General features: G+C 50.7%; 3 protein-coding genes and 2 long non-coding RNA genes across 23 annotated transcripts in view, besides 5 other annotated features; 3 read left to right on the plus strand and 2 right to left on the minus strand.

Moving 5' to 3' along the window:
- Window positions 1–8,865: 8,865 nt before the first annotated feature.
- On the minus strand, window positions 8,866–65,302 carry Gm38708. Of its 13 annotated transcripts, none has more exons than XR_001785307.2 (5): window positions 63,636–64,401; window positions 57,178–58,677; window positions 55,233–56,358; window positions 32,762–32,902; window positions 31,878–32,565 (listed from the first exon to the last, which is right to left on the minus strand). It is a non-coding gene; the product is annotated as a predicted gene, 38708 (long non-coding RNA). The 13 variants fall into 13 exon arrangements; XR_001785308.2 differs by lacking the exons at window positions 31,878–32,565; window positions 32,762–32,902 and adding exons at window positions 64,623–64,662; window positions 64,837–64,927 and having other exon boundaries at window positions 52,535–56,358; window positions 63,636–64,344; XR_001785312.2 differs by lacking the exons at window positions 31,878–32,565; window positions 32,762–32,902; window positions 55,233–56,358 and adding exons at window positions 8,866–9,441; window positions 19,659–19,826.
- Gm38856 lies at window positions 19,387–22,014 on the plus strand. Its single transcript, XR_869246.3, has 2 exons — window positions 19,387–19,599; window positions 21,881–22,014. It is a non-coding gene; the product is annotated as a predicted gene, 38856 (long non-coding RNA).
- Window positions 56,641–57,040: an enhancer, noted in NCBI's record as "Gata2R8 preCRMcc fragment". NCBI's record gives its function as "erythroid enhancer when transiently transfected in human K562 cells and when stably integrated in mouse MEL cells" and the evidence as "EXISTENCE:reporter gene assay evidence [ECO:0000049][PMID:17038566]".
- Window positions 56,641–59,031: a biological region, named in NCBI's record as "Gata2R7 and Gata2R8 erythroid cis-regulatory modules".
- Window positions 58,800–59,031: an enhancer, noted in NCBI's record as "Gata2R7 preCRMcc fragment". NCBI's record gives its function as "erythroid enhancer when transiently transfected in human K562 cells" and the evidence as "EXISTENCE:reporter gene assay evidence [ECO:0000049][PMID:17038566]".
- Gata2 (GATA binding protein 2) lies at window positions 60,909–74,050 on the plus strand. 2 transcript variants are annotated; one of them, NM_001355253.1, is made up of 6 exons: window positions 60,909–61,018; window positions 66,535–66,807; window positions 67,237–67,878; window positions 69,437–69,582; window positions 71,601–71,726; window positions 72,213–74,050. In NM_001355253.1, exons 2-6 carry the CDS (start codon window positions 66,579–66,581, stop codon window positions 72,510–72,512), a joined length of 1,443 nt encoding a protein of 480 aa, NP_001342182.1. In that variant the 5' UTR covers window positions 60,909–61,018; window positions 66,535–66,578; the 3' UTR covers window positions 72,513–74,050. The 2 variants fall into 2 exon arrangements, with proteins under 2 accessions (NP_001342182.1, NP_032116.4); NM_008090.5 differs by lacking the exon at window positions 60,909–61,018 and adding an exon at window positions 65,682–65,899.
- Window positions 69,927–70,471: an enhancer, noted in NCBI's record as "Gata2R5 preCRMcc fragment". NCBI's record gives its function as "erythroid enhancer when transiently transfected in human K562 cells and when stably integrated in mouse MEL cells" and the evidence as "EXISTENCE:reporter gene assay evidence [ECO:0000049][PMID:17038566]".
- Window positions 85,990–86,524: an enhancer, noted in NCBI's record as "Gata2R6 preCRMcc fragment". NCBI's record gives its function as "erythroid enhancer when transiently transfected in human K562 cells" and the evidence as "EXISTENCE:reporter gene assay evidence [ECO:0000049][PMID:17038566]".
- On the plus strand, window positions 89,286–90,274 carry Dnajb8 (DnaJ heat shock protein family (Hsp40) member B8). Its single transcript, NM_019964.1, has one exon. It carries the CDS (start codon window positions 89,502–89,504, stop codon window positions 90,183–90,185), a length of 684 nt encoding a protein of 227 aa, NP_064348.1. The 5' UTR covers window positions 89,286–89,501; the 3' UTR covers window positions 90,186–90,274.
- Window positions 90,275–124,351: 34,077 nt separating this feature from the next.
- The window catches only part of Eefsec (eukaryotic elongation factor, selenocysteine-tRNA-specific), a 189,219-nt gene continuing 172,125 nt past the window's right edge, over window positions 124,352–141,445 (minus strand). For 4 of the 6 annotated variants that reach the window (XM_006506465.4, XM_030255538.1, XM_030255537.1 and 1 more), the window contains one exon: window positions 124,883–125,409. In XM_006506465.4, coding sequence (XP_006506528.1) covers window positions 125,219–125,409 — 191 coding nt within the window. In that variant the 3' untranslated portion in view covers window positions 124,883–125,218. Of the gene's footprint in view, window positions 125,410–141,445 lie in introns of all 6 variants that reach the window. The other 2 variants (NR_149744.1, NM_023060.3) reach the window with 1 other exon arrangement.

The following is a 141,445-nucleotide window of genomic DNA, read 5'->3' on the forward strand; positions in this document are numbered from 1 at the left end:
ACCATCTGTAATGGGATCTGATGCCCTCTTCTGATGTGTCTGAAGACATTGACACTGTACTCATACACATAAAATAAATAAATCTTAAAAAAGAAAGGTATGCAAATTCCACGTGAAAACGTGACTGCGTGGGGCTTACCTCAGCTCAAGGCCACCCCAGGCTGGCGTTAGGCAGTGGGCCTACAGGGGGCAGAGCAGAGAAGATGGCGAAGGCACTGGTCTCTCTGCTCCAGAGCATCTGTTGTGAGGCACATAGGCCAGCGACACTAAGTTGCATCTATTCTATGGAGACTTTTAGGCTTAAGAACTCAGGGACCCAGAGCATATGTCCACTGGCAACCTAAGTCATTATGGTCATTCTCAGCCACAGTCCCTGCTTCTTCCCTTCCTCCCTTCTTCCTTTCCTCCTTTCCTCACTCCCTTCCTTCCTTCTTCCTTTCCTTTCTTCCTTCCTCCCCACCCCTTTCCTTTCTTGCTTTTAGCTTCTTGAGACTGGGCCTCTGTAGCCTGGGCTGGACTAGACCTCACTATGTAACCCAGGTTGACCTCAGACTCACTTAGCCTTCCAAGGGCTGAGAGTCCAGTTGTGAAGGGGCCACTCTTGCCCTGTTTCTTCATCCGTAGAATGGATTTCCAGAACCAATCATATGAAAATAAAAGGATCGTGTCTGTTATCTGCCTAAGCCGGGGTCAGAAAAGGGATCTCTGATGAAAGAGGAGATGCCATCCTCAAAGGGCAGGAGCTTTGTTGACGGTTTTCACTTCTGTACCATGTGGCTAACCTTTCCCCTGGTTAGGCTGCCTCTTCAGAGAGCAGCTGAGATGACTGAAGCAAGCAGGCGGGGGCTCCCAGAGCCCATGCCCAGCACTCACGAGACAGGCAGTGGCTCCAGCTGAAGGCCCTGGGGGCACTGGTCCCTGAAACAGGGGGCTCCTCCCGAGAACCCCCCTGAGTCAGAAGCTGGCCTCTGGAAAAACAGGTGCAGCCAAAGTTCTGAGTTCCTTCACTGTAAATTAATCTACACAAGCAATTGGGAACAGAAAGTGCTTCCTGTCCCAGCCTGGGACAATAGACAATAAGTCCAGCCTGCTGGCCGGGGCCCTGTCCTGGGAAGCTTCAGGAAGGCACCCCCCTCACACACACACACACACGCACCTGCCCTCTATGAAGCTCTCTGCATTGTTCCAGGCTGAAGGCCAAGGAGGGCCCCTTTTTCTGGGGATCAAGCCGTAGGGAACAGCATTTCTCCTCAGCCATGTACTTCCCGGGGAAGGGGAGTTTGGGAACGTGGCCTAAGCATGCTTCCTCTGTTCGGTTTTGTTCCACAGTATTTTGGAAGCCCTTAGGTGCTTGCCAGTACAGGTTTTCAGAGGAATAGCAGCCCCACACAGAGTAGAACCCAGCTCAGCTCAGTTCCTTGGTCCTTGTGTAGTAGAAGCTATGACACCCCAGGAGAGTTGTATGCAGAAATGAACCGGGGACCGTATGCAGGCTGACCAGTGAAGGCTCAGAATGGCCATGTCTAATGGCAACAGCCAGAAGAGAAAGCTTGGAAACATAACAATAGTTGCTGACCTGAAGGACAGTAATCCTGAAAACAAGTTTTGGACCCAATGGATTGCTTTCCCCGGGCAGAGATGGGCTGGGAAGGTGGCTCTGAGGTGACATATGAGAAAGGCTTGTGGTGTCCTTGACCCTTCTGGCTCCTTCAATCCTTCTGTCCCCTCTTCCACAGGATTCCTCAAACTTCACTTAAGGATTGTGGTGGGTCTCTGCATCCATTTCTATCAGTTGCTGGGTGAAGCCGCTCTGATGACAGTTACACAAGAAAACCCACAGAATCAACTAACCTGGGCCCACAGCGGCTCGCAGAGACTGAGCTCCCAACCAGAGAACAGGCACGGGATGGAGCTAGGCCTTCTGCGCGTGTATACCAGTTGTGCAGCTGGGTCTTCGTGTGGGACTCATAAAGCAAGAGTAGCTCCTGACTACATTGCCTCCTTTGGATTCCCCTCCCCTCACTGGGCTGCCTTCTTTAGCTTTGATAGATGTGTCTAGTCTTAACTTCAACTTGATACACCAAGGCTGGTTGATACCCACGAGAGGCCTCCCCTTTTCTGAGAAGAAAGGGAGGGAGGGTGGATGAGGGGGAGGGGAAGGGAAGCTGTGATCAGGATATAAAGTAAATCAATAACTTAATCAACGAGAGAGAGAGAGAGAGAAAGGCTTAAGTTGTGCCTAGCTCTGAGGCTGATACAACAGCAGCAGGTTCTCTTGTAGCCCAGGCTGGTCTCATTTGCTATGTAGCCAAGGATGACCTTAAACTCCTGGTTCTCCTGCCTTCTTGTCCTGAGTGCATGTATGTGTGTATGGGTGTGCGCATGTGTATGTAGGTATGTATATGAGTATGCATGTGTATGCATGTGTATGTGCATATATGTATTGTGTGTGTATGTGTGTGTATGTATGTGCATGTGTGTAGTGTATAAGTGAGCATGCCGCAGCACTCTATGGAGGTCAGAGGACAACTCGCAGTAGTCAGTTTTTCTTCTTCTGCGTGGGCCCTGTGGATCAACCTCAGCTCATCAGGTTTGGAGGCGAGGCCTTTACCCGCTGAGCAGTTTTGCTTTCCCCCTGTGCTTTGCCTCTGATGATGACTGGGTGTTCTTGAGTGTGCATACCAGGTGTGGAATCAGTAAGCAAACACTTCGGGGCATCCTCAAGTCTGGTCTTTTAAAGAATAGCAGACTGACAACTCTCTTCTCTTTTGCAGTGCCTAGGATAGAAGACAGGGTCTCCAGCTCAGCCAGCCCCTGCTGCCAGTTGTACCCATTCTAGAGCATTCTCAGAGAACCAAGAGCTCCCATCCAGACAGAAGGAAGCAAGAAGCCTCCAGGCATCTCTCCGTGGCTCTCCTTCTTTTCCGAGGAGCAGGGAAGGCCAGAGGAATTGCTCAAAACCAGGGCAAGGCAGTGGGTAGGCAGCCTCTGGCCTCGGTGGCCCTGCAGCCTGGGGCAGCTAGTGCATGCAAACGAACTCAGCAAGGTTCCCAGCTTTGGTCCCCAAAGCATTACCTCACTAGACACTGCCATGTCAGCTCAGACGTGCTGGCCACCCGGTGCGTGGGTGGTGGAGGCCATGAGCTCCTTTTCTTTCTCCGGTCCTGTCCCTCTGCCCCCTAGGGAGATTCTGTGTGAAGGGCCAGTGCTTCCTGGCCCTCCCAGGTCACTAATGACCCACTCTCTCTCTCTTTCCCTTTTCCAGGACTGGGCCATGGAATCAAAGCGGCTGCAGTGACTCAGGCGTTTCCCATTGCCCAATTCTCGCATCCTCTACTCTCAGCGCCCAAGCTTTTCATGTCCTATTTGAAACTGATAGGAAACCCTCGCATTGTTTCGCAACATGGATATTAGCGCCGATGAAGGAAGCGCTCCATCAGATAATCGGCTGCAGTAAGCTGGCTTCCAGCGCCAGCTGCCCAGACCCACTTCTCTGCTTCCCAGGACCCAAGACCCAGCACAACCCTGGCTAGGACAGTCAGGGGCTTCTGGCCAGGAGACCCAGCGGCCTGGCTCCTCCCACCTTCCACTCCACGCCCATTTGAAGGAGAGAGAGCGTGGGCGGGGAGGTTTTTCTCCTTCCAGGTCTCTGATAGGCAAGGGTCTCCATCACTTTTACACATTTGCTGACCTTGCTCTCTTCCTCAGCGCACTTTTCCAGGTGATCCTTCAAATCCTCGGGTTCTCTAAGCTTCGGGGTCCCCTCTCTCTCCGCAGTTCCCATTGATGTGGGTTCCATTCTGCTCCTGTGTAAGATTTTGCCTGAACAAAGGGTTCTGCTGCTAAGCACCATCAGAACTGCTCAGAGCCAGGCAAGAGAATTTGCACACTCTCTAGGGCTGGCGCTTGCTTTCTTTTGTAGTTAGTTAGGCTTGGCAGTGGAAACGTGACTCTATCCATGGACTATAAACAGAGGACGTGCCCTGAGCTAGCAGGCACTTCATACATACCTTCAGGGTGAGCAGGTGACTGCCAGCCCCTTCCTGAGTTACAGATGTGGACGCTGGTGTCAGAGAGGGTGTACAGTTTTCTCAGGCTCACACAGCACAGTTTCGAGGCCAGGACAGCATGCTTCTCTTCCAAAGACAGACTGCAAGTCTGTGGCTAATTTTTCCCAAGATGTCAATCAGATGGGGTCGGCTCTAGGGCTGAGAATGGGGGTGGTAGAAGGAAAAACAGCAGGGGCCTTCCTATGGTGCCATTCTGAATTCTGGTAGGAAGTGATTTCCCCTCAACAGTTTCTGTTCCATATATATATATTTTTTTAAATAGCAAAACTGGCAAATTCCTGCTTAAAGATGTGACCCCATCCAGGCAATACCTGTGCATTTTGAATAGAGCTCCATGCAAGGGGCTGGCTATCCTCATATCCTGGCTCTTCAGGGTTTCAAGGCATCTATCGGTCCTGGCTCTCACATCCTAGCTAACCACGGTACCATTCTTGAGCATCTCTCACAAGTCAGGTATTTATGTACGCATTGCCGAGCTGCAAAATAGCTCATATACAAGGTAGGAAGTTTTGTGTACAGCTCACGGATGCAAAACCACAGCCTGAAGAGGTTGTAGGACACAGCCAACAGGCACACAGCTGACAGACATAGCAGTAGGTGGCAGATGGCAGTGAGGTCACAGGTGCCAGCTGGAAGCCTTTAGCCCAGGTCAGTGCCTTAGCAGTGTGAGTACTCAGAGAGGGCTGAGGGGGGCTTGTTAATCCAGAGTCCAGGCCTCACACTTGAAGCTTGGATTCAGCAGCCTGGATAACACGTTCTCTACTCCCAATATCCTGGCAGGAGCTGCCATGGCTCTCTTTTCTAGCTGAGGCAACCAAGATTGTACACAGGGCCATCTTTCAACACGAGAAAAGCGAAGCAAGAACCTACAAGGACCTTGTCTGTTCCCAGGGGTGACTTCAGCCTTGTTTAATTTGAAGTCTCGTGAATATCCTTAGGATCTCAGCAGCACCTGGCCTCATGCTCTCAGGAGACTTGGGCCTGTCTGTGGTGCATGCCTCTTCCATCCCAGGTCAAGTCCCTGGGAGACTCCACCTCTCTCCACTCTCAGTGAGACACTGGGTAGCCTCTGGTGCCAGGGAAGCCCATCTTCCCTGGTTAGTTGCTCTTCCGGGCACAGCGAAACCTCCTCTCCTTGATCCCTTTTGCTTTATCATGGACCCTGTGGGGCTTTAACTGAACACTTACTGTATACTAGAGGCAGGGCCAAGTTCTTGACCCACAAGGTTTCCTTGAAGCCTGGCACTCTCCAGGAGGGAAAGCATTCCACATTTCATGCAGGAACCCTCCAGGTGCTGCACTTTGCTGGTGAGGGTGGGGCTGCTGGCTGTGGTCTGGCTCCCAACAGCACCAGCATCCCATGTGGTGTGGCCTTTTGGTGGGACTCCTGGGCTGCTGCTGTGTGGTTCTCACAGTGAACAGAACAGCTTCGAGACCAGACCTCAGATGTCACTGCTACAGCATAGAAAGCTGCCCGGTCCTGCCTGCTACTTCCTCAAGCAGCCAGCGCCAAAGATGGATAATTCTGACATCTGCCACTCTTGGTTGTGGAAGGCCCTGAGTTGGCTCTTCTTTCTTGTCCTCCTGGGTGGGGTACCCAGACTGAAAGTAGGCCAGGCTCTAGGGGTTCTGGGGCACCAGATCCATTTATAGCCTTGTTTATGTAGGAACCATTTCCACCATCCAAACAGCACAAAGGAATCTTAGCGACACAATTAGTTGGTAAATTGAGAATTTCCTGTCTTTGTTGGGATAGGGTGGGGGTGAAAGGAGATAGTTTTAGGCTTTTAATGAGATGATGGATTTTAAAAATAATAGTAATTAAAAAGAAACTTACGTAGTTGGGGTGGTGGTGGTGCATGCTTTTAATCCTAGAATTTGGGAGGCAGAGGCAGAGGCAGAGGCAGAGGCAGAGGCAGAGGCAGAGGCAGAGGCAGAGGCAGAGGCAGAGGGAGGCAAGGTGGATCTCTAAGTTCAAGTCTCAAGGGTCCAGGTGGTCTAAAGAGTTCCAGGATAGCCAGAGCTACACAGAGACACCCTGTCTCTAACCCCTGCCTTATTTAATTATTTGTGTGTGTGTGTGTGTGTGTGTGTGTGTGTGTGTGTGTGTGTAGGGGGTATGATCTAGGGTGGTTTATACTCATACCACACTGCTTACCCCAGAATCCTTCGAATCAAACCCCTGTTGTTAGGCTTGGTGGCAGGCACCTTTACCTGCTGAGCCATCTCACAGACCTGAGGCATTTTTAAAATCCTGAAACACTGTGTGGTTAGTGCAGTATACCTAGCCCCAAACAAAAAGTCAACAGAATGAAACATCCCCAACCCTCCCCAAGATGCAGCACCGTTAACACTGTGTTTCTGTCATTATACCATGCAATGGCAAAAATCTGTGTGATACAGACAGCAGAACATGGCACCGGGGTTGCAGGTGGCAGCCTTCTCTGTATGTAAAGGGTTTTCTGGCACCACATCTGCTTAGCATGCAGGGCCTAGCAGTGAGTCCTGGTCCAGGGAGGGTGGAGCCAGGTGAGATGAGAGATGGGGACAGGGACACCCTTGCAGCTCAGCTGAACACAGGCTGCTTCATTCTGCAATGCAGACTGGACAGCAAACTAGTCAGAAAGTAAATCAAACTTGTGAGAAAAGGGCTTTGTTTTATTTATTTATTTAAGACAGGGTCTGCCCTGGTTGGCCTGGAACTCACAGAGCTCTGCCTGCCTCTGCCTCTTGAGTGCTGGGATTAAATGCATGTGTCACCATACCCAGAGACCCAAGAAAGAGACTTTGGAGCCAGCAGGCTCTGTGTTTGAATTCTGGCTTGGTCACAGCCCGGGCATTTCAGTGAAGGCAGGAGATTTTCATTTTCTGGTTTTCACAAGGTCACTGTGCTATCAACTGTGTGTCCTGGGGAGTGGCAAGTCTGGGGAGAGACTGTCTCTGTCACCCCTAGCTGGCTGACCACAATGTCTGAGGGTAGAATCCTCAACTTCAAAATAGGTTGGCACCTCCCTAGTGCAAGGTCACAGTGACATTGAATACTGTGGGACAGGCCCTTGACACAGGATGGTCCCAGTCCTAGCCAGATTGTTCCTATCTGCCTTTGAATGCTCCCCACGCGGCGTCCCCTTTCTGCTAATAACGGCTAACGTTTTAGAGGTAATAATTCACATCATCTTACAGCCCTTGGGATAGAGTCCCACTGTCTCTGAAGCACAGAGGGCAGAGGGAGGGAGGAACTTGCCCCAGAGCCCCTCAAGCCGGTCAGCAGCAGAACCAGGGTTTAGAACAACTCTATTTGACTGCCAGGGACTTGCTCAAGAGAGAACCAAGCTGTAGGCATGCAGACTGGCTGGCTGGCCATGCGCCCACGTCCAATGTGTCCCCTTTGCAATTGGCAGCAGCACCGGGATGCCTAGTACCGTCTGGCTGCAATCCTAACACACTTGTGGGCTCAGGCACTTGAAATGTATCCTTTGCTCTTGCCAATACTGTTTGCTGAAGCCTCTGCAGGCGCCATTCAAACAGCCTCTGGGAAGTCAGTGGCCACCTGTGGCACCCACACAGCCCCGGATCCTAGAGCTTCTGATTGGCACAAGGCGATGTGACTGAAAGGTCAACAGAGAGAGGTGGGGAGGGAAGGAAGGGGAGAGGGAGGGGGAGAGGGAGGGTGGAGAGGGTGGGGGAGGCATTCATAAGTCAAGGATGGCAGTTCTGTTCTAAGGCTGTGACTTCCGGCAAGCAAGTGACCTCTGACTTCTCCCTTCTGATTCTTAACATGAAGTCACTCAAGGTTCCTGGAGAGCAACTCCCACGCAAAGTTGATCTACTTGTTGTGTCGACAGCTAAAAATGCTGATTACACTGATGGGAAGTGGGTTAGGAGGATCCAATCACAGAGAGAGCTCCTGAAGGAGCCTGAGGGTGAGAAGCTGAGGGACCAATGACCAAGTCTCTCCCAGAGCCAGAAGCTCAAGTTGTCCATGAATGGAATCATGCCCTTTGGTAAGACTAGAGGCAGTGCTGGCTCCCACAGTGCGTCCCCAGAATCACTTCATGTCATGATTTGAGGGAGTGGCCTGGCTGGCAAACCAGTGCTGAGGCTATTAGAGTGACAACGTGTTTGGGGGCCCAGGTTTCCCATTTATTTTATGGCCCCTCTCACAGGGATGTGAGGTTTACATGCTCAGGGGGTTAGTGGTAGCCACTGCCTTCAGTGTGTGTGTGTGTGTGTGTGTGTGGAAAGTTCTGCATTAGCCCTTATTTACAGACTTCAAATTCTCATCTCCTTTCACATGTTACAGTCTGGAAGAGAGGTTGCTTTTAAAACTTATACACACATCTGAGTGTGTGTGTGTGTGTGTGTGTGTGTGTGTGTGTGTGTGTGCGCGCACGCACACACACACATGCCACAGCATCTGTATAAAGGACACATTGCAGGAGACCTTCTCTTCTTTCATTGTGTGGGTCTTGGAGATTAAACTCAGATCTTCAGGCTAGCCAACAAACGCCTCTACCCGCTAAATCATATTTACCCTCTTTCCCCAGTATTTTGGGGCCAGGGATGAAACCCATGGATTTGCCCATGCTAGGTCAAGCTACTGTCCTGCCAAGTTGCCTCCCAACCATTCCCCACCTGGTTAACTGTACTTTTGAGACAATTGAGTTGCAATCAGATTTTTATCTTGCCACCCTTCCACGAATGGAGTGGACAGACAGCAAAGGGGAGACAAACAAGAGGAAGATTGGCTTTAGAGATTTTATTTTATTTATGTTATTTTGTTTATGTTATTTTATGTGTTATTTTGCTTATGATGTTTGAGTGTGTGCATGTGCCTGTTTGCATTTATGTGTACCGTGTGAATGCAGGAACTTGAAGAGGCCAGAAGAGGGCATCTTATCTCCTGGAACTGGAGTTACACGTGGAGTCACCATGTTAGTGCTGGGAACAAAACCTGAGTCTTCCAAGAGCATAAGTACTTTTAACTGCTGAGTCATCTCTCCAGCCCACAACAAGGATTTTCATTTGCCATGTGGCAGTTAATTCAATCAGGAAAGTAGAACTTTCTAGAGCCTTAGTGCAACAAGATGCTAACCAAGAGAGGCTTCAACTGTTAGAGCCTAAGTTCTCAGAGAGCAGTGCTTTGCAGAACAAGTCTGTGTAAAGCAGGCCAGCAGTTTGAGAAGCCAGGTTGCTGGTCTTTGACCTTTGGCAGTCCTAAAGGCCGAAACAAGTCTCCCTGGTGCAGTTTAAAGCAGACAGTCCCAGAGGCAAGGGGAAGGAGAAGCATTTTCTGGAGCAGGAGTGTGTTCCTCTGCTGTGGATCTGTCTCTGGCAGGCCTCAGGAACAATCTTCCTCTCCAGTGAGTATCTAGGAGCCAGATCCCCAACCAGAGCTTGAAGCTGAACTGGAGAACCAACCAACCAACTAACCAACCAACAACCCAACCAACCAACCAACCAACCAACCCAACCAACCAACCCAACCAACCAACCAACAACCCAACCAACCAGCCCAACCAACAAATCAACCAACCCAACCAACCAACCAACCAACCAACCCAACTAACCAACCAACCAATCAACTAACCAGACCAACCAACTAACCAACCCAACCAACCCAACCAACCAACCAACCAACCAACCCACCCACCCAACCCACTCAACCAATGCGTGTGTGTGCATGTATATATATGTATGAATGTATGTGTACATGTCCATATATGTGTGTGCACATTTGAACTCTGTTATAAAGAACCTGGTGGGAGGACAGTTGGCAGGATGCCATGGCTGTATCTATCTCACCACCTGGCCAAGGCCACCTCTCTTCCTCCATAACCTTGTATAGTTGCTGTCCCTTTCATGCTGAGCGTTTCTGTTTTTTGTTTGTTTTTGCTTTTGAAATAATGTTGTGTTATATAAGCATTTTACAACTCCATCTGTGGTGGTTTGAATATGCTTGGCCCATGGAGCAGCACTATTAGGAGGTGTGGCCTTGTTGGAGGAAGTGTGTCACTGTGGGGGTGGGCAAAGAGACCTTCCTCCTAACCACCCCTGGACACTGCTCACATGTTTCTGCCTTGATAATAATGGACTGAACCTCTGAAACTGTGAGCCAGCCCCAGTTAAATGCTGTCCTTTATAAGAGTTGCCTTGGTCATGACTTCTGTCTTGGGTTTTACTGCTGTGAACAGGCACCATAACTAAGGCAAGACTTATAAAGGACAACATTTAATTGGGAGCTGGCTTACAGGTTCAGAGGTTCAGTCCATTATCATCAAGGCAGGAACATGGCAGGATCCAGGTAGGCATGGTGCAGGAAGAGTGAGAGTTCTATATCTTCATCTGAAAGCTGTTAGTAGAATACTAACTTCCAGGCAGCTAGGATAAGGGTCTTAAAGCCCCCCCCCCCCACACAAAGTAACATACCTACTCCAACAAGGCCACACCTCCAAATAGTGCTACTCCCTGGGTCAGACATATATAAACCATCACAGTGCTTCTTCACAGCAATGGAAACTTAACAAAGACACCATCCCATCTTTAAGAATAAGGGTATGTGGGCTAATGATTATCTGAAATTCTTTCTCTAGTCACACCCATAATCTTAATGCTCTCCAAATGTTACCAGGTGACAGTGAGTGAGAAGGATAGGAGGAAGATGGGAGTTGGGCTTCCCAGTCAAGGCTTTGGTTGCAGTGAAGAGGTGAGGCAGCATGGGGTTACCTTCTGTTGTCTTTCCATCTGTGCTCTGTGTTAAGCATTTGTTCACAACACAAACCCAGCAGCTCCTTCAGAGCTAGAATTCAGATTTTTTTCCCCACACAAGCAATGTATTTACAAACGTGCTTATTAACTTACACATCAAGCCCACACCAGCAGGTGAAGATTAGAAGGGTGCACTCCTAGTGTATTTGTTTGCAATGTTTCAAGGTAAATACATATGCCACGATGGCTAAGCTCTGACTCAATAAAACACCTAAAAGTTGAACTTTTCTTTTAAAGGCAAATAAATAAACATCACCAAAGAAAAAAAGATTAATTGCAGTTTAGATATAAAACTGAATCACTAGTTAACTAGGTTATTTATAAAGATCTAATAAAAAGCAAAAACAGTTGCTGTTTTGAAGGAAGTCACTCAGTGCCACCTTCCCATCAGAAGTGGGAGCTGTAGCCCCCTCCTTGAGGTCCCTTCCACCAAATCCTTAAAACTTTGCTGCAAGCTGTTTAAAAGGAGACTGAAGACACTGTAATCCAGTGACTCTCAACCTTCCTAATGCCAAGACCCTTTAATACAGTTCCGCATGTTGTGGTGAACCCCTCTGCCAACTACAATTTTTTTTGTTGTAATTTTGCTACTGTTATGAATCTATGTAAACACATATGTAAATACATATTTTCCCATGGTCTTATGCATCCCCTGTAAAAAGAGCATTCAACCCCAAAGGGGGGTGACCCACAGGTTGAGAAACACTACTTTAACCATTTCTAGGAAATATAATATAGGCCCCTTCTTAGTGGGTGGGTGGGGAAACCCTTTACTCTCTCTTTGCCAGTCTCCTCATCTGTAAAATAGGGAGACAGAAAGTGCCCCTACAGGGGTAGCAGTGAGCAAACCAAGCGCTCAGACCCTCTCCGGCTGGAGCCATGCTGTGGAAAGGTCAGAAGGATGCCTGTAGTTTCCTGTTGCAAACAGAAGTTCCATAGGAATTATTTGTTAAAAAGTCCCTTGGGACTGCCAGGTATAGCAAGGCTTGGGAAATCATGTCAGGTGAGTACAGTCTGCTGTGGGACTGAGTGGCTAGCCTGGCCCAAAGGTCCATATGGGGAGAGCAGGGTGGTCAGACAACAACCTGTCAGAGCAACTGCTTGTCAGTTAGGCTGGTGGCCTAGCTGGGCAGTCTGAATGGGATCCCCACTGTGGGCTGGTGGGATATCTGGGTGATGCAGGGCATTTTGGGGTGCCAGAAACCAAAGCTTCCCTCTGGATGCTTCTGTTAGCATTTGTGGGTATGTCTGCTGTGCTGCCAGCTGAGACAAAGCTTACTGGTCACTAAGTGCTCAGAATGGGCATGGCAAAGAGCTTTGATCGGAGGGACGGCCCTCATACAAAGGAAGGAAAATTTGCACCAATTCCAGCACAACCTCTCATGCAAGAACTGTGTTTGCACCAATCACAGGGGACTTCCCACCAGGCCTGGGGAAAAGTGGATCCAGAGAGATTCACAGAGATTCATGATTCAAAAAGGCTTTTTTTAAAAAAAAAAATCTGGGCTGGTGAGATGGCTCAGTGGTTAAGAGCACCCGACTGCTCTTCCAAAGGTCCGGAGTTCAAATCCCAGCAACCACATGGTGGCTCACAACCATCTGTAATGAGATCTGACTCCCTCTTCTGGAGTGTCTGAAGCCAGCTACAGTGTACTTACATAAAATAAATAAATAAATAAATAAATAAATAAATAAATAAATAAATAAAGAGAGAGAGTTTAAAAAAATAAAAAAATAAAAATAAAAAAAAATTTGTCCAAGAGATTTGAAGCAGTTGCTTATGGTATGGCACTGAATTGTGTTGTAGTGCCTATGGTTACTAGGTATGAGATGCAGGGGGTGTAAGGTGCAGAGATGGGGTGTAAAGTGCAGGGGAGGAGTGTAAGGCGCAGAGAGGCAGCTCCTAGCAGTTACAGCAGGGGGTCTATGGATCCCTACCCCCTCAAAGACAATTTGGCAACAGATCTGAAAATTAGATGGCAGAGTTTCGAGAGCTCACAGCACATTGCTCTCCTTCACCAGTTGCACTGCCTGGAGACACACTTGTGCTGGCTGGTGGGGTGAGGCCTGTGGAGCCTTGGGCTTGTCCATATTGAGACCGGCTTTGTGACCGTGTGGTCGTGGGTTTCCAGGCAGCTAGGTGCAGCATCAGTTGGGCTCCAGGGGCAGTAATCAAGAGCAAGGCAACCTTGCCTGTTCACTACAGCCCAGCTGCAGGAAGTATTCCAGAAACACCTGCTTCCTGAGGGCTCCTGAGGCTCCAAAACCATCTGGAGGTGGCTGCCATGCTGTTGGTGTGAGTGGCTGGGGCAATGGCTAAGCTGTGATTAATTGCACCCCAGGCTCTGTGAGCTCATCAGCTCTGCTTAGAGGCCCCCGGAACACAGGCACACTCACTGCCACACACTCACACATACACACACAAGCCACACATGTGTTCACACAAACATAAACTACACCACACACCTTCACATATATGCTCACCCACATGCCCCAAGCACACATACAACACCACAAATACCATACACACTATGCATACCACACACACACACACACACACACACACACACACACACGGTACAAACACACCATATAATATTACACATGGCACAACATCACATACATATCATATCACACATGCACCTTTGCACATACATACATCACTGCAATTCACACAGAACATCATACACTTTTAATATCACACACGTGTATACACAGACATACGTTCCCAGCTTATTCACTTGTACACACACCCATACTCCATACACATGCTCAACCTAAAGAACTACATATACAGACACACACACACACACACACACACACACACACACACACACACACACTGGCCCCCAGAAAAGTCACTCCCTCTTCAGGTTTTACTGGGAGGTCATCTTAGGCCTTAGCCATGTGACCACAGCGTCCGCATGGGCTGCAGTGTTAAGGAAGTGGTCCTGGGCCAGGCCTGCAGGCCGAATGCCAGGCATTCTACAGCACTGTAGCCCAAGGGATTTCTCTCTCTCCCCAGTCTCGAACGTCTTTGGTAAAGAGTGGACCTGACCACTGGCCTACCCTTCCCACAGGTGAAGTTCAGAGTAATGTCATTTCGGAAAAGACAAGGCACTTCTCTTAACGATTGCTGGCAAATCAAGGCGAAACTTGCTAGTTAAAGTCATGCATTTTCCTCCAGACTTTTCTGGAAATCGCAGTGGAGTCAGTTCTCATGGACGCCTTTCCTTCACTGCACCTAGTGGGGAAGGGGCAGAGGCTTGCTGAAAAGCAGAAGAAACTGAAGTCCAGAGAGTGTAGGTCACTCTTGGGATGTCACCCTGGCAGTTGGAGAGTGGGCAGCTTGTCAGAGTTCTCCTGGGGGACCCATCATGACCCGAGTCAGGGTGGTGTCCATCAGCTGGCGCTGGGGCAGGAATGCTGGAAGAGAGAATCTGGTAGAGGCCAGAGAGCATAGGCTGTGGTTTCTCTTGTAGTGTGGGCATGGTCACAGGAAACTGGGGGTCTACAAGGAGCTGAAGTCCAAGCCTCTCCGGCTGGATTGAGCTCAGCTCCTATGGCTCCAGGGTGGCGGGCCTGTGAGAAGCAGTGGCGCCGTGGGTGGAGGTGCTCAGGGGAGGGGGAGGGCAGCACTATGGGGCAGTGCCCAGCTTGGACCCTCCAGGGACTTCCTGAGGCCTCGCTCTGGCCACCACCCACCCTGTGCAGGTCCCCAGAACTTGAGGGCAGCCTCAGAACAAAGCGTTCTGCAGGAATTCCGGCCCGCAGTGCATTGTGGTACCGGGCATCCTGCCAGCCACAGCCCCACTGACGGGCTCTCTGTGGAGCTGAAGGCTGTATGGACCCCTGACTCAGCCACCCCTAATTCCACAGCTGCTTCCACACTTGCCTCTCCTCTTCCCTTCCCGTCCTCCTCTGGCTTTGCCTGGACCACCAAGCAGCCAGCGAGAGCACAAGGGCAGCTTCCTGATGCCCGATTTCGGACTCTTAACAGCGAGAGCTTCCTTCCTGAACATCACATCTGCTGGTCCTCCTCCTCCTCCGTGGCTCCGAGGAGTCAGGCAACAGCTGGGTGCACAGGAGGGACCTCTGCCAGGGAGTGGCCCATCCTCCACCGGCTTGGCATGAGGCTCCAAGATTCCATCAGCACAAGGGCAGGCTGTGGGAACAAGGGGCCTGTCTTCTGGGCTGTACAGCCACTGTAGGGCTATAGTGACCTTCAACACCCATCCCCCTCATAACTACCCTTATTTTCCTCTTGTACACAGCTGCCACCAAGTCACAAATACCCCCAGATCCTCTCTAGTCTTTCTCTTCACCCACAGAATCCTTTGTAGTCAGAATTCCCCCTTCGGATCCATCCTTCCAGGGTCCCGTGTAGTTTAGAGAAAAGCAAAATACCGTCCTTCTACCCAGCCAGCCAGTAGCTTCTCCAAGTCCCTCAACCTATCATATGCACCTGCCCCAGGGCCTTTGCACAGCACACACCTGCTTCAGAGCTTCTTCTTCTTGTTGTTGTTCATTTATCTTTTGCTGTTCCTTTGAAACAGGGTCTCAGTCCAGGCTGGTTCTAAACATGTGCACCAATCTTTCTGTCTTAGTCTTTCCAGCTCTGGGTCATAGCTGTCAATCACTTCACCTGGCTTGCCTCAAGGGTATTTATTTACAGCCACTGTCTCTTCCCGGAGCACTTCTGCCTGCTGGTCTAGGAGTCTGAGGTAGTGTCCCTACTAGCTGTGGATAAGCACCATCAGGGGCTGTCACAAGGAGACATACACAGCCTGTGGGGTGTTCTGTAGGCTGGACGGCATGGGCTCAGGAAATCTTGAGGGGTTGTTAGCAATACTGGAACACTTTAGTTCTGAGGGCTCAGTTGCAAGTGCTTGGTGATCCACCATTCATTTCCTTCTCCTGACTCATCCTGACTCTCTGACTCGCCCTGACTTCCCCTGACTCCCCCTGGGAGCTTAATTGCCCTTAGCCCACCCTAAGCATAAGATGTGACTGGAATGGACCTTGCTTGTCTCTCAAGGTCATTGTAGCCATAGATGTCAAGGCCCTGCTTAGTCCTGCCAACACTCACAAGCTTAGGGACAGATGTAGCTCAGTTAGCCAAAGATGTGCCTGATCCTGATTGAGTAGATGTAAGGGTTGGGCTGGTGCAGCCATCTTGTCCCCAGGAGAAAAGTGAAGCCACCATAGAAGTGAGCCAGAGAGGGAGCTGAGCCGAGGGGACGGATGGCATTTAGGTGTCTCTTAACCTGGGCCTAATGTGTCCAGTGTTCTCAGCTGCCCATTAGTTTATATAGCCAGGCCAGTCTCTGTTGCTTGGGTCAGAAAGAGCCCTTGAGCTGAAACCTGATGCAAGGTGTGTGTGTGTGTGTGTGTGTGTGTGTGTGTGTGTGTGTGTGTGTATGTGTTTGGGGAGCTCTGAAAATTTTCCTTGACTCCTGCCTTCTCTTCCCTCAACAGTGGGACCCCATGCTTGCTTAATTCTGCTCTCCACCTTGTCCTCTGTGTTCTGTGGCGCCTGATGGCAAGTGTGTTGGTCCTGCTTCCGGGGAGCAGAGGGAGAGCACCTGAGTTTGCATCACTCATCATTGGCCACGTACATGGCAAAGGCCTTGTTAGTGACCATGGACAACGGACACTCTGATGGAACATGGGCATTGGTTAGCTGGTGGCTCCCATAGCTTCTATTCCTTCTGGGCTATGACTTCTTTCCCCTGATCTGGCCCAGGATTCTGCTTGTCAGCTATACAGGAAACCTGCAGCCATGGTTGCCAGAGACGAGTCAAGTTCTGGCTCCAATTCCCTCAAGCTCCTCTAAGAAGTCTTCCCTGACCACCAGCCCTTTTCATGCCATTCTTCCTATCTTCCCCACCCAGGCCTGCCAACAGATGGATGCCACCAGGGAGCAGCTTTGTCCACTTTGTCTGGAGGTCAGCCTAAAAGGCCACTGAGTTGTCTCTCTCTCTTGCTGTATGCCACGCTCCTCCTGGAACTCAGGACAGAGGTAGACAAAGCACAGCAAATGCATGTCTGGTGTGTGCATTGGGGGTCGGGGGAGGGGGGATGTGGTGGCTCCAGGCCTGTCACTGTGGATTATGACGAGACGCTCAGAACAGATGTTGCTCAACCTCAGCTGGATCAGAGCGAGTCTGCCTTGCTGCTTTCCTCCGGAGCAGTTGGGAGGGACCTGGCTTCCACCTGCTGCCCATCACTGAGGCGAGCCCTCCGAAGCATGCTTTCTCAGTCTGTGACTGAAGTATTGTTGTTTCCTTCTAGGGATAGCTCTTTGGAGATGTCAGTGAGCTGGCACACTGTAAGCAGAAGTAGGTGACTGTGCCCAGCGCTAATTCAGGTCATCCATTCCCCCTCGGCACCTGTCACCCTTGGGCTCACTAACATATGTCTTGTCTCTGGTGCACTCGGGTGGTAGATGACAGAAGCCCAGCTTCAAACTGTGGGAGTAGAGCACTTCCCAAGGCTTGCTTTAAGTGGCGTGGACCCAGGGGTATAACTGAGATCATCAAACCAGTCTGTCCTGGTTGTTTACATCTGTCCCCCTACTGAGTCCACCCTAGGAAAGACTTTCCAAAAATGGCAAAAGGCCCTATTTGTTGTGGGGCCTTTACTACCAGAGTCAAGTCTTTGTGAGGACAGTATTTGTCAAATCTCTGATATCTGACGCCATAAGGCAAGCTGGGATGGCATTTGTGCCCAAGTGGTCAATGTTGGGGCCTGAGCACAGAACTTAGAGGCATCTGTTGAACCCTTACCTGAAGCCTGGAGGGTCCAGGGCATGGGTGATGACAGGGTGGACAGGCAAAGGTAAGGAGGAAACTCGTGAACCACTCAGTGCTAACTGTGATGAGCAGGCAGGTGACAGGCTCTCTGAAGGATCACTGTGTCTGGGGCTAGCCTAGGAGGGATATGTCCAGGGGACTAGACCCAGAGGCTATCAGCAAGCCAGCCTTTGTTGTAACAAAAAATTTTAAGAACTAGCAACGAGAGAGGAAAGTCACAGTATAGGCTCTGTGTCAAGGCTCTGTGTCAAGGGTCGATTCATTCCTCTGGAAGGTGGGCTTGGTGAGGTTGCACATCCTCCTGAACTCTCTTAGGAGATGTTCCTGAGGTCATGTGAGTGAGACCCCAAGTCTCTAGGGGCGTAGGGGATTCCATAGTCCCACTTTCACAAGGTCCCATAGCACCTCCTGATGCCACACTTGGAAAGGAGCCTCACAGCAACACTGTTCTTCCCCCTTAATCATCATCAAAGCTGGGGACAGCAGCCAGGGTGAGGAGCTGGGCTCCTCTATTTGCTCAGGACTTCGAAGTTCAGGTCTGTGCTGGCTACCCTCATCTCCACCATTCACAGGAAGAGATCAGACAACAAATTCTGGCCACCCTGGCGAGGCTATTTCAGCATCCCTGCAGTGGCTGTGGCTATGTGAGGAGCCTGTACCCCTTCTGCCTCCCCTCTCTCCTTCCTGTTGCCTTGGTGGGTCACTTGAACCACGCAGAAGGCAGAGTGGAAGGCTGGAAAAATCAACTAACTCTGAATCCAAGACAAACGGTGAGAGACAGGCTGGCTTCCCATCACTCTTGTTTGTTGTACTTTCTCTTTATTTTTGTGTGTAGTGGGTGTTCTGCCTGCATATGCCTGTGTGCACCAGATGCATGCAGTGCCCAGAGAAGCCAGAAGAGGGCATCAGTCCACTAGGACTGGAGTTAGAGGTAGTTGTGAGTCACCATGTGGGTACTGGGAATCAAACTCGAGCCCTCTGGAATAGTATCAAGTGCTCTAAACTGATGAACTATCTCTCCAGCCCCATAGTTAGGGTTTTTTTTTTCTTTTAAATGCAAACAAACACATGGAGGCATTGCCTGGCATTTTCCACGTGACACAGAAGTCTGTGGGGGTGGTCTGTCCCCAGCTGTTTATAACATTTTCTGCCCAGCATCTTTCCAGCCAGCCATACCTTTGGCATCCCTCTATTCTGTCTCTTTTTATCTCCCCATTCCCTGAAGTTCAGCTGCTGTAGAAGGTTATCTTCTATAGAGAGCAGAGCCTAGCCACCCCATAGAGCGTCTTCTCTTGGGCCACACAGAGGGCCTGGCAAGTTATATGCTATTGAGAATACTAGGTCTTGTTTTTGAGACAGGGTCTTACTCTGTAGCCCAGGCTGCCCTGGACCTCACTATATATATTTCAAGCTGGCATTAAATACATGGCGATCTTCCTGTCTGGGCCGGGAAGAGTAATCCTTCACCACAGTCGGCCACAGAAGACTCCTGGTGACAGTCTTTCCTCACAAGCCTATCCGTAGCTATGCCCTGGAGGCCTGCAGGCAACAGGTCTCAGCACCAACCGGCCCTGTGTCCGGCATGTGCCAGGAAATGCAGAGGGTTCCCCAGGTCGGGGAAGGGTAGTCCAGATGCTGGTGTGGGGGCTCCCCAGGCCTGGGCTGTCCTTCCAGGAACTCCCAGCCCCTTCCTGCCTGGCTTCCTGCCCAAGCCCTTCCTGGAAACCCAGCCCACCCAGCCCCCCATAACAGGGCCGATGTTTCCATGGCGGCTCACCCCGGCCTGCCCAGTCAGCGCCCTTCCTTTCACTTTCCGTACTGAGAGTTTGGGAAAACAGCTTGGTGGGAAGGAGATCCACACGGCCTCAGCCCAAGGAGTCCCACCCTACAAAGTCCTTCATTGTCGTTGAGGATCACAGGTACCTGCTCACGGGTTTATTTTCTTGGTAAGTTATGGGCTCTGCAAACTATGGAGCCTTCTAGGCTTTTTCTGCTCAGCCGCTACCTGGAGCCTGTGCTGGCCTCTGTGAGGAAGCTGGATGTCCTTGACGGAGAGTGGAGCAGATACCAAGACAGCGAACACTTGGGAAGTCCTGAGGGTTGGCTCTGAGCAGACAGCAGCTCTGCTTGTTGCATCCAGCCGTGTCATCTGGTTGTGTATGACAGGTTGTGTCTGGAGAAAAACAACAAAAAACCGACAAGAACCTGTTTTGCCATTGAAATCCACCAGCTTCAGGAATGGCTGGCTCCGGAGCCCCTTTGTTGGCTTCTTTCTCTGGAACATGATCAACAATTTCAGTGGAGTTGGAAGATTTTCCTTTTCTCATTAGTTCCAGAAAGAAAGAAAGAAAAAAAAAACCAAAAACCAAAAAACAAAACCCCACCAGCCCAGCTGACAGCTTACACTGGGCATGCACGCAGCCCTGATGCTACCTCAGTGACCCTGGCCAGGCAGGACCACAGGATGCAGTCTGTGCATATTGATGTTACTCCCCCGCCCTCATCCCGGTCCAAGGAATTCTCCTTGGGAAGTCTTTTCTCTGTGGAACAAGATGGGTAGAATTGGGACAGCCACTTTCCTGTACATTTGCATGGCTGATTGCAGGGATGTCTGGGTGGGAAGGCGGGGAGGGTTTTCAAACAACTGCATTCTTCCCTCCCTATACGAAGCAGAAAGGATGGGGGCTGGAGAGATGGCTCAGTGGTTAAGAGCACTGGCTGCTCTTCCAACGGACCTGGGTTCTATTCTCTCACACAGACATACATGCAGGCAAAAACACCAACATACATAAAAATAACTAAATAATTAAGAAATAAGAAGATGGGGGAAGAGCTGGGCATAATGGTGCATGCCTTTAATCGAAGCACTTGGGAGGCAGAGGCAGACGGATCTTTGAGCTCTGAGGCCAGCCTGGTGTACAGAACAAGTTTCAGGACAGCCAGGGCTACACAGAGAAACCCTGTGTCAAACAAAAACAAAAACAAAAACAAAAACAAAACAAAACAAAAACAGAAGCAAACAAACCAAAAGGTGGAAGAGAAGAAGTTGGGAGGAAGGGTATATCATGTTCTAATGCATTTTCTGTTGCTGTACCAAACTATCTGAAGTGGCAGTCTTTATGAAGAAAAGATATTTATTTAATTCACAGTCCTAGAGGACCCTCTGGGACAGAATCCATGGTTCTGTAACAACTCAGGTTTGGTTGGGTTTGTTGTTTTATGCATGTGTCTTGAGAGCATGCATACCATGTGTGTGCCTGGTGCCTGTGGAGGACAGAATAGGGTGTCAGATCCCCCCCAGAACTAGAGTCATGGATGATTGTGAGCACTATGTGGGTGCTGAAAATGAACCCAGGTCCTCTGCAGGAGTAGCAAAGTGCTCTTAACCACTGAGCCATCTCTCCAGCCCCATAGCTCATTCTTAGCTTGTGGAGGCCTTGCCCATGACTTGTGTACTTTGTCCTGGTCTCTTCTTCTTGGTGTCCCTCTATACTCAGCATGACCACTGGGGACCAAGCTTCTAGCTGTGAACCTTTGGGGAAGCCACACCCTGCAGTGGAAGTGTTGAGGGATTGGTCTAGGAAAGATTTTCTAGAGAGCAGGGTACGGATTGTGGCAGGTACTCCATGACACAGGGAGTGGTGGACACTGTTTTGGGTGCTGAGTAGAGGCAGCTGGGTTCTCCCTGGCATCCTCATCCTGGGTCCAGAGCAGTCCTGTCTCTCCACAGGGCCGTGGCCACGTGAGGTGATTGTGAACTTGGGGCTGGGCGGCCTGTGCACGCAGGTCTGGATGGGGCACAGAGTGTCTTAGTGCTAGCGGCTGGGATTGATCCAGACCCTGGGGACTGTCAGCTGCAGTCGGCAAATGCAAGACCTCAGAGGACATGGCTTGGGGACATTTTAGAAATTGTTGGAAATTGTCTTAATCCCAAGCAAAATTTTATTTAGTGATCTTGTAAAATTCAAGTCAGAAACTCAAAGAGTAATTTTTAAAATCGACGTAACTGTGGTAGATTGACTGAGAAAAGCCCCCACAGGCTTATATATTTGAGTGTTTGGCTCCCAGTTGGTGGACTGTTACGAAAGATCAGGAGGTGTGTCACTAAGGATGGGCTTGAAGTTTCAAAAGGCTAAGCAAGGCCCAGTCTCTGACTCTGTCTCTGTCTCTGTCTCTGTCTCTCCCTCTCCCTCTCTTCCACCCACTCTCTTTGCTTCCAATTTACAGATCAGCATGTCAGCTCTTAGCTACTGCTCCAGCTCCATGCCTGCCGGCCTGCCACCATGCTTCCTACCATGATGGCTATGGACTCACCCCCTGAAGCTGCAGACCCCCAAATAAAGCTTTATTTTATAAGTTGCCTTGGTCGCGTTGTCTCTTCGCAGCAGTAGAAAAGTAACTGAGATAATAATTTGATGGGCTAGCAATGTGGCCCGGGAGGGAGAGTGCTTGACCATTTTAATCCTCAGCACATTAACCAGACATGTGAGCATACACTGAGCCTCAGCACGTGGAAGGCAGAACAGGGGGATCAAGACTTCAAGGTCATCTTTGGCTACAGAATGAGTTCAAAGCTAGCTGAGGTGACCAGAGACCTTGTCTCAAAAGCACAACAAAACAACACACCCATTTAGTACACACTCAAGTCATCTGTGAGGAGGAACGTCAGTAGCGAAAATGCCTCCATCAGATTGCCTGAGGTAGGACTGTAGTGCATTTTCTTGATTAATGATTGATGTGGGAAAGTCCAGATCACTACATGTGGTCCTTCCTGGGCAGGTGGTCCTTGGTTATATAAGAAAACAGACTAAGCCACTGAGCTAAGTCAGTAGGCAGCGTCCTCTCTGGTCTCTGCCTCCTCAGTCCCTCTCTGACTTCCCTTGATGATGGACTGTGATGTGTAAGTGGGAGTGAAATAAACCTGTACCTCCCCAAGTTGTTTTTGGTCATGATGAGCCTATAATTGTGGCCCAAATGAAAAAAGTGGGCACTAAGGAAAGTTGGTGAGGGACTGAGAGCTGTGGCTTGCACATAATGCTGCCGGGAGTGTCAAACGACAGCCATTCGGAGAAAGATGCCTTTGACTTAGTAAAAAAAACAAGGGTGGGAACGATGGCTCAGTGGTTAAGAGCGTGTATGGCTTACTGCTTGTGATGGTTTGTATATGCTCGCCCCAGGGAGTGGCACTATTAGAAGGTGTGGTCCTGTTGGAGTAGGTGTGTCACTGTGGGTGTGGGCTTTAAGACCCTTATCTTAGCTTCCTGGAAGCCCATATTCTGCTAGCAGCCTTCAGATGAAGATTTAGAACTCTCAGCTCCTCCTACACCATGCCTGCCTGGATGCTGCCATGCTCCTGCCTTGATGATAATGGACTGAACCTCTGACGCTGTAAGCCAGCCCCAGTTAAATGTTGTCCTTATAAGAGTTGCCTTGGTCATGGTATCTGTCCACAGCAGTAAAACCCTAACTAAGACTGTTCTTTTAGAAGACTGAAGTTCATTTCCTAGTATCCATATTGGATGGCTTACAACCACCTGTAACTGCAGCTCTAGAAGATCCTACAATCTGACCTCTGTGAGCGTTTACACTTAAGTATGTAGCACATACATGCACACATAATTGAAAATAGATCTTAAAGCTGGGTGATAGTATTGCACACCTTCAATCCCAGCACTTGGAAAGCAGAGGCAAGTGGATCTCTGAGTTCAAGACCAGCCTAATCTACAGAGTGAGTTCCAGGACAGCCAGAGCTACACTGGGACCCCAGTGTTGAGAACCCCTAAATAAATAAGTAAATGATTTTTTTAAAGGAAAAGGAAAAATAAAATAAATCTTAAGAAAAGTTAAACATAAAACTGCTGTATGGACATCTTCTACTCCATTTATGGACCCAAGAGAATTAAAACCAGGTCTAAGAAAAAGCTTAGATGAACTTTGCAGTAGCATTTCCGAAGGGTGCAAACAGCCCAAGGAGCTACCATTGTGCAAGACTAGACAGAGCAGGTTTACGAAGTTCTGTGAGTCCTTGGTGAACGAGGCTCCACACTGAGGCCACTGGTTAGATGATTGTGTGTGTGTGTGTGTGTGTGTGTGTGTGTGTGTGTGTGTGTGTGTGAAGTGTTCAGAAAGGGCAAGTCTACAGACATAGTGAATGGGTGCTTCCCAGGGCTCGGGGAAGGGCAGGGAGAGGTGACGGCTAATGACAAGAGTTCCCGTGTGGGATCAGAATATTCTGTGGGCTGGAGAGCTGCCTCAATGCTTACTGCCTTTGCACAGGACCCCACTTTGGTTCAGCACCTTTGCGGGCCCCCTACAATTGCCTGTGACTCTAGTCCCAAGGTATCTAGTGGTCCCTTCTGGCCTCCATGGTACCCACATACGTGGATACACACACACACACACACACACACACACACACACACACACATTTAAAAAAGTTTTTGTAAGTGTTCCACAGCCACGTAGAAGCAATGATTGTACAATTCTGTAAAACTAATGACTTGAAAAATAGTTTAAGAATTTAAGTTACCAAGTTTATATTTTAAAAAACATCTCTCTTTTTGGGCTGGAGAGATAGCTCAGCAGCTAAGAGCATTGACTGCTCTTCCAGAGGTCCTGAGTTCAATTCCCAGCAACCACACAGTGACTCACAACCATCTGTAATGGGATCTGATGCCCTCTTCTTGTGTGTCTGTCTAAAGACAACTACAGCATACTCAACATATATATTCAATCAATAAATAAAATATTTTTAAAAAAATCTTTTTATGTTTATTTTAATATTTTTATGTTTATGAGTGTTTTACTTGCATATATGTATATGTACCATGTGCATGTCTGGTGCCCTCAGAGGTCAGAAAAAAGTATCAGATCTTCTGAGGCTGGAGTTACAGCTGGTTTTGAGCCACTATGTGGGTGCCTGGAATTGAACTGGGGTCCTCTGCAAGAGCAATGCGTTCTCTTAACAGCCGAGACAACTCTCCAGCCCCGGGACATACATTTTAAAACAGAATTAATAATATGTAAGTGATGGCCCAACTATTAAAATCCTTAGGGCTGAGGAGACGGGTCAGTCAGTAAATTGCTTGCTGTGAAAACATGGGGACCTGAGTTTGGGTCCCCAGCACAAAGGTAAAAAGACAGGTGTGTGCACTTCTAAGCTTCTAGGCTGGAGGTCAGAGACAGGAGTGTCCTGGGGCTCAGTGGATAACCAGTCGAGTCCTATTGAGAAGATCAGGTTCTGTGGGAGAGCTTAATGAGAGAGAGAGAGAGAGAGAGAGAGAGAGAGAGAGAGAGAGAGAGAGAGAGAAAGGGTGGGAGAGAGGAAAAAACCTCACCTGGTTCAGTGTCTGGTCTCCACACTTGGACATAGAAGTGACTGAGGACATGAGTGCACGCACACACACACACACACACACCTTAAAAGTCAAGACTTCTGTTTGGAGTATGACTATTGTCTCTGTATATTTCTGCTGCCATAACAAAATGCCTTAAGCTGAATGACAAAAGGATAGACTTCTATTTCTGACAGCTCTAAGGCGGAGGTCTCTGAGTGGAAGGACTGTAAGAGATGAACATGCTTCAGCGGGCACCTAATTAGCCCTCAAAGCCAAACCGACCCCGTAGGCATCATCTCTTAATACCAATGGCCTTGAGGTTCCAAGGTGGGAATTTCGAAAAGGCTCCTTCATGCTACCAAAGCTGCCTAGCTACTGACTACATTTTCCAACCTCCCTTGCAGCCAGGCAAGGTCACAGGACTAAGCTCAGGCCAATGGGAAGTGAGAAGAGGCAACCACAGCATTGATCTTTTCCCTTCCCACACGAGCCAGTTTGCTGGAGCTGGACAGACAGGAGCCTGCTCCTCCAAATGAGCTGAGGAGAGGCCACTGTGCCTCCTGAGCTGGGCTGTTGCTTCAGAGATAGTAAACCTTGATCTTATTGAAGCTACAGTCACCAAGAGGTCCTCTTTTCTCCCTCTGCCTCCCGCTTTGACAGGCCCCTTTCCTGAAGCAGTGAGGGTGGAGGCCGGAGTCCTTGTGGCTTTCAGGATGGAAAAGTGTTCCGTACGTGTCCCTGGAGCACCCTGCTTCTGGTTGAGTTTCATACATGTCCCTGGAGTGCCCTGCTTCTGGTTGGGTCCTGGACAGAGCTGTTGCTGCCCTCTATTCACAGCAGGCTTCCCACTGCCCACCTCTGAGGACCCCTCAATGCCCCCATTCCCCAACACCCTGCCTACCCTATTTGATTTGGCAGACATTTGCCTTCCCAGGCTGTGGATCCAAGAAAGGTGGGAAGATTCAGGAAGGAGATGGGGTGAGATGCAGTGTGGGTGGAGTCGGTGGCAGGAAAGATAAAATTGTGTCCTGGGTTTGATTTCTGTGAGAGAACATGTGCCTGGGAGGCTGAGGCGTGTACAGTAAGTGGGGAAACGTGGTTGCTTCATGGCTTTATCTAGTCTTCGCCATCCCCTTGAAAAGTGGGGAAATAATACCCTAAGTAGCAAGGGTTCCCGTGGGAATTTCACAAGAAGTAACAACACATCTGAAGTACTGTGCAAGCGAAGTGGATAGGCACGGAAGTAACGGGAGCAGGGCAGGTGTCTGGAGTCACGCTGTAAAGTCCATTTTCATTTTTATTTTGCAACCTCAGCTGTTCCTTGAACCTATCATCCTCCTTGAACCATCCATCCTTCCATCCATCCATCATCCTTCCAGCTTCCTGAGTGCAGGGGTTCCCAGGGTACCCTGCAGCTGTAAAGCCCTCAAGCATTATGAATGGGTACTGCTTGAAAGAGTATCCCTGACATTTCACAATGTCACTTTGGCAAGAAAGGGCTTGTCTTCTCTAAGAACAAGAAGCCAGAAAAGAGGACAGGGCCTGTGATGGTGAGATGCAGCAAGCATGTCCCTCTGCCTCCTGAGCTCATAGCCACTCAGATGAGAAACGATGCCTTTCATCCCCACAGAGAAGCTCTGCATCGAACTCATTGATGGCAAGTAGTCAGCTGACTCCAGGTAACCCCAGCCTACATGGTAATCCCACCAAACACATTTTTTAGTCAAGTTAAACAAGTTTTGTTTTCTGTCAGAAAGGGCTGCCTCCCTAAAGTGGGGTTTGAAAGAACAGCATGGAGCACAGGAGAAAGTGGGGTTTATGTAGCTCAAAAAATGTAAGACTAAGGTTGAGGTTTTTGTTTGGTTTGGTTCTTTGTTTTGCTTTGTTTTTCTTTCCTTTTTTAAAGGATTTATTTTATGTAACTGTAACTGTACTGATGGTTATGAGCCATCATGTGGTTGCTGGGAATTTGAATTCAGGACCTCTGCTCACTCTGGTCTGCCCAACTCGCTCGGGCCCAAAGATTTATTATTATGTCTAAGTAGCTGTCTTCAGATGCACCAGAAGAGGGCGTCAGATCTCATTACAGATGGTTATGAGCCATGTGGTTTCTGGGATTTGAACTCAGGACCTTTGGAAGAACAGTCAGTGCTCTTACCCAGTCCAGTCCCTGTTTTGTTTTTCAAGGCAAGGTTTCTCTGTGTAGCCATGGCTGTCCTGGAACTCACTCTGTAAGCCAGACTGGCCTCAAATGCAGACATCTGCCTGCCTCTGCCTCCCAAGTTCCAGGGTCAACGGCATGTGCAACCACTCCCAGGCAACTAAGGATTCTTCTAGGGCTGGGGGATTTCCAGAGGAATTTTGGTTGTATAGGAACTTGACAGAACATCTCAAAATTATTTGGTAGAGGGACTTATCTTATGAGGGTGGGAGAAGGTCAAGAATCAGTCAGGCACCGAGCAAGTCAAATTCCAGGAAGGTTCAAGTTATGGTTACATTCGAAGATGTAGAAACTTAAGTTTTATAGAAAGCAGAAACAAACATTTTGATCTTGAAAAAAAATGGCCACGGAGCTTGATGGAGTCCGTCTGGTTCACTGCACACCACTCTCCAAAAGGAGGTTTTTGGATGGCGTATTAATGAAAATGAGATTTTCTGCAAGGAACAGAAAATCCTTAAATAATACTGTGTGTAAAAGACAGGCCACACCTCGGTAGACAGAGGCAGGGGCCTCTCTGGGCTTAAGGTCTACGGAGTGAGCTCCACGGCAGCCAGGACTACACAGAGGCACAGTGTCAAGAAACAAACAAACAAACAAGAGTTGTATATTTGAGAAGTGCAGAGGTGGATAGGTCATGGCAGATACAGCTCCAAGATAGAGCTGGGCCTGATCACTAATATATAACTTACCCCTCACTATATGACCAGGGAACTCAAGCCCAGAAGGCAAAGAATGACTTACTGACTGACAGATGTCAATCAAAACAGCAGCAGCTGAAAAACCTGAGCTGAAGGAAATTGATGACCAGAGCCCCAAGGTGGGAAAGCAGCAAGCCTTCAAAGTTACCATAGCAACTGAGGGCACAGGTAACACTGACAGTTCTTTTCTGAGTGTTCCGAAGTCCCTCCTTATTTGTGTGCTCACATTCAGTCAATGAAAGCCAGCTTGTTTCTCTAAATTTGGGTTGTCTGAGGCTTCAATTCTTCAGGGCCAGGTTGCTGGTTCCCGGCTCTGGCGGAGGATTGGACTCTATGCTTCAAGACTCCCCAGCCGGTCTGGCAATCAGTTTCACCTTTTTCAGTTGTTAAATCCTGAGTTAGCAACAAAGTACCTTCCTTTGAACTTTTTGCTCTCTGCCTAGTCTATTCTTGGAGAGGGCAAGACAAGAACCCACTTGGTGACAGGAGATGCCTTCTGCTGACTCACCAAGTCATAGAGCATCCGCTGACCCGGGGCCCCAGGGAACAAAGACGCGTCTCCAGCTTCTCACCCTGGAGCGTCTCTTGCTTCCTGGAAGCTGAAGGTGAGGGGACAGTGGGATGAGGGCAAAGGTAACTTAAACACACACACACACACACAAAAGCACAGACCATGACTCCAGAGGAGCCTGCGTTTGACTGGGTCAGAATGTGGAGCAGTTCGAACCCAGATCATTGCTGAAGCCAGCAGTGTTGTCACCCCAGTGCCCTCTGTCATCCCAGTGCCCTCCATGTGGTTAGGAAATGACGAGAAAGAGACTTGCCAGGGTCCCTCCAAAGGAACCTTGGGCATGACCAAGGCGGCCATGGGGGTGGCAAGGTGACATTGCCAGTATGAAGCCTTGCCCCCGCACCCCCAAACTCTAGAGCAAACAAGTGCTGGTCCTGAGCTGAAGGGCAAGAAGGTTGTCCCTCAGAGCTGCCTCAACAAGAAGCATAAGGAAATGGAAAATGGAGGCAACAAAGAGAAGCTCTTTGGGCCTGTGCTCAGAATTTAACAGATAAGATGCTGCCCTATAACACAACACACACACACACACACTCTCTCTCTCTCTCTCTCTCTCTCTCTCTCTCTAAGGAAAACACAATTAAAGATGTCAGGAATGCATGCATGAGACAATGTCACATTAATAGGGAATGCCAATGAGCACACAGGAAATATTTTTTCAAAAGCAAACAGAGAGCTGGACCAACTGTCAGTAATAGAACCAGGGCTTTGCATGAGGCTCTGGTTTAAATCCCAGCCCTTGAAACAAACAAGAGGATATTGTGAAACTGAAAGACACAGACGACAGGGTGTCTCCCAGGCTGGAGAGATGCTCCAGTGAGTAAAAGCATTTGCTGCTCTTCTGGAGGATCAGAGTTTGGTTCCCAGCACCCACCCACATCGGATGGCTCACAACTGCCTGTGACTTCAGCTCCAGGGCATCTAACACCCTCTTCTGGCCTCTGCGGGAACCCAAACAAGACACACGTTAATAAATTAAAAATAAATTAATAAATAAAAAATTAATAAATTAAAAAGAAAAACACAAGCAAGATGAAAACGTAAAATCACAAATTCTAGGTAGGTTTTAAAGTGGTTGAGGAAAGAATTAGTGACTGTGAAGGTAGCTTGATGGGTGGTTTTACATAGCCCATAAAGAGAATGGAGAGGACTCTGAGGAGTCGAAGCACATCGGCATTTGTACAACAGAAGCGAAGACAAGTATTTTCTACAGTTACTACTGAAAACTTCCCTAGCTCTTCCTGCCACGGGGGCAGGGTGGGGAGGACAGGATGAGGGGAACAGACAGAGGCTACAGGCAACCCTGAACCTTAAGTGAGATGAGAGTCAAGCTAAAGACATTTCCACACAACCCTGAGATGATCTTTGGGTAGCAGACGCATCTTAGGAGAAAAAAAATGAAGGAAGTGCTTGAGGCTAGACCCAGGAGACTGCAGACAGTGAGCAAGACTCACAAAGCAAAAGCCAGAGAACTCGTTAAGTAATGAAGCCATTTAAGTAGAAGTAGCATTATACTTAATGTAATTAAAATTCAAATACGGTAAGTACAGATGAAAATTCCTCTTCATTTGAACTTAAGCAATTGTATAAAATAGTGTGTATAATACATAATGTACTGCTGGGCTTATACTGTATTCAAATGTTACAATTTGTACAAAGGAAAACAGTAAAGAAGAAAAAAAGATGAAAGTCTAATACCGCAACTGTGTGAAGCAGTATCGTAGCTTTTAAATCACAATTGTCAGGTGTGAACCGCACAGCTGTCCGTGCATGACAGAAGCGCGTGGCTGTTTTCTGCATGGCCTTCTCCTTTAAGCAGGACAGCAACGATTATGGAGCAGAGGTGACCTAGAGAACTCTGGGTCTAGTAGCAGGTCTGTGGGAATGGCAACGGAACTGCTGATGTTCTTGGTACACACAGGGCTAGATGGTCTCCAGGTCCACCTACCATTACCTCCAGTTTCCAGCTGCCTGCAGTTATAGGGGGTGGGTGCTCAAATATATAGGAAAAGGAAGTTAACTGAAGCTGTGATTCCATAATACAGCCTCCATGAGGGTGTCACCCATGATAGGAGTGTGACTTTGCAGTGATCTGGCTATGTTTGAGTCACCTATGTTCCTGCAGGGAACCCCTCACCCTGTGCTCCTGTGAGTGACCCCTCCCATGCTCCTGTGAGTGACCCCTCACCTTTGTCCTGTGAGTGGGCCCTCACCTTTGTCCTGTGAGTGGACCCTCACCTTGCTCCAGTGAGTGACCCCTCACCTTGCTCCGGTGAGTTATCCTTTTCCTGTGCTCCTGTGAGTGACCCCTCTCCCATGCTCCTGTGAGTGGCCCCTCACCTTTGTCCTGTGAGTGACACCTCCCCTGTGCTCCTGTGAGTGACCCCTCACCCATGATTCTGTGTGGCTTCTACCTCTCACTCATGCTCCTGTGACTAATCGCAATAAAGTCATTGGTTCACTGAGCTGGATTTGTGTAGATTTTTTTATTTTATTTTTTTGGTATGTCACTGGTGCCCTATCTGGGGAAACAGACGTTTGTTCTACGTCCTCAGAAAAAGTCGAAGCAGCAAGGCCATTACTGTCATTGTATGGGACCGCTGCTCGTGTAAGGTCCACTGTAGCCCAAATGTCAGGAGACTATACATGGGCGATACAGAGGCAAAAGGCCAAGAATAAAAGCAAACTTCCCACACCTTGGGCTGGTGAGATAGCTGAGCAGGTAAAAGCATTTGCCACACAAGCCCCACAACTGCATTCTGTTAAGAACCCACAGTAGGAGACACTAGCCCCACAACTGCATTCTGTTCAGAACCCACAGTAGGAGACACTAGCCCCACAACTGCATTCTGTTCAGAACCCACAGTAGGAGACACTAGCCACCCAGAAGGCCTCTGACCTTTGCACATGCACTGTGGTATACGCACCTGTGTTCACACACACACACACACACACACACACACACACACACACACACACTCACACACACACACACACATGCACCAATAAATAACATACAAGAATAGGCTAGTGTCCCCACACTTTAACAAGCCGGTCAGGACAACTGGAAGTGGGGCCCAGTTACGCTGCTGCGTTCCACAGCCGTCTGTAGTCTGCTCCTCACGGCCCGTGGCCCTAACACGGATGGTCGGTCTGAAGTAACACAGCCTGGGGATGGAAGGGGACTGAAGCATGTGCTGCTCCCGCAGAGGCCCCAAGGGCCTGAGTTTGATTCCCAGTACCCATGCCAGGTGGCTCACAAGACCCTGCACCTCCAGTGCCGGCGACCCAATGCCTCTGGCCTTCATGGTTGAGTGCCTGGACTCACATGGACGTACACCCACCCCACAGACACACATGCTTACATGTAACTAAAAATAACAAAAATAAATAAGACAACTTCATACTTAACAAGATTTAATGGCAGTAAAACAAAGGTCAAAATACATCTAATTATCTCATCCATACAAGAGACTGTTACTCAGATGTAGAGAGATGAGATCTGATGTATGCTGCCACATGAGTAAAGTGTTAAAGCATACGCACAAGAAAGAAGCTTATTACAAAATAAACTATGAAAAATGCATTTGTTTCTTAATGAATTTGTATCTTCCCATAGCCATTAAACTAAGAAACCCGTATCCTATTTGACAGAGGGACTCCAGAGTTGGGGGTCTCCAAGGCAACTTTTGTAAGTGCTGAAAGGTGGTGAAGACTCCATTGTCTGTCAGACTGAGACGATGGCAGTCACCTTGTGTCCAGTCCTGGGGGAGGGGGTGCAACAAGCCCTGACACATCCACTCACTAAACAACCCAGGAGCTGAGGCAGACAGAGCAGCTCTGTGTGTGTTACCAAGTTGGCCTCAGATACACTGTAGAGCAGAAGAGCAAGGTGCAGTTGTCTTATACAGTGTCCAGTGTGAATTCACACAGAATCACCCCTCAGTCGCGATGAGGAGACCAAGAGGGCTGGATTTCTACCAGGGCACTTCTCCCAGTCTTGGGGCTGGAACGTGTGGCTGGGTGGTGAGACTGGAACAAAGTCAGCTTTTCCTCTCACGTCCTTGATCTGCCTCAACCTCAGAGAACTGAGAGCAGAAAATGCTATGACAACCCAGGGCATGAGGGCGAGGCAAAGCTGGCGTCCCATTCTAGATAACTTGGGCTTTATTCCATTTAGGACCACTCTTTCCTTGTGGGAAGATATGGAGAGGCTGGGGTGACCCTCGCTTAGTTCCAGAATCCCACTGGCTAGGCCAAACAGCCTTCTCGGGAATGACTGACCATTTAGCTGTGGTAGGCATGGCTGTCCAGGACACGTCCTGACGTTGCCTTGATGATTCCCAGGATGTCAGCAGATTGGATCAGGCTTCTCTCTCGCACCATGAACTTGTCGCATCTTCATTTTATCCTGCTATGGGAGCTCTGAATAGGAGAAAGTCCGATATGGAGCTGGGACAGGGCTCTGAGGGACTCTCCCCTAAGTCTGTTTGCTACCTGAGCCTCGTTCTGAAGCTTGTTGTCTCACCCAAGAACGGGGACAACTGACCCCTGGCACGACCCTGTCTCCAGCTGGCCACCACAGCTCCTCGGACCATGCTCTCCAGCCCTGTCAATGGTTGGTTCCACATCCATAAGGTGAGCTCTGATGGATGGTCTGGGACCTATAAGAAGCCGACTACCACTTTAGGCTTGCAGCCAGCCGAGTGGCCCGGCCATCCACCTCTGCTCCGCAGGAGCACCACAAGGTGGTTTCCGTAAGTTGGGGGTGATTGCATAACTTCACCAACTGCCATGCCGGATATATTTTGCAACCCAGGCCACTGTGCCACACGTGCTAGTTGGCACAGCCAGGCTTCCCGCAGAGGCCGGAGGAAGTCTGAGAGTGAGAGGTACTGACTACACCTCCCCACACCTGGGAGCTCCTTCTGCAGGCTGTACTTAGATCTGGTTGGAGATGAGGGTCCCACTGTTCTCCAGTGACAGAGGGGAGATGGGACATCCACGTGCCAAACACAGGAGTTTGGGCTTCTGAGAACTCATCATCACGTGTCACAAGCTTTTCTTGGAGGTCAAGTGAAGATATAACTTCCAAGTCCCATTGGAAGGGTCCACCTCACCCCATGGACTAACTCCCACCAGGCCACATGATAGGGAAACACCCAGATGCCTGGGGTGAACCTCAGCCATGTTCAAGGACATGTAGAGTTCTGGGGACCCTGGGGACATGGTAGATGTTATGATCATTGGGATAAGAATGTGAGGGATCGCTGGGGATTAGAGGACCTCACTACATCCTGTATGCCCCTCAACATGGACATCGTGAGAGGTGACCCAGCTAGCAGGTTTGGCTCTTTCCACATGCTCTCCAGCCATTGTCCCAGTTGTTAGGGTCCTATGGACTCGAATAGGAGAATGCTCTCTCAGTGCTCTAAGTTCCTCTCAGAGCATGGCCAAGGGTCGCAAGGAAAGTGGGAGCAGACAAGGAGTGAGAAACACTCTCTGTAACTTTAATTTTTTCAAACTTTGTTTTTAATGATAGTTCTTAAAGGTCTTAACCTTCCTTTTAGCCCACCACCTACCAGAGATAGTGGGAAAGAAAGGATATGTGGGAAGTGGACCTATTTAGAAAGGTTCTTTGGAGCAACTCCTGTCTGTGCTGTCTGGAAGTTCAGTTCATAGGTTGGCAGTGGCAGCTCGATGCACTACACAGATACACCAGCAGTCCCGTTCGGTAGAGTCGGGATGGCAAACACTTATCAGCAGTGGCACTACCTAGACAGCTAGGCCTCAGCCTCGACTTGAGTCAGCAGAAGGGACCAAGAGGTAGGCCAGAAGAAGTTCTTGGCTGTGCCTCTCTCAGAGAAATGAAAATCAGTGAAGATGTGAGACCCACAAGCATTGCACAGGAAGCTCTATAAGCAAGCCCAGCTCAGCCTCTGTCACTGTCCATTATGCCTATGTATATCCTCCGAACATGACATGTCCTCCTCGGGTCTTGCCTCAGCACGTGGGTCTGTCTCAGCTGACATCACTCTGCCAATCAGCCCAAGTCTGCAGAAGTGACAAGAAACTGCAGTACACCACCAAAAGTTATTTGGTGTGTTTCTCCCTAAGGAGTCCCAACAAACGCAGCTCAACTACACAGTGTAAGGCGGACCAATACATGTGTGCCATTAGCGAAGAAGCCTTCATCATGTGTCCTTTCACGTGCTCTCTTTAGCAGAACATCCTTTCATCTGTGTCTGCTTCAGCTAAATGTTCCTTCACGAGTCTGCCTTAGCAAAACACCATCCAACCATCCAAAGAACCCTTAAGTTTCCACTTCACATCTCCTTCCTGGTTTGGGTTTTCAGAGGTACCTTGGACACACCCACAGATTCTTGATGTGGCTCCTCACCACTGGAAGAGATGTGTGCTGAACCCACTCTTAAAACAACACTGAATAAAAAGGGGTGCTCCCCAAGGGTCAGATATCTGCTTGGGGGCAGTATGGTTCTAGTGACTGGCCAGGACTAGGGTTAAAGACACACCTCTCACTCAAGCTTTGGGCTACACCAAGGTGCCCTGAGCCTGGTGCTCCTTCTCCAAAGCCCACACTGCAGCACAGTCCTCCCTGCCTGTCCTGCCCCTTTGCTCTCCAGGGAGATGCTGATTTCAGGGTTTTGTTTGTCCTCTGGGAGCCAACCTAGCAGGGATATTCTGAGCACAGAGCAGCCAGACCCAGGACATGGATGTTCAGTTCCAACTGGCAGTGTCTGCCTCCCCATGCTGGTTTGCTCCGGCCCTCCTTGTCCTGGATGCTCTTGCTGGGTGTCCTGTGGACTGCTTTGAGCTAATATGATGCCCTCTGGCTTGAAGGAGAACTGCTTAGACATGTCAGTGCCAAGCAGGGCCTCTCCAGTGAGATGATTCTCCTAAGATTAGAGGGCACATTACGTGGCGGAGCTTGGGGTGAGTCTACACACCTCTGTGTTGATTTTGGAAAATCTCTACAGCATGCCATGAGCAGGGAAACCTTCTGGTTACCTTTAAATTCCCAGAGTAAAGGGAATACTGTGACGTTACCTCCATGCAAAACCAAGGCTGCCTCCCACACCCCACACCTTCCACACAGCAGGAGCAATGCCATGTATAGGTTCGGATCACTGTGGAGATTAATTAGTTTTGTCAACTTGACATAAGCTAGATTCATCTGGGGATGGGAGATCTCAACTGAGAAATTGCCACCAGCAGATTGGACTATGGGCAAGTCAGTAGGGGTATTTTCTTGACTAATGGGTTGTATGAGAAAGCAGGCTGAGCAAGCCATTAGGAGAGAGCTGTAAGCAGCATTCCTCCACAGTTCCTGCCTCTGCTACTGCTTGAGTTCCTGCCCTGACTTCCACCAATGATGGACTGTGATGTGGAAGTGTGACCCAAACAAATTATTTCCTTCCTAAGTTGCTTTTGGTCATGGGGTTTTATTACAGCCACAGAAAGCAAACTAGCCTTGAAGGAAGAGGCAGGCAGATCTCTATGAGTTTCAGGCCAGTCAGGGCTGTGTAGTGAGATCTTGTCAGAGAGAGAGACAGAGAGAGAGAGAAACAGAGAAAGCAGAGAGAGAGACAGAGAGAAACAGAAGGAAAGACACAGAGAGAGAGAGAGAGAAAAAGACACACACACACAGAGAGAGAGAGAGAGGGAGAGGGAGAGAGAGAGAGAGAGAGAGAGAGAGAGAGAGAGAGAGAGAGAGAGAGAGAGAAACAAAGTAGACCATGGATGCCCTAGTATCTACTCAACCAGGAGTCACAAACCGTCTCCAGGAAAAAATGAAAAAGGACTGCATATAACTGAAGATTCAGAGCTACCAGCAAACCCTATTTGTTTTCTGTGCTTGGGGTCTGCTTCCTCCTTGGGGCCCACTCTTGGGAAGCTTCCCAACTTGTGTGATGAATGAGCTCAGTCATTCTGGCAATATTCAGCTCCACCACACATATATGTCTGAAGTGCAGAGTAGGACCTTAATCTCTTTGTAGCTGCCCAAAACCCTGGACTCGCTTGGACCAGTTCATGGCTGCCGCTATTTGATCCATCAGCCAATCCCTGTGGCTTGAATGAATTGCAGTGCCCTGATTGGTCACAGCTCACATTTCCCTCTGTTTACAGAGTATTTGTCTGGTGTTTGGTCCTGTCTCAGGTTCTGGGATTACAGAGATATATTGCGTATTCATTCATTCTCACAAACACACTTTCTAGTCCCGTAAATCGACACACAGTCTGTTTTCAAATAATCCATTATCTGATTTGATTCACACAAAGATCGTGTATAGAGACTGCTAGAGACAGTAGCTTATCTGCAGATAAGCTAGCGGAGTCCAGAAGGTTTGATAGCTCACGGACAGTAGATACCTGATAAACCCTGACCTGGGGGAGGAGTGGATACCCAGCGGTCCTCAGCTTGTCTGGTTGGTGGCTGTGGATGAGCCAAGGCCCCTGCACCCAGGTAGGAAGAAACTGAGGCCCTGGGGCTGCCTGCAGCTTGGACCCCCGCATGGCAGCAAGGATCTCCAAACTGTAGGACTTACAAAGTGCCCTTGAGTACAGCTTGCTGACCAGCTACCGGTTGTTAGTCCCATGCCACACAGACAGTCATGAGTGGTCTTATGCAGTGGCTTGGGGGTGTCACCCTGCTCCTCCTGCTCCAGCCAATCATCTCTCTCTATTCTCAGCCTGTGGGTCTCCACCCCTTTGTCAAGCTTCTATCTCTGAAAATGTTTACATTAAGATTCACAAAAGCAGCAAAGTTATAGTTATAAAGTAGCAACAAAAATAATTTTATGGTTGGGGTCACTACAACATGAGGGAACTGTATGAAAGGTCATGGCATTAGGAAGGTTCAGAACCACTGCTCTAGATAGAGTCCAGTTGTGAACAACAAAAGCCAACTGTGTATCTGGTCCCAGGGATTACAAGTGCCATCCCTGGCTTTTTAAAATTCGGGTTCTGGGGGCTGAAGAGATGGCTCAGCAGTTAAGAGCACTGATTGCCCTTCCAGAGGTCCTGAGTTCAATTCCCAGAAACCACATGGTGGCTCACAGCCATCTGTAATGGGATCAGATGGCCTCTTCTGGGGTGTCTGAAGACAGCTACAGAGTACTCATACATAAAATAAATAAATAAATAAATACATACATACATACATACATACATAATTTTTTTAAAAATGTGGATTCTGGGGCCCAAACTCAGACACTCAAGCTTGTAAGAGAAGAACTTAACAAATTGGCCTCCTAAAAATAAAAGTTTGAATGCAAGCTCATATATTATTGGCCTCTGTACCTCAGAGGCTTTATCAGGCCACAGCTTGAGTTTCATCAGCTTTCCATTGTGATTCAGGAGAACTTTGCCAGGACTGTGCCTGCCCCCATTAGCAAAGGGTCCCACCAATGAGAGCACTGCTTTTGTTAGGTCACCATGACATCCATAAACTGTTTAGAATAAACAGCTAATTTTTCCTTGCTTCCAATGGACTTACCTCTGAAGCTGATGTCTTGGGCTTGCTATCTTTAGTGGGACATCTATCCTTGCTAACCATTCAGTTTGGAGTCTAGAAGGTTGTCAGGACACCCATTGGATGCTCAGAGGCTAACTGTATCTTCTCAGCTGCAACCTAGAGTAGGTCAGTCTGGTGGTTTCCTTTCCCTCTTTGGTGCACACCTGTACCTCCAGTGTCTTAGTTAGGGTTTCTATTGCTATGATGAAACATCATGACCAAAAACAATTTGGGGAGAAAAGGTTATTTAGCCTACACCTCCACATTATAGTCCATCACTGAAAGAAGTCAGGACAGGAACTCAAATAGGATGGAAACCTGGAAGCAGGAGCTGATGCAGAGGCCATGAAGGGGTGCTGCTTACTGGTTTGCTTTCCATGGCTTGATCAGCCTGCTTTCTTATAGAACCCTATACCATCAGTCCAGGGATGGCACCACCCACAATGTGCTGGACTCTTTCACATCAAATTGTTAATAAGAAAATACCCTGCAGCTAGATCTTATGAAGGTATTTTCTCGATTGAAGTTTCCTCCTTTCCAGTGACTCTAGCTTGTGTCAAGCTGACATGAAACTCATCACCATACCCAGGAATGCCAGTCCCTCCTCTTTAGGCTTTCTTTCTCATAAAGATCAAATGTATCTCCAGAAATTTTAGGTAATGGGGAGTATGGAAGGCAAATTTGTTTGAGAACCTGCAAATTTAAAAATATCTTTATTACTTGGCTTGGTGGATAGTTTAGTTGGGTATAAACTTTGAGCAGGAAATCATGATTCTTGTTTTGCATGCTGCCCTCCTGCTCCCCGCCCCAATTTCAAGCACATCTGGTGAACTTTTTGTGCCCTGAGGGTCTACTGATGTCATCTGAGTGGGTCTCAACTTCTCCCATCACTGGTTTTAAAAATTCAGCACTTTTGCCCCTACCAGGACCTGGTTCCAAAGACTCTACAGGGACATCTTGAAACAAAGTGGAAAATGGAGTTGGTGGTCTCAGAAGTCAACAGAATATCTAGGGAGAGTTTTAGGGAATCAGAACCCAGCTTAGAGTGAGGAATGTCTTCCAAACAGTTGGAGCTCAGGAGGGTATTCTTGAAAGAATGAACCCCTAGATTAGGGAGGAATGCAAGAACTGATGGCTACCTTGTAGAAGGGTCCTGACTTTATGAAGGATTGACCACATGACCCGATAGAGCCCTTCAGCCAGAATCTGGAAACTTCTGATTAAAACTCTCCACATTCCCAGTCAGAACAATTATAATTTCATGGGTCACAGGATCTGGATCCTTGAAATTGAAAATGAAGTGACATTTGTCACATAGGGGTCAGTCAGGATGGAGACAGGACTCACCCTTCAAGAGGAGGACCAGGGACATTAAGATGGAGTACAGTTCCAGTCCTTCTGAGGGTCCTGAACAGAGCAGTGCTGGGCCAGTCCAGACCCAACTTTTGGCAAGGCCAAGTCTTCCAGCTGGCCCACAGGCCAGCTCACTAACACCCAAGATTCTGCTGTAATATTTGAAGTTCATTGCCAGGAGATAACAGCCCACTGTTCTTAGGAAAAGTGGGCTAATTGACAGGGGCTTCTTCCCTCTCCTCCTCGATGGTTCACGAACATCTACAACCACTTGCCTCTTTTGTCCTAAGAAGCATGAAGAGTGACTGCTAATCTCCCTTGAGATCCCTTGCGAAACTCCACCCCTTGCCAGTACTAGGGCTCACCAGACCTATGACTCTCTCTGGTTAGCTGCTAAGAGGCAAAGATGGAGCAGGAGATCTGAGGGTTTGGGGGAGCCTGTTGGGAATAAAGGATGAAGGTCGGTGGGGCAGAACTGAGACTGGCAGGGTTTCCCTCACAAGGTGAGGCTTCAGGTCTTTTGTAGCCTTCCCTGCATGGAGAATCAATGTCACCTGAGGGGGATGTGAATCTATATGTGGTGGTAATTTGCCTTGAGCTGCCTAAGAAGAGATATCACCAGGCAAGGGGTATTATAATTTGGCTATGAAATGTTTCTCAAAGGCCCATGTACTGAAAGCCTGGTCTGTAGCCTCAGTGCTCAGGAGAAGTTGTGGAACCACCAGGATGCAGGGCCTGTGGGAGGAAGTTAGGTGACTGAGGGGCTGACTCCTGAAGGAGATATTAGGTCTCCAAACTGTTCCTGTTTCTCTACTTCTTGACTGCTGTGAGATGAGAGGCTTTGGTCCTCAAAGCATCTGCACTGTGATGTCCTGTGCCATCAAAAGCTGTAAACCAAAACTTCCCAAACTGAGGTGAGCCCAGAAGGGTCCTTTAAGCTGTGTGCCTTCTCCCACCCCTGATGGGGCTGCTACCAGCTCCTAACTGTCCCTCTATAGGATCCCCTCCCAGCATTTCCAGCATCCTCAAGGGACGCACCTTCTGCAGCAGAGGAGCTGAGTAGCTGCAATGCAGGAAGCTGGACAGAGCAAGCACTCTGGACTTTGAGGACATCTTAGTGCTGCCCCACAGCACCCACTACATGAAGTTACTAGTCCCATTTTACAGAGCAAGAAACTGAGATGTTCAAAGGACCCATAACCACACTGAGTAAAAGGAGAGTTTTGTGGGCAATGGCATGGTGACTGCCAGGCCTATATCCTATGCCAGGCCTGCCTCAAGGAAACTGTCCACTGCCTTTCCACTCTGTAGCTGGTGACTTTTGCACCAGTGACCATTACTCTGCTTTTTGCCATGATGCTCTTGCTACTTCTAGAACTTCATATAAACAGTCATATGGCAAATGATCTTTGGTGTGACTTCTTTACCTTAGCATAATGTTTTAAAAAATCATCCATGTCATTGTGTGAATTAATGTTTCATTACTTTTCACTGTGGAGTAATATTCCATAGTATGGATATACCACAATTTGTGATTTGTGTAACTGTGTATGTGTGTGTGTGCATGTGTGCGTGTACACACACACACACACACACACACACACACACTGGCAGACATAATGAGTATTTTCAATTAGGGGCTATATCAGTTTTTTTTCCTGTTTCTATGATAAAACATGAGTAAAAGCGATTTAGAAGAGAAAATGAGTATATTTTATCTTTTTTTTTTTTTTTTTTTTTTTGGTTTTTCGAGACAGGGTTTCTCTATATAGCCTTGGCTGTCCTGGAACTCACTCTGTAGACCAGGCTGTCCTCGAACTCAGAAATCCGCCTGCCTCTGCCTCCCGAGTGCTGGGATTAAAGGCGAGCACCACCATGCTCGGCAAGTATATTTTATCTTATTGTTCCAGAATGGATACAGTCCATCAAGGAGGGGAAGGTGGGGAGAGGGGGCAGACCTGAAACCAGTCTCAATGGAAACAGATATCACATTTCATTCACACACAGGAAGACCACAGAGAGAACAGGAAGTGAAGCAAGTCAATCTATCAACCTTCAACAACTACATTTAATAATGGACTTCCTCCAACAAGGCTCCACTTCCCAAAGGCTCTGTAACCTTCACAAACAACCTCACCAACTGGAGACCAAGTGTTCAGATACCTAAGCCCATGGGGCACATTTCTCAGTCACAACATCATGGGGGCTACTGTAAATAATGTTGTCATGGATGTGCATTTATGTTCCTTGTGTGTAGAGGAATTTTAATCCAGCAACATGACTACTCTGGAAAGGGAGCGTATCCAAAGACCATCTAGGTCTGTGTGATTCAGCTGGAATGATGCATCTTTAATCCCTCTGGCTGGAATATAGACATGCCATTAGTATACACCCAAACAATGGAGGTAAAGTTAGTTTGTAGAAGGAAGTAGCTATGTTTGAAAGTGATGGCTAATTGAGGGGCAGACAAAGTGATGAATCAGAGAAAGATTTTCCAGAATGAGTCAGAGATAGAATATGCCCAACTCTCACAAGAACAGACAGGAAAGAGAAGTTGCTTAAGAGCAGTGCAGAGTGAGTCAGGAGTGGAAAGCAGTTCAGTGAGTACAATTCCGTTGACTTCAGGCAACGCAGTTGAGTTTGATTGAGTTCAGTTCAAAGGCAGTTTTTAATGGGACAGTTTTACAGAGACAGGTTGCAGAGAGAACAAGATAGATATAGGTGAAGACAAAATGAACCAGAGAATGAGGAGCCAGAAGATTAGAACACATTTCCAGAGTTAATTTGAGGCTAAGCAGAGCAATTCAGTGAGAAGCTGAGAGAAGCCAGTTTGAATCACTCAGCTTGAAGAGGAGTTTGGGCCAGAACAGCTGAGTTGAAGCAACCAGCTAGAGTTCAGAAAGGGCTAGAAAGGATGAGTTTATTCAGCAGTTAGCCTCCAAGAGGACAATTACATCTGGCAAATAAAAGATACATTTACACTTGTGGGTACACTTGTAAGGATGGGACTGCTGAGTAGCATGGTAAAACATGGCTAATTGAATAAGATGCCATCCTACTATGTTCCTAAGCTGTCATTTTGCATTCCTACCAGTATTATGTGAGAATTCTGGCTGGTGCCACATCCTCCTCCTCACTAGATTCTGTCAACACTTAACTCCAAACTTGTAGGTGTGTGCATAAGTTCTCTTGTGTTTCCTTAGAGACTAATAGTGTTTATGAATTTGTTGTTTCTATTGGCCATTCAAACACTGCTTTTTAATGAAGTATCTGTTAGGACTGGTTGTTCATTTAAAATAACCATGTTGTTTGTTGTAGAAACTCAAACTTTTTTTTTCCACAGAAAAAACATTTAAACAACAACAACGATGTAGTTGTCCTGCAGAGGTTATTTCATATGCCATAAGAAGAAGGAATGCTTTTCAACTAAATTTAAGGGACAAGTATTATCTTGATGCCAAAACTGACATCATGAATATACATACAGATGTCTCAAAGTTTAACAATTTGAATTCGGCAATGTATCAAAAGGGTAAAATACATGACCACCAGCCAAAGCTTACCTCAGGAAAGCAACGTTAATTTAATATTCATAATCAATCAACATAACTTACTATGGCAAAAGAGCAAGGGGGAAGATTTATGAAACCAGGAGGCTGGAGAAATGGTACAGTAGTTAAGATTGCAGGTACTCTTGCAAGGGCCTGTGTTTGGTTCCAAGAACCAACATGGAAGCTCAAAATACTTTGGAACTACAGTTCCAGGTGACCCAGCATCCTCTTCATAACTGCTTGGGCATTAGGGACTCCTGCGGTATATCTATATGTATGTAGGCATGTTATATAGCAGTTCCCTCTAAAATTAAAACGTTCTATCCTGCAGGAAGAATGAAGAGTCACTCTCTGATATGCTGCAAGGAGACTCTCAGATAAGCACAGCTGCCTAGAGGGAACAGAGACCAGCCGAAATGAGCAGCAGGAAATACCAGCCAAGCTGCCTAGAAAAGGCTCAGGCCAGCTGAGCCACCTGGAAGGGACACTTTCCAACCTGTGGAGCTGCCTGCAGGCTGCGCAGTGTGCTCCAGGCTCTCAGCTTTTATGAGCTGTCACTCATGCTGGGGTGGGCTCTGGTGAGGCAGCTGCCTCTGAGTCATTTCTGTTCCTGTAAGTCACCTCTCACCCATACTCCTGTAAGCAATCCCAGTGACACTCATTGGCTCACCAAGCCGGACTTTGGAGGTATCCATACTTGCTCTATCACGGGCTCCGTACTGGACTGAGTAGATGTATGTGTGTGTTGCATCTCCCCAAGAAAGGACTGTCATACAACAAGGCACATAAACACATAAATATAAATTTTAAAAGGGAGCCATTGTGAAAGACTCAGGGCTATAAGGGTCAGCAGTTGTACAAGGAGCCAGCAATGTAACAAGGCAAGAAAAGGAAACAAACGTCATAAAAATTGAAACTAAACACATGGGCTGGTAAAATGGTTCATCAGGTAGAGGCCATTGAGCCCAATGCCCTGAGTTCCATCCCTAGAACCCACATGGGAACGATTGGGCTGCCTCTTGCAAATTGTCCTCTAACTTCCGTATTTGTGCAGTGGTATAAGTACACACACACACACACACACACACACACACACACACCAAAAGGGAAAGAAACATATAAAACTACTATCTTGAAGTTGGACTGGAAGCCTTGGCCTTTAGGAGCTGAGCTATCTCTCTAGCCCTGAAAGCCATCTTCATCTATACTCAGTGTGGGTATGTACTCAAAGCACCAAGAAACTGAGAAAAATAAAAACTTCTAGAAGAAATGATCATACTGAGTTTTTGGAATAAAAATCAAAACTTAAGTCTATTATATTTCTTCAAACTAGCAAGAAATGGAAAAAGGAACTTTATTTTTAATCTTTAATGATTTATTTATCTTTATTTTATGTGTATGGGTGTTTTGTCTGTGTGTATGTATAGGAAACCAGAAGAGGGCATCAGATCCCTTGGAACACAAATTACAGATGGTTGTGAGACTCTGTGTGGGTGCTGAGAACCAAATCCAGGTCCTCTACAAGAGCAGTCAGTGCCCTTAACTGCTAAGTCATCTTTCTCCAGCTCATGAAAAAGGAATTCATTATTCCTTTATGTAGGATAATTTTATTAAGAGATGAGTAAGATCTATGCCTTCAAAAGGATCAAATTTTATTGAGGGGAATTAGATGATAAGTAACTGAATGGTAGAAATGTATTATGAATTGGAAAGCTAAATATTAAGGTGACGATTTACAAGCTGATCTATATATTCAATGTAATGTTAATCAAAATGTAAGGATTTACTAAAAAGCACTTTATAATAACTCCTGACAGGTTATTCAGTCCTTAAGCACATATGCATTTGAGCAACACTAATGGACTCACTTGTGTTCACATATACATATGTGTGTCTGTATCAACATTAATTAAATAAGAGCTGGAGAAATGGCTCAGTGGTTTATAGAACTTGCTGTTCATCCAAAGAACCCAGGTTCAATTCCCAGCACCCACAGAGTGGCTCATAACTGTCTGAAACTTAACAATGGGTTCTTTTGGTCTCTGTGGGCACCAGGCATGCACATGGTGCACATATATACATGCAAGCAAAACACCCACACACATAAAATAAAAGTGTTTAAAGGATAATAGTTAGAGACAGGCCATGGCACGAGAGGGAGTCGTGTACACGGGAGGTGCTGGGGGTAGGGTGGGAACAATGTAAGTAGAGTACTTGTGTGTGAAATTCTTAAAAAAAAATTTTTAATGTAAACTTTAAAGAAAAGGGAAATGAACTACAGGGGACAGAAAGGCTCTAGAAATGCTAAACGTTTTTGTAGAAGAGCAAGAATAGGATCAGGAAAAATGTGTATAGTCAATGTCAGGCTCCTCTGTGAGGCTATAATAGCCAGGAAGGTGCTGGGATCCCGGCAGACAAAGCACAGAGACAAAAGCAGGTGCATGCTTTATCAGTCGAATCTTTTTTTTTTCAAATTTGCCAAAGTAACTTAATAGGGGAAATACTGCCTTTTAATACAGATGATCCAACCACTAAACATCATTGGGTTAAAAAGAAAAAAGAAATGTGGCCGAGTGGGGTGGCTCAGCAGGTCAGGGCATTTGCAGCCGTGCCGGTGGCCTACCTGAGTTTGATCCCCAGGACCACATGGTAGAAGGAGAGAACCACCTCCCACACGTTGTCCTCTGATGTCCACACATGCCATGGCACATGCATACATATACTTATTAATTAACAAAAGAATGCCAATCCTTAAACTCGATAATTAATTAAAGATAATATATCTAAATGTAAGAACTTAAATTCTCAAAATTGAGGTAGAAAACAAAACAAAAACTTGACATCATTGGTTTAGGTAGAGAATTTAAAAATAAGATACAAAAGGCTGGAGAGATGGCTCAGCAGAGCATGAGCGCTGCCCTGCTGTGGGACCCAGGTTCAATTCCCAGAACCTACTTCAGGTGGCTCACAGTTACCTGTAACTCCAGCTTCATGGGATCTGGTGCCCACTTCTAGCCTCCTGGGGCATGCACACCCATGTGCACATATTTACACACACACACACACACACACACACACACACACACACACACACACACACCTTCCCAGGCCTGCTGGCACACACCTTCAATCCCAGCACTTGGAAGGCAGAGGCAGGCAGATAGATCTCTTTGAGGACAGCCTGCTCTACAGAGTGAGTTCCAAGTCAGCCAAGACTACATAGTGGTGAGACCTTGTCTCAAATAAATAAAAATAATTGTTTTAAATAATAAAATAAGTACCCAGAAGTTAAGAGCACTTGATCCTCTTGAGGAGGACCTGGGCTTGGCTCCTGGTCTGCATACTGGGTGGCCCACAGACTCCTGTAATAGTAGCTTCAGAGGATTCTGCCAGCACTGCACACCACATGCACACACACACACACACACACACACACACACACACACTCACACACACGCACAACTATAGCAGACTGTAGTGGCATAAGCTTTTAATCTGAGGACTTGGGAAGAAAAGGTAGGTGGAACTTCATGAGTTAAAAATCAGTCTGGTCTGAATAGTGAGTTCCAGGTTACCCAAGACTACCTTGTGAGACCTGTCTCAAAAAAACAAAAAGAAAAAGAAAAAGAAAAGAAAAAGAAAGAAAAGAAAGAAAAGAAAGAAGAGAAGAGAAGAGAAGAGAAGAGAAGAGAAGAGAAGAGAAGAGAAAAGAAAAAAATAAGACAAAGCCGGGTGTGGTGGCGCATGCCTTTAATCCCAGCACTCCGGAGGCAGAGGCAGGTGGATTTCTGAGTTCAAGGCCAGCCTGGTCTACAAAGTGAGTTCCAGGACAGCCAGGGCTATACAGAGAAACCCTGTCTCAAAAAGACCAAAAAAAAAAAAAAAAAAAAAAAAAAAATATATATATATATATATATATATATATGTGTGTGTGTGTGTGTGTGTGTGTGTGTATGTATATATATATATATGTATAAAGGAAAGAGGTAGAAATAGATTTCATCTTTATATTAAAATTACTCTATATATGTATATTACATATACAACATATAGTATTAGTTGTGAGCTGCCATGTGAGTGTTGGAAATTGAATCTGGATCCTCTGGAAGGGCAGTCAGTGCTGAGACATCTCTCAATCCCCATAGGCAGGTTTTTGATGAATGATAGGTATGTAACAATGGCTTCTAACTCCTTTCTAAGTCACTCTGGAAGGGGGAGGTTGGCAGTGAGAGATTTAGCCTATTACATATTATATAATTATATATTACTTTTTTCTTTCACTTTTGAGACAGAGTCTCAGTATGTAGCTCTGGCTGGCCTGGAATTTACTGTGTAGACCAGGCTGGCCTTGAACTCACAGAGATCCACTTGCTTTGCCTCTTGAGGCCTGCAATTGAAGGCATGAGTCACCACAACCAGCTTTAAAGACTTTTTAAAAGAGTGTTTTTATTTTTTAAAAGAGTATTTGCTGAACAGTTAGGAGGAAAGTAGAGATTCCCCACACATCCTTTGCTCGATACAGGCTTAGTCTCCCACCGCCAACCTCCCTGTCCAGAGTGACTTGGAAAGGAGCTAGAAGCCAATCCCACTGTCACATACATGTCTACCAAAAAAGCTGCCTGTGGGGGCTGGAGAACTGGGGGTTCAGTAGTTAAGTGTGCTGGCTGCTTTTCCTGAGGACCCAGGTTCAATTCCCAGAACCCCTTAGTGGCTCACAGTTTTCTGCAATGCCAGTTCCAGGGAGTCTGACATCCTCACACAGACACATATGCAGGCAAAACTCCATAATATAAAATAAAATATAAAATAAAATAAAATAAAATAAAATAAAATAAAGTTGCCTGGGGCCTGGATTTGATCCTCAAAAATAAATTAATTTTAAAAAGAAAAAGAATTCATTTGATCTGCAAAGAAGGGATAAGCAATCCGTGGGCCCAGTTGGAGGGACTCCGGCCCATCCCTCGCTGCTGGGCTCATTTGCTCCTGATCGTTTCAGGGAGCGGGGAAATCACGGTCTTCAGCTGTGTACCCATCTACGACCCCCAGCCTCCAATGGACACTGTCAACCCAGTGGCCACAAAAATAGCCCTGCTCAGAAAACAAAGTCAAAACAGAGGAACCAGAGGAACCTCAGAATACATTATATGCATGTGTGAAACCGTCAAAAGGCAAAATTAACTTATACATGTATGCATATGTGTGTATGTGTAAGGCTATGCATAGATATGTATATGTGCATATCTTTTGTTTGTTTGTTTGTTTGTTTGTTTGTTTGTTTGTTTTCGAGACAGGGTTTCTCCATGTAGCCCTGGCTGTCCTGGAACTCACTTTGTAGACCAGGCTGGCCTCGAACTCAGAAATCTGCCTGCCTCTGCCTCCCGAGTGCTGGGATTAAAGGCGTGCGCCACCACTGCCCAGCGTGCATATCTTTATATGCGGATATAGATATGCACTTTCTTAAAGCTGCATGGGCTGGGGATACAGCTCACTCAGTAGAGTGTCAGTTTGGCGTACATAGCCGCTCCTACTGCTACCTTCTGGGTTCTACCCGAAGCACATGAGCCAGCCACGGAGGTGCAGGCAGTCATCCCAACACTCTGGAGGGGAACCAGGGCGATCAGAAGTTCAAGACCAGCTTCAGTTACAAAAAGTCTAGGCCAGCCTGGCTACATTGTGTCACCTTATATTCCCACCCAGAGGGCATGTAGCAGAATCCCCAGATTGCTGCTGGCTGGATGTTATTATTCTTAACTGGGTGATACTTAAAAAACAACAACATCAATGTCAGCTAAAAGAGGACTAGTGTTGTTTTCAGCTTTTGTTAATGCCACCGAATATAATTGTGTTTTCTTTCCTTTTTGGAGAGTGACCTACTTTCTTCTCGGGTTGTTTGTCTTATTGATTTTTAGGAACATTTTGCATATTATAGATAACACCTGTTGCTTCATTATATACATCCCAAGTGTCCTGTCTCAATCTGTTGTTTGTTACTTGAATTTGTTTGCAGAAGTTGGAATGTGTTGCATAGTTCAGCGAGTCAATCTTTTTTCCCTTACAGCTTCTGCTTTCTGGGCAGTTGGCAATGCTTAGAAAGGCTTTCCCACCACAAACCCTGTCTGTCTGTCTGTCTGTCTGTTTGTCTGTCTATCTCTCCCCTCCCCCTCTCCTCCTCTCCTTTTGGAAACAGGCTTTCACTATGTAGCTCTGGCTGGCCCAGAGCTTGCTATGCAGTCCAGACTGGTCTAAAATTTAGAGACCCATCAGTCTCTACCTCCCAAGTGCTGGGTTAAAGGTGTGTGTCACCACGTCAAACTTCACAACATTGTCCAGCTTATCTCAGTTTATCATAAAAACCCTTTGCTTCAACAGTACCAGCCATGTTTTTATGCTCAAACCAGCTGGTGGGGATACAGGTTATTATTTTGTTGTGTTTGAGCGTGTATTGGTGAGTGTGTACATATACATGAACGCACACACTCATGTTGCGTTGGGTGGCTGTCTTAGTTAAGGTCTCTGTTGTGATGAAACACCATGACCAAAGCCACTTGGGAAGGAAAGGGTTTATTCAGCTTACACTTCCACAACAGTGTTCAATATGGAAGGAAGTCAGGACAGGAACTCAAACAGGGCAGGAACCTGGAGGCAGGAGCTGATGCAGAGGCCATGAAAGAGTACTGCTTACTGGCTTGTTTCTGTGGCTTGCTCAGCCTGCTTTTTTAAATAACCCAGGACCACCAGCCCACAGTGATATGCCTGCCATGCAAACACTAATTAATAAAATGCCCTGCAGGCTTGCCTCTACAGTCTGATCTTATGGAGCCATTTTCTCAGTTGAGGCACCTTCTTCTTCAAGACCTAGATTGTCAAGTTGTTACAAAACTGGCCAGCACAGTGTCTTTCTCATCCAATCTCCACTTCATTGGCTGAGGCAAGGTCTTCCACTCAACCTGTAGTGCGCCACTTCTGGTCACCTTGTAAACCAGCTTACCCAGGGGATCTTGTTTCTGTCTCCCAAGTGCTGGGGTTACAGGAAACTGTCATGCCTGCCCAATTTTTGTTTTCTTATGTGTATGCGTGTTTTGCATGCATGTGTGTCTGTGTATCATGTGCCTGGTGCCCACAGAGTCCAGAAGAGGGTGTCAGATCAATCCCTTGGAACTGGAGTCACATACTGCCTGTGGGTGCTGGGATCAAACCCCGGTCTCTGGAGCAACAGTCAGTGCTCTTAACCTCTGAGCCTCCTCTCCAGCCCCCAGTGTCTGTACAGTTTTGTTGATTTGTTTGTTTGTTTGTTTGTTTGTTTGTTTTAGCTTGGGTTCTTTGACAAATGTCAGGAAACAGGACATGTTTTATCCATTGAACCACTTCCCCAATCCCATACAGTTATTTTTCAAAGTACTATTCTATTTCATTTCTTCTGTGCCTAAAATTATTTATTATACTTCAAAAGAATTAAAATTTAAATTTACGTGTACAGGTATCATGTATGTCTGTGTATCACATGCATGCAGTGCCTACTGAGGTCAGAAGAGGGCATTGGATCCACTAGGCCTGGAGTTAGGGTTGTGAGAGGCCATCTGGATGATGGAAATTGAACCTAGATCCTAGAGGAGCAGCCAGTACTTTTAACTGCTGAGCCATCTCTCCAGCCTCAAAACTACATAGATAGATAGATTGATAGAGATAAAGATTAGATGTAGGTGGGTGTGTTTGTATGTGTGTATGTGTGTATGTGTGTGTGTTACATGTATATAGATACGTATGTATCTATATATACATATATATGTGTGTGTGTGTATAATGAGATCTCTAGATATTTTTAGAGAAAGAGGGTTTTTTTGTTGTTTTTTTTTTTTTTTTAAGATAAGGTATCATTGTATAGTCCTTGCTGTGGAATTCATAACAATCCTCCTGCCTCTGCCTCTGCCTCTGCCTCCTAAGTTCTGGGTTAAAGGTATGTGCACCATGGCCTACAGTCTTCTAGATCTTTATTGCCTCTGTGTGTTGACACTAAAGGTCCTTTACATCTTTGTAATATAGCCTGCATCAATGCCTGAGCCACAGAGATGGTTCAGTCATCAATGAGTTGCATAGGTGTAGCTCAATTGATAGGTGTTTGCCTACCTTGCACAAAGCTCTGTGTTTAAACCCTGACATTTTATAAAACCAGGTGCCTATCTTAGTGAACCACCAAGTTCATTGGAGTACTCTATAGGATCAGCGGTGACTCGGAGGCCGCTGAATCACAGAAAAGCCCAGCCCATAAAAAAACCCCCCCGCCCCCCCACACACACACACAAACACACACATGAATAACAGAATTATTAAAACTGCACACAGGAGCTCCCCACATAGACTGCAGGCTGTGTCGACAGTCTCTTCCCAGTAATCACTAACTGCTTTATAAATCTGGAGAGGGTCCTTGTGAGTCCTGTAACTTTCTGAGCTCCCAGAGTCTTATAAGTTGCCTAGGTCTTAAGTTTCCCTCCAAAAAGGAGTGCTTGCATTTGCTGGAAATAGCTACAAGTTGGCTTTTCCCTTCTAACTTCCTCTCTGACCTCTGTGCCAGTCAGAGAAAGTTCTCTGTTCCGTGAGCTCACCATACCCACATAAGCCGAGGTCATCTGCTTGGTCCTAGGTGAGGCATAGGGAAGAGGTTGGTCATTGGAGATATGTTTGTGTCCTCGAAGGGAATTGTGGGCCAGTATCTTCCCTTTGTCTTTTTAGCACTGGGTCTTTAGGTGAGGTCTTTGCCTTCTCACTTTACCACAGAGCAGCAGAGTGAACTGACCAAGCCCTGAACTCTTCTGACTTCTTTTTAAATACACCTGTCTCTGGCATTTGTAACTGAAGGCTGACTGATACAGCCAGGTTCCCGCTCTGGTCACAGGCTGTGCTTCCTCCTGAGTGACTGATACAGCCAGGTTCCTGGCTCTGGTCACAGGCTGTGCTTCCTCCTGAGTGACTGATACAGCCAGGTTCCCAGCTCTGGTCACAGGCTGTGCTTCCTCCGGAGTTCTCCAACCCAGGAAGGTGGTAGCGCTCTGTGACTCAGAACTGTACTGCCCTGGAGTTCCATCCCCTGCACCACGATGGCTCTGAACCCAAATTCTTTTTCTTTGCTTGTTTTTCTTTTTTTCTTCTTTTTTTTTTGTTTTGGTTTGTTTTGGTTTGTTTTGGTTTTGTTTTGTTTTGTTTTGTTTTGTTTTGTTTTCGAGACAGGGTTTCTCTGTATAGCCCTGGCTGTCCTGGAACTCACTCTGTAGACCAGGCTGGCCTTGAACTCAGAAATCCACCTGCCTCTGCCTCCCAAGTGCTGGGATTAAAGGCATGTGCCACCACCGCCTGGCTTTTTTTTTTTCTTTCTTGAGACAGGGTCTCACCATGTAATTTTGGCTGGTGTCTTGGAACCCCCTATGTAGACCATGCTGAACATGAACTCATAGAGATCTCCCTGCCTTTAACCCCCCCAAGTGCTGGGATTACAAACCTGTACCACCATGCCCAACTTAAATTTTTAACAGATTGTTCATCTTTCTTTTTAAAATTTTAAGCCTTGGAAATGTGGCTCATGGTTACTGAAACATTTAATAATTTAATAAATTATTAATTTAATAATTAAAATTAAAAATTTTAATGTCTATTGACAGGAAAGCCGTTTAGTAAATTAAAGTATATTTATGCACATGAATAGAGGCTGAGAGAAATTCTATAAAATGAGAAATTATTAAAAAGCACAAGGAAGCCTTTTAAATGAAAATACCTCATCTATATGTTTTACTTTATTAAATTTGTTTTTAGACAACTTCACACACACGTGATACATACACTGATCATTCCCGGCCCTCACCTGCCCACCATTGTCTATGCCCTGCCACACACAATCACATTGTCTGTATGTGCGTGCATGCACGAACATGTGCCTGTGTAGTATGTGTGTGCGTGTGTGGTTCATACCTGCACATAGCATGCCTGTGGAGGATAGGGGACAACTTGAGAGCAGTGGCTCCTCCTTCCACCAGTCAGGTCCTGGGGATCAAACTCAGACTTGATCACATCAGCAGACTTGCTGGCAGTACCTCTAGCCACACAGCCATCTTACCCACCCCTCTCTGGGTTTTTAATGTGGTTTCTGTCTTACAAGTGACCCTCTCTTTATACAGTCCACGTGGGATATGGAAAGTAAATGAGGGGACACATCATGATGGATGAAGAATAGGCACACAGGGGTCGCTCAGTGAGACCCGGTGCTATCTGTGTCCTGCAAATGGCCTCTGGCTGGCATAGCTGGGACCTGATACTTGTCTGGCATGGGCTTCCACATTTGGCTATGAGATCAGGGCACGTTCAGTTGTAAACAATGTAAAAGCCCGCTTTGAACCAATAAAAGGGTAAAGCACGGAGGTGCCACGTTGTCCTAGGGAACTGCAGAGTCCAGGCAGCAACCAGCTCAAGCCCTGGGGGTTAATTAGAACAGTAGGAGCTGGATATGGTGGCACACACCTTTAGTCCCAGCGCTCAGGAGGCAGAGGCAGGCAGATCTCTGTCAGTTTGAGACCAGCTTGGTCTTCAGAGTGATTTCCAGGATAACCAGGGCTATACAGAGAGACCCTGTCTCAAAACAAAACAAAACAAAACAAAACAAAACAAACAAAATAGATAGCACAGTAGGATTCTCTCTGTCTCTCTCAGCTCTGAGCCCCAGTGATTTCTGCTCTCAGCAGGTTTTGTGTGGCACGAAGATGGCACCAGCAGCTCTAGGTTTTGTCTGACCAGGAAGATGAATCCTGGGCTGAGGGATAGATGAGTGTCCAGAAGTGTTTCTCCTAGATCTAAATGACATACCTACTCTAAGCCAATGCATCTTACTCCAGGAAGCTCTGATTGGCCAGGCTCTGGAGACAGGTGCTCTGTACTGAGTGGATATGGGGTCTGAGAAGGAACACCTGTGTGCCCATAACATCCAGTCGTGCATCCCAGTCTCCACAGCTGGCCTCTGGTCCTACACTAGGCCTTGGATGTTTGTTTGTCTTCATCTTAGGTCTTTCTCTGTTCTGGTCACCAGCTGCAAGTTGCCTGTGCCTTGGGGAATCCCAGCCACTGCTCTGTGAAGTGGCCCACCTGGAATATTGCAATTCCTAGGACCCTCCAGATCCCTGCTACACCCTCCCCTCCCAGCTAAGCTAGAAATGGCCTGGGGAGGTAACACCTGGGGAGAGGGCGGAGCTGTAGGAGGGAGCCAGGAGGACAGCTCAGCAGCCTGATGGGTAACAAAGAACAAGCTTTTGGGGCTTCTTCTAGCAGGGAAGGAGAGGAGGTTCGCATAGGACCCTGGTTTTGATGTCCTGAGAGAATGTTGCTATGGTAATCTGAGCAGGAGAAGATAGCAGTAGGAGCAGCAATGCAGATGGGAAAGGTCAGGATAGACAGACTGCAAAGTAGAACCCTGGACTCACCTTACCATCCTCCAGGTCCCTCTATGTCCCCATGCTGCCAGCTCAAGTCGATTCTGTTTCTAACATGACTGAGCATTTTCCAAAATGCAAATGGACTCCTCACAACCAAGGCCAGTAAGCCCAGAGAGGAAGAGGAGGAGGCCTCCTCCTCGTCCTCGTCCTCCTCCTTCTCCTCATTCTTTATTTAACTTTAGTTTTTCTGGAACTCACTCTGTAAACAGGGCTGCCCCAGAACTCAGAGATTCTGCCTCTGCCTCTGCCTCTGCCTCTCTGCCTCTGCCTCTGCCTCTGCCTCTGCCTCTGCCTCTGCCTCTGCCTCTGCCTCTGCCTCTGCCTCTCCCAAGTGCTGGGATTAAAGGTATGCACCACTACTGCCCATGAATCCTAAGGGGGGGGGGGGCTGCTGCACACAGTGGTGATGTCCATGTCCCTTTTATTTCACGGCTTCTATTGTTCAGAGGGAGGCCTGGATATTAGAAAACATGCCCCCAATGATTGTTACCATAATCTGATGATGCACTGATCTTCGTGATGAGTCAGACCTGACTGCATTGGGCACAGTTCGCTGCATTGGGCACACACAGCTCACTGCATTGGGCACAGTTCAATATGCACCACTGGGGACTTTTGCAGTAAGGCTCCATGTGTCCCCTTTACATGTTGATTGCATTAAGTCATTGACTAATTACTAAGAGGTTTACTGGTCCTACAGAGAGAAACAAGCCTGAAGTCCCCAGTGCTGGAGGGGAAGGCAAAACTAACCCAGCCACTGGTACTCAGTGTTCCTGATCTAAGGACTGGGGTATGTGTCGGCTCCAGGTTCTCACAGGGGTATTCACAGCACTCCAGCATTCCCTCACCATGAAGAACTCAGGCACAAAGTGGCCAGTCTTGAAGTGTTTCACGAGATGCAAGAAACGAAATTCTTTACATGAGATCCTCCGCATCTAGTGCTGGCAGACATTGGGTGTGGTACCAGCTGGAGACTTTGGCTGCCAATTGTCAAGTCAGGCTTACAAAAATGCTGTTTAAAGGCAAGCTCACACACAAGCCCCACAGTCCACGATCCTGGATCCTGGAAGGAGAAGTGCAGAGGCAGAACCAGAGGCTCCGAGTGGGAAAGCAACTTGTATAAAGCTGCCAAGCTAGGAGGCTTGGTCTGTGGATGACCATGTGGGAGGGGAAGGTCTGTGGATGGGGGAGCCCCCACTCAGCTCCTCTTCCAGGACAGTGCTGAGGAAACTGCTAGAACTTAAGGTAACTCCCAGCACTCCTGGCCAGAGCTACTCCCAAGCCCCAAGCCCCAGAATGGAGCCTGCTAAACTCCTTTTGGCAGTATGCCGTCCCAGCTCCACAGTCAGCAATGGACCACCAAGGCTGGGGCTGCTCTGTCTAATTAACCTAAATAATGAGGTTTCCTGTGGTTCAAGTACCACTCGGGCCACAGGTCCCACTGCTACCCAGGACCAGCTCTAGGAGAGCAAGATGGGGTGAATTCACCTCCGCAGGTGCAGAGAAGGGAGGGGCCATGTAGCTCCCTCTCATTCAGATCAGGTAGGCAGGTCCTGGGGTGTGGCTGCTGGGTAACTCTTGTACCTCACAGCCAGTGACTATCCTATGTTCAGTGAAGCAAGGAAGGCTTTGTAACCCGGCCCGTGGGGCTTACAGACCCCTTAGGTCCTCAGCCACTCCTTCCCCATGTTGTGATAATCCCAACTAGTCGTCAGAATTCCACAGCCCTGCCGTTGTTCAAAACATCACAGACCCCTGAACAAGCAAATGTTATTAGAGAATTCACTAGAAACGATAAAATTGACCATCAGACAGAGGAGGGGAGTAGAGGAGGGGAGAAGAGAATAACTACCGTCTAATGGATGCTATTTGGCCATAGGCAGACTTCTTCGGGTGGAGGGACCAGCAGACAGGAGGGGAGGGGGTTCTTGTCCAGAGACTCCAAAGAACCGCAAGGCCTCAGGGCCGCTGTCCCTGGAGGAAGGAGGACGGAAACCTGGCCTGGGCGTCAGCAAGGCCCCTACCATGGTTGCAAAGGAGATTGGCTTTTCTTCAGTCATAGGAATGGGTTTTTGTTGCCAACACGCGGTGGCCTTTGGCAGTCAGCCCCTGTCGAATTTCCTGCCGGTCCATCCTTCCAGCAAATGGTTGTGGGGCACCTACTGTGTGCTAGCCTTTCCCTTGGAGTCGCCCAAGCAACCACACAAAGCCAACGCGTCGGAGGGCACCTGCTGCCTCTCGCGCAGCGGGCCTGGGAACGCGAAGCCGCCAGGTGGCGCTCTGAACCCGCGCACCGGCCCAGCCAGCCGCGGGGGTCGCCCGCTCCGGCTGCAGGGGAGGAGCGGTCGGAGGCGGGGCTCACGCCGCAGGTTGTGTGACTTTGGGTTTGACCTGCCTGGAGATGAGCTAATCCCGCTGTATAATAGACTCCGGGGAGATAGGAAAATGGCCGCGCGCTATCTGCGTCGCCATGGGGACCATCGCCCGCGGGCGGGGCGCGGGCCTGGAAAAATACAGCCTTTGTGGCGGCGCGTGTCACTCACGGCCGGGACCTCGGGCGGCGGGCTGGGCTGTGTTGCCCCAGCTGCAAGGCCTTGGCCGAGGGGCCCCAGAGCCAGCACCAGGACCCCTGGGCTGTCTCAAACTCCACAGTCACTTGCCCGGTGTCGCTCTCCAGCACTCCCCGACCGAGCGTACAGCCATCTCATCCTCACAGCCAATGTCCAACCCAGAGTCTGCACAACACAGGCTCAATCAAGGCCCGAAAAAAAAAAAAAAAAAACCGGTCCTTACCTTCGCGCATCTCTCTGCACACCTAGTCGTTCTGGGTCCACACTGTCCCACAGACCCGTGCGTGTTCCAAAGGCCTGAGTCCCCGGCACAAACGTCAGCTACCGCTTCCATCCAGCAGCTTTAGGAAGACACCTTGTGGAGTGCAGCCTGCAAAGTGCTACACATACTTGGAGTGGCTTCGAACCCCTCTGTTCCGCACCCTCAAACAACATCCTCCAAGGCTAGGTACTTGTAGGCCCTCAAAGTAAATTGTCTCGTGCACTCGGCGCACATTAGCCGCATGCTTCCCACGAGGCCACGTGCAGCAACCCTACCCGCCAGCCTCTTGGTGGCCTCTGCTCTGGCACTCGCCACAACACTCACCATGCATGTGCGCAGGGTCTCGCACACGTGAACTTTCTCGAGGCACACTTACTCGCACACTCACATCCTTGCGTGCTCAGGGTCCACGCGCTGCCATACCCACGTGTTCCTCCAAACACACCAGGCAGAGCCGGGGCGCACACTCGCCCCGGCGAGCCCCCCGCGGACTTTATCAGCCTGCCCATCGGCGCGCGGATCTGTGGTGGTAAATGCTGCATTCGATGGCGGGCGCATTTGTTGTGTGCGCTCTGAAAGGGCTGCGATAATCTGGAAGGCAGAGATAAGAAACACCATTTATTCCGCGGCACTTTGGAAACAATTCCCAGCCCTGTACAACCCCATTCTCGGGCAGCCTCCGGGAGCCGGGCAGATAACGATTGGCTATTCATTATCTTCGCCGGGAACAAAGATTAGCCGGCCGAGATGAAAAATTACCCGGGACAGCGGCTCAGGCCCACTCAGACCCCCCTGCCCGTCTCCACCACCAGGCGATCCTTGCCCTGTCCGGGGTCCCAGCCCTAGCTCATGCCTTGCCGGGTCTCCAAGGACCTAGCTTCCCTTCAGCCAGGCCAGCTAGGCCTCTACATCTTTGGTCCTTACATTTCCCTCAGACCTGCTTTCTTTCCCTCCGCCCACGCCTCTCTGGGCCCTTCTCTCCTTGCTCCTTGCTCCTTGCTCCTTGCTTTACTCATCTGTTTTCTTTAGTCCCTCTCCAGTCCGGCATCTCTTCCTATGTCCATGCCTCTCACTGGCTGATACTTTCTTCGCCTTTATGCCCACCTCTCTGATTCATTCTGACACTTGCTAATTGTTTATTTCAGCCTAAGTACCCCAGTCCCTAGGCCCATCCTGCCAGCACTTCTGCCCCTTTGCGTGACTACACTAAAAAAATAAAATAAAATAATAATAAATCTGTTCCCAGGACCCCCTGCTTCTTGTTTCTCCCCTTTTCTCTAGAGCTTTCTGTCACTGTGACTCCAATTCACTCCATCCCAAGTTCTGGGCCTCATACTGCCTGCCTTCAGAAGATCAGATTGAGTGGCTCCTGTCTCTCTAGTCAGCCCAGTCCAGGGAAAAGAGAGGACTGATTGTCTCAGCTGCAGTTCCTAGGACCTTCCTCTATGAAACAAGGCAGACCTAAAAATAAATAAATAAATAAATAAATAAATAAATAAATAAATAAGGGTCTCTGGGGACACAGGCTCTACCAGGTCTCTAGTGGATTGGCTCAGTGCTCCAGGTCTGGCTGACCATATCCCTACCCAATAGGAAGGGGGCCTGGGAGCTGGTGGTCCCAGCGAGGCCACCTCATTAGAACGGTTATTCAGCATGGCCCTGGTAATAGCAGATAAGGCTTATCAGCTCATCTCCCCCTCCCACAGACATACAGAAAGTGCCAGAGTAAATGGCACCCCGGGGCTCCCCTGGCTGCCTGCCCTGATGGTTAGGGAAGGTGCGGCTGGCTAGGGAGCCTGCAGGGTACACATACTGTCTCCACACCCCTCCCCTTCCAGACATAGAGTAACCCTGGCTACAGAAACACAGATCCAGGATGGAAGGATGGTCAGAGGTGCCCACCCCTCAAGCATGGCCACAACCATCAAGCTCCCCCCCAAAAAAAACCATCAGTGTCAACCAAAGCAATAGCTCCGCAGACATATGTTTGCCCCCATCTACCTTCAGCTCCAAGTTAGACATCAACACCTGCCATTAAGACAAGCTAGCCCCGAGTGGCAGGACATGCCTTTAATCCCAGCACTTAGGAGGCAGAGGCAGGCATATCATTATGAGTTCCAGGCCAGCCATGGTGACATAATAAGACCTTGCTTTAAAATAACTGTATGGCCACACAACTGTATGGCCTCAGATACACAGACCCCCCCCCCACTGCCCCAATGAATTAATACAATTGTCAGTAAGTATCCAGACACATTGCAAACATCTCACTTGTGTACACACACACACACACACACAGAGAGAGAGAGAGAGAGAGAGAGAGAGAGAGAGAGAGAGAGAGAGACTATTAAAGATGGAAACAAATGCATGCCTAGATATATACACAAATGTACAAAGGTATTACACTGATTAAGACATACTTATAGATACCGACTGCCTATCACATGATTCCTGAAGCTGATGGTCTATCTCAGAGAGATAGGTGCAGATGCAGAGACATTCACCCAGTGCCACAGATACTCTCTTGTGTGCATTTGTGGGGCCACACACTGGTAGCAGTCGTGCTGTGACCTTCAACCCAATACAAATGCTTAGGGACACCCTTAAGTTTTGCAAACACTCCCGTGAACTCCCCATGGTGAATACATAGGCCACTGGGCACATAAACTGAGCTGCGTGTAGACGGTACATACACAAAGCAAAAGATTCAGAAAGATCCAAAACATCTGGTGCTACAAGGATGTGGTTGCAGGGACTGACCTACTCCCTGGATGGGGCACGCCAGCATGCAAGGTCTTTCCGAGAAGAGAGAGTCTGTAGAGTTCTTTGAATTTCTCAGAGGGGTTTAGGATAATATAAGGAATGAATTCTCATTGCTATCTAGCTCAGGTGCCTCCTTAAGTTGTAGACTGCCACGAGGCTTCCTCCCTTCTAAGGACAAACGTTTTGCTCTTCTTGTGGCTCTCTCTGATGCAAAAGGTTCACCAAGAATGGGCCAGAAACTCCATTCCTAAAATGCTTCTGAGTTGGGAACTGGCATCTGTGGGGAAGAATGTGGGAAAGCATCTACACATAGCCAAATGTGCAGGAAGGATGGGAGGTGTGTGTGTGTGTGTGTGTGTGTGTGTGTGTGTGTGTACATTATATCTATATGTGCACCGGTGTTTGTGTGCCAGAAAGCCCCTGTCTGGGGACATCTACACAGTGCATAACGGTGTGTCTGAAAGGAGGGGCAGGTGTCTGTGTACTTGCTTGTGAGGGAGAGTCTCAAAAGAGAGACATCGCAGGCTTTCAGAGATTACATCCCTGAGAGCAGAAGTGCTTGCGTGGCCCTGAGAAGGCGGGAGTGGCCTGCAGGGTGTGCGCGCCTCGACTGACTAGTGGCCCAAGCCTGGCCAGCCCGGCGGCTGGACCAGGCAGACAGGGCGCAGAGCCCGGGCACCCTCCTGCCCCCCTGCGGCGTTCCCTCCCCCCCTCGAAGTGATGTCGAAATAAAAAGCTGCCGCTCTGCGGCCGGGAACCGAGAGACAGCCAGAACCAAGAGAGGTGGCCAGGCCAGCGGGGCGGTAGCTCACTGCTCAGGTCTCCCTGGCCTAAGATCACCTCAACCATAGCCGGTCTCGGGGGACAAAAGCGGCTGCCTGCGCGACGAGCTTGCGTTCCGCGCCGCGGGGGCCCCACTGGTGACCGCCGCGGCCGCGCTGACTCCCGCGGGCCGACCAGCCACGCCGCTCACACCGCTGCCTCCCTGCTGAGCCCTGGCCGTGGCCGCCCGAGGGCGCCGCCCACCGCGCCGCAGTCGGTAAGTTCCTGCACTCGGCCCGCGCCGTCCCGAGCCTCCCGGTCTCAGGCTGGGCCTCCCAAAAACCCGATCGCACGATCCTTCTAGTGGCTCAAACCCAGGTCATCCGGAAACCCAAAGGCCCGCCTGGGGGCTCCTGCCTTCCGTTTTTCCGGAGCTCTGGACCTGGAGACCCGGCTTTCCAGAGCTTTGCGACGCGCCCCCCTCCCACCCCAGAGCTGGGGCCTTTGTCTCCGCGGTTCCCCACCCGCGGGTAGCGGCAGCGGATGCGCCCAAGCCGGGCTGCCCAGGCTCTGGCTGCACCTGCCGGCTAGTCCCGTGCACCGGCTTTGCGCGGCTTAACCCGGCTCGCTCCTGCTTGTGCCCCCCGCTCGAAGAGCCCCGCGGCCCTTTATCCTGTGTGGCGAGGGTGCAGGTGGGGGAGAGCGTAGGGTATGGAAGTCTTTCCATGCCCAAGTCGGAGTCGGAATCTTTTCAGTGGGATTTCAATAAGAACGAGGCCGACGCAGGCTAGGGGATCCGCCGTGCATAGGCGTAGACGGCGCTCTGGGCCTGTCTGGACGCTGGGCATTGAACCATTCGGTGGCGGCCGGGCTCGAATTTGAGCTTATCCCAGCGGTGAGGGGAAAGGTCTTGTATTCAGAAGGACCTCCCGAGTGGCATCTTCTCCTTTACCAGAAAACAGGGAAAGAAATTCGTTTGTTTTTGAAAAAAACTTGCCTCCCAAGGTCGGGAACATTTGGGGGGTGAGTTCTGGGTCTACACTGTGGTTCAAATCGAGATTCGTTGATAAGCAGGCAGGATCCAGGAACCAGGTAGAGCCAAAGTGTCTGCCAGGCGTCTGGAGAGCGTTCCCCAGCCGGGTTGACAAATTGCAAGCAAATTGCATCTAACGAAATGCATTTAGCAGTTGTCAAGTCGCTGACCCCCAGGCCTCTGAGTAAAGCATAGCTGTTGGCAAGGAGGGACAGCCCCCCCCCCGTCTGCTGATGGGGTATGGAGGCTAGAAGTTAACCAGAAATTGCAGAGCCCTAGGCACCTGGCACCAGCGGGCCAGACACCTGGGACATTGGGTCCCAGTCCGTGGATTTCCAAAAGACTCAGAATAAAATGGCAGATGCTAAGCCTTCTGATTTTGAGGCGCTGGAAGCGAATTCCAAAGAGCAAGGAGCACCGTTTAGAGGCCCTCTGAATTGATGGGTGCTTCCAGGGACATATCTGAGTCCTTCACCTAGAGGAGACCCTGACCAGTAATGGACAAAGCTCCTCCACTTTCTTCCCAGTGTCCCTCAAACCTTGTGACCACGGATGTTGGGCTGGAGGCCTCCGGGTTGTGAACGACTTCTTTTTGGAAGGCAGCCCTAAGCTAGCCGACCACTTAGCTGCCCTTAGGAAAAAGGAGAGAATTAGTGTGCAAGGAGAGGGTAACCCTGTGATCCTAGAGGATGGCTTGGAGGAGCGAAGTTTAAACAAAGGGCAAGTGGGGGGGGGGGGACAGCGTGAACTGGGGGCTCCCAATAATTCCACCCCTTTCCAGAATGGTTTGCAGGAGCCGGGCCACACCCAGAACAGGGCCTGGATCCCAGAACCCAGCTCCCACACAGGAGCACCCCTTGCACTGTCCCCTCTCTGTAAACACTTCCAGTTCTCTCTCTCTCACACACACACAGACAGGCACAAATGGTGGTTAGAAATTTTCGTTTGGGAGCCAAGCTCCCTCTGGTCTCCGTGGAAGGAAAAGGACAATTTAGTTCAGAGAAGAGCTCTGGGTATGCTCCAAAATGAACAACAACAACAACAACAACAAAACATTTAAAAGGCAAGTGTCCACCTGAAGGTATCTTAGGAACCTCAGAGTGGGCGTTTGTAAGTTGAAATAAATCTGCTTTCGTTGGGGGGGGGCGGTGGGGTTGGGGAAAATCGAATCTAAGCCATCTTGGGAACTGACTCGGACCTCCCTGTTGTTTGTTTGGACTTTTTAGTGGTGGTTCATTTTTGGCCTAGTAGTGGCTTCTTGGCTTTGTGGATCTACCTGATTCACACACGTTCATCAGCATCAGCACAGGCTCCCCTCTATTCGCCAACTCAGTGCTCTGCTATCCTAGCCTGCAATTTTCCCTTTCAGACGGGTTAGTTCCTGCTGGAAAACCCAGCAGACCCGCATCAGACGCAGGGACTCCAACCTCAGCAGGGGCTCGGCCCAGCTGGCTGGTTGCTTGCAGTTTCCAGAAGGCAACCTTGGGTCCTCAAAGGACCTGGCAGGACCACCCTCCTCCTCTCCCATGCCCAGTCTGTGGGCAGGCTAGGCTGTTGCGGGTCTCCTGAGGCCCAGGCTCAAGCATAGCTTAACCACCCGGTTAAGCCCTTGTTGCATGGCGATTTTCTGAGCTGCCGAACGGAGTAATTAAATCCCCCTCTGTACTCCGCTCTGCGCCAGCACCGTGAGAAACCCCGGGCTCTCGTTTCGAGTGGGAACCCACCAAGCTTGGCCATTTTCACCTCTATGACAGGCAGGACGCTGCCCGGTCCGCAATGTGGCATGGAAAAGACAACCCCCATCTCGTTCAAACAGGGAGATAATTTTAATTGCGACTTTGGGAGAAAAGAGGGAAATTACCTGCTCCGGGCGAGGGGGAGGGTATCTGCTCGGAGACCCCCGCCTTGACAGCCGCCGCGCCGACTCGGTCAGGGCAGTTTCCTCTGCGCACCGCGTTCTCCTCCTAGAACTCTGCAGGGCCATGGAATTCGGCCGCATGGGGTACCGTTGTCGAAAATGGGGTTATCGCCGGCTTTGAGAGGCCTTTAGAATCTCCTGCTAGGTTCCAGGGACATAGAACAATCTGGAAACTCCACGACGATTTCGCCTTGCTCGTTAATGGAGAATCATGGGCTAAAGGCTGGGAGAAGCCGAGAAAGCCTTCCCGAAAGCGGGTCCTAAGTGAACCGCGCAGTGGGAGCGCGAATCTGGCTGGCACTGAGACCACCCACCTGCCCAGCCGACCCCGAGGCACTGCGGTCTCGCGCCCCTCTAGCCCCTGGATCCCTCTTGCTAGACCTCCCGCCTCGGCTGGGCGCGGACTCCCGAGCCTCCTGGGCCCCTGATGGCTCTGGAGCACAGAGGCGCGGGGAATACAGCGGACAGCAGGACCCCCCCCCCCCCGCGCCAGGGAGCAAGAGGCGCGGGTTTCCGGTCCAGTGGAGTTCTGCACCCCGGGCCCCAGGCCTTTACCTGTTCCAGGGCCTCGGACAGACAGATGGACGCCAGCCGCAGAGGCCAGAGGAGGCCCTGCCGTGCGCGCGCCCCCTCAGCGCTGTCCGCAGAGGACCTGGGAGGGGGTGACGGGGGCGCGCCCGAGAAGCTGAGCCCTCCTGGCTGGGCGCCCCCCGAGCCGAGGGGACCGAGGGCTTTCCACCCTCCTTGGATTATTAAAAAGTTCATTTCCTGGCGAATCGGGTGACGTCAGGGGCCCGGCGTCGCGGTGGCGGGGCCGCCGGGCCGGAGAAGCCGCCTCCAGTTACCCAATTACGGACTGTCAATCCTGCCGCCCCTCCCCCATCCTTGGGGGCGGCGGGGACCCCAGCCTTTCCCCAGCTCGGGACCAACCTGGGACTCCTCTGGAATTATTCTTTAGGGGTTTCGGTCCCTGCAAAGATAGAGGAGCTATGTGGAGGGCTCCAAGCTTGGCCAATCCATCGCACCTGTCTAGATTCCCCTAAAAGTCTTGGACTCACAAGCTTCTTTCTGGACTCTTGGAGTTTAGGTCTCCCATCTATAGCCAGGGAGGGAGCTAGGTTTGTATACTCGCCACTGAACTCACTTGTCTCTCCAGAATGGAGGTGTTGTGGAGAAAAACTCCAGGTGACTTTGGGGAAAAAGTGCTCACAACATTGCTTCCCTCTCCCTAAAGACCGTCTCGGGGACCCTTAGAAAGAAAAAATATATATGGTTAATACCCCGGGAGTCTCCCTTCAGCCGACTCTGGCGCCAGTTTCCCGCTCCACGGCCTCGCCCCAGGCAGTTCAGCCTGGTGGTCTACTAAGGCCCCGCCCGGAGCCCTTCCCCCTCCCTGGGCCACTGGCTTGACCGCGACCATTATTGGTCTAGCACAGCCTCAAGTGTCTTAGTGCTCAAAGTTCGGGTGCCCTAGAGAAGTCCACAATCCCTAGACTCATGTTGTCCAGCGGATCCTACCAGCCTCTTGCACAGCTATCCCTGATAGAAGGACAGAGAGTTTGGGGAGTCAGTTGGATTTGGGCTGGCCGTCGTCCGTAGCAGTGGAGGTGGGGCTCCGCCCGAGAGTAGAAAGCTGTGGTCCCAGCAGAGAGATACCCAGAAGGTGCACGTCTCGGCTCCTGGGAAGTCAGGGACCCTATTCGTGCCTAGTTGCTGGGAGGGCAGAGGTTGGAAGACCTGAGCGTCTGCCGGAGGGGTGCAGGGTCTGCCCACGGCGAAGGTCCCCTGGGGGGGGGGGGCGTTGGCATCAGAGGCCGCAGAGAGGGCGCTGGTAGGGGGCCAGGCAGCCTAGGAGGCCAGCTTGCGGGTCATTCCCGAAGTCCAGCGGCCAAAGCGGCGGGAGCAGCCAATGGGGGGGCGGAGGCTGGGCGGCGCGCGGCGCTGATTGGCTGGCGCCGGCTTCATAGGCGTGCGCGGCCCCCGCTTCACGTCTGTGCAGGAGTCGGCAGCTGGCGCCAGGGCGGCCGGAGGATGCAGAGGGGCCGGAGCCGGGCGGGCCGGAGGCCGAGACGCGCGCTGTCCCCCACCCCTATCCCGTGAATCCGCCGGCCCTGGAACGCGCTGTCGCTGGGCCCGCCGTACCCGGGCTCTCCTGGTGTCTCTTACTCTCTACTGCTGAGCCCTCCCCTTCCCGCGCCGCTGCGAGTGTAAGTTTGAGGTTCAGGGGGCTTGTGGACATTCCTAGGTTGGAGGGATCTCTGTGGAGCTCAGACCAGGATCTCCTGTGGGCGATTACGTTCTTATGCTTTGGGGAGAGGTTGGCTGACTGCTAGAGAGTGCATTGGGGACCGGCTCGCAGCCCCAGGAACTGCGGGTGCGTTTTTTGGGGTGGCCCGGGGTGTTGGGGGTTAGTTTGTGTATATATTGTCAAAGTGTTACGGGGGCGTGGGAGAGCGTGTGCCCCAGAGTGGATGTCTAGGCAACTGTCTCTAACTTTTAGTCAGAGTTTATGTGTTTGTGTGCCCAGAGGACAGGGGCACGGTGTGAGAACCTGATTTCAGTTCCGCGTGCGTTTTGGGGGGGTCACCGATGTCAGGACCTATCCGTGTGTGTGACCTCGTGTATGTGGAGTTGCGTCTGTGGGAACGCGAGTTTCCCTGCAAGTGTATGAGGCTGAACCCCTTCCTTCACCTTCCTTTCGTTTTAAACCTTGCGCTTTCCTTCCACCCGGGACTGGTCCTCAGTGAAGCTCCGATGGAACGTCTTTGCTCTCAAGACACAGACTTTGGGAATGGGGGTGTCAGAAGGCGGCAGTGTCCTTCACATTCCCTCTGTTATCCAGGGCCGCCCCACCTTCGCCTGGTTCCCAAGACACAGTAGTGGACCATGGAGGTGGCGCCTGAGCAGCCTCGCTGGATGGCGCACCCCGCCGTATTGAATGCGCAGCACCCCGACTCGCACCATCCGGGCCTGGCGCATAACTACATGGAGCCAGCACAGCTGCTGCCTCCCGACGAGGTGGATGTCTTCTTCAACCATCTCGACTCGCAGGGCAACCCTTACTACGCCAACCCGGCCCACGCGCGCGCGCGCGTTTCCTACAGCCCGGCGCATGGTGAGCTTTGGCCCCCGAGGTTTCTGGAAGCCTGGCGCCCGGGCCAGGCCTTGGAGGGGGGACGGCCTGTTGCTGCTTCCCGGATGTGGGATCCACAGGAATCTGAGCAGCTGCGAAATCGGGCCTAAGAAGATGGAGGCAGGGACTTCTTAGGGAGGGTCTGGGACCTGTAGGGTTTCGGTCCATTTCCAAGTGTCTTGGCGGGGGTGGGGGTGGGGGAATCCTTCTGGGCCCTGTCCGGTGGGGCTGCTGTGTCACTTGTCCTTCGGCCTTTCACTGACATTGCTGATGATTACAGGCTGAGGTGTTACGTTTCTGATGTTTTAAAGGGTGGGGCTGCTGATGGTAGTTCGCTGAGTTGTGATCCTGTGTGCCCGGGTCATGGCTCTGAAGCCCCTGGTCATCCTCACCCCCTTTCCCTCTGCACAGCCCGTCTCACCGGAGGCCAGATGTGCCGACCACACTTGTTGCACAGCCCAGGCTTGCCGTGGCTGGACGGGGGCAAAGCAGCTCTCTCTGCCGCCGCTGCCCATCACCACAGTCCCTGGACCGTCAGCCCGTTCTCCAAGACCCCGCTGCACCCCTCAGCTGCTGGAGCACCCGGAGGGCCTCTGTCTGTTTACCCAGGGGCTGCGGGTGGGAGCGGGGGAGGCAGTGGGAGCTCCGTGGCCTCCCTCACCCCCACTGCAGCCCACTCGGGCTCCCATCTCTTCGGCTTCCCACCCACGCCACCCAAAGAAGTGTCTCCAGACCCCAGCACAACAGGAGCTGCTTCCCCGGCCTCTTCTTCTGCAGGGGGTAGTGTAGCCCGGGGTGAGGACAAGGATGGCGTCAAGTACCAAGTGTCACTCTCCGAGAGCATGAAGATGGAAGGCGGCAGTCCCCTGCGCCCGGGCCTAGCTACCATGGGCACCCAGCCTGCAACACACCACCCGATACCCACCTATCCCTCCTATGTGCCCGCCGCAGCTCATGACTATGGCAGCAGTCTCTTCCATCCAGGAGGCTTCCTGGGTGGCCCCGCCTCCAGCTTCACCCCTAAGCAGAGAAGCAAGGCTCGCTCCTGCTCAGGTAAAGGCAGGTGTGGGACTTCAGGGCCTGTGGGTGTGGTGTGCCTCTGTAAAAGGGGTCCGTGGTCTGATAGAGGGGCCATGCTAGGGCGCCTGATTTAAGAATGGGTGGTGGTCATCTCTGATAGTCCACAGGCATTTGAAGTTCCCTGTGGGGAGGAAGAAACCCCTAAAACTTTCATCCTGCCGTTAAGTGCTCCTAGGAACCCCCATGTTCAGCTCCTCTCCGCACCCCTCCTCATGGCCTCCTCTCCAAGGTTGACAAGTATCAGCTAAAACACAGAATGAGGTTCCCTGTCTCCCTCCCCAAACGTTCAGCTGAGACCGAGCAGCCTCGTGACTGGGCGTGGGGGAGAATGGAGGCTGTAGGTGAGGGAAGGAGTCAGTGTGTACTTATGTGTACGTGTGTCTGTGAGCGTGTGTGCATGCCGTGGGCACTGCAGAGATCTAGGCCCTAGAGGAATCTGGTTCTCCAACTCTGCTAGTCCAGTTTTAGGATTGCAGCGGCTCCAGATCTCCTTGGAGATTTCCCCAAAGCAAAATTCCCAAGGCCTGCTTGCATCCTAGTGACCCTGATCCCTCTCCCTGGGGGTAGGAGTGAGAACCTGTGCGGGTGCCTGCACCCCTTTGCCAGCTGCAGCTGGATCCAGCTAGGTTTGTCCAGCCATATGGCCCTCAGGCAATAACCCGTGGCTCCGAGGCTCCTTCCCATAGCTTTTAGCAAGGGAGGGGGGAAGGCTTCCTCCAAAGTTTATTTCTGAGTTGAAGAACCAACTTCTCATAGGTGACTTAGTTCCAACTAGATCAGGAAGAATTTCCATGGTACTGAGCTACTAAGCCCTCGCTCCGCTGAACTCCAGCCCCAACTTGACTCTTGTCTCCTGCTCTACTAAGACCAGAGACTTTGCCCTTTTTTGCAAAGTCTTGGCCTGTTTGTAGCCCTCTCTTCCGTGTTTGTTTTGTATTCTATTTAAGCTCCAGATGGCCAAAAACAACAACAGAAAATAAGGCCACCTAGCCTAAAGTGAAAGAACTTATTTATTTCATTTTAGAAACAACTTTGATCATTGAATTCTAGGAGTTTGGCTGAAAGGGAGCCCAACTGGAGGAAGAGAAAAGGTTTCCTGGCCTTAGCCGGAGCATAAAGACAGCGAGGGGCTGATGGGAGAGATGAGAAAAAGACTTAGAGATGCTGGCTCAGTTGGGCAAAGTGATAGAGCAGCAGAGAGGCTCCCCCAGACCCCAATCCTGGACAACTGTGGCCTGAGCTGAGCGAGGGACAGTAGCCTGTGCTCTGTAAAACCGGCCTTCAGTTCCTTTTCCGGGTAACTTGCTGCTGGCTCTGAGAACCCCTGGCAGCCTGCATTTGCTGTTTCTCTTTGCTCTTCCTCAGCAACATCAGAAATGAGAATTTATCCTTAAAAGACCCTGGACTTCTTTTAAGGGGACTCCTTGAGTCCCTCTTTCTGCCAGGGGTGGGTCTCCCTTAATACAACCTTGATCCTCTGGCTCTGTGTAGAGGCTAAGCAGGCCTTGTGTCTTTCCTTGTTCCCTTACAGAAGGCCGGGAGTGTGTCAACTGTGGTGCCACAGCCACCCCTCTCTGGCGACGAGATGGCACGGGCCACTACCTGTGCAATGCCTGTGGGCTCTACCACAAGATGAATGGACAGAACCGGCCGCTCATCAAGCCCAAGCGGAGGCTGGTAAGAAAGGGCACATCATGGGGCAGGGCAGGGCCACGGTGGCCAGTGGCAATCTGGGCAGAGCGGGTTAGTTAAGTGAAGAAAAAAAAACAAAACAGAGAGGGGGAAAAAAAACGAAAACAATCCAACAGCAAACCTTCAAATGCAGACACTTCACCACCTGAAATCCTCTTATCAGTCAAATCATTTGGGGGGTCAGTCAGGTCGGTCTTCGTTCTGGCGGATTCTTTCCTGCCAAATTTCCTGTCCTGCAGCCTCCCTGGCACCCCCCTCCCCCCGCAGCTACCGGGCACCCCCTCCTCTGGACACCCCCCCACCCCACCCCCCGCTGAAGGATTCCCAGAGCCCATGGTCTAGCAGCCCACCCTCAGGCTCTGGTCTCTTATTCGCTCTTTTTAAAAATAGGGCCATGAAGTACTTTTCCCTATGGCTGCTCTGGCCGCCCTCCCTCGCCTCCCAGCTCCCGGTCTCCTCCGCTTATTTAAATAACACACAGCGGCCACCAAAAAAACCTGCCCTTTATTATTTTTCCATGGAGTCACCTATACTGTGTATTTTCATTTGAGTGATTTTTTAAAAAAATGTCCTTTCGGATCTCCTGCCGGAGTTTCCTATCCGGACATCTGCAGCCGGTAGATAAGGAAACTTCGTGTATCTGTTTCCGGACCGGCAAGTTTTCAGAGCCACCTCGACTCAGTCCTGCCTCTTGCTGGGCTGTTTTGAAATTTCTAATACCCTCCACTCTGCAAATAATGTGTAAAATGCTAAGAATAATAAATATATTTTTTCAGGGCGAAGTGATTTATGAGTTTAAATCGTTCACCCGCTTTGGGGCCCTTTTTCTTTTTTTTTCTCTCCCCCCCACCCAGCAGTGTGAGGGCGGTGCAGGCTGGTGGGGGTGGAAGGAGGATATGCTGCTGGCCCCTGAGTCAGAATTCCAGCTTCAGCCTGCTTACTCACCCTCCCTGCCCCCGCGGGCAGGCCAGCTCTGGTCCCCTCCATGAGCAGGCTCAAGCCCGGGGCCTCTCTGGACTCGGCTGGACTCGGCCCCCTCCCCACACTGGCTGCCGAGGGAGTTCAGTGCTAGGAGTTGCTGGGTGGAGGTGGGGTGTGAGGGGAAGAACACACAGGAGTAGCGCTCTGTTTACCTGAGGCAGAAGGGATGGCAGGGGGTGATCTGTATTCTAGGAAAAGCCCCCCTCCCTCTTCCTCCCTCCCCACATTTCAGTCCTTCTAGAGACCAGGCCTCCCCTCTTCCACGCCTCACCTCTGGCTGGCATTTCCTGGGGGACTGGGACGAGGGGCTTGGTAAAAGCAGCAGGTGAGCGCTCTCAGGGCATACGGCTCTAGGCCGGCAGGAATGGAAGCGCCTTTGCTCCAATAGTCTTTTTGAAGCCTCTGGCTAGTATGACTATTGATTGCTAGGAATGCTGTTAGTGCAGTAAAAGGCACTGAGTGTTTAGATTTTAAACTGTAGTTAAATTCAATTTAAATCTCTCCTGGCGACTCCTAGATCCTATATAGGACAAAGCAAGAACACACTTTAATCCTGGGCTCCAACTTCCTCAGGGCTTTCTGGGTTCTCCTGGGCAGTGCAGGGTCTTGTTGCCTTGGCCTCCCAGCCATGACTCACCAGGATTCTGGATTTCCAGGGGAACAGTGGGGGAGGAGGCATGCAACTGGAGACAGCAACTCAGGATGGTCACAGGACTAAAGTCTCCGTGGGACCTGTTTCCTTACCTGTGAAATTAGACTGCTGGGCGGTTAGGGGAAGTGGTGCTTTTCCCTTCTGTGTCGACAATCCTTTAGGTTCTAAGAACTCTTTATTCCAAAGTTCTGTGATTCCCAACTAGTTTCCATCTCAAATTCTAAAATTCCTCGGTTTGAGATGCTTTGATTCCCCGGTAGGACCTATCGCTCCAGGCTCGGCGGTGGGGCTGGGAGTGGTGCTAAGGGCCCAGGAGGAGGTCAAGGTGGGGCGTGGGAGACAGCCTCTGACGCTACCCCTCCCCTCCTAGTCTGCTGCCAGAAGAGCGGGCACCTGTTGTGCAAATTGTCAGACGACAACCACCACCTTATGGCGCCGGAACGCCAACGGGGACCCTGTGTGCAACGCCTGTGGCCTCTACTACAAGCTGCACAATGTGAGTGCACCCCACCCCTCCCCGGGGACCTCAGCTCTTTGTGCTGCCTGGCCAGCCAGCGGCCCCAGCCACAATCTCCAGCTTGGCTTGGCTTGGGTAGCCGCAGCCGACAGCCCAGAGTGCCAGAAGGACGATACCTCTGTTTCGGAGGTGGGACCGATGGGGGCAGGGCAGGCAGGGACCGGGTACCTGTGATAGGAGAAGTTGGGGACAGGGAAGGGTTAGAGGTGTTGGAGGACGCAGGCTGTGCAGGCATTTAGTGATCTGGGAACAACCATGTGGACTGTTAGACCATTCACTCTTTCTTGAAAAGATGACAGTGAGGGCTTAAGGGGGCTTTGGTGAGTCACATTGGGTCTGGGCTGAAGGTACAGTTCCTGTCACCCTGGGGATACAATTAACTCAGCCTGCCTCGACCTGTGGAGAGAGTTTGGAGGGATTTGTGTGGGAGGCAACTTCTCCTAAGGGCTCCGTGGCTGTCCCCAGGTTAACAGGCCACTGACCATGAAGAAGGAAGGGATCCAGACCCGGAATCGGAAGATGTCCAGCAAATCCAAGAAGAGCAAGAAAGGGGCTGAATGTTTCGAGGAGCTCTCCAAGTGCATGCAAGAGAAGTCACCGCCCTTCAGTGCGGCTGCCCTGGCTGGACACATGGCACCTGTGGGACACCTCCCACCTTTTAGTCACTCTGGACACATCCTACCCACGCCCACGCCTATCCACCCTTCCTCCAGTCTCTCTTTTGGCCACCCCCACCCGTCCAGCATGGTGACTGCCATGGGCTAGGCAAGCCTCCCACTGGACAGACATGGACATCAAGGGTGGTTTGGCAGAACCAGAGCGAGGCTGGGCACTCCCAGGATGGGTGGAACATACTCTTGGCTCCCGCCCATCCCAAGAGACCCACTTCCTCCTGCCAGCCTAGCCTGGCCGAAGCCACCTCTCCTTGGAGGACTCCCAGCCTTGTGCCGCCATTACTGTGAATATTTCTAACTGGGCTGCAGCTCGCGTGTGCCCGGGGTGCTGCCCAGAAAAGTGTTTTCACGGAGAGTGTTTGTTTGGAGAGCAAAATGGACAGGTTTACAGATTTATAGCAAGAAGAGACTGGGGATAGAAAAATGAAACCTTTTTTTTTCTTTTTCTTTTTTTCTTCTTCTGTTTTATTTTTTTGATGGAGAAAGGAGTAGGCAAGAAGAAAAATAATTTATTTTGCTCTTATTTCTTACAAGAACGTGAAGACATGGAGGCGTGTGCTATTTGTGTTCTTGGGGTCCTTCTTTGGGACCTCCTGCCACCAGTCAGGGCTCTCGGGGGCAGACTTAGAGGTCCTCAGCCTGAGCCTCCTTCACCCCAGCCTGCCTGCAGGGTAGCCCCTGCCCTGACGCAGCCCTAGAGGGCAGAGACAATTGCAGGCGGTCCTGCGCAGATTCCCAGGCCAGGGCTGGGTCACAGGAAGGAAACATTCTCTGGAAAGGGGAAACGTCTCCCAGATCATTCCCCTGGCTTCCAGAGGCCAAAGCTGGTGTGACCCAAATGGGCCAGAGCTGCAGCCTGTGCTCTAGGCCAGTCGGACCCCTGTAAATACAACCTTCTTTTCTGCTAAACCCTCGGCCCCCTCCCCCTCTAAGATAAATAAGAAAATACTCAAAGCGAAAACCAAACTGCATAAGCTTAACCCGCTGATGAGTGGTTTTATTTTGAAACTCGTTTTTTGGGTCCAGTCAATTGTACGTTGCCACAGAAGCCCCGCTATGGAAAAAAATAAATAAAACCTACAAACCAGGCCTGAGCTTCACAGTCCTTTGAGTGGTTCTTGGGTCCCACAGCCCTGGCAGGGGGCTCGGGACAAGGGGGAATCTTATGCTCTTGGTTTCTGGGAGACAGGGGGCAGGCAGGCAGTGGCCCTGTGATCCCAGGCTTCTGTTCTGCTGTGGCTGGCTGAATCCTTCAAGGTACAGTTGTACATAAAAAGTGTCCCAAGCTTCGATTCTGTGTGTGGTGGTGGCAGTGGTGCAGCAGCCAGCAAGGGGGCCCCGAGTGAGCCCAGGGAGACGATTGTGCTGAGTCAACCAAGTGCAATATCGGTGTCCAGTTGCTGCAGAGCACCCTAACCGGAAGTAACTTATTTTGTGCTAGTACCCGCATAAGAGAAGAATCGGCAGTATTTTCTGTTTTTATGTTTTGGGCTTGTTTTATTTTGAATTAGTGACCTAAGTTATTGTTAACTGTGTACAACATTTAAATATTGTCTGTAAAAATTGTATGCTACCCTCTTATTCCTTTAAAGTGAATACTGTTAAAAATAATAAAATACTTTTTGTGAATGCTGTCGCCTGTTGAGTGGGTCCCTGGGACCCCTACACCCCTGCTGGGGTTTAAGCTGTCAGGTGGCCTTGTGTCTGCTGTCTCTGTCTTTCAGAGAAAGGCCCATTTGGCTAAAACCTCCTCCCCTGGGGCCCATGGGGATGGGCAGGACTCTTCAGCCTGTGCTCTTCTGAGAACCTAAGCAAGGAACCTGATTGGGTTTTTTATAGAACCAATAGCCGAACTGGCCCCATTCAGGTCCCTCCAGTGTGGTCATCTCTGGTTTCTAGGGTACCAGGTTGCCAAATCTGTTCATTGACATACTCGATCGCCCGGTCCTGATTGCTGCCTTGGACCAATGATCCAGGAAATCCACTGATACCAATATTCCTAACGAATGCATCTGCCGTCATGCCCTTAGTGACTGCTAACCGATCACCACTATGTATCTGGTCGCTAGCCTGCACACAACAGGACCACCAGTCATCCCTGGCAGTGATGTTGGCAATTGTCAGTAGTCACATGCCTAGAGTCTGTCTCTCATCAAGGAGGTTTCTCATGGCCACTGTGTGGACAGATGCAGACTACCAATGGTGTCATTGGTAATGTGCATGCACGCATGTGTGTGTGTGTGTGTGTGTGTGTGTTTGTATGTGTGTGTGTGTGAATCGTGGGGTTTCTATATTGCTCAGGCTGGCTTCAAACACGTAAGCACCTTCCCTCCTGAGAAGTTGGCATGTGGCCATTATGACTGGTCACTCAGTGTCTCTTTAACAATGACTGGCCCTTGGTCACTTGCCTCTGATCATCTAACTACCCTTGTGCCTAGCAACCACACCTTCTCACAACCACATCTTCTCTGATGCCCTGGTACCAATGCCCCTGAGGGCTCATCTCTAGTCACCATGATCTTGTTACAAGTGTCAAAGTCTGATCCGGGCACCCCCATTCCCCCACGTCTCTTAAGCCCCACACTCCTGACCACTTGCTTCCCTAACTAGTCCGTGGTTAAGAACCAGTAATTGGTATATCTGGTTACTGCACTTTAGTGTCACTAGTGCTGTTGATCCTAACATATCCCTTAAGTTTCTGATCAACAGTCTCTCTTCTACCCTCAGCTCTCAAGCACTGAAGACCTCATGATCCTAGTAACCCCTGTCCTGAGTCACCCATGTCCCTGACCAGTGGCTCATAATATGTCCAGTCAACCATAGTCTTGCCTGAGACCTCTGAGCTGACTCCTGGTCATAACTGTATGTCTGTCTACACCTTCTTGGATAAAAGAATCTCTTTGATTCAAGTCACTGAGCATGTGTCCCTGGTCAGTGGCTTCTCTCTGCTCATCATCTCTAGCCACTTGGGTCTCTTGGCTGGGGTCCCCATTGACTACTATTGCTGTCAACATTCTTGCTCCTCAACACCCATCCACACCTGGAGGCTTTCTCCTGAGTCAGACTGCTGTGCTAGCTCACATAGCAAAAAGCAAGTCTCCTAGGAAGAACCAGCACCTTGGCCATCAGGGTGTAGTGAGGTTGTATCTCCAGGGCTTTGGTCTCAGGACACTGTCCTGGCATGCCACCATTACCCTGTCCTCATCTTTCCCTGCAGATCGGGCACCTGAACCAGACAGGCGGCAACCTGAAGCTTAGTCGGGCTGCTGTGCTTCCCCCACAGGACCACCACACTGGCCTTCTGGCCTCCTGCTAGCTACAGGCACAGTGAAGCCCAGGAGCAGCTTTCTGCCTTGTCCCCAGGTGTGATAGCAGATGTATTTAGGAATGGGTTATGCATGGGTGTGTGTGCATGCGTGTGTGTGCTGTTGACAACCCCCTTTTGTCAAATACAATTATAGGCGTTGGAAGACTCATCTGTGAAAACAAATAGGAACCCCTACACCCTTCAGAGGAGGTAATGTCCTTGGCTTGGAGCAAACTTGTCAGGCCAAGTCCAGGTTCTGAAGGAACCATCTAGAACACTGGCTCTCAACCTGTGGGTCACGACCCCTTTTGGAATTGAACAACCCTTCCATAGTGGTCACATGCCAGATATCCTACATATCAGATTATGTTTTCTAATAGTAGCAAACTTTTCCTTATAAAGTAGCAACAAAATATTTTCATGCTTGAGGGGTCGCCCATAACATGAGGAACTGAATTAAAGGGCTATAGCATTAGGAAGGCAGAGAACCACTGCTGTAGAACCTGTAGTTTAAACCCAAGAATCAAGAACCACAGCTCTGCACTCAAAAACAAGGGACCTATAGCTCAAAGACAGTGTCTAGAGCCTGGACACTCACATCCAAAATGAGCAGCTCGCAGCACGGGGCCCTTGCATCCAGATCCACAGAGTCCAGAGCTGGGTTCTACATCTAGAGCTCTCCTGGCTCTAGCTCATTACCTAGAACTTAGCAAGAACCCCGAAGTAAGGCCCGTAGCCCAGTGTCAGAATTGAGATTCCCCCCAACCTACGAAGCCTAGAACCTGAAATCTGGAATGTGGCACTCCCACATCTAAGACCTGGAGCTTTCCAGAGGACCCAATGGCCAGGAGCCAAGCCCAGAACTCAGAGTTTACAAGAGGCCACGATGACCTGGCTTATTTCCTTTCTCCTGTTAGCCCAAAAGTTGAAAGCATTCGTCCCAGGTACAGTCTCAAGTGCTGGGAGGCAGGCCAGGAGGAAGCCAGCAGGTAAGCGGCTTCCCTCTGTTACACTCAAGAACACCAAAGCATTCTTGAGAGAGGTGTTCCCCTCTGTGTTGAATAGGTCCATTCTTCATGCATCCTTACCTGTGGAGCTTAGAGGCTACCTGTGAGGAGGAGTCATCCTCCGGTCAGTGTGAGACAGGCTGGTGGCATGAGAGGACCTACAGGCTCATGGCTCAAGCAAGCTACTTGGAAGTCTAGGCTCAGGGGGCTCCTGGTCTTAGAATGTATTCCCTCCTCCATACAATGTTTAGACCATTACTCGTCCCACCACTCAAGTCTTTATCCGGTAAAGAATTAGGGTTCTGTGGACAAAGCACCCAGGCAGACCAGGAATCACACTAGTGGCTGCCGTAAGCAGGGTGACCACTGTCTTTCCAATTCCTGCAGGATCCACACCACAGCAGCCAGGGTGGAGCAGCTCTTTGTTCCATCCGTGTGCACCCAGGTGGGGCTGGTCAGCGCAGGCCCTCCCTCCCTTCCTCTTCTGGGATACTTCCAAGTCTGGCTTCTTACTCCCATTTTCCATAGTAGAAACCCAAACCTCTTGTGTGACCTTTAGGGACCAGCTCTGTCCTTCTCAGCCAGCTCCAGTCTCCTGGTGAACTGTCCCTGCAGGAGGCGAGGGGAGGGGTCTCACCGATCAATCCAAGGGCCTCTCAGCAGGGAACACAGCCCCAGGGAGAATTTGGGAGGAATGCCAGCCATCCACCTCAGGATAGGACCAGCTCACCTGAGGCAGGGAAGAAGACAGACAGAGTGGAGCCTTTCCCAAGGTGGGTGGATCCTCAAAGAGTTTATGAGGCAAAACAATTTGATTTTTTAAAAAAGACAACAACAGCCAGGCTGTGGTGGCGCAAGCCTTTAATCCCAGCACTCGGGAGGCAGAGGCAGGCAGATTTCTGATCTGGTCTACAGAGTGAGTTCCAGGACAGCCAGGGCTACACAGAGAAACCTTGTCTTGAAGAAAAAAAAAAAAAAAAGAAAAACACAAAAGATACAACAATAATAGTAACAACAACAATAAAAATAATAATAAACCCCAAACAATTCCAAACTTAATCTGGAAAAACAGACAAGTCAACAGAATCAGTCTGAGGTTTAAGGTAAAATGGAATGTGTAGCTTGTGTATGTGTACATGTGAGTGTATGGGGAGGGGTTGTATATTGTATGTGAGTATATGGGGAGGGGTTGTATATTGTATGTGAGTGTATGGGGAGGGGTTGTATATTACATGTGAGTGTATGGGGAAGGGTTGTATATTACATGTGAGTGTATGGGGAGGGGTTGTGTATTGTATGTGAGTGTATGGGGAGGGGTTGTATATTACATGTGAGTGTATGGGGAGGGGTTGTATATTACATGTGAGTGTATGGGGAGGGGTTGTGTATTGTGAGTGTATGGGGAGGGGTTGTATATTACATGTGAGTGTATGGGGAGGGGTTGTGTATTGTATGTGAGTGTATTGGGAGGGGTTGTATATTACATGTGAGTATATGGGGAGGGGTTGTATATTACATGTGAGTGTATGGGGAGGGGTTATGTATTGTATGTGAGTATATGGGGAGGGGTTGTATATTACATGTGAGTGTATGGGGAGGGGTTGTGTATTGTATGTGAGTGTATGGGGAGGGGTTGTATATTACATGTGAGTGTATGGGGAGGGGTTGTATATTGTATGTGAGTGTATGGGGAGGGGTTGTATATTACATGTGAGTGTATGGGGAGGTGTTGTATATTACATGTGAGTGTATGGGGAGGGGTTGTGTATTGTATGTGAGTGTATGGGGAGGGGTTGTATATTACATGTGAGTGTATGGGGAGGGGTTGTATATTACATGTGAGTATATGGGGGAGGGGTTGTATATTACATGTGAGTGTATGGGGAGGGGTTGTGTATTGTATGTGAGTATATGGGGAGGGGTTGTATATTACATGTGAGTGTATGGGAAAGGGTTGTGTATTACATGTGAGTGGAAAGTTGTCTAGAATCCTCTGTCATGGCCGCTGAACCTCTGCTTTTGCTGTGAGGACAGGCAGATCTGCAGGGACCCAAATGAGCCTAAACATATACTATGATTTACAAGGTAGTAGATGTACAGAGGTACCGTTACCCCAAATCTGTGCAAAAAGCTTTGGGATGAGGAGATTCCAATAAAAATACCCAGAGTCTAGCCTGCTTCCTCCCAGTCTCTCTTAATGAAGGATAGCCACGCTCAGACCCCATCTCCAGCAGGTTCCTAGGTCCTGTGCCTATCTGGATCTTGGGGACATTGAGTCTTGACAATACCATACATATTGTATACTTACTTTGTTGCTGATTTTTAAGATTGGATCTTTTTCTTATGTTTTGCAGTGCTGGAGATGGAACTCAAGGGCTCCTGTGTGCCAGGCAGGCCACACCCTAACCCTAAAGATAGAATCTTGAGACCAAGGATTACAACCCACCCAGCTGGATCACCCAGTTTGGTTCCCCCTCCCCCAGATAAACTGTCAGCAGGACACTGGAAACAAACATAAAGGTTTTCTTTTACATCAGAGAGAGAAAGCAGGATAATAAAAAATGGGATGGGGCTGTGAAAAACGGTGCATAGAGTCATTCCAAGGCGCGGGCACTCACGGCTGTCTAAATACCTCTCACTTTCAGAACAGTCTGATAAACCTGAGATCATGCACACTCGAAAGAGAGAAGGGGAAAAAACCAAATCAATACTGACTGCAACAGGAATAAAAATAGTAGTAATAATAACAACAGTAATAGTAATTACTACTACTACTACTACTACTACTACTACTACTACTACTACTACTTTTAAGAAAAAGGCTGGGCGTGCTGGAGCCATTGTGGCTCAGAAGTTAAGAGCAGTTGCTACTCTTGCAGAGAGGCCTGTAGTGAGCTACAGCATGGTGGCTCACAGCTGTCTGATGCTTTCTACCAGCCTCCTCAGGCACTGTAGAGATTCAGACCTGTGTGAACATGTGTGCAGGCAAACACATGTATAAAACAAGTGTTTTTAAAAAGTAGGGGGTCAGCAAGAGTCGACAGCCCGTAGAAAGCAGGGACGCAGGCAGGTGTCTCCATGCCACATCCACAGAAGCACTCATTGTAGCTAAAAGGTAGCAGCTACCCAGGGGTCCACTGAAAGGAGGGGCGATAAACTGAGCTATCCAAAGAAGATGGCCGCTCAACTTTCAGAAGGCACTGATAATACATGCTACTGAACAGACACTAATGCCAGGAAAAGCCAGCCAGCCACAGTGCAGTGGGGTGACCCCGTAGGCCTGAAGGTCTCCAGAGCCAAGGGTTCACAGAGACAGCACAACTTGGTGGGTACCAGCATCTGGGAAGAGGGTAGTGCTGGCTTGGGGCAAGCTTTGGTGGAGAAGATGGGAACGTTCTAAAGGTTTATACGTATTTTAGATGGGGTCTCATGTAGCCCAGGATGGCCTTGGAATTCCTGCTCCTTGTGTCTCTACCAAGAACTCGGCGTGCACACCATAGTGGTCTGGGAAGTTCTGGACCTGGCTGGTAGGGATAGTTTTGAGGCATTGTAAATGAGAATCACAACACTGACTGAGCTGCAGTCACCATGACACTTTCCTGAACGTTAGTTAACAAAAGGTAACTTCTATGGGATGGGATTTTTCCTTCTATCTCCCAAATGTTCCATAATGGAGTTAAATAACGTCAACGATAGATTTATGTTCACAATTAATTATTAATGTTTAAAGTTATGTTTGCAGAACTGGAGACAAGTTTGCAAAATATGTAAAGACCCAGAATAAAAAATATAGCATGATAGGGTCATTTAATCCCAACACTCAGGAGGCAGAGGCAGGCAGCTCTCTGTAAGTTCAAGGTCAGCATGGTCTACATAGTGAGTTCCAGACCAGCTAGGGCTACACAGTGAGACTGATACGGAGAAACAGCAACAACAACTAGGATGAAGAATGCAACAAGTCGCCCACCTTCCAAAGGAGAACATGAGGAGTCACCCCACAGATGGGCAAGTGCAGCCAGAAAGCAATCTTACAAGTGTGGAAGCTCAGTGAGGTGTCTGTGAGCCACCCCCACCCCTGGCCGCAGTACTGGCTCCCCAGGGGTCACTATAATGGACCATGCAGAAACAAATCCCCTGCATGACTGCATCCCTAGAAGTGACCAGGATCCAAATGGTCCCTGGTCTTGCCAGCATATGTCAAAATGCTAGAAAGCATGAAACAGGGCCTATTGTTCTGTATACAGCAGGCTGTGGCGACTGTCCTGTTCAAGTCTGGAGTTTAAGCCCGAACCCTGGCATATTGGAGGGACGATGCTCTAATCTTTATCTCAGCCATTCCTTTTTTTTTTTTTTTTTTTTTAAAAACAAAATCTCACTGTATTGTTCAGGCTATCCTAGAACTTTTTGAATCCCCTGCCTCAGCCTTCTGAGGGGTTAGGATCACAGGTATGCCCCAGTAGGCCTAATTATGATGTTTTGTTTTGTTTTTTATTTCAACAAACCTGTTGTGGTAACACAATCCCATCCTGGAAGAACAAGGCAGAAGTTCCAGGCCAACTGCTACAAACTGCTACAAAGCAAGTTTAAGCCAACCTGAGATTTTGATAACCTGTCTCAAAGAAGCCAACAAACACAGGGCATATACTATATGCTCAACGTCTGTATCTTCATGTATGAGCCAAAATGTCATTTAAATTAAAAAGTAAAAAAATGATTGTGTTGGACTAGGGGTATAGTTCTCTAGTGGAGTGCCTATCTATCATGTGGGAAGTCCAGGGTCCAACCTTCTGCTGTACAACAGTTTCTGCTAACATTGAAATATTCTGTCTTGTAGAGAAGTTTCTTAAGCAGGAAGGTAAACAACTCAAAATACATCTCAGGAAGTCCCTAAAACTGACCAGATTCACTAGGCCGCTTTCTGCCAGAGTAAGCAAGAAAAGCTGAGAATCCCTCTCAGAGGGGCAACACCAAGTTATAAGGAAAAGTAGGAGACCAGACTAGCTGCCAGGAAGAAGCAGAAACCGGCCGAGCTGCCGGGAAGGTTTACACCTCTTCCTGGAAAGGACGCCCTCCACCCTGTCCAGTGCCTGTAGGCTACGCAGTGAACTCCTGGTTCCCGGCTTTGTGAGCTGTCACCCTTGCTGGGGTGGGCTTTGGTGATTCAGCCGTCTCTGAGTCTTTTGTGCTCCTGTAAGTAACCCCTCACTATCCTGTAAATAGCCCCAGTATAACTCTGGCTCACCAAGTTGGACTTTGGTGGTATCTTTAGGTCAGTCCATCATGGGCTCCCTATCTGGGATAAGTAGATGTGTGTGTGTGTGTGTGTGTGTGTGTGTGTGTGTGTGTGTGTGTGTTGGGTCTCCCCAGGAAAAGTTTCATCACAAAACACCCTCGGCATCACATATACACACACATAATAAAAGTGGAAACATGTCCAGGAAGATACCTAGCCAAACAGAACAGTGACTCACTGAGAAGTGGCTACTGCTCCTCAGGAAGGGCCATTTTACTTCACAGACATGCTAATACTTTGATGTGTTCCCAGTACTTAACCACTCTGTCATTTAAATAACAGAGAATTGCCTGCAATAGTTGCTGGCTGTCCTTTCCTTTAACATTTCCAGAAGAATCTCTCTATAACCCTTGTAGCACCTCCGTATGGAGGTAACTTACCAGACTTCCTCCTTGGAGGCTCTGAGGGCCACCCTGGTACTCTACAATGTCACTCAGAATTGCACAGGTCTGGGGGAGCTGGGGTGAGGGGTCGGAGGTGAATACAGACAAGACTCTCCTCTTCCTTGCTGTGTACCCTTGAACAAGCGGCTTAGCCTATTGGAATGTACATCAGTAAAACTACACAGAACCTTCCAGGCCTGCTGTAAGGGTGACTGGCATGAGGCAGGTATCGGGTCCCCCGAGAGGCCGTCCAGCAAGGAGACTGACAGGTAGGTAGTGTGTACACTGTGGCGATATCCTTCCGGTGGTCCCAGCCAGGCACCTTCCTTCCAGATCCTCTCCCTTTGGGAAACAGTAGGATGGGCTGGGGCATTCAGCAAGCGCATCTGCATCTTCCCATTCCTGCCCGCACCACCACCACTCCAGCTTAGATTGGGATCACAAAGCTGGAGAAACTGAGGCTGATGGGAAAAGGGGGTAGTTCAATTCTTGGACAGAACAGGATAGCTGTGGTAGGGTTGTTCTCCTGGAGAGGGTGGAGGGCCCTGCCAGCTGCTGACCTAGCCCATCTGTCCAGGCCCACGGCCACGCCCAGCGTACACTGGGACTCCCCAGGGGGCCCTGGGAAAAAAACCTCCCGCTGCTTTCCCCCTCCCTCCCTCCCCTCATTGTGGGTGGGTGGAGCTACTCTGGGCTAAGCAGTAGCTGCAGGCTGTGAAACAGGTTCTAACTCTAAAAGGATGCTGGTACAGCCCCCACCCCATCCCTCCTCCGTACTCAGAAGACCTTGTCCTTCATCTTCTAGGCCTATTCTACTCCACTCTCACAGGTAAGATCACCACATATTCTTTCTTAACCCTTTAATCTAAGAAATATTTCAGACATCTTAAACATAGTAGGTGACATAACCATTGCGGTCTTGGTATGTTTCACGGTACATTACACCTCATGGTTTCTGTTGCCAGCAGCCAGGTCCCCAGCCAGGTTCCCTGCTGTCCTTACCAGGCTAGACCTGAAGGCAGTCCCTGCCTGGCACTCCCTGGAAACCAGAGCTCTGCTGGGGAGGAATTATGAAATCCTTGCCAGGTCCCTGAAGCTCGACCCTGCTCACTCTCCACAGCTGTGGAGATCCTGTAGCTTCCTTCAGAGACATACCTGTGTCACAGTGGCGTCTTATGTAACCAGCAGTGACATCATCAAGGACATCTACCCTCTTGGCACAGTTTCCACCCACCCTCTGGCACACAGCAGTGGGAGCAGGAGAATGGAGGCTGTATAGAACGTCTGCCCCCCACCCTAGCTACCCTGACTCCCTTCCCCTCACACCCTTCTGCATGAGAAGACAGGGCAGGGGAGGGGTGGGGAGGGCAAATCAGGGGTGGGGGTGGGGAGGGGAGACAAGGCTTCCTCATTCCTGTGCCAGGTTTCCTCAGTAAGGTGGACTTGCATTTTTCTGCGTGTTTTCAGATTTGACAAATGTGGTAGATCTCTGCTTACCTGCAGCATATTTGTCCCAAGACTCTGATAGGCCCTAGAAACTGTGAGTACTATCCAGTCCTGCAGGCAGTATGTTTTCCCTATTATAAAGTTCAGTTTATAGGTGAGGCTCAGTAAAAGACTAACAACATTAATAACAAAACAGAACAATCCCACAATAAAATCATCACCAGCCTCTCTCCAGCCATTAATTAAATGGAATGCATATATCTGAATACAATCAAGGTTCTGAAGTCAGCTAAGTGACTGCCAGCACTTACTTAGTGGTGGGCAGCACACACCGTGGATCACTGGATGAAGGATGTAAGTGGCTGATGGGTGGGCAGCACACACACACTGGATCACTGGATGAAGGACATTTTATGCTCTGGACAGAATGGGAGTAGGGAGTGATGATATCAAGCAACCCAGAATGGTACTCAGTATAAAGTCTATGATTTGTTTATTTTTGGAATGTCCCATTAAATATTTTCCAAGCAAAACATCAGGTAAGTGGGGTGTGTGATTGCAGCATCAGATACTAAGAAACCCCTTTCTTACCATCACATTTGAGGTATTTATTCACATTAACATATAAAGTTCTGATTCATTCATTTTTCTGCAATATGGATATAGTAGGTCATGGTATAATGTGGTATGGTTGCTCCTTTTCCTTAACATGCTTAAGTGAGCGAGCTGGAGAGATGGCACAGCGGTGAAGAGCACTGAGCGGGATGGAGAGATGGCACAGTGGTGAAGAACACTGGCTGCTCTTGCAGAGGACCCAGGTTTGATTTCCAGCACCCCACATGGTGGCTCACAACCATCTCTAACTCCAATTCTAGGGAATCTGATGCCCTCTTCTGGCCTCTTTAGGTACTACACACATGTAGTGCACAGACATACATGCAGGCAAAATCCCCAAACACATAAATAAAATCAATTAATCCATTTTTAAAAGGACTTATGCAATCTGTTCTATTTACTGCTATACACAGAGCATCAAGAAGTGTTGGTGTCAGGCTGGTGAGATGGCTCAGTAGGTAAGAGCACCTGACTGCTCTTCCGAAGTTCCTGAGTTCAAATCCCAGCAACCACATGGTCACTCACAATCATCCATAACGAGATCTGACTCCTTCTTCTGGAGTGTATGAAGACAGCTACAATGTACTTACATATAATAAATAAATAAATCTTTAAAAAAAAAGAAGTGTTGGTGTCCCTACACCCTATGGGGTAAGAGTCTAGAGGTTTACCAAAACAAGGGTCTTCATACACTTGAATCTATTAATTCAAAAATTTCCCACCTAATGGTTTTGTTTCATATTAGCCACCAGAGAATAGGGATACCACGTGTCTAATTCCATCCGCACTTGGTCATGTCCAGCCTTTACATATCTGCTCCCTGGGTCTCACACTCAGTATGATCATTGCAAAGAGACTCTCCTAGAATCTACAGCTGACTGACACCCCCCCACACACACACACACTCCCAGCCTTCTGAAGGCCTCCCAGGCTCTGCAAGCTTAGACCTGGCCCTACCCCCTCCTCTCAGCCTCTGTGCCCATGGCCCCTGCTCTCAGCCTCTGTGCCCATGGTCTCCTCAGGTGCCTGTCCTTGCCTCTCTGCTGGGAACACTCACACTTCCAATCTTCCCTTCAACTGAGAAACGAGCTGTCCCCAGGTCCTGTGTGTCCCCAGGTCCTGTGTGTCCCCAGGTCCTGTGTGTAGTCTCTGTGTCTACAGTGAAGAGAGCACATTGCCTCTGCACAGAACAACAGTGCAGAACTGTGTTTAATGGCTGATCAGTCTAGGGCTTGGAACAAACGCTCAGCCTGGGCACTGCTGAACACTGGGGCTGAGTCACTGTGCAGGATGACATGGCTACCTAGAATGGGGATGCCAGCAACAGTCCTCCTCAGTCACTGACCAATACCCCTGGGAGAGGAGATATTCTCCCCATTTTTCAGGTGAAATGAAGAAACTGAATCACAGCAAAGTTGGGCAACTTTCCCCAGAACATACAGCTGTGAAGTGGCAGAGCTGGGATTTGAACTCAGGTCATCTGACTTGGCAGTCTGCACCCTTAATCACTGTATAACCTTATCTCTCAGTCTATCAGCTCTCGCTTTCATCTATCTATCATAGCTGCAATCCAAGCCCATCACTCACCTGTCACTGCCATCCCAGCAGCCCATCCATCCATCCCTGTCACCCATCCACCCTGAAGGAAATGCAGTTGGCTACCTCGGGCCCTGAGAGGAGAGGAGGCCCCTCAGCTGCCCATCTGGTGGGGTGGACGGGTGGGTGGGCTGCCCCCCTGGGCAGGACTACAGAGGCTGGAGGGAATTAGGCAAGTTCCTGCCAGGACCATCTAATTAGGAATTCTGGCGATAAGCAGATAGCATCGGGGTGATTAGAATCCTTTTAAAAAGCCACTCCATTAATTAGAGAGACAGAGGGGCCTCTGGCTGCCTAATCAGCCTCCATCAGCTTGCCTGGGGAGGGCTTTCTGGGGCTGCTGTGTGACCTTGGGTGTGCCCTGCCCTCTCTGGGCCTACTTCTGTACTGAGCTGGGCTCTGCTGACATCACCCAGTTATCTGAGGTCCTTTCTCTTCCCAGATTCCTTTCTGAGACTCTAGACTGAGACATCAGATGTTGAATCCCCAGAGAGGAGGAAGAAGGGGACTCACCATCCCACTAGTGAAGGAGGATGGAGATTTACAGAATGGAAGTGACCTCAGAGTCAGGGCATGCCTGATGAACATGCTCTGCCCCTCAGATGCTATGCTTCTCCCACTTGGACCCCAAATACTGTTCAGACTTTGGGACCCCAGGATGCTAATTGGGACCTCTTTGTAGAAGGGGAAGTCACCTCGGCATGCTGCCACCAAGTGGCTGTCCAGTTCTAAGTTCTGTATCTTCCTTTATGGCCCACCTAGGGGGCCTCCATTGTCAAACCCAGGAGGCTAGGATTTGCTCTGGATGTGCTGAGGCCTCCAAGTTATTGTTGTGTTCTCTGTCCTGGGCAATTGCTGTACCTGAGCAGTGACAGGTCTCCACATTGTCTCCCTTGGGCAGATAGACTCCATCTGCCTGAAGAGGGCAAGGAACCTTACCTACATAGGAGGGACCAAAAGGTTCCTCCTGGGAGATAAACAGGACAGCACCAGAGATGCCAGCAAGACAGGAGAGGAGCCTGGTTGGGGCTGGGGGAATGACAGGATTTTCAGGCACATCATCACCCTGAATCCCTTGGACTCAACACTGTAAGTGCACTGCTGTCCTGATGACATCAGTATGGGTACCTCAGACTTCTCCAATGGCTACCTGCATTATCCGCATTATCGTAAACAGTGTTGTGCGTTTCAGTCTCCTCCATTCCAATTAGCATCAGAGATGCCCTCTGACCCCGCATCTCTACTACTGCCATGGTCTCTACCTCCTCAGTCACTGTTGCCATGGCCCCCCTTTACCTTTATCACCGTCTCCAGCATCATTGCCTCTGATGGTGTCACACTGTCATTGACTTCCTTCTCCATGATCACTCTTTCACCATCACCACCACCTCGACCATGCAGACTGAGATTCACCACCACCATGGTGGCTACCATCATCACCTCCATGGTTACCATAGTCACGACCACTACTGCTACCACCTTCACTGCCACCTCCATCACCACCACCATCTCTATCCCCACCACCTTCTCCTCCTCCATCATGCGACCTCCAACATTACTTCTACGTGACCCACTGTGGCCACCTAACGCTGGTGTGGAGTTGCTCCCTCCTTTCCTCTCTCTCTCCAGCAGCCTCAGGCCTCTCCAGCAGTTGCCTTGAGACTCACAGAGTCATAAAGGAGGGTCTTTCCCACCCAGCAGACACCAACCTTCACAAAGAGCCAGGTGAGGGCTGTCCACAGCACACCACCAACAGAAGCCTGCAGTGACTCTGGAGCCTGGTGCCTCTGGCCCCTCCCTTCAGAGGTTCCACTAATGAGGCCTGGGAGGCTGAGCTCCAGCAGCCCCTGCAGGGTGGGCAGATGAGGAGGGCACATGCTGGGTGTGTGTCACCATCTTAGCTGAGCCACACACTTGCCACCTTCATAGGAGCACCACCCTCATCAGCATCATCCCTGTGGCCTCTGTCCCATTGATCGCTACCTCCTACCCCTTCCATTATCTCCATCCCTAACCACAATGGAGCGGGTTAGCGAGCAAGTGAGTGAGCAAGCGAGCACTGGTGTGGAGCATGGAGCCTGTCCTGCCCTTGGTGAAATGAATGTGGGTGTTGGCGACTGTTACCTGAAGTGTCCCCAGAATCTGTCGTCCTTCCCAGCCTGTGGGACTCAAGAGAACTATTATGGCCCTTGCAAGCTGTCTGCAGCTGGGAGCCAGGAGCACTGAGAGATGGAAGAAGGAAAGGGAGGATACTGGAGCAGGGAGAGGTCAGCGCTGGTCCAAACAGGATCCCACAGCACAGTACGAGTTGAGGACCACAAATCTGGAGGGCCTGGAGGCTTTTCAGGGATGCTTGACAGCCAGGCCAGTGACACCACAGAACTTCCTGTCCATTAGCACCCCGCTATGCTGTGCTCCCACCCACAGTATTGGCTTTCCTTGGAGCTGTGTCCCTCGGGGTCTGTCCCCTCCATACTGCCTACTCAACAGAACAAGTGTCCTCCGGGTCTAGGATGAGCTTGTTTCTACATTTTCCCTCCCGTGAATGAGAGCACATTTGGTCTCCAGGGATTAAGAGGATGCATGTCTTTGGGGGCATGCCTGTCCTCATCACCCGTACTTTGTATTAATGGTTTATATCTGAGTTAAGCGAATGCGTCTTATCCTTGCTGGCTACCACCGCTCAGACGGCCCCAGGTTCCTGTGTCCTTCCCCCTTCACTGATTTGCTGCATGACCCCGAGCTGTGGCTGTATGTCTCTGAGTCTCATTCATTTTAACAAATCTTTACTGATCATGCACCGTGGGCTGGCTGGGTCCCACACACGCCTACCTTTACAATGCCTCTGAGAATCTAGCGATAAGAGATCTCTGTCCCCATGAACTTCAAGTTACCCGGGGCCTCCTCAACCCATCACAGCAACCCAGACTCAACTCAAGAGATGAATCCTGGGAAGGCCTTGCTCCTTGTGTTGACCACTGCCCCACCCCCCTCCGACTTTGGTGTCACTGACTCCTCAACCCTGTCGCTGACCCGACCCCGCCTCTCCTCTTTGGCTCCCAGGGAGTCAAACAAACAGCCAAACTCACTCTGCAGGCCCACCACAGTGATCAGCCTCACCACAGCTCTGTGATGTGTGGTGCTCGGTTGAGGGGGTGGGGGAACTGGATACCCCGTGCTTATGTCACAAAGGGCCCTGGCCCCAGCTTGGAAGGGGCCGCTTCGGCCTGGCCCAGAGCGGCACTGTCCCTACCCCCAAGCCCCTCTCAGTGGAGGCTCCACCTGTCCCTGAGAACGGGGAGGATGGAAAGCTAAACTCTCACCACCCAGAGTCAGAAGATTCCAGCAAGTCCCCCACCCAAAGGAGGACCCCAGCCACTCACCTCAGCCCTCCTCAGTCCTCCATCTCATCCAGTCCCCCACTGCCCTTACCATGGCCAACTACTATGAAGTGCTGGGTGTACAATCAAGCGCCTCCCCTGAGGACATCAAGAAGGCCTATCGAAAGCTGGCTTTGCGTTGGCACCCTGACAAGAACCCCGACAACAAAGAAGAAGCTGAGAAGAAGTTTAAGCAGGTTTCCGAAGCCTACGAAGTCTTGTCAGACTCTAAGAAGCGTTCTGTGTACGACCGGGCAGGCTGTGACAGATGGAGAGCAGGTGGCGGTGCCAATGTCCCCCATAGCAGTCCCTTCGGTGCTGGCTATCCCTTCCGAAATCCTGAGGATATTTTCCGCGAGTTCTTTGGGGGACTGGACCCTTTTTCCTTTGAATTCTGGGACACTCCGTTCAGCGGCCGAGGCCGGCCCCATGGTTTACACAGAGTCTTCCCTTCGGGCTTTGGTGAGTTCCCAGCCTTCATGGAAGCCTTGTCATCTTTCAATACTCTGGGCCATGGTGGGGGCAGCCGCTCCACCTTTTCATCTGCTTCGTTTGGTGGCTCTGGCAGCTCAGGGTTCAAGTCAGTGATGTCATCGACTGAGATGGTGAACGGCCGTAAGGTGACCACCAAGCGAATCATTGAGAACGGCCAAGAGCGGGTGGAGGTGGAAGAAGATGGACAGCTCCGGTCAGTAACTGTCAATGGCAAGGAGAAGCTCATGAGGGTGGACAAGTGACAGCCACCTAACCCATCCCTGGGCCAGCCTAGGGGGCCACAAGGGGACATAGTAGTCGCAACCTAACTGGTTAATAAATGTGCCAAGTGAGTTTGTGTAGAGTCCTCTCCCATCCTTAGGAGTGGGGTGTGTCACTGCAGGCCCACTGTGTGGCTGCCACAACTCCACAGACACACTCAGGAACTTGTGGCCTTCATGTCCAGCACCAGCCATTTCCCAAAGGAAGCCCAGGGCCAGGTCTTTGGGAGGTTATTTATTCCGGTCACCTGCACCATCCTGTTACCCTCATGTCCTACCTTATCTGCTCTTCCCATGTCCCTTCTCCAGGATGACCACTGTCCTCACAGGCTCACCCGCTCAGTTCCCATTTTTCCTCACTCACTTACCAAGTAGCAGCCATCTCAGGCCCAGGCTCTCGTGTCTGTCTTTCCTGCCCTGCTTTCAACCTCCTGGCTCCTCCTCCTCTGATCACGAAGTCCTCTGACCTCATCTCCACCATGAAACTCTGTAGCCTAACAACAACTGCATCCCAGGCCTCAGTATCCCCCTCCTGCCCCCTGTGACTCTCCCACCATGCTGCTTGCTGCTAATACTTCAGGTCCCTTGCATGGGCATCAGGCACAGTTCCTTGTCCACACCATGACTGTGCTCAGGGTTGATTCTGGGAACCATTGGACAAGGTGGGGACAGCAGTGTCATAGCTGAGAGATGGTCATGGGGATCCTGGGCCAAGTTGCCTGGAAAGATCATATGAGGGGCTGACAGCTCATGAAAAACATTCTGGGCGATGGGAACAGCATGTGAAAAGGGCCTGGGGCAGGAACAGGCTGCCCCGCTGGAAGGACCAGAAGAGACAAGTGAAGTAAGTCAGGAACTTCTTGGATGCGCCCAGTTTTTCCCTACCAGGGTCCTTGACTCCACATTATGCAAGAGAAACTGAGGCAAAGAGAAGGATGCACAACTGGCAGACAATTGAGCCAGAGTTCCATCCCAGGTGTTAGTGAGGAGGGACTTGCCGTTAAACAGTGCCCATGATGACCACTGCTGCAGTGAAAGGAGGGCAGGTGTGTTTGGACAATGCTTGGCTTCCTGGGTGTTGCAACAACCACTAAGGACCCCAGGCTTCAGGCTTCACACTGGCTAGTGACTGAGTGTGGCTCCCAGGTAGGGGACAGGTCCTATGGGCCGAGCAGATGATGACCTGAGCAGAGATTGCTCGTATGTAAACTCCAGCATTGGAAGGGGTCCAGCCCATGTTGTAGGGAAGAAGGAAGTAAAGTTCAGAGTCCCGGGGACAGCAGGTCCAAGGGATGTCCAGTGCTCATGGTGGAGAAGCAACAGGTCAGGGGTCCCTAAGGGAGCCTGGTTAACTGAGAGGCCCAGGGAAGGACTTCTCCCTATTTCTCCACACAATACTAGGAAGAGGACCATTTGGGTAGGGGTGCAGGCCACTGACAGAACCTTCTATCTCTAGAAGCCAGGTATCCCAAGATCGTCAGGGCCAGCTGAGTGCTGCAAGTGTGAACGCAGAAGCTGTTGACCCTGAGCTCCTGGCTACAGCTCCCCGGAATACGCCTCAGTAGTTCTCAGCCAGCTGGCAGCTGCAGGCAGCTAACCACGTTACTGGTTAGGGTAAGGGAGCTGGAGAATACAGAGGGCAGAGCCTAAGCTTCTAGCCCAGCTTGGGGACAACTTTATCAAAGTCCCATGGCACTAACCACCTGACCTCTGCCCCTGTTGACCTGCTAATGTCTCCGATCACTGGCCAGCTACAGCAGCCTCAAGTGGGCCTGCTTAGGGTAGCCAGCTGCTGGGCAAATTCAATTACAGCCTAGCAGCCTTGAACAGCCACACACTCCAGTTGGGTGCCCAAAGGAAATCGGGGTGCTTGTCAAACTCAGGGGTCCTAGTATCCCAAGAACCCTGGTGTCAGGCACCAATGGACTTTCCCTTCTTGGTCCCATGCTGTGTGTTCTCTGTCTCCAGCACAGATGAGATAGGACATTCCCAACCCTCCCTGAGGGCTCCCTCAGGTCCTCGACCCTGGGTCTCAACATTAACATCTTTGCCCATGTTGCAGAAGGAAGATCTGAGGCCCTGAAGGCTGGGGCACCTGCTATGATACCACAGGCTAGAGGGATGCTTCCAGAGAATAAAACCAGAAGCTTAAACTGGTTCTCTCTCCCCAGAGCATTGTTTGGCATCACACTGTCCTCTCTGCTGGGCTACACTTCCTGGGAGCCATGGGCAGCATCCATTCTGGTTTGTCTGTGGGAATCTCATCTCAAGGTGCTCCTGTGCAGGAAGCAAGCCCTGCTAGTCTCTTTCCGGCTCACTAAATTCCTCCTGAAACATCCACTGCCTGCCTGTCTGTCTGTCCTCTCCTGGATGGTTTCAACAAGCCTCTCTCTGTAGGACATTTTGCCCAGGACAAATGTCTCCTAGACCCAGGACTGGTTGCCCGTGCCCCATCCCTGTCTTACCTCTCTGAAAGGGCCTCACATGGAGACTAGCTAACCACAGACCATGCCCACCATGCCCTCTGGTACATGAGTGTTTGGGCACAATGCACACCTATACCCTGCTGCCTGCACTGCTCCTGGATGCCCCACCCTTTCCTCTGACCCTGTTTGTTTAACCTTGCCCCATAGCCAGATGAATTTGTAGAAACCTAAAAGTGAAAAATCAAGGGTGTTGTGAAGTACTCAGACTGGTAAAAGCCTGGTGGCCTTGTGAGGCCTTGTGTCACTTGCCTCACAACCTCTTGCTTCCCTTCGGTTCTGTTCCAGCCTCGCAGGCCTCTTCACTGCCCTCACCAGCCCCCTGCAGAGTCCTGCCCCAGGACCTTTGCACAGGCTGTGCCCAGCATCCCAGCCTCTTTCCTCGGCAGGTCTCTTGCTGCCCCGCCCAGTCCTCTCAGTGCTATACCTCTTCCCACTTCAGCTTCTGTATAGTCTACCCTGTTTGCCCCTCTCCACCCCAGCTCACCCATCTGGCTTTCTCAGCCTAAAGTTCCTTTCAGGCCCAACAGTTGCTGTCTGTGCTCTCCACTCCCAAGCTGCTGTGCCCTGCAGAGGCCCTGATTGTCCAAAGAGGCCTAACCCTGATGCAGAGATCTGGCCAGGTAGGCTTTCAGAGGGCTGAGGTCCACCTGGGCTGACGGGCATCAGGCCTGTCCAGTGCTCCCAAGCTTTCCACCAGCCTAAGCAATAAATATGGATAATCAGCCTGTTTTATAGATGGGGAGACTGAGGCTCCTGGGGCAAGAGACCTGGCTAAGGTCACCTGACCCCACCGTGAGCCAATCTGCCCCCTGGTCCCCTTGCCTGAGCAGGAGGGGTGGGTGGGGCACAGGCAGCCTCCCTTCCCTCTGGCCCTTGATGTTATCACAGCTGATTTAATTTCAAAGACGGATTGAGCCTTGGTGGGAGGGAGAGCCACTATCGCAGGGCCATCTGCCCTGTTGTCATGGGGATGGGCTCCCTGGATTGTGCAGGGACCCAGATAAGGGAGTGGGCTAAGGGGGTGTGGGCTCTGGGACTGCAGAGAGGCTGAGATCAGAGAGAGCCAGGGTAGAGAGGGAGATGGAGGGGAGGTCCAGGGACAGGAAGGGCCCTGTAGAATGGAAAGCCGAGCAGGATTCAAGCAGGGCCAATGGTCGCCACCTGGGGACCAGCATGCTAATTACCCACATCCTGCCTCCCAGCCTGACTGAAGCCACTGCCACAGGCCCAGAGGTATTCCTGCTGGGGTGGGGACTCCTCTCTGTCCACTGGGGAAGGGTGAGAGGCAGTGCCAGATACCTCCAGTCAGCTGTCCACGCTGACAGGCTGACACGCCCCCGGCCAGGAGTCTAGCTGATTCCCTCCAGAAGATTCTAGTGCACCATGAACATTTGCATAACTGAGAGAGACTGTATCTTGCCAGTTAAGAGACAGGATGATGATGATGGAGTGCCAAACAGCTCTAGGCAGGAACCTCTCACCCCCACCTTGGAGGATGGGGCTGTCAGATCTCTCCCAGAAAAGACCTAAGCAGAGAGTCCCAGCACCCATGCCGCTATAACTGTCACCTCTGAGGGCACTGCCAGGGAAGGTGCTAGAAGGAGACCTAAGTCTTTCTTCAGGTCTGCTCTTGAAGCAAAGGCCCAGAGCATCTATCTTAATATATGATACCCTTTCCTCATGGGCGCTGGAGTAGGGGCAGTTCCATCCCAGTGGTTCTGGGGCATCATCTCTGCTCTCTGTGACAGGCTCCAGCTCACAGGGGCCACTCTTTCTCTGCTCCATTATCTTAACCATGGAAAAAGTACATGCCCCATAAAATCTACCACTTCAACCAATTTCTCAAGGCGCAGGTCAGTGGTTTGAAACCTATCAAGGGTCCTACCACTCATCCCACCAGACAGCTCCAGAGCCTCTCCATCCTCCTAAACTAATGCTGTCTCATTAGACATCAATCTGTCCCCTCCCTGGCCCCTGGCACCCACCGTCCCACATCCTGTCTGGACCTGGAGCTGGCGGCTGGGTGGAACCACGGCCTTTGTTCTGTTACCAGGAGGACTGGCCTCGCCTTCCCTCTCCTTTCCAATTGTGGGCCACAAAGGACCATGAGTTTCAGTGACCAGGGAACACTGACCCCTCCCCAGGCTAAGCAGAGTTGGAACTGGTCCCCATTAGTGGCGGGGCGGTGTCACAGCCCCTCCCATGTTTGGTGGTTCCTGAGTTGAAGCCATGGCGAGACTGGAATGTCCCAGCTCCTAGTCCTGGCAACATCAAAGCATACGAAAGAGCATAAAAAAGAACAGCCACAGTGTGTGCCCCCCACCCTGCACCAGGGGCTGTGCAGAGGACGGCTACCTACTGATGGAAAACTCATGTACATCTATAACTTTTCTTTTATAAAACTATTTATTTATTTATTTAGGTTTAAAAAAAAGAATCTCTTGAGATAGTGTTTTGCTATGTTGCCTGGACTGGTCCGGAGCTCCTGGGCTCAAGTGATTCTCCTGCCTCAGCCAGCCTTGTGAGGGGCTGGGATAAGGGCAACCACAAGATAAGCTTGATCTAGAGGTGGCCGCAATCCCAGTTGCAGAGCCTGTATTGCCAAGGCTGACTGCTTACCTTCCCTTGCTTCTGTGACAAAGAGCGATGAGCTTTTATGTAACACAACCTTATCCTGTCTGCCCCCGGTGTGTTGTCAGCCTGGCTCTCCTGAGACCTAAGAGTCTGTCCTGGCCTCTCTCAGCTTCAGAGCTGGCATCCAGCATCCTTGGGTCTCTGTGACTCTGTGCCTCCTTCTCACAAAGCCCTGGAGATGACAACGAGGGTCCTCTCAGATCACCCAAAGCCATTTGCCCACCTGAGTCCTTCATTCAATCCCTTATTGAGAGTTCCTTTGTCCTGTGAAAGACCAGGACAGGGATATCTTGGTGGGGGGACATGACTCCCCTCCCCTCCTCACAGGACCACACAGAAGAGCTAGTGGAGTGACCAATTGATCCAATGGCTCCATGCCCAGGGGGTCCCATTTTTCGGGCAGCACAGAAAGGGACACTGAGTGCCTGGCCTGGGGCAGGACCTGGGCAGATGCAGGTCCCCTGAGTGGATCTAAGGGTGGGTCCTGTCTGGGATGCAGAGCACAGGAGAGACCAGAAGGTGGAGGCTGGAAGCAGGGCTGGAGGGTGGTCCTTTGTGGTGTGGACCTGACAGCAGCACTCAGACTATAGAATGTCACACAAAAGGCTGACGCCAGCAGCCTACGCAGCCCCTGATGGAAGTCTGTCTTACTGCTGGAGATCACCAGCTTGTCTCTTCCCCTCTGGTCTCTGTTCCTACACCTCTCCCTGTTCTCTTTCTCCCTGGCTCTGAGAACACTCTGATGGTCACTCTCAAGACCCTTGTGTCAGGGTCTTGGTCATAGCAGTGAACCCAGACAGTGAAGAACAGCCACCCCAGGAAAGTGTCTGCCATAGGGGCAGACAGCCAGGTGGATGTGGCTGTCCCTGGGTCCCTCCCATAGGTCATAGATTCCACCACAAACTCCACATATCTCGGGCTAGACCACCCAAGCTCCCCCTGACTGAGCTGACCCCCCGTGTCTCAGGCCCTGGTTCCCCTTGGCTTGTCCCTGGGACTGGTTCCGCTCCATAAGGTCTGTAGCATAGGCTCTGGGCAGCACTGGCCGGGGCCACCTGCCCGCCGACCACACTAAGCTGTCACACCCCAAAGCAGGAACCTGGCACCGCCAGCCTCTCAAGCCCCCAGGCGCCGTGGTTACGCCTGCGGTCACCCAAGCAGCCGGTCAGGAAACCCCTGGAGTAGTTTGTAGGATCTGGGTTGGTGGCTAGGGTGCAGCCATATTCTCTAGACACCAGGGCTGCATGACCTCCTCCTTCTCTTGGCTTCCACTCAAGATTTAGGACTTGCCCTTCCCCACCCAGGCCAGCCAGAACCCCATCCCTGTGTCTTCTCCTTTGGGGACCATCTACCCTGGCTCTGTGTTCTGAGGTGTCTCCGTCTGATTTGGCCCCGTCTACTCACCAAGGGCACAGACAGATTCATCCTGACTCCAGCTTCCCTGACCCGGCATGAGCCTAGAATAGGCTTGGAGTTAAAGAGAAGAAGCTCTGCCCTGTGTGACTGGGGATGTGTTGCTGGGTCCAGATCCCTGTGGCCACGGATGAGGGACGCAATGGACATCTCTTTGCCACAATACTCTCCAGCTCTCTCTTCAATCCCTCCACCACAGAATCCTGCCCCCCCCCCCAACCTCAACAGACTCTCTAGGGAAGGAAGGGCAAGATATTAACTGCAAGAGACAGCATGTATGTTGCTTTAAATTGATATTTAATTAAAAAGTTAATTATTAATTAGACTTGTCGGCCAATATCATTGCTGGCTGGGAAAGGCTGGTTTATGGCTACCCACTGCAGGGTCTTTGTGCCTGTGGCTTGCCCCAGGTAATTGCTCCCACCACAGTTAGGGTACTGGTCTCACTGTCTATGGACAGCTCTCCTCTGGTGAGCTGGGTACTCATTGGTGTGGGATGCTTGGCTGCAGGCTGCCCAGTGCCCACAGGGCTTAGCTGTCACTCAGCAGTCATTAGTGCCGTGCCTCAGCCCCGGTCTTTGCTGGTCATGTCGTGGAAACCATGTCTATATGTTCTGTGATGTCAACACCTTCTGTGGGAATTGGCTCCAACAGAGGTGTGCTAGGACCTGGCACAAAGTCTATATAGTGGGTGGTGTGTGCCTTCTACAGCATTTTTCAGGGTTGCCTGGTATTTGGTCACATCTTTCAGTAAGTTTAAGGCTGAGTGCTGGCTTCAAGATCTCCCACTCTGGCTCACCCATCAGTGTATCTGTCAGCTTTTTACCAATGACCTTGGTAGTCATTGATGACAGTGCCCAGTTATATAGTCAGGGGAGCACATGGAAGTGACATCTGTCTTTCCTATGTCATGATCTGGAATTTTGGCCGTGACCTCAGCAAGATTAGTTTCTCTTTAGCCCTTGCTTCATGGTGGCAACTTCGCTCACCACACGCTGTACATGAAATAGGTCTTCCTGTGGGCCAAGGCCACTCAGGGGATAAGGACACAGGAGTGGGTCGGGGTGTTTGTTCATTTCCGCTGTCTCATATTTGTTGAGAAACCTATATTTAATCTATGGTGGCTCATCTCTAGATCTGCACTCCTGCCTCAGATGTGGAGACCTACAACTTAGGAGCCCCTGTGCTAACCTTAGAGGGCTTTTGCTATCCACACCTGAACTTGTAAGTTAACCCTTCCCGGAGCAGTAAAACCCTTGCCAGACCAGTGTCGGCTCTCTGATGAGAATTCCAACTTGTTTCCCTTAAACCCTGTGTGGCAATCTGTTTAAAGTTGTTTTATCCCACTGTTAATCACAAATTGACAAAAAAAAATCGCTTCCTGTTTGTGCTTTGTGCTGTCTGCCCTCTGTATGTCTGGAGGAGGGTGGAGTGAACCTGGTTAGAGACAGGAGATGATCTTCACTGACCACCTCAAAGGCATGGACCATAGAGCTTCATGTGACAGCATGCCAGTTGGCTAGGGAGCAGCTGTAACATGTGTCCTTGTAGCATGTGTTATGTCCTGGGTGAGCACTGTGAGGCCCCGTGGTGTGGGGCATCCTGGGAAAGCCCTGTGGGAGGAGAAGCCACCCCTATTCTACTTGTCAGAAGGCAGAGGCCCTGGCCTTTGGGGCTGCCTAATAATTGACACAGTGGGATCAGCCAGTTTTGATGGGGTGTCTTTTGCAGGAAGCTCTGGCTGGCTGTCATCATGCTGGAGAAACCTGGACACTGACATCACGGGCAGTCATGGGAGGAAGTGGTAATGTACATCCACAGCCCAAGGTAAAGATCAACTCCTGCGCATCAGGGGCCTACAGTGGGCTGCAGGTGGCCAGCAGGCCAATGAGTACCAAGGGCGTTTGTCATGTGTGGCAAAGGGACTCAGATCCGGACTTGAATGAGTCTTGAGAGGTCCATAGTGGGGCAGCCTAGATGCTCAGGCAGCATGTGACCTACCAGGGTGACAGGACCTGATGACTGTCATCATGAGGGAGGAAGACAACTTCAGGAGCCCACGGATCCCTTAGGCTTCCTACTTAGTGACAGTGACACGTGGCACCTTGCCTGTGAGAGGTGGGGCAGTGGGGGCTTGGTCCCATGACGCTCTGGCCATCCTATTGGCTGATCACACAGAGTAGCTCTTCGCAGACTGAGGCAGAGTGGGGGTATGGGGGAGGGCCAGAGTTTAAAACGGGAGCTGGGATCATGCTACTACTTGTCATGTGAGAAACCATCCAAGGTCAAGGCTGGGATCTGGACATCCGAGCTCAGCAACACCTACAGTGGAGTTGGCTGAGGACGGCTGGTTTTGGTTGCTATGACACTTGAGACTGTACTGGCCTTGGCTGGACATCCCTTCTGAAGTTAGGAAATCCCAAACTGTATGGAGTAGCTCTCATGTGCAAGTCACCAAATCCAGGGCGACACCAACCCCCGCCACTTCATTCACACACACTCCACAGCCCTCTTTCCAAGTGTCACCTGCTCCAGGCCAGGAGAGCCACCAGGGCAGCCACAGCCTGACTCCTGAGACTCACGTGGGTCTCTCTCTCCCTTTCTCTCTCTGATTCAATAAGGTTTTATTTTCCCAAATGCACAGCTGATTGAACCCTGCTCATTCATCTCCACCAGCAGCTGGGGCGTCTCCACCCTTTGCGTTTCTGGTGTAAATGACTTGGGCTCTGTGCTTTGAAACCAGCTTGATGAGTCCTTTACTAAGGAAGGAATTATCCGGAAGGACTGCCCTGGCCTAGGAACCACGAGTCTTCAGTCTCTCAGAGACCACAGAGGGAGCTTACAGTTGGGAACTTCCTTACAGACTTTGTCAAACAGGACGAGATTGTTCAGCTTGTCCTGATTTTTGCCTTTGGACCACTTCTTTTTGGCCTTGCCACCAGATTTATTTACTGGGTCTTTGTCTTTTTTGGCCGACTTCTCCGGCATTTTTCTTCTTCTTGTCGTCTTTGGGTGGCATGGCGAAGCTCAGAGAGAAATGTGGACCACTGCAGCCTCATTAAGATGTTGGGGGGGAGCTCTCTCTCTCTCTCTCTCTCTCTCTCTCTCTCTCTCTGTCTCTCTCTCATCTGTCCCTTTCCATAGAACCACAGTGCACACCTTTGCCATAGACCTCTCCACTTGCCTATCCCATACCTTCCTGGCCCGCATGGCACACATGTTCTGTCCTCAGAGAACCGGTGGCTGCCGTCCCAATCCCTCTCCTGTGCCCTGGCCTCATTATAGCCACATATCCATTGTTATACAGTTATTCCTATCAAGGGCTGCATTGAATGAATCCCTGCCCACCACCAAGCTCCCTCCATCTACTGCCACCACCAGTCATGGGGCACAGGGACCATGTGACCAGCTCTGCACTGCAGCCTATGGTAGGTAGTTTAGCTGCCTCCTCCTTCAACTCTCCACGGGCATATTTCGAAGACCACCTTCAAGAACTGTGCACAATGCACACTAGGAGTCCAAGGAAATCAGCTACCCATGGGCGAAGCCTCTGCCTGTTGTGTCCTCTTCTGGTCCCTGTGTGGTTTGTGTCACCTTCTCCTGCCTGCTCTTCCCTGGGGTTACTTCCCAAAGACATTTCCAGCCAGTGAGTCCCTCCCTCAACTTCTGCTGCTTTCCCTGAAATAGCAGTGACCAGAGGAGGCGCAGCTGCCTCCTGGTCCAGGAAGACATCAGTGATGCAGTCCTTGCTCCTGTCCTTCCATCTTGAGACTATACCCTTATCAGGGGCAGATCCAAGGTCAAGGACCAAAGAAATGCTCTCCAGAGGATGAGGGAGCAGAGGGGAGGGGCCAGGGCCCTTGTGAGCAGGTGAGGTGGTGGGGTGAGCAGAGCTCGGTTGGACCCCCTCAAGTGGCAGCTAGTAGTTGCCTACCTGGGTATCTGCAGGCCACAGAACCCATTAGGAGGTTGGGCTAGAGCACTCATGGGACAGACCTGACCTCCCCAGCCTGGCAGAAACAACTGGGGAGAGCATACTGATGAGGGAGAAGCTACTGGCCCAAGAGTCTGGGGATACACAACCAGCCGAGTGGCTTCAGTCCTGTGTCAACATCCAGGCTGCAGAGAGGCAGCCAAGGTGGTGCCTGTTGGAATGTAGACTCTTCAGCAACCTCACCCTTCACAGCCTCTGTCTAACTGTGCTCTGGAGCCTTAGAACTCCTCAGGTAACACCTAGTGCAGACAATCTTGAGCCTGCATGGCTCTCCCCAGGGTCACCGTCGGCCATACTTCTCCTCGAAGGCAGGAAGAGGGGCTTGGAAGGGGAGCCCCCAAAGCTGATGATTGCAGTTTGAATAAGGTATGGGTTGACTCCGCTTCAGACAGGGACTAGCCCCGGTCTTTGCCCAACATCTCTAGTCAGCCTGGTCAATCTGCCTAGGCCTTATCTTCCCTGTCCATCGAAGGCTACCTGGACAAACCGGTCCTACCAGAAACCAGATCTGGCTGAGGTGAGGGAGGCCCCTCCTGGGTTGAGAGACAGCCCCCACCTCTACCCTACAGCCTAGAGCTGCAGCCCCGGGTGGAGTTGGGGAGCCTTGCTTGACCCCTCTCCTGTGTAGAGCAGGGTTGACTCTAGGTGAGCTTGACACACAGCCCAACAGACAGAGGAGCAATGCCCTATGCTACCCACTGCTCACTCTGAGTCAGAGGGACAGCCTGTTTCAGCCAGCCACAGCCAGGGCCAGCAAGAGCAAAGGGCTTGGGGGGGAGGTCTCTTAGGGATCCAGGTGTCACCAGTAGGCACCCAAGGCTAGTATATTCATGAGGGTGTGCCTCCCACCTGGGAGGTCTCATGTTGTCTCTAGTTGTCCCTGATACGATTCGTTTATTATCCCTCCTTAAACATATATGAGAAAACTAAGTCCAGAAGGGTTGAGATCAGTCGCCCAGGGGCTCACAAGGGGGACTTGGCTGAGCTGGGATAAGACTCCCATGTGGACATCTTCCTATACCTCTGTGGGAAAACTATTTGGCTATGTAGTCTCTTTGCCTACTCTTCCTATATATATAGTTGTTTTAAAAAGATCTATTGTATTATTATGTGCCTGTGTAGGGGTTGGGGTATATTCATGAGCATGCAGGTACCTGCAGAGGCCAGGGTTACAGGCAGTTGTGAGGTACAAGGTGGAGGCATTGAGATTTGAATTTGGGTCCTCTGAAAGAGCAGCAAATATTCCTCACTATGCCCTGGAATGTTCTTCTTCTGTTTTGTTTTGTTTTGTTTCTTTGAGATAGGGTTTCTCTGTGTAACAGCCCTGGCTGTCCTGGACTCCCTTTGTAGATAAGGTCAGCCTCAAACTCATAGAGATCTGACCGCCTCTGCCTCCTGAAGGCTGGGATTAAAGGCACGTACCACCACACCGGTTTGGTGTGTTCCTTTTAAAGGTTAGTTATCAGTCGAAACTACTGTGGAATTCTGAGCAACCTGGTGCTCCCCACCTGTCCCTTCTTGAGTCACCAAGGTTTTCCCTGTGGTAGATAACAACGTCACAGGGTTAATTTAGCATGCTGGGTCTGTCTGTCCTGTTCTGCTGGCCTGAAGCTCTGTCATCCATTATCTGTGGTGTGTGTGGAAAGCAGTCTGGGTGGTCACTGCTCCTTGCAAACAGGGCAGAATGCCCAAGAGAGGAAGAACACCAACAGGTGACATGGCAGGACCACCCTTCCCACAGGATAGCTCAGACCTGATGCCTATACAGGGCTGCCAGCAAGTCTCCACTAGATCGCCTGTTTTAGAGACTCTGCTTGGGGTGTGTGTGTGTGGCTGAGAGGAGTGCGGGGGGTTGAGCCTGGGGACAGCACAGCCCCAGTGAGAACCCCATAGCTGCGGCAGGATGAGGAGCCTTGGCCTTCTAGCTGGAGAACATGTCCTCTGACACTCTCATCCCGGGTACCCAGCAGTGGTCAGGCTGTAGAGGGAAGAACAGGAGACTGTCCTCTTCACGTCTAGATTCCCTGTATTTTGCCCTGTCCTCAAAGCACACTGGGAAGACACCGGCTAGGCTGGGGTGGGATTAGATCTCTGTTGTCTACCATGAGAAGTCTGAGGTCTGAGCTGTACCTGTGGATCGGGGACCGGTGCTGTTCGCCCGTGTATATCTGCAGCCTCCACCGGAAAGCTCTGGACCTGTGTTCTTGGAGGCGCGGTGCAGAGATAGATGCCCAGTGATCTGACAGGTCACTGGCAACAGGCATGGAACCCCTCAACCCCACTCTCCCCTGCAGCCTGAAGCCCCCATTCCTAGGTCAGCTGTGAGTGGAGGTCGCCCAAGTGAGCAGCCCCTAGGCAGCAGCCAGCGGGTCATCTGCATGACAAAGGCACACAGTGGAGAGGCACGAGGGGCCTCGGTGAGCCCAGCCTAGCCAGCCAGGCAGCTGCCTGCTAAGCCTCCGCCCCGCAGCCCCGGAGATTTGGGGGGCGGGAGCGGCACGCGAGCCCGGCACTCAGCTGTGTTTGCTCCCGGGGCACCATGCGGGGCACGGGGCTGGGTGGTGGGACAAAGGCCTGGATCTGACTGACCTGCAGGTGGTGAGGGGGAGGGGAGAGGAGGCCCAGCACAGTGAGAAGCTCAAGCGCAGTCCCGGGTGTCCCAGAGCCTTCAGGCCACTGGGAACTTGGCCTGGAGACCCTCCCCATGCTTAGCACTCAAAATGCTCAGCAGAGGCTAAGGACACTTTCTGGCTTCTTAGGGTTACTACCCTGCTGGAAAATTCTGCTCATCTATCTATTCTTGCTTCTAATGGCTCGCCCACCTCGGGGTGGGGGTTGGTAGTGGGATGGGCCTGAGGCCATGTCCTGAACCGTCTCCAGTCTCTCTCCCATCATGCATTTCCCCAGGTCTGAGCTTGCCATGGGCTCCATCCTAGGACCAGCACCCCTGTGCACACAGGCCAGACTCTGGTCCTTGACCACTGCCTGTCCTCTAAGCTAACTCAGACTCCGGAGCCCAGACAGCGTCCATATCTGTCAACAGCAGCACCTCTCTCCAGCAACAGCCTCCCTCCTGGCTAACTGCCACCTCCTCTCCAGCGGCAAGCAGAGCTCCTAAAGCCATGGTTCTCAAACTGTGGGTCGTGACCCCTATGGGGGTCATCCAACAACTCTTTCACAGAGGTCACTTAAGGCCATCAGAAAACACAGATGTTTACATTACAATTCATAACAGTAGCAAAATTACAGTTAGGGAGTAGCAACGAAGATAATTCTATGGTGGTGGTGGGGGGGGGGGTCAGCACAACATGAGAAACTGTATTAAGGGATCGCACTTTTGGAGGGTTGAGAACCACTGGCCTAGAGCCAACACAGGCAGTCTTCTCCTCTGATCCCATCTGAGGAGGAGGATGGGGCAGCGCCCACAGGACCTCCACCCCAGCCCACGCGCACTCTCCTCACCCCACTCTCCACGCTCTCCACACAGCTACCCTGTCCCGTTGTCACTCCTTAAGCAGAAGACCCAGTGTGCCGTCTCAAACTGGCATCACTGTGGTGCCTGGGCTGCTGAGTGTGGTGGCTGCACGCTCCCTCAGTGCCTTCTGGGCTTGTCTAAATGTCACCTCTGGTGAGGCCATCATCTTATGTCAGGTCCCCACCTTCCTAGTTGCTCTCCTTGGTAGCGCTGGCTTCTAGGTGTTTTTCCACAGCACTGAGTAAATCCTGTCACTTAGTTCTCTCTCAGATTCAGCAGTGCTGAGGTCTTTCATTGGCTGTGACTCCCCAAGGCATGGTCCCTGGTATATGGAGGGTGTCTTAATTCTGACTCAGTGGAGGCGTGAGTGCATGTAATCACGTCTGTCTGCCCAGCCTTGTAACATTAGCATCACCTTCTCCATGAAGAGAGAACAAGAAACTAGCCCCTCGTGGCCCAGTTGTGCAGTGTGGGGCATAGGATTTGTGCACAAGCCTATCCCTCCTGTAATCTCAGCACTCCAGGTGGAGGCAGGGGGATCAAACATTGAAGGCCTGGAGCTTGAGGACAGCCTTGGACTATGTGAGGCCCTGTCTCAACAAACAAACAAACAAAACAAAACTACAAACAAACAAAACTATGACTACTTAAAAACTAGGAGGTTGGTCTGGAGTCAGCTGTTATGAGAGAACACACGCTGTCTAGCAGAGGACCCAGGTTAGGTTCTCAGCAACCATGTCAGGTGGCTCACGACTCTAACTCCAGCTCTGGGGGATCTGGAGCCTGTGGACTCTGAGGAAACTGCACTCATGTGCATGTAGCCTGCACACATGCAGGTGTACACGGGAACACACACACACACGCACACGCACACGCACACGCACACGCACACACACACCCTACACATAATTAAAAAGGAAAAAAATCTAAAAGACAAAGGATCTAGGAAGACTTGTACAAATTCAGGCTTCCAAGTTTCCTTGCAAAATTGGACCATCTGGCCACACTTATCTTTAACCTCCATGGGCCACAGGCTGGGTCTGCTCCACTGTCAACTCCCACAGGTAGCTCCCCTGACCAGCCCTGCAGGTTCCCCACCCCCACCCCCACCCCAGCGTTTGCTCAGCTCTCCCAGCCTGGGGTCTTTTGTGTCAGTAGGCTCCTCGGCTCTTCTTGCTGCTCAGGGCTCCGCTCAAACGCAGAAGAAGCCCCTCACCCACACCTGTGATGAATGGTATGTTCAGAACCTACTGCGCAGCGAGCCCTCTGCCGGGACACTGAGTCTTGGGAGAGCCTGTTCCAGGAGGGTGGAAGCCAGGTGCTTACGCCCAGCATCCGTCTGGGATGGCACCTGTGTCTTACCAGGTGGAGTGATGGAATCAGGGAATAAGAGTCCACGCCCCAGCTCCCCACCCCCACCTGACAACCATGAGACCCTCAGTGGGTCTCCTTCCCCTCCAATGTCTGCACCTCCTTAGCACAGATCTGGGGGGCAAGTTCTTAGGGTTAGCCAAATCAATTAAGGGCCCTTGGTGGGTCCAGATGTAGCCTGGGCCCAACCACCTGTGAGCCTTTGGCAAGCCCTAGCTCCCCAGAGCAGTCCTGGGAGTCTTCAGATCAGCCTGGAGTGATCAGAGTGGAAATGGCCCCCTCCTCTAGTTACCTATGCTTACTTAGTTCATTTACTCAATCAAGAAACGCTGAGGGATCAAACATGCTCAGTAAACATGTTAAGCCTGTGGTCCAGGAGGATGACCATGAGAGGGGTCCCCCAATACATGCAAGGAGGCTGGCCATCAGAGGCCATCAGGGGACATTAGATGACCTTCTGCCAGGGGTAGGGGGGGCACACAGTATGTGTAAGGACTACACACGTTATTCACTGTTATGAATTTCTCTCTTCTCCCTCCTCCTCCTCCTCCTCCTCTTCCTCTTCTTCTTCCTCCTCCATCTCTCTCTCTTCTTCTTTTTAGCTTTTTGAGACAGGGTTTCTTTGTGTAGCCCTGTCTGTCCTGAAACTCACTCTGTAGGCCATGCAGCCCTCCAACTCACAGACATCTGCCTGCCTCTGCTTCCCAAGTGCTGGGATTAAAGGCATGCACCTCTGCCACCACCACCACCCTGTTGTGGATTTCTTACTGTATGATTGAGTTTTAATCTCCGTCTCCCTCTTGTGGGATCACCATCCCTTAGGACTTGTAGAATCTCAGGGCTCATTCCTGGCCTCCAGGTGTGGAGGACAGACCCTGACTCTACATGTGGACTACCTGACCAGACAGAAGGACAACAGTGGGAACTTACGCAGGTCCCTTGGCTGTGGGAGTACAGCCACCTGCTTGTCTAGGTCAGGACTGTGTGCTGTGTATCCACCTGTATGTGTGACTTAGGCACCTGTGTGACTTTATATGGTCACATGAGTGTGGGTGTGTGTGATCATGTTTGTGACACCATGTATGGCCACACATGTATACCCATGTGAATGCCTGTGCCTGATAACAGTATACAAGTGTGTGTGGAATTACCTGTAGCTTTGAGTGAGCATATGTAGCTTTGTGTCTATCTGTGTGAACCTTCATGGTTGAATTACCATGCACGACTGTGTAAGTGCCTGTGACTGATCACATGTGTTTCTGAGTGACTACATGTGGCCATGTGTTTACCTGTGTAAATGCCTGTGGCTGATGACTACGTGTGTCTCTGTGACTGTGTGAGTGTCACATGGCTGTAAGCATCTGCTCAAGGAGAGTGGAGCCTGGCAGTAGCTCTGTCAATGCTTGTGCACAGCTGAATGTTGTGTGAGATGGAGACGGTGTGGTTGTGTGTGTGTGACACTTGGGGTGTCACCCAGCTGGTGCTTCCCAGCCAGGGTGGCAAGCAGGAAGTGGCTGGCTACCCCTCCAGCAACCCTTGGGCGGGGATGCTGGTTGTGAATAACTGCTGCTGGCCATTCTGAACCAGAAAAGAGCTGGGTAGTGAGGGGAGGTGGGCTCAGTGCACCCCAGGGTGATAGCTCCCAGGACTTGCCTCTCTTCAGTTTTCACAGCCCTGGGAGCTTTTTTGACCCCCTGACAGATGCCATCTAAATCCCTTGCTGCGTGTCTCCTGCTGGCCACCCTCCTCATGGAATCCGACATTGGTACCCATTGAACAGATACGTGGGAAAAAAAACACTCTCAGTTTCCCGTGTAGGTCATAGGCTTAACGCATTTGTAGAAACATGTTTGGACCCTGCATATTTGTTAACTGAATAAATGACCTAAACATAGGAACTGAGAGGAGGTGACAATTTCCACAGCTGGCCAAGCTAATCTGAAGACTCGATAGGGGAGACAGGAGCTCCTAGGACCTCTGAGGTCTTTCCACTTACACCTGGCTGTGCCCTCTTTGTCCTGAGTATCTGTGATCTACTTCAGATCTAAAACAGTCTCCGCTTTCCCCTCTGAGACTACAGGCTGAGAGGGGTCTGTCTTGTACCCTCTCCCTTGGACTTGCTAGATAAGTTTCTGAGCTGCTGGCTGAGGAGGCCACCCCTTAGTCATCTCTGGAGGAGGAGATGGTCTCCCAGAGTGGAACAAGCAAAGGCTCCTAGAAGCAGCAGGCCTCTGGAGCAGAAGAGGATAGATAGCCCTGTCTCCAGACAGTTACAGCTGAACCAGCTTGGAGCAAACCCAGTTCAAGGGAGCCTGGGAAATGGGGGCCAGGTAGACAGAGACAGACAAATGGATGGAAAGAGCAACAGAAAGCGCACGCAGGCGCTCGAGAGAGACGAGAGACGAGAGAGAGAGAGAGAGAGAGAGAGAGAGAGAGAGAGAGAGGTGGAGACCCAAATAGAAAAACAGGCTAGAGACCCTCCAAAACGTGCCCACATGCATCTCACAGATGCCCAGTGGTGCTCCCAGACCTGGACTCTGACAGTTCCACCAAGCCAGGAGGGTTCCAGCACACATTCACATGTGTGCGTGCATGTATTGTGACGTCTCTGAAAGGATGCTGCCAGGGGAGCTCTCTCCACTCTGTGTGCCTGGCTGTGCATACTGTGGATACAGGGCAATGGCTGCCAGTAGCCTCCAGGGCTGCTGTGTTGCAGAATGTGCCTGGTCCATGCTCATGCCTGGGACCCCGTGTGAGCATGTGTGATGCGCTGGCATGCTGGCCCACTCGGTGGCACTCCAGGGCTGGCCTGGGCCTGGAAGGATTTCACCTAAGTGTCTCTTTCAGTCAGACTGTCCAGAGCCTCAGACCTGAACCCCAGAGCCAGGAGCCAGGCTGCCCATGTAAGGTGGGGGGAGGTGGGGGCCTTTGTCCCTTTCTGAAGTGACAAGAGACACACAAAAGGGCTTTTAATTAAATCAAAGGAGGGGGAAATGGGCCAGCCAGGCTGCTATTATGTTACCAAATGTGAAAATGAAAACTTATTTTAAAGCTCTGGTATTAATTTGAGATTATTCAGATAGTTAATTAAAAGTGCAGCATGTGTTAAATATTATTTCAACAGAGATTATCATCGGCCTCATGTAAGGCGATCTCGGGCCTGGGGAGCCCTACGCAAACGCTGGGCGCCGAGGGTGAGGCAGGCCCCACAGGGGAGCTGGTGGCAGGCAGCACACATTGAGGGACAGGGTTCCACAGGGTACAAAACTCAGTTCTTGCTCCTGGTAGGTGAACCTCAGCAAATCCCCAATTTTCAAGCTTTGGGGGCTCAGGAAACCGTCAGGTGGTGATTGGGCCAGTCAGCTGGCCAGCGTAAAAAAAAAACTCCCTAAATCCTCTTTGGGGACAGTAGCCACAGACTTGCACCTTGCAGGCTAGCACATTTGCAGGGGTGCAGGCCGGGGCATGGCAGGGATGAGCTCAGGGGTACATATATGGGCATATATATGCAGGGCATACAGGACCATGTGCAGAGACATGAGCTCAGGTGTTAGTGGGGGAGTGTGCGCAGGTATGGGACCGTGGGGGTGGGGGGTGTTTTTGGGCTGCATGTGAATGCAGGTTTCCTCCTCTGTTGCAGCCTTCCCTTGTGTACTCCTGACAGACAGCTTCCCACCTTGTCACCTGTGTCCTTGTGTTGCTCACCTGGCCTGGGCTGATGCTGTGTGCTCCTGTGTGCTGTGGGCAGGTTATACCTCTGCTTCCGAACAGCTGGCTGTGGTGGGACCATTCCATGGGAGGAAAACGGTCTCAGAGATGGGTCACTCAGGCCCAGGAATGAATCAGAGTGGAATTTTAAAATGTAAATAGCTACATTTTAAACAAACAGAAAGTGGATTTTAGCACAGGACATACACACACACACACACACACACACACACACACACACACACATGCATTTGTGCACCTTCTTTTTCTACTGGCCTCTGTGTCCAGCTATATGGGGCCCTAGCACTAGTGATTCCATGGGGACCCGGCAGGTCCCGGGCTGCTGCCAGAAGCTTGGTACCTTGAGTTCTTCCTGTTCTCCCCCACTCTGGCTCATGTCCCTGGTTCTTTACCCAGAGTCTCAGAGATATCCTTGGGCCCGCAGCCCTGTGCTCAGCTCTCCTCCGTGTCCCGCTTAACAATCCGGAGGCTGGGCCGTGCCTGCCCTCTGTCGGAGCCCAGGGGCAGGGCAGTGCAGGCGCTCACCACCCGACTGCCAGCTGTCCGTGCTCCACCGAATCCAGCAGCGAGCTGTGACTCGGTCACCAATGTGCTTAGACAGTTCCCGTGCTTCAGCTCGCTAGCTCTTACCCAACAGAAAGTGACTTGTGCCAACAGGTGCTCAAAGAGGGCCAGTGACCAGGACAGGGACACAAAAGGATTCTCGAGGAGGGAAGAAGGGAGGAGGGAGCACACAAATCTGGTGCACTTCTCTGAGCCTTATGGGGTCCGAGCCCTGGCTCTCTCCTTCTTCTTCTGTCCTTGTTGAGTCTCTGAGTGTTTCTGTCGTGTCCGGGGTTGCTGTGAGGATTAGACAGCTTGGGGCCAGGATCCGGTGGCTTCTTCTGCCCTGCCCAAGACTGACAAACAAAATCCATAGTCATCCCCAAGAAGATGGGGGTGAGGTGGGGCTTGCCATAGGAGGGGTGGAGTGGTGGGCACAGGGGTGACACCAATGTCAGGGAGGCCCAGGGGTTCCTCTGTGGCCAGCTATGTGTATCCATGTATCTGGGAGAACTGCAGCTCAGTGCAGGTGTGTGTGTGTTGGGGGGTGGGAGGCTCTGCAGCAGACCAGGGCAGGTGTGTGTGGGGGGGCTCTGCAGCAGGTCAGGGCAGGTGTGTGGGGCTCTGCAGCAGGCCAGGGCAGGTATGGGAGGCTCTGCAGCAGGCCAGGGCAGGTGTGGGGCTCTGTGTTTTTGTACAGCTGTGCCATTTTTCTCAGTAAGAATGATACAGATTTAAATAACCACAAAACAACCTTACTGCAAGACCAGCATTTCATTGTAGATGCCCAAGGCCTCATCTCTGGGAGCAGGGTGCCGCAAAGCCTCAGGTGCCAGGACTGTGTGAGCCCAGAACTAAGTGGTACAGGGTGGGGTGGGGGGTGGGGTACAGCACTGTGGTGTAGCCACCCAGCACAGGCTTAGACTGCCTCTGCCTGCCTGCAGCCATTGCTAGCCTGAGCCCCAAGCCTGGGTATCACAAACTCACCCTAGCTCAGCCAGCTCTGGATATATATATATATATATATATATATATATATACACTCTGGACAGATATATATATATATGCAGAGAGAGAGAGAGAGAGAGAGAGAGAGAGAGAGAGAGAGAGAGAGAGAGAGACTCACTGAAACTGGGGCTCCCTTACTTCACTAGACTGGATGGCCAGCAAGTTCCAAGGCTCCTTCTCTTTCTGTCTCTGCCCTCCCCAGCACTGGTGTTACAGGTACACGCTGCCTTGCCCATCTGTTTACCTGGGTACATGGAATCAGAACTTAGGTACTCACGGTTTCACCGCGAGCACTTTACTACGTCATTTCTCTACATCACACCTTTATGGTTAAATTATATTCCATTATGTGGATAGATTATATTTCATAAATCTACCTGCCTGTTAATGGATATATGGGGGCTGGCCTCCGGAGCTGGCTGTGAAAAACATTGCCATGATAGCCACATGTGAGTTTGTATGTGGATATGTTTTCAGTTCTCTTGGGTGTATACCTAAGACTAAGATTGTTAGGTTCTATGTTAATTTCTTTTCTTTGAAACAAGGCCTCCTCATTCTGTAGCCCAGACTGCCTTCAACCTCACAGGGCTGCTCCTCTCTCAGCCTCCTCAGCACAGGCCTCACAGGTGTGCACTAAGCCCGGTTCTTATTTCATTTTCTCCAGTGCCTGGAAGGAGCCCAGAACCTTGCTGGTCAGTGAGCTACACTCCAGCTCTGTTTTTGTTTTTGTTTTTCAAAGCTTTATTGAGACACCATTCCCATAATACTTTTCAGGGCCAGCAAGATGGCTCAGTGGGTAGGGTTGCTTGCTACCAAGTCGGACAGCCTGAGTTTGATCTCTGGGACTTACATTGTAAGGAGAGAATAAATAACCTGTAAGTTGTCTCCATGTACCTATACCATGGCACACTGTTGGGTGTGGACACACACACACACACACACACACACACACACACACACACACACCAGTGAAAATGTTCAGAGTGTCCAATCTCTGGGCCCTAATGTGTTCACATAGTTGAGTGCACACTACCTCAGTAAATTCTAATACATTCTTGTCACCCTGAAAAGAAACTTAGCCCTCTCCCAGCACCCCCTTCCACTACCTCCAGCATCACCTTCTGATCTCCCCACTTGTTCTGGACAGCTCACACACACACTGCATGATATTCCAGGCTGCGGTACTTTCATGGTTCACCTGTGCTCCTGGGGCTTTCTGCCAACTGGGCAGGTCACATTCGGCCATCCGTCCATCAGCTAATAGTCACCAGTCAATAAAGCAGGCTGCTTCCATTTGGGGGCAAGAACTCTTTGTAAAACATCTTCAGCTTTGCAGCACTAGGTGTGGAACAGTTTTTGAGTGTCTGTGGTGGGTCCCATTCACTTATATCTCTACCCACTGGGACGGGGTCCATTAGTAATTCCAGTTGCTAGGGCCCAGAGAGGGTGAGACACTTGCTCCAGGCAGGCCTTACTGCATCTGTAGGACAGCCATGGTGGATGTAGCCAACCAGAGTCTCAAAGGTACTAGGGGCTTCTGGCTGCTGAGGGCAGCACAGATTCCCCGTTAACACTGCCCTCAGAAGGTCTGTTGAGGCTGAACACACAGGCAGTTTTGTATGCTGGGTCTCCACGGGGGATGACCCAGCCTACTCTTCCTGGGGGTGGCCAATGCTCACACAGGGGCTACTTAGGGGACCAACTGAATCCAGCCCAGGCAAAAGCTCAGGAAACTCCAGTATAATTATCAGTTTAAAAAAATTTAAAGAATGTGGGGGCCAGGCTGACCTCCATCCATGGTGGTCAGGCTTCAAGGCCCACCTCTGGTGTAAAATGTGGCTGGCTATGCTGTTCCACATTAAACCCCTAGTAACCCTCTGTTGCTAGGGACCACTAACTGACTTTCTGCCTGAACACAGAGGCCTGCAGCATCCAGCCCACTTCAGGCTAGAACCCTTCTGAGTATGTGCTCTTCAGGGAAACTGAGGCACCATTTCCCCTACAGCTTCCTGTATAGTTATCCTGAAGCTGGGACCTGGCTCCTGACCTCTCTGTAGCCCAGAGTTCTGGGGAGTCAGGGTTAGCAGAAGCACTGGCCTGGAATGAAAAGGCTCAGTGCAGCCCAGGGACATGGGGCCCAGATGGCTCTTCAGTCACAGAGGTAGGGTTAGGACCCAGCAGAGCTGTCACAGTCTGGTCTGGGCCTGTCTTCATGTTGTGCTGACATTTTCTCATTTCTATGATGGCTTTAGTATCCTCTGAGGAAGAGCTGAAGGCAGGGCAGGAGGGAACACTTGGATGGGTTTCCTAGTGGGTCACAAGGGAACATAGGAGGGCCAGGGAAGATTTCAGGAGGGCAGCAGGCCTCTGTACCTGCAGAGGGAGACAGGCCAATGGGGAGACAGGCCAGGCTGCAGAGAGATGTGAGACCTTCTTATAATCTGTTTCTACCACCTAGTCACTGAGTCACCCACAAGTCACCCCAAAACGGTCAGGAGAGCCAAGCCCCTAGGTAGTAACCTCAGAGTGTGTACAGATGGGAACCCCTTGGACCCATTCTTGAGCAAGATGGATCTTGAGCAACATAAGGTGACAGGGTGGGGTCCAGACACACTGCAAGGCCCCATAATGGAACAGAGAACTCTGAGGGATGGAGGGCTGTGCTGATCTCAAGGTGCTGGGCTGAGACTTCTGGGAAGCACACAGGGAGCCTAAATTCTTCAGGAGAGGGCTACCCCCTTCAGGAGAGGGCTACCACAGGGGGCTGTGAAGGTCCCGGCTGCATGAGGGCCCCTTTGTAGTGCTTATGTGTGCTCCTTGGAAGCCTTTCCTGGGCCCAGTTGGCTCTGTTGGAAGGGCCCCATGACAGGAAAGCCTGCAGCTCTCCACTCACTCCTGTTGGCCATTTCTTGCAGAGGAGTTGACTCTTCTGTGGGGCCCCTGCTGATTCTGATTCTTCCCTAAGCCGAGACTGCTCCCCCAAGGCCACTGGTTAGTCAGAAGCCAAAGCTCAAACCCTCAGAGGCTTTGGTCTGAAGACATGGCACAGGTGGGCCTCTCCATCTGAGCCTGGTACACACAGATCTGGAGCCCTCCAGGCTGCTCTGGGGCCCAGTCCGTGAGGCCAGGTCTGCTGCCCTCCTGCAGGACTGAGCTCCTTTAGGCAGGGGCTGTTCTCACAAGGGCAGCGAGGAAGGAAATTGCAAATTAATCTTTATTTCTATCTTGGAAGAAAACCTTAATTCCCTGCATTGAAATGGCCCCCATCGAGGGAATCAATTACAGGCTTTAATTGCAGTCAGCCCGGGCAATCAGAGTGGCCTGGTCTCCCTGCCTTGTGGGTCCTGACCTATCAGTTCTTTTTTGTCTCTCGTTTCTCTCTCTCTCTCTCTCTCTCTCTCTCTCTCTCTCTCTCTCTCTCTCTCTCTCTCTCTCTCTTTCCTGTCTGCTGTCTGTCTGTCTGTCTGTCTGTCTGTCTGTCTGTCTGTCTGTCTGTCTGTCTGTCTTTCCTTTTCTCCATTGGATTAGGTTGATTTCTCCCCAGCCAGGTCTGGGCACGGGAATGAAGGCCCCTGGTCCAGAGCTGCAGCATGAACCCAGGGGCAGGATGAAGGGCCAAAGGCAGCCATAGGAAGGAGCCAGGGCCTCACTGTACACATCCCGGTTCCCACACCCTGGATTGAATGGAACATGTCCATTAAGAAAGGGGAACTACGTAGCTGTGAGCATGGATCCCTATGATGACACACACCTCTGGGATGCACAGACATCTCTGTCCCCTAGAAGGTTATCTGGGTAACACTTCCAATGTAGTCTGAGCACCCCCCCGCCCTCACCATTTCTAGATATTTTGAGTGGCAGTCCTGGCTGCCTTGGAGTGGATCATTTCTTACATGCCTTTCTTCAGGTTTCTCTGCTTCCTAACCAACACATGACATTATTAACCTTTAAAAAAAAACAGTTAGGGCTGGAGAGATGGCTCAGTGGTTAAGAGCACTGACTGCTCTCCCAAAGGTCCTGAGTTCAAATCCCAGCAACCACATGGTGGCTCACAACCATCCATAATGAGATCCAACTCCCTCTTCTGGAGTGTCTGAAGACAGCTATAGTGTACTTACATATAATAAATAAATAAAATATTTAAAAAAAAAACAGATCAAGGGTTTGAAGACAGAGACTGGGGCTGCAGGGGAGGTGGCAAGGACGCTGAGGGTCTTTTCCTCTAGGAAGAGTGAGTCTGGTGGAGGTCAGGAGCCTACAGGACAAAGTCAGGAATGATGGCTGCAAGAGAGAGCTGTCGAGGGGGCAGGGTCTCTAGCACTGTGAGACCCATTTGGGGTCTCTGAGAGGGGACAACCATGCACGCTTGGGAGTGGAGGTGCCTTTCACCTCCTCTCAACCCTCACCCGCCCACTTGTCTTTTATCACAGTGCCTGCTCTTCTGGTGACAGGCAAAGCTCTCAACAGCTTCCCCCAGCTCTAGCCCCTCCCTGCTTGCTCCTGGGTTTCCTTAGTAACCCTTAGTAGGTTCTTGTCCTATAGTTTCTATAGGTTCCATCCCAGGTATTTTGTGAGGGTCTTAGCCTCCCACTGAGGAGGGAGTACACATGCTAGGCAGAGTTTGGGGTGCTGAACAGTTGAGGTGCTGGGTAGAGGTGGGGTTCTGGGCAAATTTTGGGTGTTGGGTGAAATGTTGGATAGAGTTGGGTGCCAGGTAGAGGTGGAATATTGGGTAGAATTGGGGTATTAGGTAGAGTTAGGGGCTTGGGTAGAGTTAGAGTGTTGGGCCTTTAGGATGTTGGGCAGGGTTAAGGTATTGGGGTGCTGGGTAGAATTGGGAGCAGCTGGTTCAGTTTTATGGCTGCTGGGGAGGGGCTAGGCGAGGTGGTGGTGAGGAGAGAATAAATTTAGCCGCGCTGGGCACCTGGCCTCAGTCCTGGTCACATCTCTGCTGAGCCAGAGTTAGCTGCTCTTCCCCTGGATCCGGAGCAGGCAGGAAGGAGTGGTGTGGCATCGGAAGCCGGGAGAGGGAGCCTGTGTAGGGACACTGGGCAGCTGGGGCAGGAGGTGCTCTCTGTGGCACAGCAGGAAGGGGAGGGAGAGCCTGGCGAGGATCAAGGATGGCAGTGGAAGAGTGGTGGTCTTGGCAGGTTAGTGGGCTCCAACCATATCCTACAACCTTAACTGTCAGGCTAAGAGAACCAAATTTAGCTTTTGAACAGCAGAGAAGCAATGGAGCTAGAAGATGTGGTCCAGGAGGGCCTGGGGAGCATGGTGTCCACGGAGGGTAGAATGGTACCACATGTCTGCTGGGAGCTGGGATGGGGGGGGCACTGGCCCCACAGGGCTGGTGGGGCAGGTGGCTATAGAGCTCACCAACAGTGGAGGAGGAGCTGTAGATGTGGCTGGTATTTTGAATATTCAAGGTGGCACATTGCCCTGTGGGTGAAGGCTGACCAAATAGTAGCATCCCGAATGCAAGCAGATGTGTTTGTAGGGATGTATGCCTAGTAGGGACCCCCAAGACTCATCAGCAGCCAGTTCAGTTGTTCTTCACATCCCAGGCACTACTGTGTTGGCACCTGGCCAAGTCTGCTGTTGATTCTGCCCAGCACTAGGACAGGTAGCAGAGAGGGACAGAAAGCCACATCCCAGTGCTCATCCTACAGGGACACTGAATGAGTGAGGAGAGCAGAGAGCAGTCTGAACACAGCTGGATGGTCTGACCAGCAGGGGAATGAAGCCCAGGGGGGTGAGGGGCACATGTAGGTGGCCAGGCTGGTAGGCAGGATACAGCCACTCGGCACACAGACACTCAGCACACAACCACTCAGGACACAGCCACTCAACACACAGTCACTCAGGTCACAGCCACTCAGCACACAGCCACTCAGCACACGACCACACAGGACACAGCCACTCAGCACACAGCCACTCAGGTCACAGCCACTCAGCACACAGCCACTCAACACACAGCCACTCAACACACAGCCACTCAGGTCACAGACACTCAGCACACAGCCACTCAGGAGACAGCCACTCAACACACAGCCACACAGGACACAGCTACTCAGCACACAACCACTTAACACACAGCCACTCAACACACAGCCACTCAGGTCACAGACACTCAGCACACAGCCACTCAGGAGACAGCCACTCAACACACAACCACTCAGGACACAGACACTCAGCACACAGCCACTCAACACACAGCCACTCAGCATACAGCCACTCAGTACACAGCCACTCAGCACACAGCCACTCAACACACAGCCACTCAGGACATAGTCACTCAGCACACAGCCCCTCGGTACACAGGCCAGATCATCTTGGGCCTTGGAAGTCTAGGCCTAGTAGGATGTCCTTCTGGGTGAGGTGCGCTGCGGGGCTGGGAGAATGGGGCAGCTGCTATTATCAGCTGTCTGATGCGAGACAGTAAGAGCTCAGGTTCATGCTTTGTTACTTATTTGTGGCTGGGGATAGAGATTAGTGTGTAACACAATTCCTAAAACATTCCCAAGTGTGTGTGTGTGTGTGTGGGGGGCTGGCAACACAAAATATTTAAGGGGAGATAGAGAGATGGCTCAGCAGTTAAGAGCACTGGCTGTACTTGTAGAGGACCCAAGTTGGATTCCCAGCACCCACATGGTAGCTCATATGGAGTTACAACCATGTGTAACTCTAGTCTCAGGAGATCTGATTCCCTCTTCTGTGGACACCAGTTATGCATGTGGTACACAGATATACATACAGGCCAAACATTCATACACATAAATAAAACTTTATATATACATGTACATGTAGGAGAGGAGAGAGAGAGAGAGGGAGAGAGAGAGAGAGAGAGAGAGAGAGAGAGAGAGAGAGAGAGAGAGAGAGAGAGAGAGAGAGAGAGAGAGAGGGGAGTTTGATTTAAGGGCACAAAAGAGCCAACAGGAGCTGCTAAGCTGCTTCTGTATGCCCAGCTGTAGGGTGGTGGCTCTGTGGCAGGGTTGCAGGGTCTGGGGTAGGATGGGGACTGACTTGAGGATTGGTCTCAAGAGGCTAAGCAGGGGGCAGGATGGGACATAAGTGGCCCCAGGTTGGCACTCCAACTCAGGGAGGTACAGAGAGCAAACGTTGGGTAGGATGGCTGAGGACCCAAGGCAGAGGCAAGATTCTCTGGCTGATCATGCACGGGTCCACATGCCCCGCACTGACCACTGCACATACTGCCTCACAGGAGAGAGAGATGGCTCCAACAGGCTCTTGGAGAGTGAGGACCATGGCGTTGCATCCACAGACCATGGCTCCAGGGAGTGTTGCCCACTTGTTCATTATTTTCTGGGTAGGTGTCACTCCTCCCAGATGGACGCTTTGTGCTGAGCAAGTGGATGCTGCTGCCTCACAAGAAGATTCAGCAGGTCTGCAGCCCCAGCCACAGACCCTGTCCCATATTCCCGCAGGACAGTGACATGCTGGGCCCTCCCTCACTGTGAGTGTGGAGTGAACAAGGTAGGAGCATGGCTGGGGCTGTGAGAGGGACCAACACCCCGCCCCTCCCCCAGTATAATGCAGGACAGGTTCTAGTATATAAGGCAGGGCAGGGACAGCGGAACTGTCCCTCCTCAGTGAAAAGCAGGATGGTCCCAGGGAGAGGGACTGCTGTCCAGTGTGAAGCAGGATGCTCCCCATGCATACATAGGCAAGGTGACAAAGCACATGAAGACAGCACTCTATGGAAAGGGTGTGGACTCTGGACTCATTCAGACTGGGTGCAGAGTCCCCAGGCCTCACACTATCAGATGACCCTGTGAGGCTCTCCTCCTCTATTCCTGAGCCTCAGCTGTGTGTGTCCCTGGGTTGAAACTGGGATGGTGACCACCAAGCCCTACCTGGAACAGAGCCTGAGACAACCCAGCTATGCCATCAACCTTAATACCTCAGACCTTATGGCTGGCAGGTGGCTTGCAAGGGGCCCAGTGCCTGCATACTCAAGGGTGCCTGCCTGAGGGGGTTCCCTTGACCTTCACCAGACTCTGTCACCTGGCCTTTTGGGGACTCAGGAAGGAAGGGATGGAGGGAAGGACATCTTACAGGCTATCATGAGTTTGTGAGTGAGAGTATGTGCCACACCCACAGCAGGCTTGTCACATGTGATACAGGGCCCTATTGCCCTAGCAGCTCCAACTTCCTCGGTCCTCCCTGTGCTGGCTACTTGTCCTTAACTGGAGGAGCAGATGGCCATGGAGGAGGACCGTCCCTGCTGAGAGCACTGGGGCTGTAGGGAGGATCTGGAGTGCTGGGGTGCCCTGGGGATCCACTTGGAGGTTTCCTTTCCAGGCTGGGCTTATGCAGCAGCTGCCTGCTGAGGCTGGGTGGGCCCTGCCCTTAACCAGCAGCCTCAGCACGGCTACCCATGTGGGTGCCCCTACTGGCTTTCCCAGCACCTTCCGGCCACCGGGAGATGCTTGTCTGCTTTATCAGTGGTCCCCATGACTCTGACAACTGTCTCTCTTATCGGTGGCCCACTGCCTGTCCACGCCACAGGCTCATGCTGTGGCCTCTGATCTGTGTTGTCTTTGGAGCTCTGCAGAGTCTATGATGAAGCCTCTCCCCATCTCACAGAGGCAAGCAAACCACCTGCATCCCAGAGAGGAGACCTAGCCCACAACTGCAGGTGATCTCTGACGTGGCTGACGCCAGGCCTAGAGAAGGCTCTATCCCCTCAGGGTTGCTGGGATAGTGATAGGCAGGGCCAGACAGCATACTGACGATTCTTTCCCTCTGGGCAAGTACCAAGAACTGGGAGATGCAACGATTACTGGCTATCGCCCAGTCATCTTCACTCACATCTGATTAGAGAGGCATTGCTCCATCTTTCTCTGCCTTTGCACAGTTTTGCCCAGCACCCACCCACACCACCTGCCTCCAGTGGCGCCACCCTGCACCTGCGAGGAGCTGCCTGAGGCTCTCCCCTGTGTGTCTAGCTCAGGCCTCTTCCCAGCCCCAAATCTGAAGCAGCCTAGTCATCAGGGCACTCTCCTCTGCTGAGGCTGTCCCTGGATCCCCACTACCCAGCTCCAGAGTCTGCTCACATCACTTCTACTCCTGCTTCTGTCCCAAGCCCAGCTCCACTCATCTCTGCATTTCCTGGTCCACAGGGAGGGTGACGACCTTCAATTTCTCATCTCTCTGCCTTCACCATCAAGTGTTGGGATTTCAGGTGCTCACAACCTGGGTAATAAAACATGTAGATACAGGATGCAAGCAAAGGGCCTCAGCTGTCACTGGCAGCCACCCTGATGGGTACCATGCTGAGAATGGATCTCTACATCTGTGTAGGACAGACCAAGATGCAGGGGCAGCTTATGTCCCCACTGGAAGGAACAAGTGGGATGAGTCCCCATATACAGCTGTGTTCTTTACTGGCTCCTGAGGCCTGAGTGTCTTCTTGGCCATACTGGGGGTTGGGTGGGGTGGCAGGGTGCACTGTCCCGAAGATAGGGTTTCTTCACAGGTTTGGTCCATCATGGGTAGTGGTGGAGATGCTGTTGCTGGTGACAATGGTGTTGGTGACAATGATGTGAATTTACTGATGGCCGTGACAGTGATGAAATTAGTGCTGGAAGTTTATGATGGGGGTCAGTGGTGATGGGGAACAGATAGTTTTGTGTGGGTAATGGATTTAAGGGTGGAGTAGGATTAGAAATCTGGTCTCTGTAACCTGCTCTAAGCTCAACTCATGAGACCTTCGAGAAACTGGTTTCCAGAGACTTTTCCTGGGTCTCTGGGAAGCCTGTCCCCTCCTGCTTTTCTCGACCCCTAGCTGGGGTCCCTCTGGTTCTGTAAGGGTCTTGCCTACAGGATGCAAAATGCAGAGGGAAGGAGTTGGGACGAGAGCCAGAAGACCCCGTGGGCCTGGCTGGAGAGGCTGCCACTTCTTCCTCCCACCTGGTCATCCAGGTCCTGATGGAAGAGCTGGAATTGTGGGCTCAGGGTAAGACAAGTGCAGAGCCCAGCCTATGAGGGACAAGAGAGACAGAAAGAGGCAGATGTAAAGGGCAGAGGCCTGAAGCTGGAGAGTGAGCAACGCATAAGTCTCCTCCTGGGGCCCAAAGAGCCTTCTGGAGCCCTGCTGTGGAAAAAGGTTTCTGGCTACCTCCATCCCTGCCTCCATGAGACTTAGGGAACCCTATGGCTCAGGGGAGGGTGGGGACTGATGGGAACCACATAGAGAAAGAAATCCCCACCCTACCACTGTCCCTTGCAGCTGTGTACCTCAGGGCCAAACAAAGCCTGGGCCCAGAAGTGGTCATGCGGGATGTGTGCCCACAGGGCATCCCTAGAAGGGTCACCAGGCACCAGTAGTCTTTATCAGGGGCCCCAGCTGTGGCCGCAGGAAGTCACTGTTTTGCTGCTGCTCTCTCCTCTAGGCCCACGATAACGTCAGGGGCTCAGTGTATTGAGCAACACCTAAGCCTGCGCTGAGGGACCTCTGACCTACAGGTTTACCAGCTGGACCTCAGCATGCAGGCTGAGGTGGAAGAAAGGGTACAGGCCATGGTGGAAAGGTCCAGTCTGCTTTCCCAACGTCTAGTGAGTACAGGACAGGTAGGTCTGTGTCCTCATGCTGGGTCATAACAAAGGGACCCCAATCAGTGTCCAAAGATGCATCTTTGGTGCCCTACACAATTCTGTCCCTATATCCAAGTTCCACTACCCGTGGTGAATTCCCAAACCTTCCACTCACCCCCTTCCCACTGTCATTCTGAACTGCTTCCCCTCCCACAGCAAGAAACAACACTATCCTGGGGCCAGCCACCCCACAGGGACCCTTTGCCCAGGTCTCTGACTGGTACAAGAAGGGTCCCTTGGAATCCACCCCTGCTGCTGTTCTTCAGGTTTCCTCAGGTCTCCACTCGAGTCTCCCTGTCAGCTTCGCCCCAGTACCACCACCCACCTACTCCCAGGAGGCAAGTCTGTTGCTGGTTGAGGTGAGCAAATTCATGGCTAACTCTGCTCTCAGTGGTGTGGTGATTGCTCTGGTGGGGGCTCCTGGAGGGATGGGATTTGGGGAGCCCTTAACTCACTTTCCTCTAGTGATCTATTGGCTCTCCTTTTAGGAGCTGCACCTCTGGCCCCTCAACAGCATGCCCCTCCTCCCCCAGGCAAACTCCTGTTCTCGCTTCAAGATCTTGTTCATGGAGCCTCTGTGGTCTCTTGGCAGCAGGGTCATAGATGACCCTCAAGAAAGGGACCAGCTAGAACTGGGAGTCCATGAGTGGTGCTCAGGAAAGCGGCAATATGGAGGTTGTCCAGGTCAGGAAGCCTGGGCTGGGAGCACCCTCGAGCTGGAGGGAGTTCTACCCAGCTCAGGGCCCTGGGCTTGGGACTTCTGGTAGGCCCCCTATTGCTAGTCTTGCCAGGTCCTAGAGAAGATGCTCATTCACCTTTGTGCTCTGTGCACTGTGGGTCACCACCCTGCATCCCTGCATCCCCCAGACCCCACTCTCCTTTATTCTGCTTCTGTGCAGATGTCACACATGCAGTAGACAGACAAACCCTGAGCACATGGTGTCCAGACACTGGCCCTGTCCAGAGGCTCTGTCCACGCATGAACCCAGGTGCACATGTGCCTGGCTGGGAGGACAGAGACTGCCCCTTCTGCCCCAGGCCCCCAGGGCTTCCCATTTACCAGCCGTTATCTATCAAAAATATATTAACCCCGAGCCTGTTTCCATCAGAGTCTCGATTCCAGGGACGGTTCCAGATAAGCCTTATCTCTGTGCTGGTGCATTAGCCCCATGCTCCAGGGCCTGCCAATCATGTTGCCCCCACCCAGCCTGTGTTGTGACACTGGCTGTGTGACTTCATATTGTGTGGGCAGGCCAGCTAGTAGTAGGCTAGAGGGTGCTTCTTTTCCAAAGACAGACCCCAGGCACTATGGCAAGGAGTTGGGGATTGTCTAGGGCTCTAACCCTTGGCACAGATCCCAAGCAAGTTCCTGTGGGCTATTGCCGCAATGAGCCTGGCCCTTTGGAGTCGTGTGTTCCCTAAAATACTGGGGCTGGGGACTGTGTGAGGGGTGGGGGGTCCTGGAGCTGAGGGTCCCGCCTATAGCCAGTCCTGATCAGCAGTGCACACTGCTTCCCTCCCACTGCTGCCTTGGCTGGGCTGCCCCTTTATCCCATCTTTAACTCACTAACGTGTATTCAGGTCCATCCATAGCATGTCTGTGAGAGGCCGCTTTTGCGGCCCAGTTGTGTCCTGAGGCCACACTGGGCAGGCCTGCCTTATACACATTCTCAGAGTCCTATAAGCTTTCAGGGGTTACATGCTGAGCAGCCCCTTCCAGTGCTCAACCCTGGATTCTTCTGTGTTTCCTCTTAGGAAAGTAGTCTTCAGGAGAGATGCTGGGATATGGACATGGAGACACGTACAGGTCTTGGAGAAAATGGCTCAACTGGAGCTAGGCTAGGGCTGGGGCTGGCTGCAATACCTCTGTGTACATATCTGTTGGCTTTCTTCCAGGCTGCAGAATCTAACAGCAGCTCCATGTTCAGCAGAGGCCCATGTCCTCAGGTCTACCCAATAGAGCAGGGCTTCTCTTATATAACGGGGATCCTGAGATATAAGCTGGGGACCTGCCCAAGGCCATATGCCCAATCAGAGAAGACAGGACTCTGAGAGGAGTAAAGTTCCGGGCCCCTGTCCGGGGAGGATCTTGGTCCAGGCTCTGTGCTGAGCAGAAGGGCTTCTTTCCCTATGAGGATTCAGACCTCCTCACCCACTCACCAACACTTAGAGGCTGCAATCCTGGAAGGCCTCTTTGGGTCCCAGGAGTGATGGAGGGGACTATGGGACCTCAGCCAGGTTGGCTACCCGCCCTGAGGTCTGTGCCCAAGCCTGGGCCTCACTGGCTCTAACTGGCTGCTCCCCCAGGCTTCCTAACAGGTAAATAGGGTGGGGCAGGGCATGGGGTAGCTCAGCCAGTGGCCCTGTCCTTCAAGCATGGTAGTCTTTAGGGCTGGGTGGGGCTAAATGAGGGCACAGGAGGCCCAGGATCAAGCAGAAGGCAGCCACCCTGAGGTGCCCATGCAGGTGGCACCAGTGGGTTCCTTGGAGCTGGGACTCAGGTCCTTTGGGAAAGGAGCTCTTGTAGTGCCTACAGTGGCTACACTCACTACATTTGTTGTCCTCTGGGTCACACCCAGGCCAGGGGAGTTCTACAACTGGAGGAAGCTGGTCCCTAAAGGCCTGGTAGTTAAGACCCCGCCTCTGCGTGCCTTCAGCTATAGGTTGTCCTGACTATGGCTGCCTGGGGCCTGGCCAAGGACAGTGAAGGGCAGCCCCTGTCATCCTGGCCTCTTGGAGGCATGAGGGGCTTGGTCCGCTGATGATGTATCTGATTAGAGGCCATGACTTACAGGGACGCTGTGTTCTGTGGTCTGGCTCCTTTTTCTCTGCTCTTAGCTCTGGGACTTAACAAACCCAAGTCATTTGATCACAGCCTGCCCCTGTTAATATTTTTAATGCCATTTTTGAAAATTAAAGCATAATGCACCGATTACTGGGATAAAGGGAGGCCTTCACGTCTGTCTGGAGGCCAAACCGAGAAACATTGGGACATCTGCTCCCCTTACAGGTGTCTGGAAAAGCTCTGATTTCCTTCGTTGGTCAGTTCTATCCTCTTGCCCCTATCTCAGTCCCCATGCTAAGCTTGAGGGTGCTGGGGCTGAAGATGAGCATGGAGAGGGTCCAGGTACTCCACCCCTGGTCTAGCACCCTTGGGAGTCCATGGTTCCAAAAATGGAGGCCAGGGCCTATTGACCTCTCGTGCAAGGATGGAACCCCAGGGTACTAACCCCTGGCCAGAGGACCCCAGGAAACTCAGCTGTTCAGAAAACCTCCATTCTTCAAGGTCCACTGACAACATCCCAGGAGCCACTTGGTTGAACCTAGCAGCTCTCGAGCCCTAAACCCAATGCACACAACTCCCTGTGATGCCTGGGAAGCCCTGGGAGACAGGCAGACTATGGGCACACTAGGTCACATATGGGATGTTTATTTTCCGTTGGAGGGTGCCAGCTAGTTGGGGCAAGGCTGAGTGGCTGCACACTCTTATCGGGGGAAGACCCAGGTTGCTGGCTCTGCTAAGGCCATTTTCTAGTAGGCCTCGTTGCTATCCTGAGTGGGTTCAGGGATGGAGTGGCAGGCCCTCCTGGCACTGTTCCTCATTTTCCCCAGGTTTTCTCAATGGGGCTCAATAACAGTGCAATGGCAGTGGGATGGGGTTGACTGCCTCAGACTGGGGAGGTTGAGGCATGTCTGGGGGCATCTGGCACTGTGGTCTGGCTTGCAGCTGGGCAGGATGGTTCATTCAGGGAGTCTGTACCATGCGCTTCTGGGTGTCAAAGACATAGCGCTTGAAAGACAGGTTGAGTGTCACAGGCTGGATGGGCTCTGGCCGTTCAGTGCCCTCCTCTGGCTTGGTGGTCTCTCCACGGCCGGCTCGGCTCCGCTTCTTGAGTGTAGGTGTCAGGATCTTCTTGGACTCAGGGCTGAGGCCACCTGCAAGGGATAAAAGTGTCACTGACTCATTGTAGGCACAGCTGTCCTTGTCTCCTAGCTCTGCCCTCCCACAACTCAGTATCACTACCTTTGCCAATTCACTACCAGCCAGTCACTTCTGGGGCATAACTCTCTGATCTTCTGGCTGCTCATCGGGTCCCTAAGGTCCAAATGCTCTCTAGGAACACTGTTCTACCTGCCAGATATGCCACTAAAAGTTCCTGGACACCATGGTGATACTCTCTTACCTCTATATTGGGAGTCTGAGCCTGTGGCTGACTAATGTCTTCTTCCTGCCTCTGGGTGGGTTCAGAGGAGGGAGCCTTAGCAGATCAGCAGTGATCAGGGGAGCAGCTGGGAGCTTTAACCAGCTCTCCTGGGTCAGAGCTCTTGCAGGATCTTACCCAGGCTCTGGGAGACACTGTCTATAGCCAGCTCCTCATCCTCACTACCAACCCAGAATAAGGCTGGGCTCCTGGCCATTCTCAAGAGCTCAACACGATCTTTCTTCACCTACAACTGCCTTTTCTCTTTCTACTTCCACAGTGGAAGACGTCCTATGGTCCCTCAGTGAAAGGCTGTGCATCGAAGCTTAGCCATTTTTTAGTTATGCTACATCCTGACAGTGTCTGGCAGCTGCGGACTCTGCAGTAGTTACTGAGTCCAGCATCCTACATGCTCATTTAGTCTTGTATTGAGATATTCAACTGATTGTCTTAAGTTTGCAGATGAGATAGATGCTGGGAAGAGGCTCAGGCCATGTCTGCTATTACCTACTAGCACTTGGGGGAATCTACTGACATTCTATAATTCTGAAGGGCAAAATCCACCAGCATGTGGGTCTCTGACAATGTTTTTTTTTTTTTTTTTTTTTTTTTTTTTTTTGAGTCAGGATATCTCTAAATAGCTCTGGCTGTTCTGGAATTCACTATGTACACCAGGCTGGACTCAAACTCAGAGACACTCTTGCTTTGCTTCTTGAGTGTTGTGATTACAGGCGTATGCTACCACTGCCCTGCCTCTGACAATGATCTTGAAGAGATCTACCACCTCTCCAAGCACCTTGCACTGGCCCTTAATCTCTGGATTTAAAAAAATAGTACATCCCTAGATAACTGCATTCAGGTTAGGAATGGCTTGTCTCACTGTATGAAGAGTCTGGGCTTACTCTGACAAGCAAAAGTGAGACCGTGGGCCATTTCAAAACCTGGAGGCCTGGGGAAAGCCAAGGACTTGAAGCTGCTAACAGGGCCCTGGAGTGAGGTTGCCTGCCTGAGTGCACACAGGAAAAGGTGTCTTCCTGCAGCGGCCTGATCTGTAGTCCCACAATTGTGGCTTTGCCTCCTCTCAGATGGTGCCTAAGTCCTGGAGTAAGAAGGTCCTGGGCTGGTGCCAGGCCTGCAGGTATCTGAGTCCCTGAATCAGAGCTGGGCCTTCCTCCTGCTGGCACCAGACCCTGACAAATGGTAAGGGCCTGTCTCTCTCTGGTGCCAGGAGGTCTGATTGCTGAAGAGGTGCAGGGCTCCAGAGCGTCTATGCCATGCTAGGGAGACAGGTGTGGCCCAATCGGCAGTCCATCTCATCTGTGATGGTTCTGGTTACACACATCAGCTCAGAGTAGGCAGGGATGCAAGAACAAGTCTGGCATTAGCAATACTGTGGCCATTCAGCAGCTTGGTCACCGTGGCATCACAGGGATATGGGAACAACACTAAGGGTCTACCAAAAAAACCTGTGCCAAGCTCCTGGGGCATGTAGCAGATATCACACTGTTTCTTTAGTGGTCCTTTTTCCTTTGGCCAGGTGGCATAGGCTGAGGAGTTGGAGCTGTACCTACCATAGGAGCCTGGCCCAGCTCAGGCTGAAAATGTCTCTCAGTTCCCTGGGGCTTTCCTTTTAAAGATACTTGGCACTGTAGGACCAGTGGACAACTGGGAGCAGGCATGTGGTCCAAGCCAGGTCCCCTGGAGACTCTAGATTCAGAAGGACTGACAGTCAACAAGCCTGGAAGCAGATAGCCCCAGATAGCGTGATCTTAAGGAAATGATCTTGTGTCGCTGGGAGGGTGGTGGTAACAGCTTTGATATACCTAATGCAGGGATCTCTGAAAAAGACTGCTGGACTCATGGCCAGATGACAGGGACCACCACAGAGATTCCTGGCAGGCTGAATAGGCAGAGGGAACCTGTGATATGGCCAAGTCCATGAAGTGTACGCTTAGTTCTGTAGGAGAAAGGTGCTGACTGGGTCATGGGGGTCAGGAGGCAGCTTAGGGTACCAGCATCTTTAGTCCAGGGGCCCTCAGGCAGGACAGTTTCCCACCATGCCAGTCTATTCTACTGGCTTTTCCTATGTGCATAGGCAAACACAGTGATTCCCACCAAACATCAGCTTCCCTGTCCTGTATCTGGCTTTGTCAGCCTCTCAGCTCAGATGATGTAATCCCTAGAGTTCTAAGAGCAACTATTTTATTACCTTCCAGTCCCTGGCCATGTGTTATCTCTCAGGCCTGCTCGCTACCTGGCCACCGTACCCAGCCTCTCTGGCCATCCTCTGCATTACTTCTTTCCCGTAATTTCATCTCTCTGGTGGATTATTATCTCCATGGTTAGTATATGTTGTCTTTCTGTGACCACTCCCACCAAGGGAGGTTTCTGTCTGTGGTCATGTGGTCTGCACTGAGGACTCTGGCTCCCACCTATCAGTGGTGATGGGGTCCTACAGGGCTGGAGGCAAATTCCCAGTCCAAGAATCCAGAGAGCATGCATTTAGGAACAACTTGTGAGATAGCTCCTGCAAGTCAATGTCAACCAAGAAGTCTGCTCCCAGGGATGCAGACCAGACAAGTATGTGCCACGTAGGCCCATGTGCAGAGGTGTCTCCATGAGGAGCTGAGCAGACCTCACTGGTCAGGGCTGGAGGACCTGAGATACCAAAGAGCTTCAGGCTTGCCCAACGTCCTGCAGTGGGGGAGGGGGCAGACCTGGTGACCAAGGTTGTCTGATCCCCATCTGTGTTTGAGTACCAGAGAACCACACATCAGTTAGAGGGGGCCTGAAACCAAGAGAAGATGAGACAAATCCCCTTGCTGTAGTAAACTCATGCTCAGTAGGACTGAGTATCATCAGTGAGCATTTAAAAACAGACTCGTGCTAGGGGCAAGGGGCTAGAGATGGCTTATTCGGTAATAAGCTTGCAAGCTGGAGGATCTGAGTTCAGATCCCCAGAAGCCAGGGAAAGTGGTGTGCACCTATAATCTTAGCATCTAGGAGGTGAAGAAAGGAGATTCCTGGGGCTTTCTGGCCAGACAATCTAGCTGAGTTTTGTGAACTCCAGGTTCAGTGAGAGAGTCTCTCTCTCTCTCTCTCTATATATATATATATGTGTGTGTGTGTATGTATGTATATAGGGTCAATAACAGGAAGACACCCAAAGTTGACCTTTGTCCTCTATACAAAAGATGTATTCTAAATTTAGTTAAAAAAATGCAGCAGGCAGAACTTTCAGAAGAACCCTACCAGCTCCGAGCTGTATTTGTATCTTTATCCATACCACATTCATACCCACCTGCACTAATCTCTATTACACACATTTACATGATAACCCCTCCATGCCACACACACCTGGATGCATTCCACCCAGATGAACAGGGCATCGGTGAGGCCTGGGAAAACCATGCCTGCCCTTGAATTGTCCAGAGAGCAGTCTGGCTCAGACATCATGCTGGACTGGTCCTCTCCCTGGGAGGGTGGGTGTTGGGTTGAGGTAGGCCATAATGTCCTCTGTTCAGGAGGCCCACTCTCCCTAGCCACCATGTCCTACAGCGGTCCTGGAGCCTGCTCTACTCTCTTTTGAGCCCAGGCATAGTGAGGGTGGCAGTGACCCAGTGTGACACCACTGCTCATGGCTTCCCATGGGGACCTCTCCCAGGGCCTGGCTGGCCTTTCTCACTGTGCGCCAGCCCCACACAAAGGCACAATGGGCTGCAGGCGGCTGGGTCTTGGCTCTGCTGGGCAATCAGGGAAGAATGTGGGAAGTGAAGTTTTTCAAGCCTAGCGCGGTGCCGCCCGGCAGTGGCCATCAAAGGCCAGCAAATTGCCTCCAATTGCTGGCGTCGCTTTCATGTCAGGGGCCAGACTAGAAGAGGGGCCTTCACACTGGTGGGTAGCTGGCACCCCCCAGTGGGAACGGATCCCTTGTAAGCATCTTAGGGTCAGAAGCCCCCTCAGGGGCTCACTGAAGCCACATCAGCTATCAGGGGGCTGTAGAAGCAGGGCAGAGGGGGAATGGGCTTAGGGGTTTTCCTGGGGCAGCATCCTGGTAAGGACTGCTGGGCTGGCAGCTGGATAGCCACAGGGTCCAAGTTCAACAGGCTTGTAGCTGGACAAGACACGGGGCCATGCTCAACAGAACTCTGAGCAGAAGTGACGTGCTTCTGCACAGGGGCCTGCTGCTGCTGCTGGCAAAGGTAGAAGCTAATTGGGTGGAGTCAGGGTGCTGGCTATAAGGCTTGGGCTGGTCTGACAGTAACATCTGATAGACAGGAGGCTTCTGTTACACAGGATTTGCAGGGGTCCAGATGAGGTGAGCCAAGGTGTATGTTCTCCATTGAGCTGTGTGATGAAGCTGAATCTGAATGTGGTTCTCCTGTCTGCCACAACAGACTGTCATCAGCTCCTCACCTGGCTGGGGACAGGCAGAAGGACAGATCTGGGGAGAGAAATCCACTTCCTCCTGGGCTCCCTCTGAACTTGTGTGGGAGTGACTGCGTCTACCTGCTGTGTGTTTAGGTGAGGCCCTGTGCTCACAGACTCACAAGCCTATCCCTGCCAGCTGTGGTACCAGCTCCCTGCTTTCCCTCTTTCCTTCTCTGCAACGGTCATGTATGTAAACAAAGATGCAATTTGCTTTAAAGAGATAAGGTGATTAATTTTTTTTTAAAGAAAGAAGCAGAACTGTATTCTGCTGTCCCAGTAACAAAAGGAATTAGGGGAGGGGGTGGCAGGCAGGCTGTGTAACCACAGAACCAAGTCCCTCTGAGGCTCTGGAGCACACTTGATGGCTCGCATACCTCTTTGATTGGGAGGAAACAGAGGCAACGGGCCCTGCATGCCCATTTTGATGTCTTAATGTTGCCTAATTCCTTCTTTAATTTATATTAAGCTTCTTAGCAACAACAATGAATTCTTCAAAAACAAAAAAGGACCCTTTGCAGAGATATTCCCGCACCAAGTTAACTGAAGACGCAATGCAGCCCAGCTTTGGAGATTGAGGTACTTTGGAGATAGGGGTGTGTGCGGAGGAAAAATGGCATAGTATGTATAAGCTTTCTAAAAAAGAAAACCAAAATCACTCTAATCCAGACAGGAAATGACTTGGTCTTGAGACTCAGATGGAGGCTTTGCCTATGGAGGGCAGCCTAGGGAGACATTTTCTGTCAGCCATTGAGCTGTCAACCACCTAAGGCCAGCTTCCTACTACTTGATCCTGAGAGGTTGCCACCCCATGAGGTAACTGCAGCTCCTTGAAGCATGTGTTGGCACTAAGACATCCCCAGGTCCAGGTCCTCACTGACAAGGAGGCACTTCATGTGCAACATGGAACCCTGGACTTTCTGGCAATCCTACCCCAAGCCCCTGTGCACAGTGAGGGCTAACATATGCTCCTTAAAGGTTCCAGGGCCTCTTCAGTGCAGGTCCTGTTGATTGGGCCATGGTTTAGTCTATGTGAACTTCCCAGTCACTGTTGCAAGCCCCTCTCTGCTTATTCACCTCTGTGCTGTCCAAAATCCTTTTAGAACAAATCTTAACCATCTCTCCCAGTTCAGCCTCTCCTGAAGAAATCTCTAGATCCCCACATGTGCTCAGATGGTCTATAATGCCTAGGTACCACATTGCCTGCCTCCTACAGAACCTTTCTCATGCTTCAGCTGCCTCAGTTCCAGTCTCTGCTGGGCTCCCTCACTGGATTGATTATGGCAACTGCCTTAGTGCCTTCTGCCTAGACTTTCAATAAGAGGAGTGTTGTACCTTGGTAGTCTTCCTCCTGGGATCAAGGCCCTGAACTTTCCTCTGAGACTTCAGCAAGGCCATATTAGTCCTTTCAGCTTGCCTGGAACCAGCAGAAGGGTTCCTGAGTATGGTTCTGTTCCAGACAGCCTCTAAACCCACAGAGGCTGGGGGTGAGGAGCATAGCTTCTGACTGCAGCAGCAGATGAGGAAGGGGGAGTCCTGGAAAACAGGAGCTCTTCCAACTCTGCTGGCCATATCCACCCAGACTTGGAGCCCTTTGGGGCGAGGATAAGGAGGGAGTCCCAGATCTATCTGTCCCCTCCCCTCAGGCTCAATCAGAGTTGCCAGGTGGGGATGCCCACACCTTTTAGGCAGTGGGCCATGGTGTTGGATGGACGGGGTGAGAGGGCAGTGGGGCAGCATGGGCACAGAGCTGAGGTGTGTTGGGAGTGGGATAGAACCATGACCAAGCTAAGTGGGGTGGGTAGGTAGTAAGAATGAAAAAGGGAGAGAGATGAGTGGTCTCTGCAGGGCAGGGTTGCAAGAAGTGTGCTGGTGGCTGAATACCTCCTATTTAATGGGTCCATGGGATGTTAATCTCATGTCACTTCTGATACTGCCATTCCAGCATCCCCTCACATGTCCTCTTACCTAGCCAGTGCCACATGGGTATCCCACAGGTGAGCCACTACCCAGGCAGGTAAGGGCTCACAGCTATGGTCCAGGGCTGTGCTTATGAAGTGCCCACTGCAGCCTGGTGCTCAAGGCAGGCCAGATCCTTTACTGCTTTACTGTCACCAGGGAGGTCTAGGCTTCAGGACATCTCTACAGAGACTTTTGGGAATTAGGCTTCTACACTCTGGGTCACCATGGGGAAATGTTGTTTGGCTGCATCTGAGGGCTGCTGGGTGTCCCCATGTGGGGAAAGTTGTTTTGAAATTAGCTAAGTGCTACCTAGAGGGACCTTGAAGGAAGACCATCTTACTGGCCACAGAAAGCTTAGTTAGTGCCCCACTGTCAACAGATCTCTGGGCCAGTCAGAGAAAATGCTCACTGCATGGTGACTATGTTCCAGACAGTCATACCTTAACTGCAGCCACTTCTAGACCATTCATATGCCAGGAAACTGAGGGCCAGAGACACTCAGGAAGTTGCCCAGGACCACAGGGTGGACTTCCTCATTTAGATCAATGCCTTCAACACTTTGTACACCTCTTCCACCTTCCCTTCCTTGTGCTTAGGGGCAGTGCTGGCTATGGTGTGGTCTGCTCCAATCTACAGGTTCTGAGGACCTATATTTTCCTGGTAAGTGGGAAAGATTAAGGAAAGGCAGCCCTAATGCCGGAGGGGTTGAGGGCAGGGTCCTGATGGCTTCCCAAGAAGTATTTTCCCCCACCACTCAGGAAGGCAGAATTTTAATGCTCTCACCCTCCACATGTACACTCTTTAACATAAGTTAATCTTCAATTAAAATACCTAGAGCAGAAATTACGATAACTGGTTTAAAAGGTAGAGCTATTGACAATAAAAGTCATCTTCATATTACCTTCATATTGCTTTTTCTTTTTCTTTTTTAAAAAAAATCCACATATTAAAAACGTCATTTTTATGACTTGGGGGAAAAAGCCATAGAGAATAATGAGACTGAACAAAGGCTCAGGAGCAGTCATTTTCCAGGGCCCATATGTGGCATCCTGATTACTGTATCAGCTCTGCTGCCAGAGCAGAGGGAAAAACAAGCCCAGGTGACCGATATACTGTCCTCTGTGGCTGGCAGATGAAGGGCAGGGGTGGCATGGCAGCATGGTCCACATCTATGCTCCTGAAGCTGCGGGCTGACAGCTTATCCCTCATCGCCATTTGCCTGCCACCCAGGGTGTCTAATCACACAGTCAATGCTCTGTGTAAGATGATTGGCTATACCTGTGTAGCCTCTAGGGAGTATCTCAGACCTGGCTGTGGCTTGAAGTGGTATGTCTCATTGGGACACTGACACTCCAGCCTGCTTTCCTGCCATAACTGCCAAGGCTAGGTGCAACTTTAATTTTTTTCAAACCTTATTTTTAATGATGGTTCTTAAACGCTTTAACCTCCCTTGTAGCCTACCACCCACAAGAGGTAGTGGAAAAGAAAGGACATGGGGGAAGGGGACCTGTTTAGAAAGGTTCTTTAGAGTAACTCTTGTCTGTGTTGTCTGGAAACCAGCAGTTCAGTTCATAGGTTGGCAGTGGCAGCTCGATCCACTCACAAACACTTCATGGATACATTAGCAGTCCAGTTCTGTAGAGTCGGGTTAGCAACAGTGGTGATATGACCTAGCAGAGAGAGTTAGGCCTCAGCCTCGGCTCCAGTCAGCAGGAGGGACCCAGAGGAACACCAGGAAAAGTTCTCAGCTGTGCCTTTCTTAGGGAATCGAAGATCGCAAAGATGTGAGACCCATAAGCATTGTATAGCTAGCTGTACCTGCAAGCCAAGCTCTGTCTCCATCACTCCGTGGAGTCCTATTTACACCCTCCAAACATCATGTGTCCTCCACGTGCCTCGCCTCAGCACAGGTCTTGCCTCAGCACATGCATCCAATCAGCCTGAGTCCATAGAGTCCTGACAAATGCAGCTCAACTATGCAGTGTAAATTGGACTGATACACGGTGTAGTATTAGCAAAGAATCCTTCATCATATGTCCTTTCACATGTTTGCTTTAACAGAACATCCTCCTGCCTGTGTCTGCTTCAGTGAAATGTTCCTTCATGAGTCTGCCTTAGTCTTTCACCTCTGTTCATTCTGGGAAAACACTCTTTCATGTGTTTGCCCTGGCAACACACCTTCCAACATAACTGACTCTCCAAAGAACCCTTCAGTTTCCACTTCAGCTAGGTCTCCTCGTACTGAGAGCACATGGGTCCTTGTTCCCAAAGCAGGTCTGGAGGGCAGTACCCCTCAGTGACCATGCCTTGGTTCTTCTCCCCAAATGGCCCGTGTGTTCCAACCTCTTGCCTTCACAGCAGCTATCTCGACCTCTTATAGAACCATGCAGCATAGTGGCTGATGGTCTAAAGTGGCTCTTGTCTACTGACATGTGACATTTTCCAAAATACCACACTGTGCTCTGACCCAGCTGAGGTTTGTCCTTATGGCTCCAAGTTGTGGTTCATCACAGCTAGTGGAGTTACTCACATATATGGAGGCCCTCAGGCAGGCCTCTGATGTGGAATACTTCTCACATTTGGGCCTTTCTAGAAGCTCTTGGGAGCTTAAGGGCCACAGATGGTTGGGCTCCTCACTGGGGACCTAATGTGTGCTCTGTGGCATCTTGGTTCCAGTCTAGCACAGCACCAAAACAACAGCCATTGTCAAGATCTGGATTCCAGTCTGGACCTTCGAAGCCTGGCCAGTGCTATGAGAAGGCTATTTTTGAAGGGACGTAGGATCATCTCTGGGATCAGTTACAGAGCCTGAGGGACAGCGTGCTGTGCTGGCAAGGTCCTGGAGAACAAAGACAGCTCTGCCTCCACTAGCAAGCAATGCCTCTCCTTTCTACCCAGTGCCGCGTAGTTAGGGCTAGTGAGGGGCCAGAGGAATCAGGACAGGAACCAGTGTGCTCTGAAGGAGATGGGTCTATCACTTCCTGTCCAACTTCATTCCCTATCATGCAGTGTACACACAGAGAGAGAGAGAGGCATTTTCCTCTGATATCTTGTTACCATGGATGGTAATTGGTGTACTAGGGTAAGGTTAGACAGGAGAACATTGTGGCCTGGGCACTTGCCTGCCTCCCACCGTAAGGGAGTGGGGTGAGAGGGTGGCTCTTGTCATGGGACATGGCTTCCTCTACTGATAAAATGTGCCACCTCTGCTGAAGCCCTTGTTTTAGTGGTCAGGCTTGTCCCTCCAGTTCCCAGGACACAGTGGTTAGAAGTGGAGCCATAGACAGGCTCCTCAGATAAAGTGCTCCTGTCGCTGCCTCTGCCTCCCATATGCTGTATGATGCCTTCTGGCTCAGAGTGACTCCTCTAGGTCTGCTGTGTGCAATGTGGCCCCCTTAACTCAATGATTCTCTAAATTCAAAGAGCACTACCTTCACTATAACCTTGGATTGTCAGGACAGTATGGGTTATTAGGAGTCATATGCTACCACATACTAGGGTACACACAAAGAAAGGGGTGTTTGGAGCCTGTGACCTTTAACCTCAGATTTCTTGGCCTTGAGGTCCAAACCCAGGAAACCAGATCCTTACTAGTGCTTACTGAAGAGCACAACAGCGACTTACCAGTTGCTTGCACCATCTTCCGTGATCTGGGCATGAGGACTGGGATACTGAGGGACGTGGGGTAGAGGCATGGCACACAGAAACAATACAAATCTCTCTCTCTCTTCTGTGACAGCCCTGTCAGAAGTCATTGCAGCCTACTAGTTGCTATAATCTGAGGATATTGCCCAGCAGCTGCACAGCCTGCTCTCAATAAATATATGTTTGTGTCCTCTTGGCTCAGGTCTCTGGCAGGGACCTTGTATGTCCTATGCTGGTGTCCCTTGGCTCCGCTAGTACAGAGTACTGTCTACCTCTCTGTGGGTTCTGAAGAACAACTTGGCTTGGCTGTGTCAGCCCCAGCCCTGCACTAGAAGTCTGCTTCCTGCTCTTGCAGGAAGTGGAACACAGGCCCACTCCTGACCACATCATGAAGACAGCAGGATTAATGCAATATCCCCATTAAGTCAGGATATCCATAAAATAACTGTGTCCAATGAAAACCAAAACCCCTGTATCTGGACCATCTTTTTACACACACACACACACACACACACACACACACACACACACACACACACACACACACACCATGATGTCAGGCTGTCTAACAGTGTGGTGTTAGAGACAGCTAGGGTTGCTCCCTGGTGCTCAGGGTGGGTATCCTTAGGCATGCTCCTTCTCCAGTCCCATCTGTAAACTGAAGAAAAGGGTTCCATGGCAAGCAGTGGCTAGTCTATCAGGGACTCGTGGCCAGTGCTATGCCCAAATGACATATACTATCTGTGGCCCTGTCTCCCAGACTCTGCCATTAACAGCACAGTAAACTGAGGAGAAATCAGAACTTGTCTCAGCAAATGCTATCAGGGCCCTCAGTAGGGAGAACTGTACCCAGCTTTTAACCTACAGTGCAGTTTTTACTCACTCTGAGTTCTGCTTTTCTTTTACAAGGAAAACCAGACCGATGAGAAGAGCCAGAACAGGGCTCTAAGTACTACGGCCTGCATATTTGTTAAGACTTCCACGGCTCCCCTAGGCAGCTCCAGCATTGGTGGGAAAGCAGGGGGCCCGGAGAGCTCCTTTGAAGGCCTATACCTTATTGCTCTGTGACACACTACAAGGCAGTCTGTATGGGCAGTGGTAAGCAGAGCTTACACAAGCTGGCTGTGGTGCTACCTATCCCTGCATGCACTGTGCCTGATGCCAGGGTTCCAACATAGTTGCCCACATATTCAAGGAAGAAGTGGGCTCTGGTGTCCAAGGGTCAGGAGGGAACATGTCAATTTTGACCAGGGAACCCTGCGTCTCGAAACTCTGAATTATGTTTGCCAGGATGGATGTCAAGGTGTGGCTGGCTTGTTGCATCTTTCTTTAACTTGAGACAAGCTATGGTCTCTCATCACCCACCATACTCCTAGCTCACATATCTACTTTGTAGCAGCACTGTTTTGCAATGTCCCTTGCAGTTCCCTCTATTCTTCGAGAAAGCTTTCTTCAGATCAATTCACTTCCCAGAGCATTGTGTGTTACTGTTCTTGGAAACCTGGCCTTTTGTAAAAAAGAGCACATCCAGTGACATAAATGGGCCACTGTGATGCTGTGTGTCTGAGTGCCATGAGAGGTCTGGGATGCTGCTAGCAGCACCAGTAGCCTATTAGGGACGTCTGTCTGCTCCTCCACAGCACCAGCCCACTCAGGCCTATCTGGTACTATTCTGCCTGCAATGCCATAGGCTCAGCCTCCTCTGCCCGTGTGGGTAAGCAACAGGAGTTTGCAAGGATGCAAGTTTGCAAGCCATGGCTGGCTCTGGGAGGTCTGTATTGCCCAAGCCGCCTGGGAAGTGGGAATGAGGCTCGGAAGTTCTCAAGGTGACTGTGTACAAGAAACCAGTGTGGCCCTGACTGGTTATGCCTGTGCATGTGGAGCTGTCCCACGAGTCTGGGTGCCCTGTACTCTATAGATACAGGCATATTTGGCTATCACAGGCCAACCTTGGCCCCTGGGTACGTACACTTTATAAATAGTGAGCCTACATTCCCATGGCAACACCTGGTCTCTGCTTTCTATGGTGGCCCCAGAAAAGCAACTTTCCTGTACTCCTTGCTTGCCTGGTGGCCATCTCAGTTATCTACAGCGCTACAGGTATTGTGACAGGGACAACCTCCCTTGAGTCAGTTGAGTGATGGTACCTCTGGAGTCTATAGGCATCCTGACTGCCAGTTATACTCTGGGTGACCATCTGGGGCCTTAGAGCAGGGGCAGGATGAGGCAGGGATAGGAACAGCAGGCCCATTCCTGGTACCTTTTCTTGCTGTGGGCTGTGGGTCAGGAGGGAGCATAGTAGCTGGGCAGGGTGCTATTCTCCCCAGCCAAGCAGATGCCTTGGCCAGCCCTTGTGCCACTGACCCATAGCTACCCTTTGTGATATGTGGCAATGCCTGCTTTTTGGTGGGCAGAGGAAGAAGTCAGTGAGGAAATCTTCAGGGCATCTGGCCCAGCAGACGGTCGGGAAGCAGCAGATGAATGAGAAAGCTGGTGCCATGCTCGTGAACCCTCCTCATCCTCAGCTGCATTCATGCCTTGTGTATGCTGGGGACAGGGGACAGGCGAGGATGAGCCCTGCTTGTGACACAAGACTGCTGAAGGACTTGGCAATACCATAGGCACTGTGGTGGAGTCTAAATGCCTCTCTGCCCCACTTTGTTCACCATCTCTCGTTCACTACTCCATTCTCTTTAAGTGTGAATACCCCAATCACCTCTGAACCAGAGCCAAGTTCTTCAGTGGGCCATTGTCCCTCAGAGTTAGGCATCTGCATAGCTGCCAGAGCACAGACTCTTTGTTTACCACCAAGGTCCAGACTCTGGCCCAGTATCCAATCACTGTGCAGCTTCATATGGGATGTTGGTTGCCTCTGCCTCAATCTCTTTATTTGAGAAATGGGAGAGTTAAACATTTATTGTACAGGGTTGTGATGAGGCTGTGAATTAACATGACAGTGTTTAGGGCAGTATCACATAAAAACAAAGTCTGAACTATGTCAACTCATTCTTCCGCCAGAGCCACCACACACCTCCCACTCAGCACTTGCCACCTGTGCCTGCTGGGTGCTGCTAGGCACTCAGATCTGAGGCCATGCATGGGGAAGAGAGTGTTGCATTTCTAAGAGTGTCAGACATGCCCATGCCCAATAAGGAAGGACATAGGACAGAAAGTTTCTGACAGCACCAGAGTCATCAGGGAAGAGGCAGAGTTCTAAGTTAGGAGCAACCATGGGTGCTGGCCTGAGAGGACAGTCCTCAAGACAGCAGATAGAGGACAGGATGCAAGGGGCTTTACTGAAGGCCTGGGACACAGGGGGGCAGCTGTACCTGTGTGAACCCCACCGGAGAACCTCAGGGACTCTGCTATGGACTTTCTTTTGTGGCCATACGCTGGATCCCATCTTGTTCTAGGACAAGGTGTGGGAGGGAAGAGAGTCGGGTGAAGAGGGCAGGGGCAAGAGTTGAGCACAGGGATTTATGAGCAGCCTTTGGCGGCATGGGGGAGGGGCTCCTTTTGCCAAAACAATATTTAATTTTTTTAAAGGCAGCTACAAAGCCAGGATTAAGCCTAGGCCCTAAAACGAGCTCATAAAATTGAAAAATATTTATCTGGAAGGGTGGCAAGTCCAATAAAAGTTTTATGAATGTCTCACAACTGCCCCGTCAGGAAGCTGGCCTCTCCCTCACCTCCCTCTTGTCAGAGGACGGCACACACAGGTGGGATGCACGAAGACATGACTGAAGAAGTCCAGTGCCTGGAGCCCTCTGCTCTGTTCTCCTCCTCCACCTGCCTCTGTGCCCAGCTTTAGGTAGGGAGGCTGCCTCAGCCCATTCGCCAGGAGGCCCAAGAGTCTGAAGGCAGCCATAGATGACTTTTTTGGAGTCTTGGAGGGCTTTTGGGCTACAGACATTATTGTTCAGAGCAATAGGAGGTAGCTGAATTGACTCCAGTTTTAAAGAGACCTAGAGCTTTGCTTGAAGCCACCAAGAAAGTGGCTTCACATAAGCACATGTGTTGAGCCCTCTCCTGGCTTCCAGGCCCACTACCTCCCCCTCAGTTCTCCACACCACTCACTGGTTCTCCACGCTGTGCTCCCCCACTGTATCCCTCTCCTTCCTCCCCATAGCCTCTGCCTCCTATTATCCCACTACCTTGGGTCTTGTCTGGGGCCTTTAGACAGCTGCTTGTCTGAGGAACCCCACCCAGCTCCAGGCTGGGCTTGTTTCTTGAACCAGGGCCTCCTGCCTTAGAAGAATTCCTGCCACCCGATCCTTCACCTCTAGAACATCACTTCTCCCTTCCCATGAACTGCAGCCAAAGCACTTCTGCTTGTGTCACTGTCTGAGGGTTCAGCAAAGGGTTGACTCCCACAAAGCCAAGGTTTTTTTGATTCTCAGTTACTGACAGTAAGTCAAAGCTATCAGGAAACCAGGTGGCACACACAAGAGCCTGATTTCTAACTAAAAACAAAGGCTTCTTGACAGCCCCCAGGTCACAAGTCCACCAGAAAACCCAAGGCCACTCTGCTTAGAGAAGCCCAACCTGAAACATCTGAGAAACCAGGAGAGCACAGCAGCTCTGAAAACCACCTTCTGCATCTGGAACTGGCAAGAAATGGCCAATCAGAGAGCACACTGCTGGGGATGGCAGGTACGCAAACTGGGTGATGTGCAGGCACCTGTGATACTGGAACAGCTCTGCTGTCAGCATCTACCCAGAGCTGCTCATGTATCTCTGTGGAGTGGAGAAGTGGGATGCCCTGGAAACCTCAGACAGGTGACATGTGGTTAAATGTCATTCAAATCATGAGATACTGTGGTTAGACAGGGTAAGCTGCAATGGCCATAGGACAGGGAGCCTCGGAATAGAAACAACCTATAGCCATGTCCATAAAATTAAACAACATAGGCAAAACCCAGGAGCTTCCAAGCTCAAATTCTTTGAGTGCCTATGTGTTGCTCAAAAAGTCTCAGATTTTAGGGCATTTTTGATTTTGCATTAGGGATGCTTAGCTAGTGATTTCTCTAAATACTATAAAATCTGAAAAATTTAGGACATTTGGTCTTAGGTATTTGGATAAGGGATGCTTAGCTTGTGGACTAACAGAGAGTCATCAAACAGGGAGAGATGACCCACTGGAGCACAAGGCCAGTTAAAGAGAGTGACATTCACCTCCAGGGAGGGCTCAACTTCAGCTTTATCTATACCTCCTTAAAAAAATAAAACAAAGCAAAGCAAAACAATACAAAAATATGCAAAAAAAACCCAAAGTAACCCCCTCCAAACCAGGGTTTCTCCATATAGCTCTGGCTGGCATCAAACCCTTGGCTCTGCCCCCTAAATGCTAGGATTACAGGCAGGGACCATCTAGGTGAGGCTGTAGAGAGATCCAAACAAAGTCCCATCTCCCTGATTTGTTGGCAACAGGACTATCTAGCTCTGTACTGTCTGGCATACGTTTTTCAGTGAAAACAAGTTGTTGTTGTTGTTATTATTTTAGAAAAATCAAGTCATGATGAAGAGGAGACAGACATACAGGAGGCATAAAGTGACCTGCTGTTTCTGGGCTGTCCCTGCCCAGACAGGAGGTAAGGATGTGGGTCCAGCAGCAGACACCAGGCATCCAAAGCACCTGTGTTCAGCCAGACTGTACTCTGCTTACTTTCTAACTGCATAAGCATAGCCACCTCACTATGCTCCCTACACCACACAAATGGCCTGAGGCTACCAAT

The sequence above is a fragment of the Mus musculus genome, chromosome 6, assembly GCF_000001635.26.
Source record: "Mus musculus strain C57BL/6J chromosome 6, GRCm38.p6 C57BL/6J".
Classification (NCBI taxonomy): domain Eukaryota; kingdom Metazoa; phylum Chordata; class Mammalia; order Rodentia; family Muridae; genus Mus; species Mus musculus.

Coding starts and splice junctions, on each gene's coding strand:
- Gata2 (NM_001355253.1), top strand. CDS start 66,579: ATGGAGGTGGCGCCTGAGCAGCCTCGCTGGATGGCGCACCCCGCCGTA. Junction 66,808..67,236: donor TTCCTACAGCCCGGCGCATG/GTGAGCTTTGGC, acceptor CCCTCTGCACAG/CCCGTCTCACCGGAGGCCAG. Junction 71,727..72,212: donor TCTACTACAAGCTGCACAAT/GTGAGTGCACCC, acceptor GGCTGTCCCCAG/GTTAACAGGCCACTGACCAT.
- Dnajb8 (NM_019964.1), top strand. CDS start 89,502: ATGGCCAACTACTATGAAGTGCTGGGTGTACAATCAAGCGCCTCCCCT.